The sequence below is a fragment of the Mugil cephalus genome, chromosome 8 (genome assembly GCF_022458985.1).
Source record: "Mugil cephalus isolate CIBA_MC_2020 chromosome 8, CIBA_Mcephalus_1.1, whole genome shotgun sequence".
NCBI classification, from domain to species: Eukaryota; Metazoa; Chordata; class Actinopteri; order Mugiliformes; family Mugilidae; genus Mugil; species Mugil cephalus.
Window position 1 is genome coordinate 20,962,953 of NC_061777.1, and position 144,179 is coordinate 21,107,131.

The following is a 144,179-nucleotide window of genomic DNA, read 5'->3' on the forward strand; positions in this document are numbered from 1 at the left end:
AATCAATACAATAAAAGATGACTGCATTCTAATTAGGTGAGCCCATTCCAAGGTCCTTGTAGTGTGCATGCTGACTCACTGTCATGGTTTACTGGACACTTGATGGAACCGAGCCATCGCTAATGGAATTAGTTTCACCTGTGCCTCTCTTGTTCTGACAAGCCCAAATATTTCCTGTGTTCGGAAGAGACCTACCCACCTTCGTCACTCTTGCAACACTTGCGATTATATGGAGTTTATTATGACGTTTAACACTTGACATTCCAGATAATTAAAAAAAAAAGATTAAATTAGAAATGTTTCTCGTGTCTCAAGCTGACTCAGCAACTGTCTGAGTTATACTGTATATGTTTGACAGCATTATACGTGATTTGCAGTGAGACTGAGCCTAAGGCTGCACATCCTAGACATCCTGCTACAACTGCTAGTGCTGGTGTAGTTGTTACTCAACGGGGTTGTGTTTACTGCATCCACAACAAAAGTCTATAATAACAGCACCAGATCGATTGTGGTATTATTTTTGTATGTGTCAGGAAAATTACAACGGCACCATTGTTCCCTTGTGCTTGTGCATTACCTGGTTGCTTAAGTGCTTCTAGGCTTTTTATTTGTTTTTGGATCATGTTTCCACAATGATACGGTCCCTCTTCCACATTTGTCACCTTTTTAGGCTGCACATGAGGAAATCTGAGCGAGCAAAGAAGATTCTTTCTGAGAGCAATGATTGGAAAGCTTTCTGCTTTCTGAAGACCCACTACCCAGTGGGTGGGTTGGAACAATTACAGTGCGCACGGCGAGAAACCTGATGGACGCTTGAGGTGGTTGTAAGAGCCGGCACAACAAAAGAGAGGCAATGGTGCTGCCGTGTTTAGCAACTGGCCTTACAATAATACAGAGGAGAATGTGTGTTTTGACGCAACACACAAGCCAAGTACCAGAGAGGATCAAACGTTGGCGTGAAACTGGCCTAACGGGCTGGTGAAGACAGAGAGGCAGCTCATCATAAAAATGATTTTATTATCCTAATCGTTATCAGAGGACAGATATCAATTTTTCACTTTTTACAATATATTACTATCATTAGACTGTTTTATACATTGTTTTATATATTAATAACTTTCAAATATTTTTTTACATGCTTTTGGGAGAGACATTCCCTGGTCAGATGAAGCAGAAAAAATGAGGAAAAAGGCACATGATTGCTCCTGTCCGCAGTGAGCAATGCAGTCGAAAACAAACAAAGACTTGTAGTGGTTTGTGTGAGTGCAGGTGAAACGCCTCCCGTTCTGATGATAGGCATCTCCTTTGAAGCCTATTCCATATCTTGCCAGGGCAGCACATTATGTCCAAAGCAATTTTCCAAATCACAGCCCAAAATAATCACTTTTATGTGGCAACTGACGGCAATTATATCTTTTGATTTGCTCAGATGCACTCAGAAATGAAAGACACACACTCACTTTCTTTTTCATCTCTAAAGCTTTTACAGTAGAAATAAAATAATTACTAGAATGTTGATCCACCTGCAGGGACTGCACTCCAGTGACTTGTTCTATACATGTTGCCGAATGTCAAAAATGTGGGTCATTTCAAATTGTGCTGCTTGCTGTAAGGTCTGGTGTGAGCACGCAGCTCAGTGGAACACATGAATTGATCATATTCTTCTTTAAGACTCAGTGCTGGAAAGCTCTGTGGCCTGAGGGAAGCTCAGCGTGCTGTGGAGTCTGTGGTGTGAAATACCACACACTAGCGACACCAGCCCCTGCTCCTCTCTGATTTGTCCACAGTGTGTGATCCAAGTGTCACTTGAAACACTGGCCAAACTCTCCCAGAGGTCATTCTCTGGCTTCAGTGCCTGGGATGCTTTATCCAGTTTCGAATCATCCACTTCTGACCGGAGCATCTCTGGACCACCAGACGAAGGCCAAAGTTGGCGTCTTTGGACATTTCTACCTCCAAACATCGGCCAGTGTCCCTGCTGATGATTGGACCATTCTGTACCAAATACACAAAGAAATACGGGTTAACTGGCACAGTAGCCTTGAGAAACAAACGACGGTTGTCACAGTCAGAGCAGTATGATTGTTATGGTCACTCTCTTATTTTAGATTTTGTGTCAAAGTGGAAAAAGGTCTTTTTACCTGTGTGAAGTCCCAAAGTCTCTGGGAAATCCTTGAGACAGCGTCACATTTCTTTAGACTGGGTGTTCGTCCCCTGCCATCATCAATGAGGCATTTTGTGTCAGGCAAGAAGGTGGTTGACCCCAGGGGTCCAAGCTGGAGAAGCCCCTCCGTAGAGTAGCGGGCAAGCTGAAACACAGAGTTAACCAGCGTATTAGACTGCTGGACTGAAGTACTGTAGTGGCAAGTGCAGCCTCAAAAAACAAACACTCAACATTTTAAAGGGCACCCGGGGAAATCTCAAACACAAACCCCGAATTGTGCTTTGGTGAGGAAATATGATTGAATGTGGTTTGAAGTGATGCTGTTTGGCTGTTCAGCTCTATAAAGACAGGCTGCAGAATCTACAAAAAGCAGGGAAGTTGAGAAAAAGGGTTTTCAGGCTGATTGACAGACTAGGGCTCAGGCAATCAGAAAAGTTGTTCGTTATTATTTTATGTGCCTGATTTTTACCCCTGACAAATAACTGACCAAGTGGTTAGGACATGCTAAAATGTCAGTCTCCAGTTCAACTGGCCAGCTGGATCTCTGGTGCATATCATTTATCTGCTCTCTTTGCCACGTTGCTGTCTGTATCTAAAATATCTGTCTTAAATGGCATAAAATGGAACCTAAAACAACAAAAAAAAGGTAGATTAGGTAATTTACATGATGATGTTTGAAATTAATCATATACTGAACTTTACCTTGACCATTTATTTGACTGTGTGTCCTTGTTTCATGTTGTTCTGTGGTTTGGTGCATAGCGCTGCATGAGGGCCACAGTGTACAGCTCATTAATGCTACAACATTTCCCCAAACTAAAACTTGATCCTGTCCTGCTTAATCCCGCACATGAAAGGCTCTGTGGCGATACGTATCTATTACGTAAGGATACAGTAGAGATAGCATTTATTATTTATAGAAGTGATCCTCTCCGGAAAATGAGATGCCAAAGATAGGGGACGTCTTTGGTGTGACAGCAGCCCTGCTTTGACTGTCCTCAATCACACACACACGCATGTGCGGCCTCCTATTTTCTGTTTTCTCTGAAGTGCTGAGGCACAAATTCTTATTCTCTGAACATAAAGTTCAGTGGTCTGAACACATTTAGTGAATTGACTATTCATTTGGCAAAACCTTGAACAGTTTCCACCCAGTTAAACACAGTTTTCAGATCACATTTGCTCTTTTTGTAAAACACATTTTCACTCTCTAAAACACATTTTGTGCCCTGATGCTTAATGGTGACCACAGGTGTTACAACGCTGAAGTCATTGCTTACACACAATGCAAATTTGTTCACACTTGTTGCTAATGATGTGAATGATGTGACGAAACCATTTTGCAGTCTCCAGGAAGTTGGAGTAAGAAGACGTCTATTACTGGATAGAAACCATGTGGAAGAGAGCACATTAAGACCTAAAACAGTATTTTCAGATAAATTCCGAGCAACTGTGGCCACGTTCAGGGAATGGCAATGAGGGAAGAAGGACAAAGAGTACACTGAGCAGATACAAAGAGGACAGGTAACTTATGTTTTCCAACTGGAAGTTGGCTAGAAAAACAACTCTGAGTTCCCGAAGACATTATCAGTTTTCAAGGAATCAATAGAGTCTCTGCTACTGACTCATTGTAGTCTAGAGAGAATTCCATCAGGAATAAGAGGTTAAAACTTGTCGTTTAGCATGACCCTGTACAAAGAAATAATGCCAATGACAAATGAATCATTAGTTGACTAATAATCTACTGACATTAATCCAACTTTTGTCTTTTAGCTGCCATGCTGTAATTACTAGTAATTAGTATGCAAAGTATCTAAAGTGTGTGACCGAGCAATCCTTTCTTTAACGGTTTTCCATTTTTAACGTAGTGTTTTCTCTGTGTATGATCAGAAAACACTGTGTGATTCTGAGCACAGATAAAACTGTTCTGAGGAGATTGGTGGACTTTGACAGAGAAGTCGGAGGTCTGTTGAATGTCGTTTGAAAATTGGATTTTGTGGTCACAGTTTTGAGAAAAGGGTGAGAGGTGACAAAAAATGTGTTTTAGCAACTGTGGAAAAAAGGGAATAGTGCAGAGTCGGCAGCTCCAGTATGTTATTCACAGTCCTAGAAGAATCGGTGGAACAATGTGAATCCAGGCTCTTGAAAAGCTGACTTCTGAAAGACGTGTATGCCAGTCCTCTGTTCCTGTGTGAGTTAACTTTTCAGTAAATCTATAGGAATGTTCACTGTTTTATTATGAAAAACATTCTGAAAACCTTAGACCCCCAAAATGGACCATAATGACTTCCCATCTCTACAAACGTAATTGTATTTGAATTCTGAGAAAATTCAAATTTAATAGCAAGCAAGCCTATTACTGTGGTTATGAACTGACTTCTGTGTTCAAGTACTTTCCTCAATCTTTCAACTTGAATACGTTTTTCAGAGAGGCAGACTGTTCGTAGTGTGGTTGGAGAAAGTAGAGCTGAAAAAGGTGGCCCGCGTGGGTGTGTCTCCTTCTGAGAAGAGACGATGCAGGTGGTTTAATTCAATGTTCTCCCCAAAAGAGCCACTCAGAACAAACAGGAAAACAACAAAGCACCACTTTGTGTGTCAGTCAAGGTTCACTGGAGTAGCTTTGAAATCTCACAAGGATGCTGATGAATAGAATTCTTTGGACTCAGGAAAGGGAGGCATTTTAAATAAACACATAATACTGCTGCCTTTCACAAGATGCCAAAGGTTATTATTACAACAAGCTTCATGAAGAATTGTTCATGGAATTACAGTTAGGTCCTTAAATATTGGGGCACAACAATCGACACTCATCGTGTTGGCTCTATACTCCACCACGATGGATTTGAAATGAAACAAACAACACTCAGCTTCTTATTTGATTCTGTTCACCTTCCGTTCACCTGATTCAGATCAGGTGAACGGTGTAGGAATTACAACAGTTTGTATATGTGCCTCTCACTTTTTAAGGGACAAAAAGTAATGGGACAAATTAACAATCATAACTTTTCAATGCTTGGTTGCAATTCTTTTGCAGTTCCTGCTTGTTCTTGTGGCATTTTACCTTGACTTTTGTCTTCAGCAAGTGAAATACAGGCTCAGTCAGATTCAGGTCAGGTGATTGACTTGGCCACTGCATGACATTCCACTTCTGTACTTTAAAAAACTCTTTGGCTTTTGTAGTATGCTTCGGGTCATATCCATCTGCACTGTGAAGCATTTGGCTGAATATGAGCAGATAATTTTGCCCGAAACGCTTCACAATTCATTCTGCTGCTTTTGTCAGCAGTCACATCATTAATAAATACAAGGGAATCAGTTCCATTGGCAGCCATACATGTCCACCCACCACCATGCTTCACTGATGAGGTGGTAGGTTTTGGATCATGAGCAGTTCCTTTCCTTCTCCACAATCTTCTCTTCCCATCACTTTGGTACATGTTAAGCTTTGTCCTATCTGTCCATAGGATGTTCTTCCAGAACTGTGAAGACTTTTTGAGATGTTGTTTGACAAACTCTATTCTGGCCTTCCTGTTTTTGAGGCTCACCAATGGTTTACATCTTGTGATGAACCCTCTGTATTCACTCTGTGTCAAGTCTTCTCTTGACTTGACACACATCTACCTTTTTCCTGGAGAGTGTTTCTGATCTGGCCAACTGTGAAGGGGTTTTTCTTCACCGGGGAATGAATTCTTCAGTCATCCACCACAGTTGTTTTCCATGGTCCTCCAGGTCTTTTGGTGTTTGCTGTTGCTGAGCAACACCAATAGGAGGTGCGTCCTTTCTTATTAAGAATGTTCCAAAGAGCTGAGATGGCCACACCTAACGGTTTCGCTATCTCTCTGATGGGTTTGTTTTGATTTTAAAGCCTATTGATGGCTTAATTGCTACACTAATAGTGACAGCTCTTTGGATTTCATATTGAGAGTTGAAAGCAACAGATTCCAAAGAAATGGGCAGCCCAAGAGCAGTGTGGGAGGTTGGGTGCCTTGCTCAAAGGCATTTCAGCGGTCTACGTTGAGGGGAAAGTAAGGATAATCCCTACACCCTCAAACATTTTCTTCCTGTTAGTCGAATGATTTGAAAAAGTAACCCCGCAATCTTGAACATGCTTGTCCAATGCATTGGCTTTAATTGTTACAAGGTACAGGTACTGATCATTTGGTAAAACTGAACAAAACAGGGTCTTGGTTGTGCTTGGGCTGGATTAGACAAACAACACTTAACTAAACAAATGAGTATAAGACATAATCCATAAAGGGATGTTGCTATTTAAATGAACTTTTTTTTTTAATTTTTTTTTATCAAAGATTCTTTTGTTGTGGTTCAGCCACACCAATCAATGAATCAATTTGGGTCATTCTTTCAAAATCTGTTGTGCACAGCTGCTTTATGCCGTATGAAAAGCTTCTCTTTCACTTCATTAACTCCCTGCAGCCATCTGAATGCAGAATGATAGACATGTTGATAAATCCGTAGCTTCAAAGTGTGTCACTATTACACACGGTCACTTCCACTTTGTTTAATTCGATCACATCACGGCCAAATGACATCAGGCTGCTACAAAATAACACAGTCACCTCAACACACTTCAGACTACAGCTCGATATTGGCTTGTTATTGTGGGAGATGTCAGGATTACTGGGGCTCATTAATTCTTCCTCCTTTGAAAATTGCACCATATTTTGGTGCCGTGTATACACATGATCCAGGCAAATGTCTCCCTGTAGAGGCACCTTATTATTTCTTCACATGTTCTTGTCATGTATGCATTAGTATTATGCATATAATTTTCTTTAACAGACTAGGTGTGTATGCGTATACTCTAAGTCCACAGTGATTTCACTGCATTATAAGGTTGGACAATAGTGAAACATTATACATATTTCACATTCCCACAAAATGAGCTGGCACAGAAAGACTGATTGTTCAGATGCACATTAAAGCTTCATTCTGGCCAATTATAGTTTTTCATAAGAGGAGTAAAAAGGAATACAAAATCAGTGTCCCACAAAATTTAATTTGGTCTACCCACTGTAATGTCAGTCATCACTGTAACTTAATGATACAACAACACACAATTCATCTCCATTTGTTTATTCCTCCCGGGGATCAGAATCAGTGGACATTTACATTACTGGAGCCCACAGAGCTCTTAGAAGAGGGGCTCCTTAAATTGCACATAAGGAGTACGTCACTCACAGGGAAGAACAGCAGTGAGACTGGGTTTGAAATGTAATGATTGTTTTCATGATTTGGCTTCAGCCTTGCTTCTAGTTTCAAGCAAAGAAAACAGAACAAAAGAAAAAAGTATAATAAGGACGCCTCCCACTGTCACATTTTGCTTCGGTGTCTGTTCAAGTGAAGGTTGTGCTCAACACACATCCTTGTTTTCAGTAGCATCCCAATGTATATTTATGTGATTACATGGCCTCTCACTGTAGAATCCACCATTTCCTTCACATCCTCAAAACAAGGATAAGAATCCCATTATTTTTTAATGCCAAACTCCCAGTAGAGCCATATATTCTTTATATAAAATATATATAAATATATATAAAATATAAAATAGTGTCAATACGATCTCTGTGTCCATGTTGTTTCTGGAAGCGACTATGAAATGCTGAATCCAACTCTCTTTTCAGATTCAAATAAATTGAGTTTTAAGCTTGAGATTTTTTATTATTAATTATTTTAGCCTATTTTATTTACTATGGCTAAAATCAAACTAATTACATTATAATGAAAATGAAACACATTTCTCTTTTATTAATGCTTTATAAAACATATGCCTTATAAAGCATAAACAGCACACAATAAGTAGTTAGAACCCTAATTATTTAAGACAAACGGAATAGAGATATATCACAACATCAGCACTTTACATCACTAACTAACAATTAACTAACTAACTACTTAAATGTTTTCTGTGTGTGTTTCCATTTCATTTCATAAAGTCCAACAGATTCAAGCTATTACACCCTGAATCTGTTGAAATATTCATCAACTCAGCAGGAGGTTGACAGGAAGCAAGAGGCAGCCTTGTCACGCTGCTTTTCCTTTAAATGTGACCACAGTACATGGATTACCAAACATATCATACATATAAAATACGTGCAACCATGTTCTGCACTTTAGATATATAAGTTCTTTCTCATCATGCGGTGCAATGAACGAGGTGTCTTTATGGTCCCAACTTCATTCTGTAATATGGCAATGAAACCAAATTTACTGCAGAGACATAAAGAGCTTTGTTCAGCGAAAATTATACGGGGAGCTGGGAGCCCTGCAACAGCTTGTATGGCTCCCACATGGAGTCGGTCTGGGACGAAGAGACTGAAGCAACTGAGACAGTCTCAACCCACAAATGTAATGTGATAAGTCCTCCAAGATGTTTGGAAACGCGTGGCAAGTACTATGTGTACCTGTGAGAATTATCGCTCGTATAAAAGGGTGGTCACATTAAACACTGATTCAATTTAGGATACACGTATTTATGGTAGAAAGGAAAATACTTGTCCCCAAAGCCACCAATTACCTCATGTTCAACACAACTCTATGTTTCACTTCTCTCATATCAATTCAGCTGAGATTTGCAACTATTGCATATGCAGAGCAGATTTTATTTCAGGATGTTACATTGCGTACACTCTGTGTCCTTAGTATAGATGTCTTACTTGTCTGCATTTCATTTTCAATACATCACAGGTCCTTCACAAGGTTTAGAGGATGCGTGCTGTGTGGAGACGCAGTAAAACCATGGGTGGATCTTTTGATGATCCTCTCATGATAGTTTGTTAATTGGCTGAGTGTGGTAGATTTTCAGGGTGTGGTTTGAATAGAGAACATTTGCCTTACATGACCACAATATGAAGTCTGGTTTAATTTCTACAGGACTTGAATATAATGTTGTAGACTTTTCTCAAGAATAATACAACAGGGTATGCTGATTTGTAATTCTAAGAGTGGAAATTTTCTGAGCAAGGAATACAAGGATGTAGAATATAAAATATAACACTTGTTATTCTTTTGCAAGAATCGGTAGAAAACCCCGACTGACCGATAGCTGAAATAATTAAATTATTGACTGATAAACATGACTGCTTAGTTCATGACTGCAGTCAACGTGGACACATAAATAGCCAATATGCCTGGTCTCACCTGGGAGGACATGCCATGGCAGGGGTACAGGATGGCTTTGTCATCATCCTCAGATCCCTGGTCCAAGCAGTAGCCACTAGCCTTGCTGTTTCTCACCTGAAGGAAAAAACACATGAGATGGTTACTTTAACGTTGGTATTATTCATATTTTTTATGACTTGTGTATGTGAATAGCTCACAGTGAAAACCCCACATAGAATTATCACGTAGCTTTGCAAGAAGCTCTGCTGCAGCAGAATCCTTTAGTTCACTGTTTGGCTCAGCTGAATTTATCCAGTGTTTTGGTTCACATCGGCTTTATTTACTATTTTTCTGCTTAAAAGCTCTGATAAAGTCATTATGTGCTATCTGCAGCAGTAGACAAAGTAAGACATGAATCAACAGAACACTCAATATGTTATGTTAAAAGATATTTCCATTAGTTAATTGCAACCAACCCAATGAAAAGCTAAAGAAATAGTTTAGATGCAGGTAAACATGACCACATAGAAATGTCTTTCGGTGTCAATCTGCTGCATAACAAGTGGGAAAAATATAGCTCACTAGATTAATAGAGATTTCTTAAAGAGAAGATATGTGAGGAAAGTGAGGAAAACAAGACGACAGAACAGTATACAGCAGAGTGTAGTTGCACGGCTTATTTTCCTCGGCGTATTCACCTGTGACTGAAAAGACAGTCGCTAACCCAGGAAACAATGCTGATTAGCATTGTTGAGAAAATCACCAGTGAGATCAATGATCATCAATGACACAATAATAGAAAAATAAGTGTAAAACTGATTTTTTTATACAATTAAATATTTTTTTCTAAGGAGTGATTAGCTGAGTGGTTAGTGTGCACATATGATATAGGCTTGTCCATTTCCCGAGCAGTGCATCTTTGATTTGATGCCCAGACAACAAAACAATTTGTTAAGTGGTATGTCAATCCAGCAAAAAATACATAAATTAATAAATAGAAACATGGTATCCATGTCTCGGTATATCTAAAATACAAGGTGAAAAAAGGGCAACTGGACTTGTTTGGGTTTCTTGAAGACTTATCTAAGTAATAGTCAATCCCTTGTACATATTCACATGTTGTTTGTAGAGGTTTCTGAAATGATATGTTTATTAAGGATTCCTCTAGTTCCTTGAATCTGAGCCATTACCTAAATCCTCTGTCCTTCCTCTGTTAACGCCAACCCCCTGCCTCTCACATCCATTGTGTCTTGTTCACACTGCAGTGTTTATATCATCTCAACGTGATGGGTGGATCAGGATCAGGATATCTCTCTCCCTCTCCTCTAGGCCACCAGATGATGGTGTGCACTGAGCATGAGCTTCCTTCCGTTCTGTGTGATTTGAATGCGTATGGCTTCATTTCCAGGTTGTGACATATCTATCATGTGCTGTTGTCAGGGAAGGTTCCACTCGGCCGGTCTGGTCAGCATGGCCAAGCGTGGCGCTGATGCTCTCTGACAGATGAGACTCACTTCTGCTGTGGCAGCTGTGTGGCAACACAAGGTAACTGCTTCCCAGCTTGTGGACAGATCTGAAATAGTGCCACTTAAGTGGAATGCCGCTCTGAGGAATCCATTAACTGGGTGCCAGAGCCAAAACAAGCGGCGGAGGAATCAAAGGGGAGGGAGCAAATTCACACAGCTTTGATGAATCCAGAAGTTAATTGTGACGCATTCTGACATGCAGAGCATTTTGCTTTTCCTCCGTTTTCTATTGTTGATATTGATATGAGGAAAAATGGGGCGTTTCAACAAACCTCCAAATAGTCTCTGACTCAGGAGTGTGTTCAATTCTTCAACCTGTCATAATCCTGTTTTCTTCTCCCACTGTGCTGAGTGTGCAAGCCAAGCCCAAAACAATCAAGTGTGAATGGAAAACTAATAAGTGTTTAAATAAAAATCATTATGAGGAAATTAAAACTAATCCTGTGCGGCGATGCTGCATTGCCATAGCAACAAGATGCACTTACTTCAGATGGGATGCTGTGAAATCATATTTGTTTTCCGTAAAGTGTAATGGTTTTTAATGCAGAGTGATGATTCCTCAGCCACTACTGGATCACTGCTTATGTGGAAAGGGTTTCAAATAAAGTGAAGCAGATATCAATTAGCCGCTGACATGTATTTTTCAGGGGGAAAAAGATGGTTACAAAAAAAGATCTGGGTAATGCCCAGCTTACAAATTAATTAACTTTCGCCAACTAATTTTCTGTATTTATCATTTGTGGAATCAAATTAGCTGCTTTTACATCGCTGCACAGTTCTAGTGGATAATAGAATTGCAGACCATAATATGGCTAAAATTAACATGCAATTATCCTTTCAGCAAGAATCTTCTCACCTCGCCGTATGTGATTGTGTTGTTGTAGATCCGCATCTCTGGGTAGACATGTTCAAGGTACCAGCGGAAACTCCGACACTGCAGCCTTTTCCTCAAGGCCAAGCGCTCAGAGACATCGCCGAAATCAACCCCAGGGTTCTGTCAACAAATGGGACAAAACAAAGACAAAAAACGAAATGAAAAAACGAAGAAAAAAAATAATAGCTGGCGGGCACTTTACTTATTGAAGTTGCAGCTGCTGGAGAAATGGAGAATGCGAGAGTGGTGCTGAGAGAACAAGCATTTAGCTAAGAGATGGATAGATACACCTGTCATGTGGGACCTTCATTGTTCTTTCATTAGACATGATCTGTACTGAGCAAATTCTAATACGCAGCTTAATTATGAGCCCTCACGTCCATGCCTGCATTATGGAGGTGGCTTCCCAGATTGACTGGGGGAATGCTTAATGCCTGGCACAGATCACTTCATTCTAATGTAAGCAAGCACGTGCACACACACACACACACACACACACACACACACACACACACACACACACACACACACACATCAGTATTTACATATACAGTGCACTGCTTAAAGGTGCATGCATATGGAAATAAACACATTTTTTACAGTCACAGCAAATAGACACTGCATGCATATGAAAGCACACACACACATATGCACAGAGACGCACTCATAGCTGCCTCATTACCAAACGATGTTTCCAGGAAAATACTTTTCATCAGTCCCCGCTCTCTGCTGGAGTCCAAACTCAGCTGCTGTACTTGCCTACAACATCTCTTAATATTGAATTCTACATGGAAACATCCACTAATTTTTTGGCTACTATAAAGCAGCCCGAACAAATGCTTTCGATTTCGGTGAGATGTTGTTTCCTATTTGGGCTTGGGGCTGGCCACTGTGGTGGATCATAAAGCCCTCCCCCACCACAGTAATTGTGCTCTCAGCAGGCACCTTAGACAATAACAAGAATGGGTGGGTTGGGAGGGGAGAGAGGCGAGGGAGGGGGTAGATGGAATAATCGTAGTGTTAGGTCTTTGTACTGTACACAAAATAACTCTGCGCCACAGGACAGCCGGGGTAATAACATGCCATGCCACTGTGTTTGTAATTACACTCAAGAAGGGATGTGCCCTGATTGGCTACTTTGTCAAAGTTGCCCCCACCTCAGTGGCGCTGCACCTCCATGCTGCACGTACACAACAGTTACCTCCTTTCCCCAGTTGGCGCTTCCCACTTGCACCGAGGGACTTCTCTCGTAATGGTTTTTGGCCCACATTTCTCTAGATATCAGCAGCAAATCAGACCTGTATGTAACCACCACGCAGCCTGTTACTTTGTTGTGAACATCAGAGTGTGGTTTAGGGTTGCTTTTCGAGGTCTTCTCTGATGTCCTTCACTGACAATCATCTCATTCTGCATGGCTGAAGAGGCAATTAGGATTCAATATTAAACTCTTTATTAATGAAAGAAGCTGTTTATTATTTTGCAGTCCATCTCAAAAGACCCTGGAAAGCAATTAAGCTAAAGTGATGTGTATTAAAATAGACTTATTAGACACGAGGCTAATCTCCTTTACTTCGTGCACTTCTCTCATTTGTTTGGAGTGAGACAGCTGCTTTCTCTCTCTGTCTTTGCTCTGCTGACAGTGTGAAGGTCAAGTGGGATGAAATCTGAATTTTGAATTTGTATTGACTCATGTCTCCGGAGTCCTGGGCTGCATGTCTGAATGAACAAGTGAGATGGGAGGAGAGGGCACACAAGGAGCTGAGGGAGGGAAGACGGAGCGTAACGTACGTTCATGGGAATGTTCCAGGCCATGTAGACATGAGACTTGTATTCATCCATCCATACTTCGGCGGCCCGCAGGGCATTGCGCTTAGCGTAGTAATCTATGTCGTTGTTGTAGGGCTTCTTGGTGCGCTCGATGTGGGCCACCCTGGCACATGGCAGGACTTCCATGCTTCCTCCACACTGCCACACCTGGACAGCAGAAAGAGAATGAGTTTGTCGTTCAGTCGAGTATTCCTATGCAAAAAAAATGTCCGTTCTGAACGTTTTAAATACAGATTAAGGTAATGAGAATTTAGGAAGAAGCTCACGGTCTGAGGGGAAATTAAACTCCCAGCTATTGCTAAGCAGAAGTGCAGACTTAAATCAGACTGAGACAGTGGGATTAAACGATGATTCCAGTTTATTACAATTCAGTTCTTCATTTAGCGCTTTTTTTCCTTTCATTCTTGCTCGTTATTGCTCATGACAGTGTTGTACACAAAAGTAATTTCTTTCGAGTTATTAGAAGTATCTCAAATAAGGCACACAACGAAGGTCATTGTACTGTGATGGCTATTTCCAGTGGTTACTGTTTGGTTTATTATTTCACACCTCATCTTCTTTTGCTGTTCCTTGCCATTTTTATTCAATCGTCTTTTATTTTAAACCTGCGTTTCATCTGATTTGTATTTTAGCGCAGTCATTGCATTTCAGCACCGTAGCAATTTACTCAGTAAGTGCTGTCTAATTACAGGCAGTGGGAAGGATGTCCAAATGCGCGATGGCGATAATTTACTGCTCCTTGTGAAGAGTAGTATTCTCCTATGTTTCTTTGCATAGTCATAATTTGACAAACATTTCTAAATGCACTGTTGCTTTAGTTATTTTCCACTGATGTTAATGAAAACCACAGTGGAATCCAGAATCTAGAAATCCCAGTCCATATACTGTATGTTAGAATATTTTAACTGTGTACCAAAACACGTTTAAGCTACTGTTATACATCCTTATGAATGTGGGCTTAAAGTGCAGACACTTGATTTAATTTGAGGGTATTCACTTGCAAATTAGATGAAAAGCTTGAATATGTTTTGTTAGCAACCCAAGTACAAGTGCAATCCATTAAAAATTTTCTGCATAATGAAATTTTTTTTTTCAAAATAGTAGTCAGCTGAATAAATTTGACAATAAAGTGACTTCTCATTGTTGTTGCGATGCCAAGGCTGAAAGGAAAACAACAACTGATACACATATTCATATCATGCTACCAGTGAGAACACATTTAAATGCTGCCAGTGAAAAAGGTCAAACAGGCATCTTCATTAATGTCAATAGCAACAATAGTTGGACTAACAGCCAATCTGCCTCTGGATCATATACACATTCAAGGACGTACTGGCAATCTGCTGCTACATATTCCAGCTCACGTAAGAGCACAAAAACACTGCTGAAGCAACTAATAGAAAAATAGAAGCCGTTTACAGCATTCACATTAGTTATTGAACAGGATGGAATAATTAAAATCCTTCCTTTTTTCGCTATGTTAATACTTCTACTTGTTTGGGAGCTTTAAGAATTAGTGTCCATTGACTTTGTCCATATAAATAGATTAGAAAGACTATGGATCGTAAATACAGTCTTCAGAGGGTTACCTATGGCAACCAGAAAACACTGACACGTGCTGTGTGAACGGCATAGAGATATATCATCATATATCAAAATGTCATCTTTAAAAGCATCAATCACAGCAGAAAATATTGATAAATTGTAGGCTCAGGGATGTCATGACCCCTGAATGACACGCCCAAGGTAAGGAAATAGTGGCAGGCAGACACATGGCAGGAAAACAGCCATTTCTCATAGTGCAGCAAAAAAAGATTGGAATTTTAAACTTATTGATACACAGCCGGCATTGCTGCAAATCTACGCCATGCTGTGGGAGAGTGGCCCAGCAGTTACATCCTCGCACAATGCCGTCAGAATGCCACAGCATATGGTAATGTCCTTGCAGCCGTGCAAACTGCCACCGTCTCCGCCACCCACAGGCTCTTAATGACGATCGCCACAATGCACGACAGATGTACTCATCCATTAACTTCTCTGTGACTCCAAAACAATGCCCCCTGCATGGCGTTTATGGAGGATACCGCTGCAAAACCACTTTTTGCAATTAAGTGGAGACCTGGGCGAGGCTGTGTTGAGCTGACCATGTTTTTTTAATGGAATGGAAATAAATACAGCGTATGGTTTAAGGCATTTTTGTAATAATCACGTTTGAATTCCAGCTCTGTAGCTCTCCTTCCACCTGTGGTAATACTCAAAAAGTTCTCCTCAGTTTTAAAAAAACTGCTATTTTATGTAGTTAATCTGCAGGAAGCAGGTATGTTAGGCCTGCTGTTATGAGCCCTGCGCTGTTTGGTTTGCCACTTAATCATAATGAGATCAAAACCCAGTAAATCTTTACATTATTTGGAAAGGAATGAGCTCGTCAGTGCTGTGCCAGATTTAAGGCTAGATCATCAAAGAATAAGACTGCCTATAAAGTGTAATCTATGTCTGATTTGGTTATATTATCAAACACATTTGGCCAAAAATAAAACTAAATTTCTAAAAACAACGCAGCGCTGAACCAGGAGTAAATAGTCATTCAGGGACTACTTTAAACTGTGGAAAAACACACTTGGCGCTGTAGAATACACACTTCTGGAAGCAAGGCGACGTACAAGGGACTGACTCAAATTAAACTACTGTACAGTGCCTGTGGTCATTGTAATAAAAGAACGTGTCACCCTGGGAAACAGTGTGACTCACACTTTAATAGCTCTCAGTAACAGAGCATCATGACACAAAGGATCAAGACACCTCAGGGTTTGAATACAATGTACTTGTGCAAGGTTGATACACAATACAATAAACATAATAATCTTGTTTTAAATGGATTGATGACAATAGGAAATATATTTAAAGTCACATCTTTTTAATCTATCTGAGAGCAGTTTGAAACTAATCTCCCACAATCCTGTCCCAAACATGATTTCATAATGTTTAATGTCACATGAAAACTCTGCCATTTTAAATGGAAATGCTTTATTTTGAAGTCTACCACTTTATTTTGAAAGACTGAAAATGAATAACTGTCCCCCCCAAAAAAAGATTAACCGCTGATATAAAATTATTTTATAGAGCGTACAGTATGTGTCCTTTCCAAATTTAGCATTGAAATAGGGACGGCTGGGGATCAAAGAAGGGGAGGGATCAGGGGAGGCATTATTCATATTCCTTCCTTTTTTTTCTGCCCAAAATTATTTTGTGTACCTTGCCTTGTTATCTAACAACTAGGCCATGATTATGACACAACACATGATTTGCCTTCATTCATTTTTGTTACCCGTAGTGTTGTGATAAGGCCTGCACTTGCAGGGAGGACAAAAAATCAAAAATAAAATAAATAAATAAATAAAAATCAAGTCACCAAAATTGTATCATCTTGTGAGTCAGTAAGCAGTGGGCCATTTGAGGAGTGGTAATGGAAATGAGACACTTTCAAACATTTACCAAGTCCCAGTTAATTTCCATGTTTCTGCAATGCATGAGGATTGTGTTTAACTGTATGCCATTGAAGGCATTTGAAGCATCCGTCCTCTGCTGCTCTCGCCCTAAAACCTTTTGTTGCTTCGTCTGTATCAGTGGTGAAGTAGTTCGCTGGGGCAGATTGAGCTTAAACACCTCCATTGACTGGCTGACCCCTCATCTTCACTGCTCATGATCCACAATGACCCTGGCCCAAAAAATCCATTAGTACTTTGGAATAGGTTTTACCTGCTTTGCTGCTGCCCATGACAAGTGCTGTTTTTTGCGCAACAGCCTTCACGGTTGGTGCCTTTGCGTGGATGTAAGTGCAATACTAATTTAACAGCACATCTTTAGTCCCTGCAGATCCCACCCATCACCTCTGGAAACATAGAAGGCTCTGTGTAATGCTGCCTTTGCTTGGTTTCTTTATCCCGGTTTCCTGTTCAAAATCAATCGTGTGTGTGGAAAACTATATATTAAGTGTGTTAACAGCTTATGGATAGGTGCATGGAGCCTTCATGGATAATTGAAAACGTGTATAAGTGTAATTGCAGATAGCAGTTTGCCTGGCACTAAAAGCAAATTGCAGATCAATATTTCCCCAGCCATTTGCAGAAGGTCAGAACCCTATTAGCTAACCAGGCTTGTGAAACACACTATAGTTTCTTTGCATCACATTAAGCTCCACGTAGTGTCATTGAATAGAGTTTTTTTTGTCAGTGAGGATGGGAGAGACTAATTATCCTTTTATTTACATTCACATGTTGTTAAAATACATAAGAAGACCATAAAGGGTACCAAAGGTTTTTTCTTCAGCATTGCAGCTGTAATAGTTCCCATTGTATATCATTGCCCCTGCCCAATATCTCAACTCAATAATTAGAACTGAATTTTAATTGTATATCACAACATGGTGTGGTGTAAATCATATGCTGCTTTATCACTCACAATTGTAGGTTGATTTTAGGTACTTCTGATTTTACGACAGAGAAAGAAGAATTAAGAATTGAAGAGTTTACCAGCCATTAAAGAAAGATGGCAAGGCTGAATAAACTGTCTTAGCAAGACACAAACTGACTTTTTTGTATTTTATCCAGTTGTTTCATCCTCTCAGTAAATAATGGGGCTGATTACGGATGTTAGTGCATTATGTGTGTAACATTTTAAATACTAAAATCATATGACGTTAGTCTATGCCATCCTTGTTGAGATGAAGCTCAACATATGTTTCTTTCTAAAACGCTGAAATTTGTTTCATCCAAGATGGTGACTTCTCGCAAAACTGTCTCAAAGAAAGTGTTAAGGAGGAGTCTATGCAATAGACAAACTCACAAAACTTCAAACAAGAACTGATGCCAGATGGTTGAAAGAGAGAAACACAGTGTATATCCTGGCTTCTGGCAGCTAGCTTTAGTAGCTTTTTTTTTTTTTCCCTAAATGACATTTTGAAAGATTCTCAATCAACACACTCCAGGTCCTTTCTACTCTACAATTTTTTTAAACACACAACTAATCATAAGCAGGTTGTTATTATGACCTCCACCCACCACATAGTTTGGGAAATCAGAAGGTAATCACGCTGTGGAAAGCAAGGAGAACGTGAAGTGTGATCGTAGTAAGTAGTTTTAATCTGTGGAAGTAATACACTCTGTAGTGAACATTTTGCACCTCCGAAAAGAGGCAGAAGAAAGCAAGCAAATGACAAATAGATAAAGTCATGGGTCTTTTGGACTATTTACTATGTACGTGAACTGATTTATGAACTGGGCAGAGAGCTTTCTGAGCAGCTGATATATTGATAACTTTATACAAGCTTGAAAAATATCTCTAGGTTGAAAAAATAAAAATATTGATATTTGTACATATTTAGTTATTTTGTACACTGTACCATTTTCCACAATGGCTTTTACAATTACCCTCAGCCTGAAAGAGATTTTCAGTGCATTAGAAGATATCTGGTTGCAATTTAAGCGTTATTCTCTAAGTCTAAGAGACTGTATGGTGATGTAAAAAGCTAATAACAAATCATTAACTATTGAACCAGAGGGAGAGGAGGAAAGTGGCTAGGGTTGATTTCTCCCTTGATTAAACAAACAACCTGATACAACAAACCAGCCGGGAGTCAACTCTGAGGACCATCAATGCTGATCTGACCTTTTCAACACATGAGATAATCACAGATCATAAGATTGGGTGGAAAACAGGTGGCGCTCGGCAGATTGTTGGCTAAAACAGAGTGTGTTGCATTCCAGGACTGCTCATGACTCTATCCTGCTGCCTGCATATTCATCAACAGGGCTTTAAAAAGCATTAGTAAAACAAATCCGACCAAATGGCAGGTATCTGACCTCCTACATTAACGACATAATAAAGGATGACTGCTCTCTTCGAAAAACCTATTAACACCACACTGAGAGCACCTCTGCTAATGACAAAGTCTCTCTTTATGTTAGGATAACTAATGAGTTATTCTATATACCCACTGGTAATCTGCTGCTGTACATAAGAAATGAATCCCTCAAAAATATTAAAGTAGATTTTTGGCTTCATGGACGAACAATTCATCTTTAATCTTGAAACTTTACACGTTACTTCTGCACAGAGGAAACAGAGCTTCAATATTTAGTTACAGTTCTACCTTTAAATATTTCTAAAAATATGAAAATAAAAAAAAAAAACTAATCTAAATGGCAAATAAGACCCATGTAATCTATTGCCTCTTATGACATCCCACGCGCACACACAAATGCACACCCTCAGGACACATTTGTGTAAAGTCCATTTAGAGGTGACCATTCATTAGAATTGCAGCCTGCATCATTAAGTGGAAGCACTTAACACAGAAGACTTTGATGTAGTGGTAATGTAATTGCTAATTTAATTTAATTGTCTCTGTACATGTGGTTAGTTAATTGCAGATGGACCATTTGCGTGATAAGCTCCAAAACATGAGCCATAAAAACCATAAAAACTATTAACAACAGTAAACAGGCTTCATCAGCGCCATTACACAATGTAGTCGATGCACCTGTAAAATGCTGAACGCAGAATCTCCTGACTGGCACATAGCGAGGTTTTCTTTATATTACTATATTTATGTATGGGAAAACAGTCTTATTAGGTGAAAAAGCAACTGAACTAAAACAATGAGAGGGGGAGTGTGGATTGGAATTAATCAAACTAGTCAGAAGTGCAAACTAAACATTTCTGCCTACTTAAATCCAACATCCGCTGCTGCACGCTGACAACCGCCTAAACCGCTTTCTGACAAAGTGATCTGACTTCAAAATGATTCGCAGCAGGTGTTCTGCAGACAAACACATACCACACATGCAATATTCTGCAAGGCATCGCGACATCCGAAGGAAACAGACGTGTGACTGAACACATCAGAACCTCCACTCAAAACACAACCAGTGCTGCCCTTTGAAAATATGGATGCTGTGATGAATACTGGCCCTTTGACAGGATACATCAGCTGCTGACTAGTTCCAAGAACTTAATTTTCCCTTAATGGCCATATGAGGCTGGGCCTGAATGGGAATCACTCCTAATAACCCAAGGCCCAACTTTACACCCTTTTGGCCTCCATAGCTAATTTTCCAATGCACAAGTTTTTATTAACTGACTTGTTTAACTTGTAGCTTCAGGTGGATGCAGTCATAGGTTTCTAGCCGTCTACCTAGGTGCCAACACTGAGCCTCCAAACTACTCCTCAGGAAGCCTATGAGTGACGTCCGTGTCACAAAAGGCTTCCTGAGGAGCCGTCTTTATCTGCCGTCAATGACTGTGGCTCAAAGAGAGGGACCAGATGCTTGCGTTCACAGTTGTTTAAACATGGACATAACTGTCCACACAGTCTCCTTTGAAGGTGTCCATGGTCATTTTAAAAAGAAATATGCCGCTGCGCAAAGAATGAATAAAGAGCGGTAAAAGGAGAAGTTTAAATGTGCTCACAGACTTTTTCTCATCCAGTGGTCAAAATGGGAAGTAAAGCAAAGGAGGAGGCAGTGAGCAGCTATAAGAGCCCGGACTGAGATGATGAAAGTGTGTACTGAAGTCAGGCAGACTTCATATTACGTCTTTTCTAGCAAGACCGCTGACACATTTAACAGTCCGATGGTAACATATCCTGCGGTAGCAAACAAAAGTATCAGATTTGCAATAAATGAATGTAGATATAGCCCGCGGTCAACAAGAGTCCATCACTTTCCAGCTATTCTCTTGGCATGACTAAAACAGCTCAGCCACAAACAGACTCTGGTATGAGCGCTGGTATGTGAGAAGAATTGTGGAAATGTGATGTGATTTTTTAACATAACTAAGGGAAAGATTACCTGGAGCTACTCACTGATCCCTCGGGTTTATTGAGGCAGCACAGCACTATGTCACTTTCAGTAACGCAAATACACAAGTCTGCATCCTGAGTTTGTTTTTTCCATCGGCTCTGATAGATTTAATTAATTTCTCCTTTATGTGAACAGGGGCAGTTCAAAAAGATGTCATATTTCAGAACTGGAAGAGGCTGTAGCATTCATTAAATCTATTTACTTCAAAAACAATTGAGAGCCTGGTTTCTGACTGACTCCTTCACCCCACAGTCACCAGATTAAACACAGATTTTCACAAGCCACATGTGTTCTGAACATGAAATGGCATATATAATTATGCAGACAGGCTAGCTGGTGTCTTATTTGTAATTTCTAGCTACTTACGCCAATCAGGCACAACATTATGACCAATGACAGTAGAAATAAATACCATCTTGTATCAATAAAATGTTCTGGTGGGAATCTTTAGATCTGGCATTCATACTGATGCTACTGAGACGATGTGCCACCCACCTAGACCAGACTAGACACCCCCGCCCCATAGCAATGACACTCCTTGATGGCAGCAGACATCCCCAGCAGGATCCAGCCTGACACAGGCACACACACGTTCACCTACACAATATTATGAAGGTGGACATAATGCTATGCATCTGTGGTGTTTATGATACTGTGTTATTGTATCTTTGATCATACAACTGTTCTGACAGCGTACACGTAGTGGAAAGGAGTTGTAAATCATTTACAGCAGAGCGGTTTGATGTCACATAGATCATATTTAGATCCCATGCATGTGCTGTACGTATTTCAAACAGACAGCAAGTTTAAAGCCATAGATATGAACAGATTTTAATGTAATCACAGCAGGTATGTCTTTATCAGTTTCTTGTCTTGGGTGACATTAACTCTTTGGATAAACCAGCAATGTTGTTTGACAGTGCTGAATGTAGCAGCAAACAAAAGCTACGACTGTGACTTTAGTTGCATCAATTAACTGTCTGTAATAGTCTCTTCGGTGATCAAGAAAAATACAATAGACAAAATGTCTAAAAAAACATTTTTGGAAGATTGAGAAAAAAGAAACTTCACGTTCGCAAGAGTGATTACAGTTTAAAGAAAAAGTCGACAGAAATGACAAACATGGATTTCCACAGATGAGGTTTATCCTTATTGGAGAGTGCAGATTTAATTTAAATGATTTATTGGAAAGGGACTGTAGACTGTAGATATACTTCATATGCATGTCATGGGTAGTTTCTATCACTGTGGACTTTTCATTGTGTCAATGTGCAGCTCTTTTGCATCACTTTTATCAGGATACCGCCATGTCTTGTACACTTTAATTATGCTGACGTACATCAGTGTACATGGCATCTGTCATTTTGCTCTGAAAATCCATATCAAGCTGACGGTTTCTTCCCATGGAGATTCAAATATTGGATTGCTGACATTTTGGAGTCCTATTGCTGGAGGCAATGCAAAACTGAACTGAAAGCTAGTCACGTGTTAGATAAAGAAAGAGGCTCTAACTTTATTGCAGTTATTATATTGCACATTGAAATATTGTATGTAAACTTTAGGCAGCTCTTAGGTTCCTCTGCTTTTGTCTATTAAAAAAATAGAATGATAATGGAAATAATTGCGCTATAAGCTAAAACACATTACAATCTACTGATTTTCACTGCGTGGATATTCAGTAATAGTTTCAGTTCAGTTTGCAGACAGGAGACATTTTGAGATCTCAACAGATTGTCATACTGCAGTGTGACTGCTGCGTCCAGAATGGATTGTGCACACGTATTAATCCAGCAGCTCTACTTGAGTACACATCCAAGCTGAGTCTGCTGTCCTCTCCAGCCGCTAAAAGCCATTCATCTAAAATCCCAGCTGTTCTGCAATAAACAGGGAAAAAAATAACTGGTGTTGATATGAGAGCAAAAAAATAAATAAATAAAAATAAATGCTTTGAGATGAACAAGTGTATATGCTGTTTTGTTGACCGACAGTTGCAGCTGTATGGTGTTTATTTTCTATGTTTCACTCAAGTAAACTCATACAGAGAAAATTGATGAACCATCACCACATGCTGAATGTGTAGCTGCACCCTGCAGTCGGTCATGTTCATCAACAAAAAATACAAACCACATATTACTATGTATCTCACCAAATATTATTCCATTCCATTTCTGCCAATTATATATAATTGGCAGAAATGTATATATATTTATATATATGCTTTTAGTCTACCTTGGTATAAGACTGACACATTACCAGAGTAATATGGGGAACATTTGCCTATTTACCAAGGCAGTAAATACTGAAGCAATATTAACATTTGAAGCTCTGTTTCCATCAATTAACCCATTATTCCCTCTGCTTCCAAGTCTGTTTTTTTATTCACTCACTTCTGAAGTAAGAATTGTATATTATCTTTAGCTGCCATCCTGTATAAGAACTATTTGTTAACCTTGTCTTTCAGCTGTTTGTTTCTCAGCAGATAATTTAAAGTGACAGTTTTAGCTGTTATTCACAACTGAAGAATGTCCTCGGCTTGTTGGGTTCTTAAGAAACCCAACAAGCCCCTTCTTTCAGCTTTGTTTTTCAGATATGCCATGACCTTAATAACTGAGAACCCTCACAGATAAATTGGTGATGGATGTGTAATTGGTTGCCTCCTACTATTATCCCTATCCCTACACCAAGTGTACAAAATAAGCAGGTATATCTAATGGTTTGATAAATACCATCAGTAGGCTACAAATGAAACAGAAACACATTTTTGCATTCTTGTGTCACGACATTTCTTTCAAGAAATGTTCACAATTAACTTGGAACAAAGCCATCCACAGACTTGCAGTGGCCACTTGAGATAATAAGTTGTGTGCGCTCAGTTGCATCTAGGGAATTTTGCACGTCCCTGTTTTTAATTGAAATGCTCTCCACTTTGCAGTCTCTGTACCCAAGGGACATCTTTTCTTCAGGGTAATATCATAGAAAAGTCTCACACATTTCATAGAAATGCCAAGAAATGCTGATTGAGAGTGCACATAACCAGACGATGCAATTGCGTCTCCGTTCATCACGGTTACGGGGGGAAAGATATTAAGGCATTACAGCAAATATCAAGGGACTTTCTGGGATATGTGGTCACTGTCTGTGATATGCTGAGCCACGCTATGCTGTTACAGAGGCAACTGTGCTGCTGCTAGACACAGAGAAGGCAGCATATATTAATGCAAACATGGAGCAAATCTTTCCCTTATTTAGAATTTGCTCTGGTGTCACTATCTACGCAATATTTATTCACACCAGTACTCATTTCCAGATCTGAAAGCTGTGAATATCACATGGTAGCAAGGCCCTTTTCAAAGCTGTTATGTGTGTGAGAAGAATGTCAACAGGGAAAGTCATTGCGACCATGTAGACCCTGTATTTATTTAATAACTGAAATCTGTCAGCCAGCGTAGACACTGGACACATTCATTCTGTGCTGATACCACTTGGAACACACACGATAAACTGACTTCACTCGTGCAGCTTTGCCGGCAAGGTAAGAATTGCGTTAAATTTTGCTTGTGTAAGAGTGCACCCTGAGAGAAAATACTCATCTGATCTACTACCACTGCTTATCCTAACTAGGGTCGCAGGGGGTGTTGGATCCCTATCCCAGCTGTCAGGCGGGGTACACCCCGGACAGTCGCCTATCACAGAGCTGACACAGAGACAAACTCTGCTGTACTCTGCTACAACACCTCTCAAAATGTAGATCAACACAATAAATTACGCATTCATTTCAAGGTGCTGGTAGGAACTTCCACTTTATCACTCACTACTAGTTCCTCCTGCTATAGCAAGATAACCGACTGCTGGGTTTAGCTCCATATTTACGTAAGAGTGATATCAATCATCTCGTTTAACTCACAGCAAGAAAGTAAATAAGCACACACCCCCATATTTAAACCACTGCTCATAAAATGGTTCTCGAAGTTCGGCTGTCCAAGCCAAACCACGCTGAGCTGTCTGGCTTTCCGTGCTCTTTTGCCTGCAAATGATAACATGAGATATGTGGTCGCTGCCTCACACTGAACAGAATTATGCTCATCTCCTTCACTACCTTCCACTAAAGATGAGTGAGGCTTCAAAGCAGTGAGAAGTGAAGGCTCCCTTCTCCATCGAGAGGCTGGATAAGAGCCACTCCCCACGGGCCCCCACTTCATCTCATACCTTCTTTTCCTGCCGCCCCTGCTCATACATCCATAAAATGGGGGATGTTGATGGAGAGACGGACTGATGCAGAGGCAGTTTTAACTGCGCCTGTCAAAATCTACTGTAATTCCACACAGTTGGCACCCTCCGTCTTTGATGTGCTTGCCGATTTGATAGTGCGGCCAATTCAGTGCGTGCTAGTACTCTTCAAATACTTTGGCCTTGTCAGGTCATTTCAAGTTTCCAGGCAGTCTTAGACATCCAACGCAGGTAATTACGTGAACAGATTAGCTAATGCTCATGTAATGAATGAGTGTTGCCAGCCTGCGTAGTGAGTGTTTTTCTGTAGTCCTTGGTGATGATACGGTCCATGGAAAATGCATGATGCCACTACATATGATAGTTAATAGTTTGGAACAGTAGAAGAATGTGAAATGCACGATTCATCTGAAATAATTTTAATTGTCTTGTCAAAATGTGTGCAATTAAGACGGAGGTACCTTCAGTCACTCCTCAACGAGGTTTTTAATGAAGATTATGATTCACACAGATAATAAGTATGCTGACAGGGCCTGTCTAATTACATATCCCTTTGGCCCCAAACACCAAAGTGGCAACTCTCTGCGGTAAGCTTGCGCTCAGGAAGTCATGTCATATCTCCAAAGCCATTTACAGGCAGTGCACTATGCTATATGCTGTATGTTAAACAGTAAACATAAAGGATGCTCCCCAAACACACAGTCTGTTGTGGTTTAAATTATGGAAATTGCCTGAATCAGCAAGGCAACAAGACAATATAATCCTTGAATTATCTATGCATGGAGCAAGTTGATGCATAAATGCAAATCATGAATATGTTTAAAAACGCTAGCTGATTCAAAGCAAAACCTAAGATAAATTCTCCGACGACACAAAACATATGCAGAGCCACATGTTGGCAGTATGTCCTTCAATGGCTGTAGTAATCCTTCTGTAACAAAACGGATCTTGGTCTTGCAACTACAGCTGCATTCCGTCTTGTCTTTTCTCCAGAAGACAGATTCATGCTGGAACATACGATAATGACTCATGGAGTAAGTAAACCTGAGTCCATTAAGCACTGACTGATTGATTTACCACCTGAATAATTCAGGCATTGAAAAAGACAAATGCTTGATCAATATACCATGCTATTGTTACCTTTGCATGGGCTTTATTGATGGAGTGCAGATTGTTCCTTGCATGTTTAGGGGCTCCAGTGTGGTGAGATAATGACTACGTGTTGTGCAACACATGGGATGAGCAAACACAGCATGGTTGTAGTTAAGGCTACCCAAAGAGAAACCAAACTTAGATGAGACAAATAAGATTTGAAACAGGCGACATGCTCCGAACCAAGACCAAGACCCTGAAAACAGTTTTGCAGTCCTATTATTGCATTACTTTATTTGGAGATTACATAAGCGGCACCGCATGGAACCACCAGATCAGTTGTTATTAAGGTTTCTTGTACAATATAGAAATCAATGTGATCACAGTCTCCACATTCATCTACTTGATTTGTTCTCATCTCTGGAATGACTCATTTCGTCGGAATGGGCGCACATATGGTGAGCGCCCACTGTCATGTGCCTTTTGATGGACACGCACGCTGTTGATTTATGAAGCTGAATGGCTGGTGTCCACAGATGGCTGCAGCTATGACGGCATTTCTGTCCTTTACAAGGTCACTGCTTTCGCCGTGGACGGCTAGAGCCAGGAGGAGGAATCTACATCGAGCTCTGCTGTGATTTAATTCACTGTTGTATGCTAGAAATGTTTCAGGTATCATTTTTGTGATCTGAATGGCGCTACGAACACAAACTTTCTTAATAACAGAATTCTTTGTTTGATATGTTATAAATGGCCAGAGAGTTTTGCTGTTCTAGCACCAGAAGCGTATCCAAGCTGCCCATGACGTGAACATTTGACTCTGTTCAGGTGAGGCGTGTTACTATAGCATTCTTTCATAAATTTGACCACAAACAACACAAACGTGTGGAAACAAGCAAAATATAGAAGGATTATAAATGTTAATTCACAGATGTGTGTGGCTTTGCATTCCAATATCATCTATCATCAACCTGTGACAGTCAACATCCTAATCCACGGATTGGCCCAAAACGCAAAACATGACATTGATTGATGAAAGTTACTATTTCCCAAGACACACACAGTACACACAGTGTATTTTTATAGACTGCACTTCCATAAAACTTTCATCAAAACTGAGACCACATCATATTTTTGGCACAGTAGCCCTGTTTACAAAATGTGATGTTCAAATCTATCATTCCAGTATCACAAGTGCAAACCCAAACATTTATTCATCCATCCATCATATATAACTGCTTATTGTAGACGGTAGCAGGGAGCAGGAGAGACGGGGAACAGGTTCCAAGGCCACATAAAGGCGAACAATCAACCATTCATACTCACGCTGACACCTATTGCCAATGTAGAACCTCCAATAAACCTGACTTGGGAGAAAACTCCCACGGAGACTCACACAGAAAATGTGCAAACTGTTTGTTACAGTGTGTTTGCATATCCATATTGTGAACAGTTAGAGGACGTAGGAGTTGGTATGACGATAATACTTGTGTACAGTCACCTTTAACAAATTAACACATCTGGAGTGTTTCAGCTCCCTTTGAATCCATTTGTATCTACAATTCCAGATGGCCTGTGAGGTTAATCAACTGTGTTAAAGTGTCCAGATTTTTATATTTGTATCACCGAGGCAGATGTTCTCAGAATAAACTGAAAGCAACATCTGACTGCATCTACCAACTGCTATGAAGCAGCACCTGTTATTGTAGCAGCTGAAATAAAGCTCACTGGCTCATCTGGAGTTTACTTTCTTTTAATAATTTCATTAAGCACAGTTGCCATCTGGAGAAATATATCGACTGTGATATTAGAGTAGTGGGTGGCATAAAATCCCCACTGCTCAATGAGCTACTGGGTTTATTAGCTGGTAATTGATGCATCCTAGACAGGATCATTTTTTAGGTTAGACCATACTCAAATATATGTTCCTTGCTACGAAAGTAGATGTTGCGCCTCAATACTGATTTGGAGACTTATTTCATTTACAGTTTATTTTCCACAAACAGAAACAACATGCACAGACCGCATGAAAAGTAATGCTCACAATGGGAGAATAGAAGAGAGCCAGAAAATCCGACATCCTAATTAAATTTCAGCAACAGATGAGGCTACACCACCAGGCACTATGGGTCACCAGCAGCAGCGAAGTAGCACAAAAAACCTGCAATTTCAGGTGATCTGCATGCTCGTTTAATACATACTCATTCATACAGCTGTTCAGCCTGAATTACTAAATCAGCAAGAAGAAATCTATAATGATTATCAATGTTGTAAGCAATGAAGTCTGCTCAGTCTCAGCATATTTCAGCAAAGAGTTTTCCATTATTTCAGTTTTAGTCCTTTCCTTTCCTTTCTCCTTTATAGCACAAGACAGAAGAAGAAAACCATCTCACTGTGGGCTCTGCACTAAGAAAAGATGACTGTATTACAGTATAAAAGAATACAACCCCACTTGCTTTTCATTTAAAGAATGAATGTAAATTATTGAAAGATGTACAAAGCATTCATAATATTAAAACCTGATGATTTTTAAAGAGACTGATCTGTCAGGGTTTACAGATGCAATTCAGGGAGATATTTTAAATGAGAATCTATTCAGTCTATTCATTAAACAAGTTGTTGAATGTTTCTGATGCTGCTGAAAGTGTGTTTTCATGTGTAGTAAGTCATTATGCTGTGGCTGGAGGCATTAGGTTTCCAGGTTGTCAGTCCTTCTGTTTCTGTGAATGAGATCAAGTTAAGGGAATTTCTTTTAATTTATCATGGATCAAACATGCGATCAAAGGCCAGAGGTCACGGTCACCTCAAAAACGATGTCTTTGATTAAAACTTTAATACTTAATTCATTCTTGATGACAATGTCTCACATACATGTGAAACAGGAAAAATGTTGACGTGACAGTATTCTCAAAGCTCAAATATCACTTTCCTGTTCTGCAAAAACTGTTTTTGTGTTTGACTGTCTTATGATATGTTTTTTGTTATTTATAATACTGATCTCTATATTGATATTCATATATTTATTGCTTATAATTTTGTCCTTTAAATGTTTTATGAGCCTATTAAAGATGAATTCCTGCCTCTTGTGACAGACCAAGTTTATCTAATGCTTAATACATTCTTCTCAAGTCTTTACTATATACATGTACACTGCTCAAAAACAAATCAGGCTGGATTGTACTAGATAATGTGTCAACTTACAGAGGGCTGATTTCAAAGGCACCCCAAAAATCTGAGTGAAAAAATGATGTGTCAGGCTCAAAATGGTACTCAGTAGTTTGCATGGATTTGAATCAGGCAAGTGTGGAGGCCAGTCAGTGGTTTCAATTCCTTCGTCCCCCAGTAACAGCCTGCATACTCTCCAAGCATTTCATCCTGATACCTAATGAGAATGTGTCGTCATCTAGTCTGATAATGCTACAGACAACATAACGTTCTCCACGGTTTCTCCGGACCCTTTCACACCTGTCACATGTGAACCTGCTCTCAAAGCACAGGACACCAGTGGCAGACCTTCATTTTTGGTGTCCTATACTAAATGCCAGTTGAGCACGGGTCATACAAGAGCATGTTGGGCCCTCAGGCCACCTTCATGGAGTGTCACCTCATCTTCTGCTACCGCTTAGTCCTCACTAGGGTCGTGGAGGTTGCTGGAGCCTATCCCAGCTGTTATTGGGCGAGAGGTGGGGTACCAGGTCTCCTAGAGTAACTACCAGTCTCCTGGAATCTCCTCCATACTCTTGAGACTGTGCTGGGAGACACGCAGCAAACCTCCTGGTAATGCCTGATACTGATGTGCCATCCTGGAGGACCCTCTGTAGGGTCGAGGAATCGCCTCGCACTACAAGTAGTGATCCACCGACCATGCCAGACGCGTCCACCTGTAAAACTATTCCTGTTTTTTGGGGGTCATCTCATTGATGCCCCTCTAATCCACCAAAGCAGCTGAAACTGATTAACAACCTCCTCTGCTACTTCACTGGCCAGATCAATATCCCAGATATTTAACTGAATTGATGCTTTACTCTGATTAAAAAGTGTTTAATTTTTTTAAGTCTGGACAAACATGGACTTAACTTGACTGGAAGGAGGAGGCACACAGGCACGAGGCGATCTTGTGTCTTGAGAAATAATGTGTATTCAAGCAATTTAATTTGTTAATCATTTAATTAACATTGTAAAAAGCTTATACAATAATGTGCAGGTGTAATACTGCAGGTCACTGCTTGAAATTACTTTCAGTAACACCTTTCTGAGCTGAGCTTGTAATACGAACAGATGGTGATGTTTTTTGTTTTGTTTTTTCTCTGAAAGCTGAATTGTCAGCCTAATTAATTTGCTTGGTTTTAGTGTCTTGTGTTTTCCTCTTTAGTTCGATCTTGTTCCTTTGTGTCTCTGTACCTAACCAATGTTAAGCAGAAGGGAGGACTGTGTTCTGCTCCGGTTAAAAAGGAGTTTTTTCTTGTCTCCATAACCTTGGTGCTCACTCAGGGTCTTTGTTTATATTGTAGATGACACTATATAAATACATTTGATTTGATTTAGTGGATCTGCAGCTCATTCACTTTCCATATTTCTGTGAATGTTTCTCAAACTACAGCCACTGTTCCTGTATTTGTGAACAAGCCAATTACTATAAGTGGCCATGTTTCATATCAGTATTAGACCATTCTGAAACAATGCATTACTAAAGTCTTCATCAGCAGCGTTTGCACAATGACATATTATCCGCTCCTCAGCAGGAGTGGAATAAACCATCCGTCATTTTTCTATAGCTCAGTTTTTCTAACACTGTGGCCCCCCCTCGGCTAAAATCCAAAACACTGGGGGGTTAGGAGGAAATGTGAACAGGAAGTTAGTCACTTTCAACAAGAGCCTGTTTTTTTCATTTATTCTTGAAAGACAAACTGAATTCATAAAGAAGAGTATTTCATGTGTGTCATGACAGAATTATTGATACAGTATTTTGAGAACTGATCTTGGGATTTACTCACTAAAATATTATTTGTGAATCATGTATGCATTTTTTTTTCTGGTAATGTTTCCTATTTAAAAACTAACGAGAAATCAAACTTAAAACCTAAAATTATTTAGGGTAATTGTCATCACATCGTAGAAACTATGATCGGGATTCAGAGGGGACAAACTCCAGTATAATTATGTTCCACTCCTGTCTAGCTGCTGGTTCTGCTAGACTTTAATTAGCTCCATTCTCCTAGCTACAGAGAGATTATGACCAGATGCCTCGAGGCCCAGCCCAGGTGGTTATGGAGACAGGGCTTCAAAGGCACAAAAAAAAAAAAAAAAAACACGTTATTTTTTGGTTCATTACTTCTGAAAGGAGTTCCTGGTGAGTTTAATAAATGTCATCAAGACAAGCAGGCCACCCCACGAGATCACACTTCAGTTTCTTGGACTGATTGATTGGGCTGTTATGAAAATGAGGCAGTTTTCATAAAGTAGCTTGGAAAGCTTCCTGATGGCAAAGTGAGCTCATGGGCATATTGTGTGGTTAAACTCATCTAAACTCAGATTAGCCTTTTTTGGAAAGAGAAGTGGTTACCATCACATTTTGGCTGGCAGAAATGTTTATGCATTAAATTTGTGGAAGTCATAGTAAGTTGTACCAGACTGAATTAAATTAATTAAAAGCGGCAGACTGAATGTTTTCCGACTGTGATTTACTTTATATCAGTTGGCTTTGTGCCTTTTTGTAGCTGCATTTAGCACTGACTCATGCAGCAGACATGCAGTCAATATATACTTTTTCAGTAATAGAAATGAAATCCCCGTCTTTTAGATGAAATACAGCATTTCTATTCGTGGGTCATACGTTTTGGTATGGTCTGTCTTATCATAGATGTGACCTATGTTTTTGAAAGGTGTTGGCCACTTTGATTCCAGCTTCGTTCCTCATTTTGAACATCTACACAAGCTTGTTTTGTAACAGCTATGTTTTTCTTTTTAGAAAGATAGATACTATACTGTGCTTCAGGTTTCAGTAGATCTTGTAGGAACACCAGCTGCAGGACTTGATGTAGTATCACCACAGTGTCACACCCATGCCAACAGGAACTTGGAAGGAAATGAAAGGCAATTGTCCAGCTCTCCTGAGATGCTATATCAGCAAAGTCTCAGCAAAGAAGGGGGGGTGGGAGACACATTACAAGATAAACTCATATTGACACTTCTGGCAGAATTCATCATTTCTGTCCCAAACGATTTTTCTCTGTTTGCAAACGGAGCCTTGTGGTGAGCGGGACGTTCAGACGTGCCATTTACAATCATTTGCAAAGGTTAAAATATCAAATCCCTTCTTGCTTGTAGATGCAGCAAAGCGCCATTCTTTAAGATGTTGAGCATCTGCTCATTCAAAAGGAACAAATCCACTGACTTCCTTTTATTTTTACTGTGATTATAAAGCTCGCAATCCAGATCCAGAACATATTTTATCCATTTTCCTATCCATGTCTCTGCTGTTTTGTTACAATTTATTGTCATTTACAGGTCATATCCTATAAATTTTTGCACACCTGAACAAACAGGAATCTTCCTTGAGATCTTTGACTCATATTACCTTCGACTGGTTTTATTCTGTCCTCTTCTTCTTCTCAGAAACACCGCCACATGCAGTTCCATGTGCAGCACAATCATGCCCTGCTTTTTCTAGCTTCCTCTCCGCTTTCAAAAGAGAACAGTTCTTTGCATCCACCAGGAACTGCAACTCACGGTAAATGATAAATACACCGTAACCTTTCAGTGTGAACCCTGCCTTTCATCAGCTCCCTGCAGTCAGATGATACCGGACGGACTCGGCTATTGTGAGCTGCCCTGGCTAATTGCTAAACATGTTCTTGTCAATCAAACCTATCCCAAATGGCAACTCCTCAGCTGGCTCGACAATGAGCTGTCCGAGCCGCAGTAGCCTTAGAGGAGTAATTGCGGTTCATTCACCAGAAGCCCAGCTCCATTCCATTAGTAGTTGTACATTATGAATGGTTGAAGGTGGTTGTTGACTGTGGACCTATTCAAGCTTGCGCATGTGCTGAATGGCCCCTTTTTTTTTCCGTGGCACGTGTTTCATTTCCTCACAGACAGGCCAAACAGCAGGACAGGTAATTGCATTTGTGATGGCATTGTGTTTGCAGACAGAGAGAGATATTCTCTTCACATCATGAATCAAAAAGCTACACTAAATATTTATAGCGAGTCAATGAGTAGCGTGTGTGTATGTAAGAGCCAAAAGGAGTTCACTGTTATACTATATCACGGAGTTCAATAGAGTTGTTCTAACTTTATTTAGCTGCTGTAGCTGAATTGATCTCCCCCACGAACCTCGTCTAACACAGTTGCATGGTTTGTTAGGTACATATAAGCAGCTCTACTGAATGAGAAAGCACAGAGTAACCTTGGGGGATGCCTTTGGTGGCTGGCACATAATTGAAAATGCTGAGTTACCACTCTATAATAATGACAGAACATCAGCTAAAGACACAAAAAGGCCAGAAGATTGTAATACCATTGAACAAAAACATGCCATTTATATGGGGGGTGCCACTCTGAGTGGAATAATGCAGGGCTCTGAAATGGTCATCAACAACTATACGCGTCTCTGGCTTCAATAAAGCACTGCCGCAATCTGTAAACCAAGATCCATTCTTTGCCCTCCGCTCAAGTGCTTTTTCAAAGGAAGCCGACACTTCAGGGGTGTCGTTGAAGCCATCTCGAGATTTGAAATGGATGTGGGGACGGCATTAAATGAAGAGTGGGATCTTTCAAGCATTTCTCATTCCAATAAGCCCAAGGAGTGCGTCTAGACTCAGAAAGGTTCCACTCGGCTGGAGAGAAACATTTTCTGAATTTAAACGCTAACCAATTCTTCAGCAAGCCCTTCGCTCACATGAAGCGTTAAATTCAACTCAAAGCAGCAGCAAAAGAGATTTACATTTTCCGTATACAGGCTTTAGAGCCTTTGGGTTGTCTGAAGATTTGCATTAGGGGTTTTTTTTTTTTTCTCCTCCACTCCCATCTTAAGAAACTTTGCAAAGTTTAATCACGGCTTCTGTTGACGCCCCTGGGTGTTGTATCTTAAGCTGTATCCCTCTGGCTGGGAAACATAAGAAAACCTCATCATAAGCTTTTCCAAAGTCTGAATATAGATTTCAAAAATCATTCCCACCAAGACAGTTTATCTGAGTATTAACTCCTCATAAACTAGATTTGTAATTATGTCTTTTTGTGTGGCCTTTCTGGTGTACAACCACACACACACACACACACACACACACACACACACACACACACACACACACACACACACACGCACACACACACACAAAAAAGCCTAGCTTTGAAGGAATGCTTCATTAAAAAAAATAAATAAAAAAAATCAATTCTCAAAGTCATTTCATCTTTCCCTTAAGTCAGTGAGGTCCATTTATAAAAAGAAATAAAGTCTACATTTCCCTTTTTTTAAAATCAGAATATCCTAATTTGAATATATTTTAGCAGAAGCTTATGTCCTTACCCGCATGCCCAGCTCAATGTTCTCGCCTCCGTAGACCTCCATGCCGGGATCCAGCAGGCCAATCTCACCAAAGTATTCTCGATCTACCACGAAGGAGCAGCCAATCATAGCAGGAGTTCTGGAGAGAAACACATTTATTTAATATTAACGAGCCACTAAAAAATTTATACACACACACAAAAGCTCTTTTTTTCCGAATCAGTTTGAAAAGAACATAAACTGAATAACAGTCACAGAGATATATGGGGTTTTAATATGAGTGAATTTAACCATTTATCAACACTGAACAGCTGACTGTATTCACTGGGCTTCTATACTTGTGCTAAATAGACTGTTTTGTTGGTTCCTTTGTACTTACGCTGGACTCTACAGTCCTATACTGGACACACATAGCTGGCAGGTGATTAGGAAACAGTGTCCTGCAGCAGTGACTGAGGTGATCAATGTTTCAGTATTCTGCTGTGCTTTCTTTTAAGTATAGAGAACAGACAGGCTTGAGGGACTGAGGCATAATGGGCCAAAGGAAAGATGGATGAATCAATAAAACATTTCATCAGCCCAGTTTAGTAAGGTGTAATAAAGTGTAAAGAAGAAAACCTTGATGGTCTATGATTGTAAGGTCTTTGTTTTCTGTAAGTTACTGTCCAGGAAGAATTTATGCTTCATTGTTCACAGATTTATTTTGTTAAAAACAACTGCTGGCTACTACACAAAACAAGGCTTATTCATAGTCTGTAAGTCTGTAAATAAAAGATGGATAACTGGAAGCAGAAGTGACCACCTTTGAATGCTGGGGGAACACACTGGAACGAGCCTGATCCACAGAGGCCCCTCCCCTCAACCCATAGCACCCACTCCCCCCACTAACAACATCCTGTTTCCAGACACCACAGGACACCCTCAGAAGGCCCATGTCCACTCTCTGATGAGTCACAACTGTTTTGGAGGCTACACAATATTAGTTGCATCTCTGTCTGGTCAGGGGCCCTACAGAGGGTGGTGAGGACAGCAGAGAAAATCATCGGGACTACACTTCCTCCCATTCAGGACATTGCAAAGACATGCTGTCTGATCACTACAGACACGGACCCCTCCCTCCCCCACTGCGGACTGCTCTCGCTGTTGGCCTCTGGAAGGCCGTTCTGCAGCCTACGGAGCAAAACGGCCATAAGACACCTCAACTCTCAGCTCATTTAAATATTTCCATCCATACATCTTATCCACATACTTCCACACAGGACTGCTCACTTCCATCTCTGTGCTGTTGCCGTGCAATATATATATATACATGTTTTCCCTGTAAATAGTACTGTGCAATATATTTATCCTTTATCCTCCATTTATCTATTTTATACCACATAGATGCATTGAAATATAATTTTGATGGAAATCTAAATGACAAATGTCTAATGTCTAAAAAATCAGGAAGGTGGTCATAATCATATGCCTGACTGGTGCATCTATTGTTGCTGCTGATGATCCCCTGCTGGTTAATCATTATGTGCTACACTTTTAATATTACACATACTAATTTGTTCCATTTGTATTGAAACTGCTGATTGGTTGATTGGAAAGCAAATGTACACAACACAAAGCAGAATAAAAAATAATAAAATATTGCAAGGTCTTAATATGCATAGCATTTAAACAGTTTAAGAGCCTAAACATACCTGTATTTTAAAAGCTACAGGCATTTCAGTGGCAGAACAAGAGTATTTTCTTTTTTTTTCGACTTTGCACCCTTACGAAAAGACATGGCACCACTTCAACTCCCCTCCTCGACCCTGGCCACCCCCAGCCCTAAGCTCCACTCAAACCCCTCGGCTACTTTTCAGTGCTATTATCTCTCAGGTCTTAAGTGCTCAGGACAAAGGACAAAAAAAAAAAAAAAAATGCATTACATTCATACAGAGTCATGAGCTGCATCATCCTTTCTCTAAAGTGACCAATGAGCCGCTTGATTCTTCTTTTAGGAATGATGCCTGGGGTGAGCTCTCTTTATAATTTTACAAACACGCACACTGGAGGCAGATGTGTGTCTGTTCCTTCAGTCTGACAGACGTAGCTGCAGGACGTGTTGCAAAGTGCACCAGGACCTGCATTGTGATTCACTGAATCTGTAATAAAAGAATGCCCTGAAAGGTACAGCGTGTGAGCCCAAAAGAAAAAAAACTGACGCAGACCTGCAACCAGCTCTCGATTCCAAGGAAAGCTCTTCTTCCATTTTGCCAATATAAATGTTATTGAGCTGTGTTATGAGCTGTGTCAGGCTGATTTATTCTGCTAACGTTTCCATCAATTTGACACATTTTAAAGAACATTTGAAAGACACAACATGCGCTTCATGATGATTACTGATTGACAGTAGTTGTTAAACTCTCCTTATGATAACAATTTAACAGGGCTCTCCATTATTATTCATGCTTGCTGACTTTTATTTCCTGATGTAGCTTTGTGCAGCCGTGTTTAAATTATAAGGGGGTGACAGGGAGGCTTTCAAGTGCCATTATTTGCACAGGCTGTGTAGATAAAAAAGACAGACACAGCACACACACAGCCCCGTTCACCTCATCCTTTCTCTTCTCTTGACAAGTGACCTACCTTGCCTGTCTGTACTGCACAAACTTTGTGCAGATCTTTTCTGAGTGTTTACAATAAGCTTCCTGGCAATGTCAACACTGTTTCTGTGTTTAAAGACTCAGCAGCTTAAGTTAAGATGCCTGTGACAATGAAAGGAAAACTTCAGCCTGCACAGAAGAAAAAGAAAAGAGTGAACTGAAGTGCCGCGCCTCTGGTGTGATAATACAAGCAATGTTAAGGCATGAAAACATAATCCCCCTACTAGAGAAAATTAACTAAAGCCAATTAAATGAACAATTAGAGCCAGCTGTTCATCCACATATGCAGAAGAAATCCAGACCCAATATTACATAACTGTCTGTGGCAATTAGAGAAGAAAAATGGGGAAAAAAAGTATAAAAAACAGTCATGAAAACAAAGAAAAGATTGTGCATCTGTAGCTTTGGACGCAATACAGCTGCAGTTTCTACCCAGCGAGGCCTCACCATCCACAGTCTACAGTAGGTTTTTAATAAAATATTTCAGGAATGACACATAGAGCCACTGTTCTCTCTTAGTCACCACTGTTGTGGATTGAGCTCTTTGTACCCACAGACACACGACACAAAGACCTCTTTCTTCTCCGAGGTTTGTCAAACAGTCGACTGAGTGAAAGCCTGCCTTAAAAAACAAGTGGAAACCATAAGTCACTAGATACTTTCCGGACTCCATCGGACATGACAGATTGATGACAGAAACTTCCGCTGGATTTTTCTCTTTAATGTCATGAGGGTTGGTTATATTTAGTGTGCAGATGGTCAGCCTGCAGGGCTCATCCACCCATTGCGCTCCTTATCATTGGCCACTGCTTGTAGTCTGAACATTTGATATAAGTATGCAAGATATTGCAAGATCCATTTGTTCCAGACTGCCTATTTCTCTCCTACGTCTTCAAGCCAGACACTTTTTGACTCTTGTTTTGGAAGTCCTTCCCTTCGTTCATTACTATTTATCTGTCCATGCATTTTACAAAAGTATCGCATTATCGTCATGCTTGATGTTCATTTTTTCTTTGCCTAAAATGAATAAAACTGTGTTGGTTAGGCCACAGTAAATGATGACAAATGACAAATATAAATTTGGATGTAAAGCAAGGTCTCACTCTTATCCAGCCGTCCACATAGAAGACAACATTCTCAATGTGATTATGACTTTTTGTCAAAAACCACAGGGTGGCCATTTCTACCCCCATCTTGATTTTATACTGTCAGTAACGGGGGAAGAAAACGAAGAAAAGACTATTTTTCTGAAGGGGTAGCGTTATTCTGCAGGCTCAGAACGTGTCAGTTTTGTGCATTCTTGTACCTCGTTTACTCTCTGTGGCCGAATGTATCCAAACAACCAGAAAAAAGCTTTGAGCCTGAGTTCTGAGGGGTCGCGGGGCTTCTGTTGTTGATGGGCAGAAACCTTGAGGAAACAAGCGGGAGAATGATTTCCAATAGTAATCCACATAGCTGACACACTTCAGCTGGCCCTTGAGGCGATCCGTCCATTTGCAGCACAGCGTCAATAGGGAAAATAAACTAGCTCTGCGATGTCTGAAACCCTTCTCTTATCTCGCTCCTATCTCAAGTCTAGCAGCTGATACTCAGTAATGCGTGGTTTTCGTGAGGACATGCAGTATTAAAGACCATTGTATAAACTGTCATCACAATGTCTGTAAGAGACACTCCATATCAAATGAAAGGATTTTGCTTTGCGTGTGAGGTAATGAAACTCGCCCATGGTCAAAGTACAAGAGCATGTGTGAATGTCTAGAGGACATCCTGACAGGAAGCATCAGTATGTTTTCGTGCTTGTAGCTCGGTTAAAATGCAGCAGCCGGGACCTTAAGTGACACAAAAAAATAACTCCATATTTGGATTCCAGAAACAGTTCAAATTACCCATGGGTTTAGAATCAACTGACAAGAGTCACTGATCAATTTTAATGCACGGCGAGGTCGACTGTGAAATACTGCAGGTCTTTGAACTCCAACACGCAGCCTCATATCCTCAGGCAGCCTCCATCCGTGCTGATCAGTCTTTAGTATTTAACAAAAATAGCAACTTCAGTTCATGTAGGGATCTGCTTCCTTTTGATGACTGTTTATGTTTCTATGCCTTTATCTTGTAATATTGATTTACAGTATGCACATTTCTAGTGTGTTGAGAAGGTTAGGTTGGTATCGAGATGTTGTCTGTACTCATTAAAACACAATGCCCCATTCTTTCTTGACTTAACTACTTCTCTTTGTTAACAATGTTTCTCTGTGACTCGTACAGATACAGTAGAGTAGCTTGTGTTCAGAACACATCTCCTGTCTTCCTGTTCTTGAATAGACCCATTAGAATAGACAGAGAAGACAGACAAAAGACTCATTGACTCATTAATGTTTTCTTCCTAAAATGCTGAATGGCTTCACATTGTCGTCACATCAAGCTAAAGTTGTTATTTTGTTTTCTAGCAGAGCATGCTAGCCACATCCTTCATGCACCACGTCTTGTCTTCACTCCTGCATTCAGTATTTGATGCAGTAGCCGTTGAGTGCAATGCTCCAAGCACACAGCCACGTTGCCAATCCAGCAACCCCATGAATATGGAAAGCTGTCGTGAAAGCTAAGCTGCCTCATGCTGGCACTGGCTCTACTTCATATGTTCAGCTCCTCCAGTGCCTTTAGCTTTACTGCGTAGAAACACATACATAGTTACTGTTTCAGCATGTAAAATCTTCAAAGTGTTCTTTGAGAGTCATCAGATGTCCATACCACAAGACTATTAACAGGTTCATTGATGAAGTAAAGGCATTTGAGAGACTAAGAACTACTTTTCAGTCATCACAAATTCATTTTTCTTTTCTAGAAAAGCTTACTCTGAAACACTCTCCGCCCACAATAAAACACTTTCTATAGACAGTCCAATAAAAATAATTACCAGTGAGGTTTTAGCACATATTCAGTTTTAGTCCTTGGGATTGAAGTTAGTGATACTGTAGCCTGCTATGTCCCTTATCACCCAGTTCCATTCAAGGAGACGCATAACCAGTTCTAAGATTATATGTAAATATGGTACATGTGCTTTCCTCCAACCAGAGGTGGAATAGAAACCCCTGCTCATATTCAACACACAATTAAACTAATGACAGCGCATCACCAGGGCCTCATGATCCTGCATCAAAATGAAGATATTCATCATGGTAATTAGACAGCTTTCTACAGGCTGTGTGTGTGTTTGGGCAGCACACTGGACGATGGAACACCTTAGTTTGATGGTTCCACACATGAATAAGTCATATCCCGGGGCTATCCATATTTCATCAAACATCCTCATCTATAATGGACGCAGTTCACCAGCTGAGGCTCTCACCTGATAGGGGCTGTCTCATCGCCCCTATCCAGCCACTCCTGCGGAGGGATGATGTACATACACCACAGACCCCAGTTGTAGCCATGGGCGGCGTTAGCATACTGCTGCACCTCAAACGTGTTGTACTTGATGTTGTCTATGGCAGGCAGGATAATGCGGGTGTGATCCTCCTTCATCCGGGTCAGGATAGGTTCAGCCCTTTGGACGAGAATAGAGACAGGAGTTAAGAGCTGACTTTCCGGCTTAAGTATGCAGAAGGCTCAATGCACAGTTGTGGAAGGTGAAGAAAGACAATGAGAAGATAACAGTCTGCTACAGGTCAAACAAAGAGGTTGTTCTTACTTTCATTTTGTTCTGAGGAGGTTTGAATTATTAATAAGACGGTCCGATGGTAAATGTAAGGCAAAACTGAAAAGTCTGTGAAGGTGAAAACACACTGAACTCAAAGGTATTTAGTCAAGATCCATATAAAAATGTCAGAATGAGCATCTATGGATGGCTGGAGACAGCTTCACTCGTATCACTACATGTACTGGGGGTTTCAGCAGCAGCGCAGCCTCTCAAATCAGCATTTTTTCAGCAACAATTTCCAAGAGCCGCTCCCTTCCGCTGTTCATAATGTGAGAGTCTTGCAAAAGAAATTGTCCAAGGGACAACAAATAATATCATATTTTCTCTTGCCTGCTCTTGAAAACGAGATGTCAAAATGTTACTCTCATCCCGGTGAAAGGGTTGGATAAGAGGTAGAACCTGATAAAGCAAAACACACAAGGTGAAGAGGAAGACTTAGTCTGCTCCTGAGAAAAACATCCACTCTTTCCTTTGTCACTATGTGCAGACAAAAGTTGTTTCAAAAACTACCATATAGCTCTTTGCACACTTTGCACACTTTTCATCTCGTGGATTTTAGTCCAAGGCTGCTTGCCGGCAACAATAAATGGAGAACACATATTCAGAAAACGTTTCGAAGGCTAGGCCTCACACTACAGAGTAGAGTTTTTGTACAATCTACCCCGACAACACAGACTCATTACCAAGGGTTCGGGCCAGGATATCTGGTAATGTGTATGGTTCACAGTCGCCCTCTTAACCACCGCTACCACCCACATCGGTTATTCATCAGGGCTTCCTGTTGTATCAAACGTATTCAATGTTTAGGATCTGAACTTTGAATGATTAGATAAGTACTTTGACATCAACAAATGAGAGGAATTGACTCTATAAGGAAAAAGTGCAGCCGAAGGTGCTGTCAAGCAACGTTAAACCTTCTCGCCCTCTCAACTCACAGCAAACATACCACTGTAGACAGATATTAAAACTGACATTTAAAATCTCAGCTCCAAGAATAGACACAGAGTGCTGTGTGCCTCACCTACCACTACCTCAACCACACGCTCAACCACTACAGCGATTCATATTTCTTCTTCTGCATATCCTTCTTCTCGATTTGGTTTGATTGTGCAGTTAGCAGTTAGTTGTTGTGTCACAGCCTTGTTTTTGTTTTTCAATTTTTTTTTATTTTTTTTTATGCACCAGCAAACCTTTGTGCAGGTTCATTAGAGTCCCCTACTAGACTGGAGAGTTGTTACACCACAGCCTTCATTTTGTACTATTTTAATACTCTTGCAGTCAGTCACTGTGATGTCACAACTTGCTGTACATTTTCTGATCCACGCTCCAGTCTGGCAGATGGAGCAGATGCATCGACAGGCTGGTTTACCAACTGTTTATATAACCATCAGAAGACATTATAATTTTATCAATGAATAGAAGCATTAGTGATAAATTAACCTACAAAAACCAAACCTACAAACCTATAAAACTACAATAAAAGCAGTATTATTAATGGGCCTTGAGCAGCAACAGTTAACCCACTGAAGTGCTGTTCAGGATGATTGCTGATCTCTGAAGCCTGTGTTTTCGCATTAGTGCATTACTACAATGATTTTTCAGCCATGTCACATATAGTATAATAACCTCAGTTATTTAAAACCTTGGCCCAAGGCAATGTGGTCTCGAGATCCATACAGGATGACTGAAATGCTGCCGGCACTGGCTACATTTCTATAATCTTCTCATGCTAAGTAATGATCTCCATCATAACTTCAAAGGAGGTCTTCATATGCTCAGTTCCTCACATCATATACTTCTATTTTTTTTTTTTTTTAAAAAAGGGGGCTGCAATTATAACATGATAGACGTGTCTCTTAAGAATACTCCCACACTCCAACTTCTTCTGTATCTTCCCACCCACTGACTTTCCCCCACTGTCCTGATTCCCACCCTATAATCACTCTCTCCCCATCTTATTGTTCTCATCAAAAGGGGAAATACGTTTATCTTTTAAAAGCAAAATTACTTCTTATCACATGAAGGTAAGGGACAGAAAGTAAAAAGGATCCAAGCTGAACAGTTTGGGGTGACGTCAGTAAAATATGAGGTGATACTTATAAAAAGCCATCATTTAATAACTTAAGTGAGGTTAGTAAAAGTAGTGCAGCTGTCACTTTGAGAGTTGGACAGATGGCTGTTTCCCTAAAGTTATATTAACAGTTGAAGAAACCTGGATTCTCTCCAGAAATGTGTGGCTTTGGTAACGCCTGTGAACAAGAAATGTGGATAACTATAACTTCCAGTCAGTAGTGATGATGGTGCAACCAACAGAAATTAGATGAGATGTTCAAAAAAAAAAAAAAAGTTACACGTCTTGGGGATGTGCATAAATTAAACAAAGAACATACAAAATTATTTAGCAAGCTTCATCAGTAATGTTGTACTGTATGACAGACCATTAATTTTAACAATGTTCTGTTATCAGCCGCTCCAGAAATAAACTTCAATGACATTTCAGCTTCAAAACATTAATTTATAAAATATGCATGTGTCTAGGACTTACACTCTTTGTGGCAGCGGAGAACCAAAAACATTTCCCGAGCTGTGTATCTGATCTCCTGCTAGCATGAATAGGTATCTTTGGAAAAGGTAAATCCTTCCACCAGGAACAACCCTCATTTTCAACTTTCAAGTAATTCCTCATCCAGCTTGATTTTGGCGTATTGTAACGTTATTATTAGATGAATAATTAGTTTTACTCATATACATGCGGGCCTCACACAACCTAGTCACACAGTCAGACAGATTGTCTGATGAACGAATGATGATGATGTTTTGGCTGCATTTCTCTGAGCACCTGTGACCCTTGTCGGTTCTGGGACTCATGAGTAATGTGGCAAAAGCAAATGTATGAATACATAAATGAACCAATATGAAATGTTATTTCAACAAAATGGTGCACATTCCCTAGAGTTTACATCGTTTTCCAAGTTCTACATTTTTGTGTGCTATGCAAAATGCTCAGCCTTTGAACTGTCAACACTGCCTATGTGAAATGGTAATGCAAAAAGTAATAATTGAGTTTGTTTGCCGCATGATTTGTCTCAGTTTTGCACACGTGTTGGTGGTTTTGGGGACAACCTGCCCTTTTTGAGCTTCAGGGTGTGGACAGCTAGACCGTGTGGCATCATTTACTCGTGCTCTATTTTGAGACTGAACAGCTTCCACACTAACACAGACTACCTTAATCTGGTAAAAGAATGAGTCATACAGTTGTGATTAACACAGGCATCGGACCGTCAATGAAAATACACACAATTCACAAGAGCACAACACACAAATCAGTGCGCAATTAGTCTATTTATACAAATAAAACACACCAAAAACTTAACAATGCATGTAAAAACAGAGACTGAATCAAATGCTCATATTGATATGAATGATATAAATATGTTATTAGTCATGTTATGTTAATTATGCACCCTAGATAATAGATTGAATGGTTAACTACAAAAAAAAACTACATGTGAAGATAAATTGCTTGGATTATTTTTCAGTTTTCATGAAAGACGAATTACTAAAGTACAGTAGCAGCATTCCTGATGGGGTTTGTTGACAGCACGGTTAGCTAGGTGATTCAATATCTCCCTTTACACTGCCTAACCTTTCTCTAAAACTGCAGCCCGTGACCGTGATCTCCTTGCACCATAGCGTGCACCATAACCCAGCTGTTAGCGTCTACACATCCAGGATCCATGAAACTGAAAAGATACAGTAAGATAAGAAACGCACAAGTTTTGACAGAGATGCATGTGTCATCGCTGTTCCTCTATCTGCCATTTCATTTCAGTGAGAATGAACATGGTATTCGTCCACATCGGACCAAGCTAACAATAGGATTTCCCCTCATTCCAATGGTGACTAATCCCATATTCTGAACACATGCTCACACCACCATCTGCGCTCACTCCACCGTGCCATCTCTAGCATTCATACTAGAGGAGAAGCCCTTTTGTTTTATTAACTCTACGGTACGTGGCAGAATGTTTGTCTTTCATAACAGCAGACACCTTTGTAGAGTTTCACATCAGGCTGCACACACATTTCGGAGAATTAAACAAACAGAATGGCGTGTCACACGCGCCAAGATAAATATCACGGTACAGTCTTTATATCTGCTTGATTCAACAAACCAACCTCACGGGATATCACACGGTCTGTCCTACCTTTGTCCGGCGCTGATGTAAAAAGCCTGCAGCTCTCCTCTTTGAAATTGCATTTTTTATTTAAATTTTCCAGATTAATGGATCTCTGACTGGGAAGGATTCTCAACCTCAGAATTATCAGATAATGGGATCTAACTGTGCTTGGAATTATGCCCCAAGAGTAGCAGGGCCCTCGCGGGAAAAATAAGATGTTCTTTAAGTCTGCATTGGACCTAAAGCAACAGATCACGCAGGGAAATTTTACACTTTGGTGCACTGTAGCTTTTAATGAACGTCCCAAACTACTTGCGTGAGAGGGAGCACAAGAAGAGCACAGTAAATTAAGATTCTTGGTATTAAGGAGAACGTTCATAAATAACTTTACTGAAAGTTAATTTAACTGTCACGAGTTGTTTTTTCTATATGAAATGCGACGCTGTTTTATAAACATGCACTTATAATTATCTGAAATCTAACTACAGCATTAGCTCCGAACCTCGCTGTGATAGTATTATGAGAAGTAATTGGAATATTATGCTGATCTGCCGAAGAACCCCTGCACAGCTAAAAACATCGGAATCAAAGTCAATATAGTAGAACCATGTGCATTGCCGCTTTTACTCAATGACAATTTATTTTAATTTAATGCATAGATTCATGCTTGGTGTGATTCACAGTCAATGCCCGTAGCTTACTTCTTAGATCTCTAGTTATTCATAACGATCTACCTGCATGCAGTCCTTAACAGAACGTTAAGACATTTAAAGATTTGAGTCAGTCAGGGCGAGAGACCAAGTCTTTGTTCTGTAGGTAAAAAGTTTATCGTTAGAAACATAACATCATCCGATATCATACTCGATCATGTTGCAATTTTTGCTTGATCTTTCCTGCTCTCACAATGCTAACAACTATTTCTATTTAAAAACATACGTACAGTGTGAATAAAATACAAATGTATGTTCAAGTATGCATGCAACAGTTCTCCCCAAAGCTCTTAAATCTATTTTAACAAAACTGTATTTAATTAATATCGCAGCAGGTAGTAGCTGACGAGAGACACGTTTTGACCAAACAGCGTCTCAATAATCACCCTAAAAAGTGTCCATTATTAGCAACTCTTTAAGAAGAGTAAGCAGACACTGTGTTATGAATCACAAGTCAGTTTTAATTGTTAATTCATGTTTGGTATATATGTATAATGCAGAATCCCAGTCTGCAGTGCCTAAAGCAATGTTTGAGCATATTAAAGTTTAAAATGTATTAAATGCCGCAAGTGTCCTGCCTCCCATTAAAGAGGTAAAATTGAAAGGTGAAAAGTATCTCAATTGATTAATCGCTGTTTGTTTGTTTGTTGTTGTTGTTGTTGGCAGTACAAACTTAAAGGCAGCAGAAATCCCTGTCTTTTCTGTGGTTTTTGGAGGTCTGCCTGCTCTGTGAACCACTCAGTAACCACTCAGCCTCCCTCCTAATATCCACACAGATATAAACACGGAGCCACCCCTAGGCTGACCCATAGTTTGGGAAGTGATGCAGAAGAAGCACCGTGGATGGCAAGCAGATACAAACTTCCCCAAGCAGAGATGAATAAACGAAATGGCTGGACGAATGACAAGCTCAGCACCGAATCCCAGGTCTGCCGGATGGCTCTGCTGACAAGAGCAAGTCCACCAACGTTCCCCTGCATAGATGTGAAGCCGCTACCAAAGTCCGCTGCGCTACTGATAGCACCCCTCATCAAAGGCAGACCAGTGAACAGCATATCAGCACGCAGCCTATCTCCTACGTGTGCAGCACCTTTGAGGCTATTCGGGAGAATATTCTGGATGAGATTTGCCATTGTGTTGCTACATATATCGAGTGTTGTGGAAATCACGACGCTATTAACTATTTTAATTGATTCACAGGCTCAATACACCTCCTTAGCCTTCATGGATTTATTTACATCTTAATACCTCTGCAGCTGCATGGCATAAGTAACAGACAGAGGTCAAAGATATTAAGAATATGAATGTGTAAACATTACATATTTCATAATTGCAGGAGGAAGAGGGTTATTTTATCCCTTTCTTACAAATTCCATCAGTTTATCTTGTGGTTACATACATTCACCAGGTCACACAGCAGAGGAGCATTCAACATTCATCAGAGTGTTGCTTTGTGAAGCATGTAATTCATTACAACCACCCTGCAATGAGGATCTTATCCTCAGCAAATACTCATGGAGCAGCTGTTACAGTGCTAATCATTAATCATTGATAAGCTGAGGTTGCAACTGTGCAGGGGCTTCAAAACCCAAGTAAATATCAATCTCCGCGTGCCTCCCCTCCGCAGCCGCGTGGTTGAAGTGTGGCATAGCGTTGGATCTAATTACAACATGCTCTCACTTCCTGCTATCAATCCTGTTTATTTACATAGCGCGCAGAGGGAAATGGGTCCTGTTTGGAGCATAATGGACAACCACCGTCTCCACGATGAATGGTTATAAAGAGTCGGAGGATACGGGCTGGTGAACATTTAGCTGATGCAATACCACATTAACAACAGGCAACGATTTCATATTCTCATATTAAAGCTGAGAAAAGCTGTGGAAACCAGGCTCCATCACTCCTCTTGTGGAAACCGCTCACTCCACATAAACCAACACGGTGTAAGGGAATGGGAAGCGCCTATCAAATGCACTGTACAGTATGATACAATTATGTTTGCTTTAACAGTAATGTGATCTAGCAATGTATTTGAGCTGCAAATGTACAGGACCCCGGGGGATACGCCATGCCAATGAATCATAGTGCGGCAGCTGAGAGTTGGCAGCATTGTCTCTGGCTCAGTATGCACAGGCAGTGTGTGCACAAGGTCATTGAGAGAGACTCACCACAACATCTAGAGGAACCATCCATCTCACTTATCACTGCATGCGTCACGGTGAATAATTATATTATGATAAATAGGTTTCCCATTCTAACAAACAGAAAGTGTAGATACCACGAGTGAATCTGTCTGAATATAGGAATGGAGAACGTCTGCGGGCATACAGTATATAATAAATGAAGGCACACTCACACGCAAAACGAACACGCTTCTTGAAGTTGCCTGTCAGCCATATCCCTTTATCCAGAAACAACTTGTAAAAAATCACAGGGATCATTCTTCTCTGCTTTTCATCGACTCCTGTAAATAAAATCCCACACAATCTGAAGCATCGAAACAAAACAATAACAAAAACCTCCAGGGCTGCAGGTTGTCAAAGGAAGGGGGAGGTAATATGTGGGTGAGCATGTGTGTGGGGGGGTGGAACAGAAGAGAGAGGTAGGTTAAATCACCCAATGGTAGCAGGTGAACTAATTGAAAGGAAATGTGCAGGCACAGAGCTGGCATGTGGAAGAGGGAGGCTGGTGACAAGGAGGAACACTATACGGTCATGAGTGGGTTATGTGGGGGCATGAAAGGCACTTCTATTTCTGAGCAAGAGCAGATGGGGGAAACAGATGAGGGAACCACGACGGTATCAGTTATCATCCCTAATGCACCTAGGTAATGATGCAACTTTCTCCCTGAGTGCTGCTCGTTGGCTGTGTGACCAGCCTGGCGTCTGGGCCTCTGGTTCCCATTCATGCTATGAACAGCCTGCCAAGAGGATTTAATAAAGTTTCATCAAGTCATTGCTTTGTGAGTATCACAAGGTCACTACTTGGATGCTGACTAATCCCTGTTTGTATGATTTATGTTTTTTGTTTTGTTTTATTTTCATGCCAAGGTCACACTCAGCGCGACTGCTTTCATTTTGTTTGGGAGGCCTGATAGGTTCTTTTTCTTTTCTGATTTCAGCCAATCAATTTTTTTGACTCTACATGTATCTGTATAATTTAATAATACATGATTGAGTGTAAAGAAAGAAGAGTTTAAAGAAAAACTCTTTAAGTGTCGAGTACTGCACTGGGATATACTGAAGCGGCAGCAGGGCACCTACCAGATGAATACATGTACAGTAGGTTACATGCACAGGACATGAATGTAAGGTTCCAGTGTCAATGAAAAAATAATGAGGCTAATTATATGGATATACAGTACATGTAAATAGCTCCCTTGCTCAATATGCATGCCCATTTGAAACACCTCCTGTCTACTGTCAAATCAAGTTTTTTAGCATCAGACCAGGAAGTAAAAATCTAAACCTGTGAGACATGCATGCATCAAAATGCATCAATACTCAAGGTATGGATATTCAGTCTTCAATCTTTCAAACTGCACCCAGACTCACCTGGGCTATCCAGATTAATATCAAACACATTTCTGATGAGCATTATGATCTAAAGGGTTTGAAATCTGGATGATTACATGTACTTTCACAATAACCAACTAGAGAAACACACAGAGCAATGGTAAATAATCTCACCCACCAGGCCAATGTTAGCTAACATACTACTGTAGACAGATATTAAAGCTGACAGTTAAAATGTCACCTTCAGCTCTCTCTAGAGAGTTTCTAGAGAGTGTCTTGCCACACGTCTCCTCATTGACACACTATGTTTTAACAACAGCCAGTGAGAAACAAGCCTTTTAGGCTAATGTTAACTTGCACAATCTATAGCATAGCATTGACATTAACCCTTAAGCCCGCCGATTTGAATTACCTTAACTCACAATGGTTTGCGCTACTGTCAATATTCAAAGCGTGGCTGAACACTGGGAAGTTTTGCTTTTACCCGGAAGAACTTCGGGACATCTCAAGGGTATAACCAACTTCGTTTTTACCAACAAATTCCTCCAAAAAACTCTCTCCAGCTGTGGATCCGCGCTCGTTGCTCAGCGACCTCCAGGCGACAGCAGCGGTGCGTCATCATTACCGTAATGCCAGCTTGTTTCCAGAAATCGCAACTTGAATTTTTTTCATCGTCGAAATACGGTAATTCAAATACCGGACGGATATTCAGATCATAAAGGTTACAAGTCTCACCTCTACTTCTCACTCACATTTGATCATCTGAGTATTACAAACGGTGGCTGGTGACCTAGCATCACCTACCTGAGTGGACTCTGTTTAGTTTACATCCGCATTTTCTGTGAACTCACACAAGGTTTAGCACTACAATACAACTACTAGCACACAAGTTGTGGCGAGCTATTATTTTCAAATGTTGTAATGTGTGCAAGTTTGAGAAGAAAAAAAATCATATATATATATATATATATATAGTGTGTGTGTGTGTGTAAGTGTATAAGTATATAAGTGTTTCTTCTGCAACATAATTTACAAATTACGTATGATTGTCAAACCCCTGTTGTCTGAGAGCAGACAAAATTATTAAGAAGCAGCGTAACATTCGTGGCAAATTGTGTCCATCCAATTATCCGAATAATGCATTCATATTTTGTTTGTATTCTTCGACTCTATTTAGACAGCAACAAGGTACTGTGTTCAAACAATATAGAACCCAACTGCAAATGATAGCTTCCCTCCTCGTCTTCCTTCATCCCCGCTTGCTCGTTTCCATCCCCCCATCCAGGCAGCTTCCCAGGGAATAAAAGCTACACTTCATCTTCAAACACTGACAGCACGACAGGCTCAAATTAGGTGCCAATTACATCTATTTGAGTGACTTGTTTGCTGGTAAACCTAAGCAGCAGGCAGACATTGGACTGAGACCCCCAGAAGTAATTTCATATCACAAAATGAGCCCAGCGCCCGCTAGTAAAATAATGTTGAAATGCTCAGCATTTGAGTTCCCTCTTTAATTACACTCACTCTCTTTCACAGAGTTTGGCTGTCTCTCTCGTCATAAGTGTGTGCTTGCCGGGCAGGTAGTGTTATTTTAATTGGGATGTCTTTTTACCCAGCTGTAACCAAAGGCCATAACTCATAACTTAAAAGGAAACGCAGGAGAGAAGAGCTTACTAGCAAGAAAATCTTGCTAATAATAAGAGTCGTTCTGCTGAAAGAATACTGTCTCAGCGAGAACTTGGCCTGGCACAGTGTCAAAATGCTTAGATCAGACCAAATTGCACATTTCAGAGCTAATAATCTTACACGACATCACTCTGTAGTAAAAACATTTAAAGTTAAGCACACAGGCAAAGGTGAGAAGGGACAGAGACGCGGCTCAGACCTTCTCGTGTTAAACATGGCCTTTACTTACCAGCCAGTGTTGAACTCGACATGAGCATCAAAGAAGCCAACGACAGGAGCTGTGGCAGCATTCCAGCCGTGTATTCTGGCACGGATCAGGCCCTCCCGCTTGCTGTTCCTCACAATCTTTACCAGGCCGGGGTAGCGTTTGTTCACATACTGGTCCAAGTTGAATTTCAGCTCGACTGGAAGAGAGCAGATAGGACAGTGTCCTCATTTACACGACAGTGTCAGCCCATTAATCACACAACTGTAGGAAATGACAACGTGTTTCCGTGATAACACACCACAGAGCTAAATGATGCCGGTCCTACTTCCCATTAAAATATCAAGGTGATAGAAAGAAAACAAAATAAATTGTTTTTACACTTTTGGCATACAAAGTGCACACATGAGCAGAGGTGGGCAAATTACTTGAATTGATTGATTGTATCAGCTACCTGTGGGCTGAAAAATGAAGCCAATGTGGAAGTGCCAAAAACTGTAGTTCCTCAAATGACTCAAAAACAAGTAAATCCTCATAGGACATCATAGAATAATAAGTATTGAACTGCAAAAGTAATTGTCAGAGGTGCAGCTTACATCCATGTTAGATTAGCAGCAGCTAAAGTTAACAAGCTGCTGAATCAACTTAAAATTAAAACAATTTTAGAATTAACAGGAATTGCAGTTTGGTTATATCTAATTGCTCTATATTTTAAAATATATTTCAAGAATAAAGTTAGATTTATATGGTATTTCAGCACATTTAATTTTACCAAAACAAATCTATACTTGCAAATAAACAGAAAACTGCACGAGGAAAGATATTATGACGGGAGCTTCGTTCATTAGTAATCCACTTACTGTAGAAAAAGGGCCTCAAATTTAGGATTAAATCAAAGAAAAAACTCCAGAAAGTCAGTGTTTGTTTGATTGGTTTAAATGAGACAATGTTAAATGTTATTTCACAGCTCAAAAATCATCTCATAACCTAATGCAACCCTCTGTTGATGTCTTTACTCCCTCTGGATTAAAACCTTCCCTCTCCTCTGCTCTCACAGATGAGGCTGGCTGTCATCACGAGAAACAAAGTTTGCCGGGTAAACAGCCCGATGCGCAAATTGCTGTCTGTATTTCGTTGGAGGATAGATGGCTGTTTGAGCATCTCCTCTGAGTTACTGCTGAGTGCTCCACTTTTCTGAGGGCGAGATTAATAAGGAAGCTTGTGGCACACCGGCTCAGAACAGCATCCATACCTAGACTCTAACTGTGGCTCGCAACATAAATCAGTCAGCGAAAGTACAAAAAAAAAAAAAAGGCGACCTAATCCCCTGTCTGTGTGATTGAGGAGACGCGGTGAGTGGAAGGATTGTCGGGAGTCTCTTTCTAGGTGAAGGTCTTAAAATACAGTAGTGACTACAGCTGGGAGAGGGGGAATTTAGAAGCACTGACCCTTGAAGCAAACAGGCGTTAGGATTTGACATTAAATTAAAGCAACCACTGACTCATGGGGACTTGTTCCTGCCTTTTGATGTCTGTGGGTATGGTATTTTCTATTTCAGTGGTCTGCTGGTGTTTGACGTGAGATTGCGTAAATTTGCAGATAATTTGAATTTACAGGCATGCGACCTTTCTGTGTGGTATGTTTTCCAAGTTTGTGCGTTGTTCTTCTCAGTGGTGCCAGACGGGCTGGTCTGTGTATTTCAGAAACTGTTGATCCACTGGGATTTTCACACACAACCATCTGTCATGAACATGACAATGAGTTCACTGTGCTCCAATGGCCTCCACAGTCACCAGATCTCAATCCAATAGAGCACCTCTGGGACGTGGTGGAACAGGAGATACACATCGTAGATGTGCAGCCGACAAATCTGCAGCAAACTGCTTGATGCTATCATGTCAATATGGACCAAGATCTCTGAGCTCTATGTGTCCAACACGTTGTTGAAAGTACGCCACGAAGCATTAAGGCAGTTCTGAGGGCAAAAGGGGTCCAACCTTTTACTAGCAAGGTGTACCTAATAAAGCGGCCAGGGAATGTATATCACTGATTATTCACTTTGAATTCCACTGGATGGATTCGACGTGAGCTCAGAAGCTTACAAAATACAATTCATTGTGGAAGATTAGTTCCTAATCTTTTAGCTTGTGACTCATTTCTCTCTCGCTGTCGATCACTAGCTCCACTGAAAAAGAAAAATATGTGCCTAGTCACACGTCTGGCAGTTGTTGGCTGATAGGTCAAAGAGTGTCTTTCCCTGCTTTTCACATGGTTTCAATTAATTAAATATCTGTTTGTGTTTATTTTTTATTTTAAAATTTCGCTTCTTTTATTTACTGTTACTTTTAAGCCTTTGCATATTAGCTAATGCATCTTAGAAAACAATGTTTGACATATACATAGCATTACTTTCACTGTTTTAGTATTTTGCGATGGCATCGGCAACTCTTTTGTAGTTCTCTATTTTTGTTTACGATAAGTATTTCATGGGATCAACAGCAAAGCAACAATCGAGCAAAACGCTCGTTTAAAATACCATCTCTCCCGACTTGTGGCCATCCATTAAAGTTAGACCTGTGTGTATTTAATACTAACGCTACATAAAATGATTTATGAATAATAATAATCTGTACTGTTCTTTATAGGAAACAAGCTAAATTGTAGCTTAGCTCTGTTTTCTCTCCTTGCAGCTCTCGGACCAGCGTAGGGAGGCTCCTTCATCATCAGCTTGCCCTACAGTAAAAACTATTAGAGTGTAATAATTATTGGGCTTTGCCGGGAAGAGGAAAAGTTATGGGGCTCCCTATGATCCTAGCAAATAAAACGCTGGACTGTATCCACCGGAGAAGAGTTATGGAGCAGGGAATACGTTTTAAAGCACTGGCAACATAGCACAAGAGCAGTGACTATGTTTCATTCTGTGGATTTAAAAAAACAGATGCAAGACTGGCAACATGGAAGATTATCTGTTCTCAGGTTGAGTCTCTGGCATTCAGTTACAAAGACTCTCACATATTCTGAACCCTCTGAGTGGTCATTCACGGGCAGTGTCACTTTTCACATATACTGTACGATGTACGATATACACGATGTACGATATACACATATATATATTCAAAAAATGTTCCAAAAATTATCATGCAGGATTTTTTTTGTTTGTTTCTGATCCAATGAGCTCAGCCTCAGAACTCTTTCTTGTGTTATCATCGGCTGCATTAAAAGAACCACATTCAAGAGTGAAGATGTTTACTGTTGCCTCACAAACCACAGGCCACATTCGTCTAACTGTGGATTTATGGACTTGTCTCAGACACTGATCCTGAAACCAGTCAGAAATCGATCGCTTGCATTGATCGGGAGCAGACTACTGAAGTTACCAAACGGCTAAGCGGGCTCACCACAAGTAATGTGATGAAATATATATTTATCTTCTCCTCAACCTGACATAACGGGAAGATCACTGAAATTGTACTATTAGGATTTTCACCGAATAACTGACTGAGATAAATTGTAAAAACAAGCATCAGGGATACACTCTAACCTGAGTTTTATCATTTTTCATGGCCTCTCTGTTGCTTTTAATACATTCGGCAGACTGTCAGGTGTTGCTGGCTCTAGCGATACAAACATACTGTACTCACTGGTTCTTAATTGTAAGCGGTGGATTAATGCTCAATGCAAAATTTAACTGCTCAGCGTTGAATTTCTCATGTAATTAAAAGACTCTTGTTCATTCATTTTTAAATGCAAGCGAGGAGTACGTCCCACTACAGCAAAAGTAAACTCAAAGAATGAAAGAAGCCCACTGAACAGAAAATACAAAGTGTATTTTGTGTATCTTGTGTCACCGCACAACACTTGCTCTTTGTTGGTGAACAACATCCAGTCCTGAAGCTTTAAACGGATTTAATGTATGCAATGTTTAAAGTAATTCATCTTTACTTGAGATTAATTTTACAAGCTGTACTCAACTGGTCCTCAGTTTATATCCTGTTTTCATTATATGAATCATTAAGTTATCAATTTGGTGGTGATATTTGCTGGAATTGAATCCTGTCAGCCTCATTAAGATTTTCCTTGCCGCTAACATTACGAACACCAATGAACTGGAGTGTCCTGGCTGATGCATGCAGCCCCAGCTCATCAGCGGGGATGTGAAATTCAGTTCATCTGTGAATAAACCCCCTCGGCCACCAATAAATGTCACAGGCTGTACCAGCAAAGGAATTGTGCGGCGGCGACAAGGCAAACATGCTTCGTGCGTGTGATTCATTACGCCAGCGAGAGAGAGTGTGGCTGCACCTCCGCTCCTCTCACCGAGAGGTGTCTAAATGAGGGGGGACAGACAGAGCCGTCGAGAAAAAGGTCAAGCAGTCCAGCCTGCATGTTAATTGTCTAATGTCACATCAGGGAAGCTGCCGAGAAGCCACTTACACATCTGCACAAATTATCATCAGTGTTGGTAAACACGCTTTAAGAGGAGCTGACGGATCCTGCGGTGACCTGAACGCGACCTTGCATTAAAGATGCACGAGACAAACGGACAGCGCAAACGCCTCGCAGCCATGTACAGTGATGTCAGCTAACTGCGCGCTGATGTTGACTGCTTGTACGTCCATTTTCATTTGTCACTTTTTGTGACTGGAGACAACTTTAATCTGACAGTTCTAATGAGTTCCCATGCCTTGAGTGTTATTGTGACAATGTGGATGAATCTCAAGGGTTTAATTACCAGGACTTTAGGATACAATTTAAGTATTAAGACAGTCATTTGTTGATGAAAAACAACATAATATACAAGATAATATAACACACAACTAATATAATAGCTCAGTTTATTCATTCATTGTCCAAGTGTAGGTTTCTCTTTTTGTAAATGCTTAAAGTTGCATATTAAAGAGTAAACCAAGGCAGTAGGGTGAGGGCAGAAAACAAAACGCTTAGGGTAAAAACACTATATGGCTGAGGAATTAAGCATTGGCTGTGACGATACTAACCACACCTTTCACATTACACACAGGGTCATTTAATCCTGTAACATTAAAGTGTGAATTATAGCTGCTTCAAAGTGTCCCTTAGCTTTCTTCCTAATAAAAACACCACACACTCCTAGTTCATAAATTATTTGGGGATTTTACTTTAAACCTTTTGGTTTCCTTGAAAGTCCAGATAGTGTTTCAGATTTTACGGGACGAGGAGAGGTGAAATATAATAAAACAGAACATTGAACATTTACAGCCTTTACAGTGAAAATAGGATTGCTCTTCAAAGTTCTATTTCAGGAAAACCTCGGTTAGAGTCAAAATGTGCAGGGCAGACTGTAATAAGAGGAGGGCTGGCTTTCATTTCTGTCAGTTCACTGCCTTTTAACGGCTCCCTTCTTAATGGTAGGCAGTTAGAGCCCCAGTGGGGAGCGGAGACGTGCCAGTGGTGACTCCCGCTTTGCCGTCTTTCAGTATGTTATTTATGCGCCCTTTTCTTCTGCCAGCCTGAGGGAGGCAGGCTTGTTACTCTGTGCCAAGTGAAGGAGGGCCAAGTGTGGTCTGGAATCTAGTTCATTGTCCCTCCCTCTCCAAACAGGAAAGCTTTTGGGATGTGGAGCCGAGCATCGTCAGCTGCTGTGGGCGTCGCGCCTTGGAGGCAACTGAAGGATTTGCCCACATCGCCATGGAGACAGTCATGAGCAGCAGTTTAGAAAAGGATGAGACAAATCCCATCCCTTTTTAAAAAAAAAAAAAAAAAAAAAAATCTATTTTAAAACATGCTGCTCAAGTGCCCACCCTCAGGGATCCTCCATCCCTTCAACTGTTACTCACAAAAACAAACACACACAGAAAACTCTGAGAACTGTGGCGCATTCACGCAAACACACACACACTAAAATATGCACAGAAAGTGTAGCATAAAAAGATTTACTCTGACAGACCAAAACTTCAAACTAACCCATTTAAATAAATCCCTTAATTCGCATTTCAAGATCAGCTGAATAGATCTGTAATATGCAATTATGTTGCACTAAGGAAATGGCTGGACTATTATGGAATATGATATGAAATCTGGCACAGCAGAGTTGTTGGTCCACCACAGGATGGATTTATTTCCTTAAGGTGGTCCTTGTTTGGCGTGGATTAAAAAAAAAAATGTTATGCTGCTAACACAATCTATAGTAGTTCCCTAAACTGTCTGTGTCTACTGTATACACTAATTATGTGTCACATAGAGCCACACTTTAAAAATACTTAAAAGACCAGAAGTTAAAAGCGGGTGGTAGTAGATGTATGACAGTCTCACCGCTGTCACTGTTGTCGTCCACCAGGATGATCTCCTTGAGCAGGTGAGCTGGCGTGTGGTTGACCACGCTGTGGACAGAGCGCAGGATCACTGACAGCGCCTCATTCACGAAGATGAAGACCACAGAGATCTGAGGGAGGTCCTCTGAGTACGTCAGCTGCTTGCACCTGACGAGACAAATTCAAGGTCACGAGACAGTTAGCTTAGCTTGGCGCAAACTCCGAAAATCCAATTCTTTTCATACTTCCTCAAGGACGTTTAAGTGAAGCTCTAGACAGCCTGACGCCGACATTATACCTTTCTCCTGCAGAGAAATCACAGGGGTAACTAATGATATTAACGACGGCTCTGTTCCATTTAGCTGTGTCAGTGAGCATGTGCGAAACCGAGGCCTTGGAACTGGCACACCTGCAGTAAATAGGACGCGGACATAGTTTATGTGATTAGTTGCACCTGTTGAAGATGTGCACATAAAACGGTTTATGAGATGGACGTGCAGTGAATTCACCCACATTGTCCCCTTCCGCTGGCTGGAGCTCAAAACACATCATACTGTCTGAGTAACATGTTCCCAATGTATTCCCATGGTACAAACTGCCTTATATGTCTCTCCAGATACAAAGGGATATACCATGAATCACCTTTTCCTCAATGCGCTACACCAGCAAGGCAAAAATAGCTCTCTTCTAAGATTTCATTTGAAGACCCAGTTCTATTTGATGGTGATGCTGCAGCTTCCAGTTTTGGTTGTTTTGTGCTATACTGTGACTACTGTTGCAGTATAGCAACCATGATAAAATGTGCTGGGTGAAAAAAATACAAGATACAAGATTAATGGCTAGCGGAATGCTAGCGTGACTTTGAAATAACGTGCAGGACTTGTTATAAAGAAGGTGAAAATACTAATAGTTTTGCTTCTAGTCTCTCATTTAGTTAGTTTTGCAATTACCAGTACAGGCTAGCTTAATGTGTTACATGAATGTTTACCATCGCCTTTCAGTGTATGTACTGATGGGTGTATTTCAATTATCGCCGGATCTTTAGAGCACTAAGATCTGTTTGGATAGGTATAAATTCTCATCCTGGCAGTCTCCTGGTACTCTGATGGAATCGTATCCCATCGTCAAGGTCTCTGGTGGGCTTCTGCTTTGTTCTGTCAATAGCTATGCAATTACAAACACTAACTGAATAACATCGGCATAACAATGTTAGCAGGTATAATGTGTTAAAGTGAATATCAACTTAAATGAGGACTAATGCCAACATAAAAATACTCCTGCCATCGCATTCCATTTCTGTGGTATAAATTGTAAAGTGATTAAATAACAAGTATTCATTTACTTTAACCTATAACTGAGCCAAGGGTAGATCTAGTGGTGAAAATGCTATGTATCGCCTGAGCAGCATGGAAAAAATTGCATTTGCTGCTGCTTTCGAATACTAGTAGTATTAAAACACATTATTACAGACAAAAGTAGAGAATTATTTAAACACATTATCTAATATGTTAGCACACTTACTAAAAGAAGCCGAGAGCAAATCTTCATAAAACGTACTGTAACAAAATCCCACATGCTATTATTACTATTCCAGCTAAATCACATTCTTTGCATGGTCTTCTCTGCAGCAATGTGATGATACAGTCTTGCAGAACAGTTTTTATCTTATATTTATTCTGATCAGGCACAACATTAAAACCACTGACAGGAGAACATTGACCATCTTGTGTTTCTTCAATGCTCTCTGGGAAACCCACCTAGACCAGACACCAAACAATTCAAAAAACACGAAGAACAGGACAAGATCCTGACCTCGCCTCCAAATTCACTAGGTTCCAAATTGGTCAAGTACTGTAACCCCTTAACCCACAGGACCCCAATAACAACATTTTCTTGCCAGACACCACAAGACACACTCAGAAGGCCAGAATGTCCATTCTCTGATGTCCCATGTCCATTTGGAGGGACAAAGGAGACCTACACAATATTAGGAAGGTGGTCATAATGTTATGCCTGATCAGTGTATGCCATTTCAGTTTAATGAGTTACTATCATGCTAACATTAACCGTATTAGCGGCGTTAGCAGAAAACATAACTGGAGTGGAAGAGGACATCACTGATTTTGCAGGTATTTGGTTAAAAAGCAAAAGTATCACATATTCAACTTTTAGTCTGATGATGTTGCAGCCTGGAAATTACAGTACATGCCCAATTGTCTCAATTGTCTGAGCCATAATGATATTGTGGTTGAAGCCAAGAAAGGTTGATGTAATGCTGATCTACAGGCTGAATTAAAGTCTGACTCCTTTAATGTAGAGGATATATCTCATTGCCTCATTTGTCTTCCTCGCTAATGGTCAGACGGATAAGCCACGGCCTATTAGAACGGTAAATGCGGCCAACTCCATGCAGCCAAAATCCAAACTGACTTCACGTCCAACTGCTCAGACTACTCATTCAGTAAATGGCAGAGTGTGGCTAGATACAGAGAAGACACATGGCTCTGCAAACAGTTCAGATCACCAGAATCAGACATACATGGATCCTAATAACCAGGTTTCTCTATGTTGTGTCCTCCTCCACCTCCTTTTCCTCTAACGTCCTTCTTTATCAAACTTGGTTTAACTGCCTCCTCTTTCTTCACTCATACTATATGTGGACGCCATGGTAACCCCTTTAGTACATCTGTGATTGCAGTCCTACTTCTTGTTGCCACTTACACTGACCCAATTAATAAAATGAAGTGTATACAGTGCTACTCCACGCAAATGAAAATGGTGCTTTCACTCGAGGCCCGAGCTCACACATTCTGTCACAACGTGGCCGCTTTTTCTCGGCTGATGATCGCCGTTTACAGGTCTGTCAGAAAATTCCCTGACATTTACAGGATTTTCAGGAACACAGCATTTTGTCATGGACATACTGTGACTTTGAAGTTAAAAATAATAACAGCTTCGACCAGTGTCAGGTCCTATGGCAAACATACACGGTTTCTTGCTCTAAATGCCTTTTGCTCAAATCTGCTTTTGTTTGCCCAAATTTTCACATATCTTATTCATCAGGAATACTGAGGTGTCTGACATACTTACAAGAGAATGAAACACACACTTTATCTGAATATTACATTAATATTATATTAATGTAAATGAACTATAGTGTAAACAAATATGTGAATTCATTTAACTTCAGTAAAGTCAATTGTTAGACACGAAGACAGAGAGGTGGTAAAGACATTCACATCATCTCAGCAGGAACATGTAACTAGTCATGATGCTGATGACATTTTCAGTGATCACCGTACGGTCGTATTATCCGGTACAACATTTGTTTTTGTGTGACAACACAACCTTGTACGCGGAAGGAAGAAAAGGAAAAAAGGAAGCACGTTAGCTGCTCCTCCACTCCGCTGTGAGCCATCTGAACCCTACCGGTGCTTGCTGCCCTGATACCTCTGTGAACTGGGATTTCAGCTTGAGTCAGCAGCATCCGTGGGGTCGAGCCACAGGGGGACGGCCACACAGCAGATGGATCCCAGCATGGTGCTAAAGTTACATCCTCCTCTCTTTACCTGCTGGACTGGTGTACATGTGTATATGTGTGTGTGTGTGTGTGCGTGTGTGTTCTTCGGGAAAGTGTAAGGATTTTCGCAAACCTTCAACAATGAGGACTGGCACGGGAATAAGTAGCAATTATGTAGGATGACACAACAGATGGTATCTTATTTATGCGAAATTATATAGTAAATGTTTTTGCAAAATTGGAGCAAAGGGGATTTTTGAAAGACCTAATTTACTGTTGGGCTTCACTTTCCTTTTTTTGTGTGTGTGTGTATCTGTCAGAGCCACAATAGGTAAGTGAAGCAAATAATGTGTACTTATACTTTGACCCATTTCTAGGGATGATTTATGGTTATTCATCTTTTTTGCTGATAATTTGAAATTGTATTCGTGGATATTAGATGCTGAAATGAAATTGAAGTTAATATAGTAATTGTCAAACTCATCAACACTGGACGGCTCGTCTCTGTACTCTTTGCCATGATAATCAGGTGAGATACAACCAAGTGTGTGGATACAGTTGTAGAGAAATAATACAGAACATTAAGTACAGAGTGTCAATACAGAGTGTCAATTTACTGTTCTATTATACTACACTTTAGTATTCAATATCAGCATTTATATGGGATGGAGCTTTTACATATCGCCTTTCTATGGATAACGAAGGATTTTGCATTTCTTTAAAATATGACTAAAACAATTAATTAAACAATTTGTTGTTTTTAGTTTTTGTAAAGTATTTACAATATTATTTAAGTATTTAGCCGAATTTCATATTTACCCTCTGCGCAGGGTTCAAATTTGCAGCACAGTCTCAAGGCAGTTTGAGAAATCACTACAAAATTTTAGAAATTGATTTGTGTGTAGGTGGACACAGCTTTCTGCAGTATGACTTGTATGAAGGTGCAGTGCCAGCACGTACAAACACCAACAAAAGAAACTAGATTGAAGGGAGGGACTTTTGTACCAGGAACTGAAGTTCAGTTCCTTTGTGAGAAGAACGTAACTTTGCCTTGCTGATCTTTCGATTTGTTTCTCTTTCAGTTGCTCCTTTGTTAGCGTCAACAAAACATGAATAGGTTTAAGAGAAGATGATGATGATTTGAGCTGAAGTCTGCCTTTTCAAATCCGTGGCGAGGACGCCAAAGGTACTGCCAGATTAAATTAATATTTACAAGTCATGCTCTAAATTTGTGAAATCGGCACTTTAGACTACTTCACAAACTCTAATGAGACTGAGCTGTCTTATAATATACAAACTATGTATGGTGTATAATTCAGGTATAATTCAGGTGACTTATTGGGACACAACCAACTTAATTTATTCCATTTCTTAAAAGGTACATTAGCTAAATATTGACGCATCTATTCACACACAGAATGACAATCTGTTGTGGGCTGGTAAAGCTTAATTTTATGCGCTGCTATCAATCACTTCCATTAGCTCAGCCCACATGCATTTGACAGCGGAGCTCATAAAAGGGAAACTGCGAGTGTTTATGATGAAGCACAGTGAGTACGTCTATCTATACTTTAAGCCCTGCTCTCCTGCTCCGTTTGTAAGAGTAAAGGCAAGAGTGGTATGATTGATAACCCCTTCACTGTATAATTTGAGTCCTTCCCCGTGCATTTATGCTCTCCCCCAGCAACTCCTTTGTTCCTTCTCACAGCTTTCTCTATTGCCGCTCTCAATCAGCCTTGCCAGGTCTATAAATACAATGACAAATCTGGCAGTGAGTTTGAGGAGGGATTTTTTGCACCGCAGCTCTCCTTCGCAGAGACACTGCCACAACATGGCAACTGTGCAAAAACAAAGTAATGTACATTTCACTCCCGTTCAGCTGAATGGCCAGTGGAGAGTGTTTAATGAATGTTACCAGAGTAATATCTTGAAAATGCCACCGGGAGCAAGGCAGGCTCATTGCATCTAGTTGAGATGTGGTGTGAGGGTGGATTTCAGTGTCGAGATCGTAAAGTGATATTGTAGTTCCATTGCCCTAGTTACTGGATCCAATTTAGGGCATCGCTCAACCTTAAATTTGTACCTGTCTACAGTAGCGGGGAAGCCTTGTAAAGCCGTAACAGGATGAGCGATCGACTCATCTGTTAGTAATGGGACTGAGCTCACTGGCCAGCTCTCATAATTTGACCCGGAACAAGCTTTGACAGAAACAGAGCGCCAGATTAAGATGTATTCCTATCACACCTCCCCTTTTCTCCTCCTCCGGCAGCCTGCAACCCCTTTTCCCCATTGGCCACTCTTATTCGCTGTGAAATTTCACATTAACCTCCAATAACCCGCGCAATGCCGGCAACACCAAAGCAACTTTCCAATCCGAGCACTCCTCCCTGAAAGATAATCGTTTGCCTTGTCATTTCTTCCCCCCACCCCCACACCCTTCATCCAGGAGATAAACTCTAACACTGGAAAGAGCAACAATTTGCAGCAGGAGCTCCTGCACCACGGAGACCTTATGATCCCATTCTGCAGTATCAGACGCTCAGGAGATGAGGTAAGCCTGTTTCTTCAGCCTCCCTTTCTGGTTATCACCCTTCCACAGGCAGACTCACACAAGGCGAGGGGTCCTTGGGGAAGCAGGGCTTGTGTTATGCTTCGATGTAGTTTTGGGTTTAACAGCTATTTTGACAAAACAGAAAACAAATCTTTGGAAAAGTGACAATAGAGATAGAGGTGAGATTGAGAGTAATTGAATAAGAATCCTTTGGGAGGAGGAGAACTTTGACTTTGAATTGTATTTTTCTATTTATGCGTGACATGAGTTACATGTAAAACCTTTTTGTTTGTTTTGTGGGGAATCAGTAATCTCATCAGCTTGTCTGCCTTTATTGTTTTTCTCTCCACAACCCAATCAGCTGTCATTGTAGCTAAGGCTCACAAGGACAGCGAATGGCAGGCTTAGAGTCACCATAATATGGAGCCTACTTAAGTCCCCTGGTGACTCAGTTACGAATGTCACCAGCAGAAGTGAAGGGCAGAGGAGAGAAATAGTGGCTAGCAGGCAGTGAATGGGGATTACAGGTTTTTGTATAAGGCATAATTGTGGCTGTAATTATTATGAATTAGTTTTGCTGCAGACAGGCGGGTTTAAAGGGGAGTCAGTGGATTTTTTGGTCATGGCGGTGGACTTTGCTTCCCTGTAGTCATCATAGTCCTCTCTGCTCAATGACTCATGTTCAATTAAAACCCCATTAGACAGGAGGTGCCTGATTCCCACATTTAACTTATGCAGTGCTGCAGTCACCTTTTGCCCGTAGGACATGGGCCTAATTACAGAATCAGAGTAAGAAATCAGGAATAGGTCTACGAAACCATCGTTCATACTCTATGAGCCTGGGCTTAGCAACATTGGGTCAACACTGGGCCTCAAGCAAGGACATTTCGGTATTTTTATCCCAAACCTTACGTTTTTCTTTTTTTGTTTATTGTTTTTTTTTTTTTTCTGTGAGCTTTCCTGACACCCTGTCATAATCAGACTCACCTAACTCCGGACAAAATTGAAATTGATTCATGACAGGAGCTGTGTGCGTATAACATTTAAAGCTATATTAGTGGCATTATGTCAAACACTTCTTTGTATTGTGTTGTGACTGAAGTTAGCATGCTAACAAAGTACCCTTGATCATTCACATCTTGTAAATCCACAATGTACCTCAAGAGGTGATATAGAGTCACATATATAGAGAGCCCTAAGTCCTTCCTGACGGATCGGAGTTGTGCTAGCAAGAGGACATGTTCTAAACCGTTGTCAATCATGTTGAAGGACAAGCAGTCAATCAAAGGAACAAGAAACATCGTGTTCCTTTACATTCGATGGTTGCAGCACCATGATGGCGAAGGTCCTTTACTTTATTCCATCTCTGGTTTTGTGCCCAAACAACCAAACGTAAGTGAGAAAATATGCATGTGCCACATCCATAGTATCTGTGCAACTGCCACAGTTTGGGTCTGTAATTCAGGAGACATTCCTGTGAGTGGTGTTAGGTCAGGCTGTATGATTTGTTTGTGTCACACATAATGTTGTTTGAACAGTTTCATATTGAGTTGTTCAGGGAAATCATATCCTGGTTGCTGAGCCTAAGAGCTCAAAAAATAAATGATGACGAATGATGATTATTGGAGTGTATTCAGTCATTCGTTTATGAATAACATTATAATAAGACGGGGTAGTTGCTGTGCAGTCATGCTCTGCGTGTTGAGATCCTGCTAAGACACAATAGGACACAAGCGCAACACACCTCTGTTATCACACTTTTTCATTTTCTCATTGATTCTGCATCAAACCTGATTTCTGATGTGTTCCCGTGGTTACCAAGTGATTTTTCTTTTCACACTGTATATCATGTAGGTTGCTACATATTTTCAGAGCTCACGACCAGCAGAGATATTTAATAAATGATTAGCTTCTTTTCTGAAGGCAACATGAATGCACCCCTCCGTTGCAGTGCTATAGCAATGCCGGTAGTTACAGAATGGTGTTGGTTATAAAAACAGTACAGCTCTTTCACTTTTCTTTGCTTGTATGCTTTGATGTTTTTTTTTCCTCTTTTTTTCAAATTGCTGCATCAGTGGTATGAATAGAAAAAAGCCACCGTAGTGATTTGAGCTTCACAAGAAACACGCTACGCCTTTATCATATAGCACCTAATATGTTTTGTTTGAAAATGATGGATTGACGCCCAAGAACAGAGACAGAACAAGAAAGAGACAGTTTTCTGAGGTGAAACAGTACGTGAAGACAAGCCTACAACATCTAGCCTGAAACCGCAAAAACAGCACAAAATCCCTTCACAGACATTAATAACGTCAGCAGCATTTGAAACAGAAAAAGAGGCCTTCTCCGCTGACTTTATTAATTAGTAAGCATACTGTCCTCCTCCCTATTCCGCTCTGGTATAATTTTTGGGGGCCTGAAGAAGTGCTTGGAACAAAGCAGAATGAATAAAATGAATTGTCATCCTCACTAAAGCCCTGGGAAACCTCTCTTGGCCGTCAGATTTCCTCTCCGAGTCTCTGCCTGTCGCCATTGTTCTTTGACACTGTGTGATATAAGCACCACTGGCAGCCCTGATTATCCCCCACCACCCGACCCGTCTCTCGTTGCTCCTGATGCATCACAGCTGTAGTTCTAAATATAAAATTTATTTAAAAAAAAAAAGGGCCATTAAGGCACCATGCCAGGGGTCTTTTGGCTCTTTTATATATATAAAGAGGAGAAATTCCACATTCTCTCTGCTGCAACACAGAACCAGCTCAGTTATCCCAATCATCTTGTCCACATCCTTTCATGTTGGGATTAGGCATGTCAGAAGTAATTTGCTTTTGTGTGACTCCCCATGGCCAAGGCCCCAAGATGCCCTGTGGCCGAACTGCTTGATTTGAATTGGCAGAAGAGGGGAGGAAGGATTAAGTGGAGTTTAACCATAAGACAGATGATGAAAATGGAGACTATTGAAAAGAGAGGGAGGATGGAGATCGTTAAGGGGTCTTATGACAATATGCAATGCAGCCCGTCTTGTAACAGGTGGAGACGGGTGTTTGCTTCGTCAAGAAGGTTGTCAGTAAAGAATGACATAACTTTTCTTACGACAAAGCATGACCTCTTTGTAAATTAAATGATTGATCGTGAGAGATGCGAAAACCACATTTAACTAAAAAACAAATCACTTTTCAGTTACAGCGATATAGTTTTTATTGTTATTTCCCCATAAAGTCTTTTACGTGAATACTTGAGCTCTGTTCTGAGTGTCTGACTGGAGAAATATCCAACACTGAGGAGGACACATTTAAGAAAATCTATTCCATTGTATAGTTCATCTCATCTTCTACTAACGCTTATCCTTACAAGGGTCCTTGTGGTCGCCGCAGCCTATCCCAGCTCTCATCGGGCAAGAGGTGGGGTCCATCGCAGGGCCAGCATTGTGCAGTTATTTGATATATTAATCTGTAAACCCACGTAGTCAAAGCAATAACTGCTGTGGCCTATAAAGCTACATTATAAATTTGCTTATCCACTCATTGGCGGCCGGCAAGCAATACATTGGGTAACAGATGAGCTCGCTAGCTTCAGTGCTAACTCACTGTCCTCATCGATCACACGACCCACTATCTGCAGGTTGATCCCTCGAGAGTCCTCCTAATGAGGAGGCAGCAGCAGGAGGAGCAGCGGTGTCTGAGAAGTGGAAGGAAACTTGCCAGTTTTGCATATTTCACAGAGATGCACATTTTGTGTTGAGCGCTGGGTACGTCTCAGACAGTTTCTCCACAGCCGTCAGACAGGGAAACCGCAGAGGCTACCTGCCAGTATGACGAGCAATGTCAAATGAGTGCTGAACATCAGAGACCTTTACTTGTTTTACAGTGTGTTTTGTTGCAAGCCAAATGAAGCCACCCTGCTCGTATGCTCTGCTGTCTGACTCAAGCCATTTGAACTGGAAGCAAGTTTACAGCATGTCATGTGCAATGGGACACCAAGGGTAGCTTGTGCAAAATGAATGTCATAAAGCACCAGGTGTACAGGAATTTCTGCCGCTGGCGGCCATTAAATTTACAAGGGTGACATTTGCATTTTCCTCTTTAACATGGAAACCGGCATGAGGCAGTTTCTGAACCATGTGACATTCTGTACGTCTCATCAGTTACGTTACAGACGGTACTAGGTCCAACATTTTGTGGAACAACTCCAGAAAATACACTACAGCCGATTTAGATGCTACGTTGCATCAACACCATGTTGTATTGATCTCCACCTCTGATCTCCACCAGTAACCAGTGTAGAGGACGCAGCATATGCTCAATGGGCATCTTAACTAACTTACACTAACCACACAAGCCAAGGACTCTGACCACCCTCCCCCAACTCTCTGGACATTACATGCTTTACATTTCATCATCAATATTTATACTGTTATATTGATTATACTGCTGCTGTTTTACAGTATTTACATCCCATCTCTTTTTGCACTATTCATTTCAGGGGTTGCACGTGCCACTTTGTACAGACATGCTATATTTTATGTATGTTTTTTTATCCTGCTTTTCAAATCTCAATGATTGCGCATATTATGTTTCCATTGTTTTGGATAGTTGCTGCACCATAGACCTTTGAGGAAGTTAATTTCAATCCTGTATATGTGCTGCACATGTCAGAATTGACAATAGAGTTGACTTTGACTTGACTTCGCTGAGAATACTGATAATTCCGTGTTGGATCACGATCATCCGAAGCACAAATGCTTGCGTTTAGAGATCAATATTTGCTCATCGTCTCATAAGGCAATAACACTCACGCTGACTTGAACACTTTGCAAAAGCTTAAAAAAAAAAGAGTGTCCTGTGAACTTTTGACCTGATCTGAGCTTGAAGGATGTTTCTGTAAAAAAACTCACGCATCACAATTTATCTTCGCAGCCTCTCAATTCTGACAGTCCTTCAGCTGCACCGTGCTTCTGTTTTGGCACGGTAAATGTCCTGGAGATTAACCAAAACACCAACAGAAAACTAACACATTAGAAAGAGAAAAGAAACAGTAGGAGTGATGAAAATGCCAATTTCCTGGCAAAAAGTCCCGCTGTACATTGTGTGCCTTCACAAAAATAGAACCTATCAACTGCAGCAGGGATTAAATTGCCAACAATTCCAGTTATAAATCTTTCAAACATTACACAACGCTGCCAAGAGGGAAAAACAGGTGTAGAGTTGTAGTTGGAAGAGGAATGTACATGACAGAAAATCAGAAGAAACAGGAGAACATACTTTTTAGGCCTGTAGTCAGGGATGCTCCTGTCCAAAGAGATGCGGTCACTGAGCTGAGCGTTGTAACCGTACTCCTCATACTTCCCCTCGGCATCTCGACTATCCTCTCCCAGAGTGGCTGCGGCTCCTCCCTGGCCAAGGCCTCCGGGTCCCTCCACCAGCCCCATGGGCTTCGCTAAACCTGCCAAAAAAATGACACACCAAAAAGACAATCACACAGATGTACACAGCCACGGGCTGAAGCAGATCCGCACACTAACAGAGAACAGGGAGAGACAGGTGAGAAAAGAGGCCAAGCACGGGGACAGCTGATTGACATTCTCTAGCAGTGTGAGGAGACCGTGTATGGCAGCTCTGAGACCCAGCGGGGCTCATCCATGGGGCATCATTACACTGTCTGTCAATGGAAAAGCTGCAAAACACCCACACGGACACAGACGTCACAGAGACGAGCAGAGGAGAGCAGAAGCTGAGAGACACAGTGGTAGTAAGGCCAACTCTACAATAGAGACTAGAGAGAATTTATAGTGCACAGCTGTAAGTCACATACTGAATGGCTGGCCACAGAGTGCCTTTGGGTAATCGGGTATGAAAGAGAAACTAAAAATTCTCACAGAAGAGGGATTGTGGTGAGGATGGTTCCAGGCTCATGTATTCATTTACTTGAATGTTTGTGTCATTAATGCGTCATATCAAACATACGATGTTAAGCAATGAGAGTAAAACGATGATGGACATTTCATAGTAAAAAAAAAGAAAATAAATCATTTGATTCATTGTGGAATGAAGAGACATGATTATTATGATATGTATTACTGTCTCTTGGATCTTTTTAGGATGCTGCATGGGTTCTAGCAGCTGAGGTGAAGGGATGACGACCAACGCTTTTTCTTTTATTCCTACCGCCACCAAGGGGTCAGTGGTGTTCGATTCAAGTTTTTACACTACGGCATTTGAAGGCGGTCATTAAGACACCATCAGTGACTCTTTCTGAATCTGAATCTGAATCTTAACGACCCTGAGGTCCCATCTCACTTCCCGATATCCCAGTCTTGCCAGCACCCCGGCCCTTCAGCAATGCCCCAGAAGCTCATCTGATCTGCTCAGCCTTCATCTGAGAATAAACCAGTTTGATAATGACTTTTCAGATATTTCTGAACTCAAAGCAAGTACTGATCTTTGGATCTTTTAGCTTAAAATGCAGCTTCGTACACAGCTAGAAGGCTTCGGAGGAGCCCGCATCAAGTGGTTCTCGTGACTCGAGAGACAACAGTTTGCCGCTCAGCAGGTCTTCTGATTTTATAGCTGCTCTTTTAATAGAATTAAACTGACCAGACTGCCTGTGTTCTCAATCAGACAGGGTACTTCTCTAGTGTGTTTTATGTATCTTGTAGCGTTTTGTCTTTGCTTTTTAATCTTCAGAAGAATGTTTTGTTTGAGAACGCCGGCTTGCTTAATATGAAAGAACCTCTTCAAGTAAATTTTCCTTTAATTAAGACCACAATGATGGCAAAGGATTTAACAATTCTGTCCAAGACTGATGCCAGTTTGTATGAGAGATCCAACAAGCAGAAACCTTTACAGAACAAGTTTGGTTTACTAAAATATCAAATGAAATATTCAGGACAAAAAACATCCATACTAATCTGAAAGGTTCTCTGTGCAGTTTTTGGCACCACACTTGTATAGGTGTGCACAAAAGGTGTGGCCAGAGAGGCTTGAAGAAGTCTCCACTCGTTTGCTGCTGATGTGCACTAGTTGTCAATGTACTGACAGTTGCAATTTAAATAAAAGTTTAATATTTATTCAGAAAACTGTGATCTAACCAAAGTTGAGACTTACCAAACATCTGTCATGCACTTAAAATCTGTCTGATCTTGTTGATTTAGGACTAAATTTAAAAGGCACAGATTTTTACAAAGACCTTTCCTCTAACAAGGAGCCACCAGATGTTGCACTGACCCCCTAATGGCCCTATATGGCTAATTATAGACTCATTATAGAAGCAGCATGCAGTGCAACCATGACCGTAGAGTGGTTATTCAAACAGTGCTTGTTCCATGCTGGTCTTTTTATCTCACAAAGATGGCCTCGAGAGTAGCCAGATTGCCTCTGAATACTTAGCGGTGAATAAGAGCCGAATCGTGGTCAGCGGAACCATGTCATGCTCCTTTGGCCAAACACCCTGGATTTAATGTGTCAAACTTAAAAATATCCATGTGCTCTCATTAAAATGACTCATGGCTCTGACTTAATAAAGCCGTCACTTTGATGCAGCGACAGTTTCAGTAGGAGTAAAATGGGCTGCGGTGTCAAAAATCAAAAATTAAAACCTACAGACCTTTTTTTAAAAATCTTTTTAGTGGTTTAATTTTTTACCTTCATGTGCAGCAGTTCTGTGCCAAATATGTTCCAATCATTAACTGTGTATACTATGGACAAACCCATTGTGACTTCACCCATTGGATTCTGAACCTCAAAAATGAAGCCCAAAGTGGGCGGAGCCCACAGTCGCCATGTTGGATGAGCTTTACTCTGGCGACACTTGCTGCCACAAGCTGGTAAGAGTTAGACGGAGACAGCGACCAGTCTCCAGGAAACCTACAGGTGGCTTCATGTGCCCATTACTAGAACAGGTTGTGCTGAAATGCCCTGCATTTATGCATTATGTCCTGGGTGAACTTTTTACTGTATATTTTGCTGCTGTATTGTGGTAAGACAGCAACGGTATGGAGTAAAGGAAAGGTGAATTTTAGCTTCTGAAAAAAAAAACACACATAAACTCATGAGAGAAACCTTCAGTCAGCACAAACCAAGATCCACACATGTTTCTCTACACTGCTGTATTTTTCCCACTCACCAGAAAACAAAAGGGTATTTTGTTTTTTGTCCTCTTCTTATGTTCTACCATAGATGTAAAGCATATTAAATACTGGACAGCCGGACTACACGATGCACCGATTTTCTTACTGGTGCAGAAAAATAATACAAAAAAATGCCAAAGGAGATGAGGTTGTTTTGATACTTTAGCAATTTATGGCTGATAGAGCATGTAGATTTTCAGCAGAGCGTATATGTAACAGTTTTTCCAGTGATTGCTTCCAGTGATTTTTGGACCATTGTGCATGACCTGACCATTGTGCATGACCTGCTGAATATGGAAGATGTTGTAACAAGGTTTGGCTCCCATGCCAAAATCGCTGCACAGCCCACCACACCACACCACTCCTGGAGGCTGGCGAGTTTTAAAGAGCACACAAAACAAGTAACTTTACTTGTCTTGCAGTAACAAAAAAAATGAAGCGATCAATTTCAAATATACAACGCCAGCTGCCACCATCCACTACTTTTCAAACAGTGAACTTTAAAGAGTTTGTTACAGCACAGGGGTGATGTCATGTGACTCTGCCAGCCTTCACTATTGTTTGACTGTTTAAACTCCCTTGAAACTGTGGGATAATGTCAGATAATTGTTATGCGAGCCAGCTTCCAGTGTGGCCTCCACAGAATAATCGAGCTGCGTCTGTTCTCCATATCAACAGATGGACACACAGACAGTAAGTAAACAGCGCATACCAATGAAGAGCTCAGCTCTCAGCTTCACCCCTCCAGGAACTGCAGGGTAATCACCATATTTGGATGGCCTCAAATTCTCGGGTGCTTCTGAAGATTTGTAATTGCAGCTGAATGGTTGCAAACTGGATTCTCCCGCAAGAGGGATTTAGGTCGCCCTACACCAGTCAGTGTGGTGGCATTTTGACAAGTATGGGTGGGGTTCACGTCATGGACTCGCCATCTGGCAAAGCTGCCCATGTCGCACAATAACATAGATACCCTCCGGAGCCAGAGACTAGAGTCTGGAGGGCCTCTCTGTCTCTGTGTGAGTCTTGGAAGCATGACAATGTCTTTCAGCTTTTGTTTTCTGCTCTCAGCATTATTTTGTTTCTCTGTACATGAGAAGCCTCTGTCTGACTGGAGGAAATTCTTCAATGTGATGAGACCTAAAGGTCTTTTCTCCGAAGTTCTGAAACACAGATTTGTTAACCAAAATCTTTACAGAATCAATTTAAGATATAGAGTTTATTTAACACGTAACATGCACTGTAGTCTTGATCTGATCTTTTAAGTGATCTGTGTGTGATCTGATATGATTGATGATGGCTGTTGGGTCAGGTAGCTGAATCTCCCAATACTCTCATACCATACCTGAAAACGTATTTGGCACAGCAAAAATGGATTTCTTACAAACAAAAATAGAAGCTTTTAATAAAAATCTTTAAGAAAAAAAAAAAAGAAGAAGAAGGAAGAACTACACTGTGTTCGTCTGTGGGCAGAACATCACACTCACAACACTCAGGACTAAGAGCTCTATTCCCACAGTGACTACACAAGTTAAAAATGTATGTTCGCATGAACCTTTGAGGCACTTTGTATAAAAGCTCCCAGCAAGTTGGCTGTTATGTTCAGGTCAAAGACAGATGACAATGACTAAAGGCCCGTGCTGCTTTCTGTAAAAGATATAAATGAAAATTCAAGGACATGACCAAAACAATCCAACTTGCAGCATTCGACTATGCAACTTTAACATCTTCAGTTAAATCCTATATATAAAACTTATATATTCCCATGTATTTCCTCTGAAGTATTTGTCCATTCACTGTTTCCAAAGTAACATCCCCAAGTGTCCCCTCATCTGACTACGAGGCAATTACAGCCCAACATTTGCTTTTTCCGCTCAGGCTTCACTCCAGTCCCAAGAATCGGCTGGCTGTGGATCCTCTGCAACATCAGCAGCCAATATGAATCGTATTGCATCCCAGTGTGCATCCATCTCTGTGCTCGTTCCTCACCATCCATTTGTCCAAATCCCTCTGACATGATACAGTAAACCCATAACACCAATAAATTATGCAGCAGCCTTCTGAATGTGTCTGATTTGGCCTTTATAAGACAGAGTCTCAAATTCAAAGATGACCCCATTTTTAATGAATGATTTAAGAGCAAGAGTGGATTTATGAGCGTCCAAAGTGATGCAGCGGAGCTCTAAATATTGATGCTGAGGGGAAGTGGGGGATTCAGTGATCTCTTGAAGAGGAAAATTACTTGTTCTAGAGAGGTTTAAAGCCTTCGAAGGCCAAAACAAACCCATGAAATATTGAGAGCTTGGAGAAGAGCTGCAGTTTTGTCAAAGGTATGACAACTCTGATTTAAAAATTGCTAACACCACACCTCAGAATTATCTCTCAACAGCGTGATGCATGATGTACTCTAGATATAGAGCACAAAACTGCAGAGTGCAGGACATTAATATGTTGCCCTTTTTGCTCATTTCTAATCTGTGTTCTTTTGTTTTTCATATAAAAAACATATTGCACACAAGGTTCAGAACTGCAATCAAGGAGCTATGTTCCATCCATTTATAGTATCAGTGCCACTTGTATTGGAAATGCATTTTTCGGTTTCTCTGTGTGAAGCAAACAGGCACACCAGTAGGCCTATGTGTTTTTTGCATATTGTTAACACTAAATAAAAGTCTCCTTCACTGAAGTTAACAAGTTAACATATGGATCTTTTAATTTCACAAGTTGGCAGATTTTTTTACCGTCTGCTTTATCTGTTGTTTTCTTGTCCCATTCAAATATTACATATGCATATTGCTCAGTTAAAGAAAAAAGACATATGGGGTGGTATCTGTCATCCTGCAGCTTGGGTCCTCTACCAGAGGTCAGGGAGTTTGAGGATTCTGCACAGTATCTCAGGTGTTCCTATGACTGCACTTTTCTGGACTGAGGCTTCAGGCGTTGTTCCTGAGATCTGTTGGAGTCACTCTCCCTGTTTGTGGGTCACTACTGCCCAGTGTGCTACTACCACCACGGGCTCACCTTAATACTTTCACATCCCTTCCAGTTCCTCTTTCAACCCTTGGTACTTCTCAACCTTTTTCGTGTTCCTTCTTTCTGATGTTGCCGCCACCCTCTTCTGCGCTCTGTCCACCACCACCACTACTACGTCTGGTCTGTCAGAACCTGTTTGTCGATATGGAAGCTGAAGTCCCACAGACCCTTGGCCCTGTTGTTCTCAACCACCTTCTGTGGTGTGGTCCATTGGGACTTGGGTACTTCTATTCCATAGTGGGTACATATGTTCTTGTACACTATCCCAGCCACTTGGTTGTGGCTGGACTGTCTCAGGGGCATCTTTGCACAGCCTGAACCTTGGGTCTGATCTACTGTGGTAGATCTTGGCCTCTATGGCTCTTGTACTTGGGGCCTGTTCTTGTGCTACCATGATTAGTGCCTCTCAGCGTTTCACAGACATTAGTAGGTTTTCTCAATATCAGCCACTTCTTTAATTTGGTGGTGATACATGCCATGTAGGGGCTTGTCCCTCCAAGTTGTCTGCATCTCTTCCTCTGGAATTTCATCGTGTGTCTGTTGCAGTACATCAGTACATCCTGCAGCACTTATCAGTTTATCATTTGGGTCCATTTTCTTGATGTACTCTTGGATTTTCGATGTTTCATCCTGGACTGTTGACTTGATGCTCACTAGTCCTTGGCCTCTTTTCTGCTTAGCGTACAGTCTCAGGGTGTTGGACTTGGGGTAGAACCTTCCGTGCATGGTGAAGAGCTTTCTTGTCTTAATATTGTGGCCTCTATCTGCTCCTTTGGCCAGCTTATGATCCCAGCTGGGTATCTGATGACTGGTAGTGCGTACATGTTGATGACTTTGATGTTCTTCTTACCATACTCTCTGGAGGCATTTGGGTTTAGTTGACTTCCTGGCGACTTCCTCATGGTTTCCATTAGCCCGTGGGATACCAAGGTACTTGTAGCTGTCTTGAATATCACCAATGTTGCCCTCTGGTACGGCCCCTTCAGTGCTGATCATCTTGCCTCTCCTTGAGATCATGCGGCAGCACTTCCAATCCGAATGACATCCCTGTGTTGTTGTTGCAGATCCTAGTGGTGTGGATCAATGAGTCAATTTCTCGCTCATTCTCGGCGTACAGCTTGATGTCATCCATGTAGAGCAGGTGGCTGATTATTTCTTCACTTCAGAATTGGTATAAATAATAATAATAACAATAATAATTAGTAGGATTAGTAGGAAAAAAGATAAGTAAATCCAACTGTGTGAATCTGGTATCAGAAAAAATATCCAACAGTATATAAAACTCCCATGAGGTCAGAGTGCATTTTCTACTATCCTTTAAATAGTTTTGTTTTGCTTCCATCCTCGGTACTGGCCTCATACCACGTCTGAAACACTTTCATAGAACAATCAACGTGCAGCATATGAATGAAAATCTATTTCTACTACTCTGTCACCATTAAATGTTGGTAATGTAATCACTGCATGACTCCGAGCCAGCACTATAAATAAGAGGAACGCTTGCTCCATTTGAAATTGACATTATTGTGTGCGGCTGCCTGGCTCATTGTCAGGTGAGCCGCCGAATTCATTATCATGATTCCTCAAGGCTGAGCAGAATTGATTCTTATCTGTTTCTGAGACTGTGTTGTCAAGCGGCGTCTCATCTACATATCATTATTGGAATATATTTCATTCCATCAGGTTTCACCACGCTGAGACGCCGTGTTCCTGCAGCCGCCGCCATTACACACTCCACAACAACATACACTGTACATACGCACACAAAGATATGGATCAATGAGAAGCAGTCCGAGCATCAAGCGCGTGTCACTGTGGAAGCGAGTTAAGTGTGACATTTCTTCTTTCTCATCAAGTCTTTGTCCCAGCAGGCTTAACATGTAAACAGGGCTACTTCCTTTGCTATAATTGGGCATAACCGATAAGAAGCATATCTGGTGCTGCAGCTGGGCCTGCGAGGCTGCCATCCCATCAGCACCTACGCACTGGGGGAAGGCCGGGAGTGACATGCATGGCTGATGACAAGAGTCTCGATGTGACCGTGAGCTGTGGGACGACAGCCAAGCTTAAACAATGATGCAACCAGCGCTGGTCAGAGAACTAAACGGAAGAGTAACACATTCACTTGCTAACAGCAGTATTTTTTTAAGAAGCTTATTTTTGGAGCAATTCTGCTTGGAGTGACAGAGTAGCAGAAGAAACGTAGCCAATGAAATGAAAGTCAGGCAGTCTCTGAGTCTAATCCAATTAAAGATAAACCGTTAGACTGTCAGAGTGAAAATGATCAAACTGATGTTTTTTTTTTATTTATTTGAATTTTTTCCATGTGTACTGGCCTATTTTTACATACCTTAGTTTTGCAACTGACGGTTTGCTATAGCCCTCCCACCGAGAAGTGGTTTACTGGACCTGATCGTCAGGATTTGCCTATTTCTAAGCATTACATATTGTGTGTATGGGGTTGTAGTAAATGTAGCAGTGTTCTCCTTTTTTACCAAATAAAAAAAAGAAAAAAAGAAAATCACTACTTAAATGAATTGCACTCAAGAGCTAACTGAGCATTCTCATTACTCAATACCTGAACAAGGTCAAGGACCAACCTGATGTTGTTAGAGTATAAGATTTTCTTTACTACATACTCATTACTACGATGTCAGGAAATATCAACATGTCAAATTCATTCTGAAATAACTGAGCCAGAACGCTTTTGAACAATTTCAATTAGACAGACTGGTGAGTAAACAGAAATTTAAAAGTCATGAGCTGTGTCCAGTGAGTGCCCTGTTGACTATACACCAAACAGGCATATAACATCATGTCTTCCATCCAAATATTGACTCATCAGAGAGTGGACATGGGCCTTCAGAGGGTATCCTGTGGTGTCTAGCAACAGGATGTTGTTAGTGGGGGTCTTTGGGTCCTATGGGTTTATGTGTCTGTGTCAGGGTGCATCCTGCTGGGGATGACTGCTGCCATCAAGCAGTGTCATTGCTATGGGATGGGGGTGCCTGGTCTGGTCTAGGTGGCTGATACGTGTCTAAGTAACATCCACACAAATGCTTGGTCCGTAAGTTTCCCAGCAGAACAATGAATTGTCACAAGGTGGTCAATGTTATTTACTTCTACTGCCACTGGTCATAATGTTATGCCTGATCGACGTATAGTGCATAACATGTGCTGTTCATCTTTTTAGTGTCTACATTTGGGTGTAGATGTATTCAGTTTGTATCCATGAATGTAAAATTTCTCCTCAGAAATTCCACAGTGGTACAGAAAAGTAGTACCCCCAGAATGCAATACACAACATTTTGCCTTCAGCTGCATTTAAACACCTTGTTGCTGCAGTTGCTAACAAAGCATACTTATGACCAACTGTGTCAAGACTAACACAGAATTTTAAAACTTATTTCATTCTTTGTGAAATACACCCTGAGAGTTATAGCCAACCCTTCCCCTGAAACTTTTACAAGCAAAGTCTAAAATAATTCTTCAATCATGTTTTCACTGTGCTAATAAAAATACACGCATTGTGTTGGATGTCTATAGCTCTAAAATTCAAACTTTCAACTTGAATAGTGACAAACGAAATCATTATCAGCCTTTCTCTTTTCAGATAATGGCAGCTAGTCTTTTAGGCCAGAGAGGCTCACAGGGCTTCAGTAGGTAAGTACCAAAGTGGAGGTATTTACCGGTTCTAATGCAGTACTTAAGGTCAAAACGCTGCTTCATGAGCTTGTTAACAAGCTTAAAACCCCCTCATCTGATTACCCAAAGCTGGTGGCATCCAGAGCAGAGCGCCGCTGCTGATAACCCTCACGTTGCTCATTTCTGCGCAGAATGGGACGCTGCATTTCTTGCTGGAAGTCTGCTGACCGTCAATCAGACAACCATAAAAGAGGAATTTTCTGACTTGTTTATGTGCTTTAAATCTAATTGCACCCTGCTGCAGCTCCCAGGGCATGCCATTGGTAGACAATAAACAACAAAGGGAATGGGCAATTACTTCATATCACCGCTGGACATGGTAATAGTTATTGGCGCACTGAGTCTTTCTCTCACCATAGTTATTCCCAGTGGCCATAGAACACAATTTGTGGTCTGTGCACGGTGTCGAAAAGAGGCCACTGACCTGGGATGTGAGGATATGATTAAGTATGCCATTAAAGAGCTCAATACAAATCATGCAGGGATTGTGACAACCAGCACGTTTCCGGCCTACGTGCGCTCCGGCCCCTGTTGTGGAAAAATTATGCAATTGATTACTGTTTGTGTTTCTGACCTGGACTGTGATTGGTGCTTGAGAACATGAGTCGTAAACTGTAAATTTGTTTTCATTTTTTCAGACTCAGATCGTACGCCTGGATTTGTTTCATGTGGAGCGACATTTGAAATGCAGATGTAATGTCATTTCTGATTAGGGTTTCTTCAATGTATTCTACACCTTTCTAAGAAGCTTCTGAAAAGAGACTCACACTTAGGTCTATAATGCCTTAAATCGTGCGCGTATTCCTGCAGAAGGTGAAAGCTCACGTCTGTGCCAGCTTTGCACTTAGTCCGTGGCTTGTTCAGTGCTACTCTCTCCACTTGGGAACTTGTGTCTCAGCTACTTGGGTTCAACTCTGCTGCACAGGGGAGTCAGTTCTAAGAATAATTTATGAGTTGATATAACTCTTTGGACTGTGCATATTTATTTTTTTTTGAAGAAGTGCATGAAGCCAAAACTCAAGGGAAATAGTCAAAGGGTATTACACATATGGAATGAGAAAATGCACTTTTTATTTCATTTACATTTTCAGCTTCCATAACCACACTGTTTAATCTCACAAATAAGATTAAGTAAGCGGGTTAATATATGTTTTTAGTTCAGTCCTTTATCATTTTTTCCAAACTTTTTTCAGTGCTTTTCCCTCTATGTGGTTGTCTGGCTTCCCTGCTTTGTCTCTATATGAAGCTAAGTGATTGAGTGGATGCATTGTACCTTTTGAGAGGCAGTGCCTGCTGGCTGGATGCCAGATGCCAAGCATAACTCAAAGTGACAGAGTGACCCTCAAATAGCCGGTGAAGCTCCAGCAGAATAACAAGATCATGCAGACGCAGTCTGCAGCTGCACTGTTTCGGAGCCATAAAGCTGTGAAAAGTCTTTAACTACTCACGGAGAAAACAGTCGGACTGACACTCAACCTTTTTCTTGTGGATCTCTCAACATCAAGGTAGAGCGGTATATCTCCAGCACTAAAAGACGCACGCTCACCGCTTCTGTAGAGTCCTTGAATTGAGGGTTTTGACAGCTTTCATGGACGGGAATTTTTAGAAAGACGGTACAAAATTTCCAGCCTCTAACGGTGATTTCCAGCCTCCAGTGAAATACGGCAGAAGTTGTCTTCTTCTGTGCAGACCCTCCATTGGCTCTATGTACACAGTTAATAAACCTGCAGTTTCCCAGATAAACTAACCTTTATCCAGTCAGTCATTCAGTATTTATTAAGCTAAATAAAACATTTATTGTATCTTTTGCAAACGATGCTGATGTTTCTAACACACCGCTCCCCACAGTCGGGTGAAAACTGAGTTTGAGTGGAATATACCAGAAATAGTGTAGCAAGTGTTACTGGTCAATCAACACAATCATCAATCAAGCCCAAGTGGAGTGAGCAATACTCAGATACGGAGAGAACAAGTTGTGAACTAAGGGCAAGGTGCCACAGTCATCTAATTTAAGCTTCCATAAGAATATGGATGATTGTTGATTGACTGGTTGTACTGATTTCAGCCTTCACATAATGTGTATTCTATTTAAACTGGAAAAGCTGGAAAGCTGAGGAGGGGATGAACCTGTTATTTTGTCATCCATGCATTACAGGCTGCCATAGCTCCAGCTACAGTGCTAACGTTCCCCTGCTCCCAGTTTCCACAGGAATACGGATGATCCATTAGGATGTGTCCGTGATGTACGGTATAAGCACTTTTGTGGCAGTCCCAATAGTGTGACAGCATTTTAGCTATGATCCCGCTTAGCCTCAATATTCTGCAAGCGAGTGCATAGCAGTGGGGGAAAAAAAGTACTCTCTTTAATTCATGAAATGTGTTTCTTTCATTGCAACAATGGCCTTCTGTCAGCAAGAACCAGGAAATATCATTATATATATTTATCTTTCTATCATTATATAACTTTTTTTCCCGTTGCATAAATTGTTTATCACTCATATATATTTTTGGCTCCGAGTCACTTACTAGAAAGAGAATGCTATCAGAACGTTCACCTGCACTAGGTAAAAAAGAAAAAGAGGCAGAAAATACACTACCTGGCCAAAAAATAAAATTTAAAAAAATCACCACTAAAAAGAAAAAAAAGTTCACAAATTCTAATATTTTGTTGGACTGACTTTAGCTTTGATTACAGCACACTTTTACTGTGGCATTGCTTCAACAAGCTTCTGCAGTGTCACAAGATTTATTTCTATCCGGTGTTGCATTCATTTCCCATCAAGATCTTGTATTGATGGTGGGGGAGACTGACAGCTGCATAAAGCCTTCTTCAGCTCATCCCAAAAATTCTCAATGTGGTTAAGGTCTGGTCTATCCATGTGTGAAAATGATGTCTCATCCACCCTGAACCACTCTTTCACTATTTGAGCCCCATGAATCCTGACATTGTCATCTTGGAATATGTCTGTACCATCAGGGAAGAAAAATACTCCATTAATGGAATAAAACTGGTCATTCAGGTGGTCAGCTGACCTCTTTCTTTGGGCATAATGTTGCTGAACCTAGACTGTAGTAGCCCCAGATCATCACACTGCCCCCACAGGCTGGTGCAGTAGACACTAGATGGGTACACACACTTCATCTGCCTCTCTTCTTACCCTGATGCCCCACCACTCTGGAACAGGGTAAATCTGGACTCATCAGATCTCATGACCTTTCTTCCATTGCTCCAGAGTCTAATCTTTATGCTCCCTAGCAAATTGAAGCCTTTTTTTCTTTTCTTTTCTATCCCGGTTAGCCTCACTGATTAGTGTTTTTCTTTAGACTACACAGCTGTTCAGTCCCAGTCACTACTAAACATAGCCCTGAGTTCTACTGTTGTTTTTCTTCAATTTGATTTCACCAAACGCTTACGTGGTCACTGATTATGATCAATCAGGATTTTTTTCTGTCCACATTTTTTTCCTCAAAGACAATGGTTCCCCACTATCCTTCCAGCTTTTTAATCTGTTGGACAGTTCTTAACCCAGTTTTAGTAGTTTCTGCTTCAATCTCCTTAACACTTGATGCATCTTAGTGATTTGTTCCTTCTCAAACAGACCAATATTATCCATAATTAAAAATAGAAAATAGGAGGCTCGTACCTATTTGCTTAGTCGCTTGTTTTTTGTTTGTTTGTTTGTTTGTTTGTTTGTTTGTTTATGTAGGCAGGCAAAGTAGTATTAAAAAACGGCTGTAAAATGACTTACATGCAGTAAAAATGAATCAATGTGTACATTAAAAAGTAAATAATCTAAAACAAATGCTGTTCTCTGTTGATAAATGTGAAGAGTGTTTGATTTTCCTTCTCATACAGATTGTAATAATGAAATATTACTTTCATATTGGAAGAGATTGTGTGTGTCTCTGGTAAATTCACTGAGAAACTATTTGACAGACTAATCAATAATTAAAATGAATGGTCCTAGGTGTCATTTATTTGTTCGATGTATTAAAGTCTACTCACTCACCACTAAGGTTTCCTAATGTGATAAAAAAAATATATACGTATACAATCACTTGTTTTTATTTTGTTTGCTTGTTTTTGTTGTTTTTTCTTTACACATGATTAAAAACTAATCTGAGTTGTCTGACTGCGTGTCAATTATGAAGAATTACAAACTTTCAGTATCTAATTGGATCTATCCAAGTCTGTGTTTTATCGTCAGTTCACTGTGAGAATTTACCACAAAAGAAGAAGAGCCAGATGTAACCTGATTTTAAAGATTGCTGCTGTGATGGGGAGTTCTGCCCTCACAGACTAATGACCATGAAATGAAATACAAGGCAGTCATTCCGCTATAGGGCGATTACATTAGACTCTCCTTCAAAAGTCACACTGCTTATCAAATCTAATCTGTGTCTGACAGGAGCTGCTGCTGCAGACACACGGGCTTCCAGTGACTGAGATACATACAAAAAGAGTGGACATTCAATATTTGAACCGTAAGTTTATGGGAAGTTTACAACAAGTCAATTATATGATGGGGATGTCCAAGTCTGATAGGCTGTTAAAGAATACAACCCTGTAAAGTCTATCAGCACAGACGGTGCAAGCACACACAGAAAGTATTGCACTATAATGCATCACCCTGCTTCATTAACCTCTTAACAGGCGATGCTGGAGCTTCAGCAGCACATCTTTACTCTCCAGCACGTTTGACATTGTTTCATGCATGAAATTAGGTGGATTTTTTCTTATTGATTTCCTAAAGACATTAGGCTGCACACTGGAAAATACACTCGAGTCTCGTGGTAAGTGCTTCTTATACACAAGGGCTGTTTATATCATAAAATGTGTTTTAAGTTTTTGTGCTAATGTTCATACACGGAATAGATCTTTCCCTTTATAGTGTGAAGAGCTTCAGTCTCCTACCGTTTAACTGATTGTAAACCACATCCTCCAGCCTCTCCAGCCTCTGGAGAATAGATTGCCTGTCCACCAAGTTGGAAACTTTGCCATTCCTGGCTCGCAGCCTCTGGTCAGAAATACGCCCTATCTGGATGAGCTCCTCGGATCGGTCCTGGATCCTGCAGTACACTGAGAACAGGATAATCCCCACGAACACCAAGATGTTGACGGTCAGCAAAGTTTTGATCTTGCGTGCCACAGCCATGAAAGGGAATCTTGTCTGGCTGACTCAGGTCAAGCCCAGCAGCCAGTTCGTGTGCGGTGGCCTGCTTTGTCGCCTCGCTGTGTGTTGTAGGATTTCGTGGCGAGAACTCGTGGGGACCCCGAGGAGCACGAAACGGTGCCTTCAGCACCACGGACAGCTCAGGGAGCCGCGCTCACTTCGTAGCGGGACACAGCATTCGCCACATGGAAGTTCAAGGTGGGAAAGGCTGCTGCTCGTGTCCACGGTGCCCAGCTCCAGCGTGCGAGATTTTCTTTTTAAGGGCTTCACTAGGCGAGAAACAGCTGCACACGCTCCCCTCGTCGCTTGAGCTACATATTACGAGCGAGAAATGACGCCAGAGAAGGCATTCATCCTCCAGAACAGCCTAGGGCAGTTGCAAAACATATCTTCCCCGCAACGTGCTAAGTCGCCAGTTCCTTACTCCCAATACGTCTCGTCCATCTTACAGGAGATGCGCTGCAATAACCGCTCGTATCCAAGCATCTTCCAGCTATCCCAGCTTTTCTGTGGCATCTCTCTCTCTCTTTTTTTTTTCAAAGGCGTTGTGGTCACTCGATCTGCGCCGAGCAGCTTATGTCCAGAAAATATGCACCCGCTTCAAAAACAAGGCGGCATTTATCTCTGTGTTGCATTCTTTACGTCCTTCTTTCTTTTTTCTTTCTTTCTTTCTCTCTCCCTCCGTCTCTCCAGCTCCGCGTTTGCGTCCCGTCAGTCCATCCCCGCTTCCCCTAGTCGGCGGCGCAGTGTCGGGCGAGTTGAGCAGATTTGCCCTCAAATGCAGTGAAACGATGCCGTTGCTCGGTGTCGCCGGGAGAAACGCAGCCGGGCTCTGGCATGCCGTCCCTCCTCCCTGCCTCTCCGCGCTCTGTCAGGGAGGAAGAGCCGCCGCTGCGTCCTGACGTTTAGAGGCACAATCATGAATATTCAGGAGCCGTGTTGTGCGGGATAAAATAAACAGCACGCCTATGAAAGCAGCAAATAGCCTACTTCCACTCGGCATGGCAGCCCTCTTTCCCATATCGCTTAGTGAACCGTGGCAAAATGCGTGCAGAGATGTGTAAACGGATTTCGCTATTTGATCCGTGATGAGCACAGGTTAACAGTTTCCATCTCACCTCTGATGCCGCTGCCCGGGGCGACTTGAAGTTTCACATCCATTTTGCACATACGTTTTGATTTGCATGTTACGCAACTGCCCTTCGACTTCACAAGTGTAACGACCCTTGCAGGAACCACATGCTTCATTAGAGTTGAAAGTCTAAACAAACTGTGGGAAGTAAAATGGCCTATTTTTAATCAAACCCTTTGGGAAGACAGGTTGCTTTCATTTATTATTCTGTTTACCTCACACTGTAGGCTACGCTTCTGAGAGATCTCTGTAAAGAGCACAGCAGAAACCTCGTAAAGACACAGATGTTTATGGACGTCTGTTTTATAGAGCAATGCTGATTCTAAGCACCAACCAGTTCAATTCACTTCCTCCTCCATTCTCTAACCGGCTCACCGCCTTTGGATTTCTGCTCCTCGTCTCCAATACCAAACGTTGCAAGTAAATCAAAGCGACTCACTGTGTACTTTTACTTGATTAGGCAAACTCAGAAATGGCACTGGCCGCCCAAAGCTCTTTGATCCCACTTCACACTCACCAGAGGATCTCAGTTTTATGCTCTCCATTTTTTTTTTTTTTTTTTTTGCTGCTTCACCATAATCAGTGTGTGTGTGTGTGTGTGTGTGTGTGTGTGTGTGTGTGTGTGTGTGTGTGCAAAAGCATCATAGTGTGTGCAGTTCTTTGTCAGAGGACATCTGGTACAAATGTGATCTCGTAAGTACTCTCATAAATCTCTAAATGCCTCAATGGTATACATCCTCAAGATCAAATCAGTTTGAGTTTTCTCAGAGCAGATTCGGGAGCTTTTATTTTTAATCTTCTCAGAGATCAGTTTCAGAGAGTGTGACCTCATTTTCGTCAGGACACAAACTTCCTCGAGAACTATTAAGCCGCTTCCTGTGTTTATATTCCACCAAGTCCGTACAAACCGAAATGTGCTTTTAAGCGTGTAAAACAACAAAGGTTGTACGAGGATCGCGCTGCCGTGCGTTTTCTGTTGTCACCCCTTTTTGGTTTCAATGATTGCAACCATATACTTCCCCTCCAGCCTCGAAGCATTCACTTTCCCCGACTCTGAAAGAAAACCAAATTTAAAATAATTTACTTTGCATGGAGTCTTTAATTAGAATTCCTGCTGCACATGAGTCCCATTACAAAAGGTGCTGATTTGATTCGTGGTCTGCAGAAACTGACTGTGGGGAAATCACCGTTACAGCCGCCTCAGCCACCGTGCAGGCCTCGGCACAGCTGCTTATACAGCAGCTCCGGTATCACTGCCCCCTGCGCTATCACGCACCCCCCCTATGAGACTCTGAAGACTTCTGTTCTGTTTTCTGCATTCAGCACCCTGCATGCCTCTGTGACTGCAGACACTGGCACTCAAGTGTTTTAACCATATTAACCTGGGTCACTGCCAGCTGCACCTTTAGTCATCCCAGCAGTGTTTCTACATAAGCCACTTGAGCATATTCTGTGGGAGGACACAGACCAGACAGAAACGTGTGGATCTGCTGCTGCTGCTGCTGCTGCTGCTGCTGCTGCTGCTGCAAGACATCCAGAAATATCTACAGCTATGCATTCATCTGATCTCTGTGTGTATGAAACATAAAGAAACAGCTTTCATGGTCACGACTCTGGGAAGAGAAACCCGTTAAAATCTGCTCATCCATTAATCCAGTGGGTAGAAACATACAATACATTATACAAGTAGCCAGGTTTGTCTTCATAATAACATAAAATACCCTGCACTTAAAAACCTCTCCAAGCATTTTTTTTTTTAATTCATACATTTTTAGTATTGAAATGAAACATAGACCTCCAAGGTCTGAGATCCATCATACACTAGCTTTCAGTGAACACTCCACTGTATTATTATTTGCTGTTTTGCTATTTTTCCATAGTTGTTATTGCTACAATAAGCAGGGTTTGAGATATAAGGCTGGTCTGGTCAAGCAGCCAGGAAAGAGAATAGAAACTGCGTCAAGTTTGTTGTAGTCTGTGGCTTTTTTTTTTCAAGAAATTGTGTACCTTAAGAAACTCTGCAAGACCATTGCTGTTCTTTAACATCCATCAAAATAGAATTCATTTATTTCCACGCATTAAAGGGTTTTGGTGAACTAACACACGTCTTCTCCTCCTCTTCTCTAGCAGCTAAATTATCCACCGTGCTCTGGTCAGCTAACCAACATATTTTCAGTTTATTTGGGCTTCCTCACTAAAAAACATTTCTCATAAGAAACGAGAAAGGAGTTAACAAGACGTGTGCACTTCAACAAACCTAGCACGAGCTGTGATTAAGACAGTGAATGGAAATAGATCAGCTGATATCATGGCAAGCAAAGGTATAAGGTATAGCAAGACACCGGTTTATGCTAGCAACTGGTTCAATTGTTCAAGCAATTATCACAACACGACAGCCACAACATTAAAACCACTGACAGGGTTAAGTACATAACATTGACCGTCTTGTGACAATCAAGTGTTTTGATGGAAAACTTTAGGACATGGCATTCGTGAGGCTGTTACTTAGACATGTAGCACCCACCTAGACCAGACCAGACACCCCCACCCCATAGCAGTGACACAGGATGGAGCCTCACACAGGACACACAACAGGACACCCTCAGAAGGCCTGTGTCCAACCAGACCTGCATGATAATAGGTGATAATGATATGTGATCAGTGTATTTACAGATAAAGCAGACTTGTGTCAATATAAGTGTTTAGTGACAGTCACCGTGTTGGTGACCAGACACAAAAAAATATCTGGCTCTGTAGCAGCTCTATCCCATCCTTATTTGCAGCACAAACTCTGCCATGCTAAACATTTTTTGCCTGCTGCTTGGACAGTTAACTTAGGTTCAGTTGGTGAGATTTTTTTTTTTTTTTATCTCATACATCAGGAAAAGTGGAAGGAGTGAAATAGAAGAGAGCTGACAAAGCGCACAGTCAGGTGAACTTCTCTGTGGGTTCATCGCTACAAGTGACACCTTTCACTTCACACAATTGTACTGTAAAAAAAACAAAAAAAACCCCGGACAATGCAGTAACTGCAGGTAAGTGGAAGCCTAGAAATCTTGGAGGGTAGTAACTACTGTAAAACACAAGGTTGTAATTTCTTTGTTGGGGACCATTTAGTTTTCTACGCTCCAGTGATTTTAGTGCACTTGGCGGTTGCGGCCGCTCCTCACTGTTTGGTTCACAAGAAGGCGACAAGGCCTGGCAGAGTGAACGTGTTCAGGCAAGGACAGCCAGAAGGTACATCCACAGCACTGCAAGTCTAAATTTTAACAGCAGGCCAAAACATCGTATTGTGTGATTAAACATTTCAGCTAGTTTCAGCTAATTAGCTTGCAATTCAGTGTCACTGCCATTCCAAGAGAATGTGTTCCTTTGAGTGTTTTGCAAGAATATGAAGAAAGAAAAAACTTCAGCACAAAAGAAAATACGCAATATTTTAACAAGGACATTATCAAAGTATTTAAATTAAAACTTGTTTGAAAAATGTTTTCCCCCAGGAGAAAAGGCCGTGTCCTCTATTTGTTTTCACAGTTCTTAATAAGCATCATGTTTTGGCATGGACATCGAATTCACCGCGAGCTCCATCAAGGTCATAGTGACCACTGTGAAAATGGGGGAGGACAAAGCAACCAACAAAAGTGATGCGGCAGGAACGGGTCCACCGATGTAGCAGAGCAAATCATCCATGTTTGTCCCTGATCAGCTGACGTGCAGACTGGCTGTGTCGCCTTCAGAATAAAGGACCCACTCTAAGATACTCGGTCACTAATGTAGTGCTGTCTGCTCGCCTGCCTGAGCTAAGTTCATACATTATCACTATGACCCTGAGGCTAACAACTAAGCCCCAGTTCTGTCTGCCTTAACTTAGCTCATTCACATTCTACCTCCAGCCACAGCTCCCCACTGCGATGCTGCAGGAGCTGTTGATTTGTCTAATGCCTTAACTAAATTAGAATGATAACCCTGCGGACTGTAATACGTGGTATTCGGCTGCGGGCAAGTTTTTACGTGTTTTTGGTTTTCGTGCCACTGAGATGAGGAAACACTAGGGGCCTGCAGCCGAGTGTTTATCAGGGCCGGGGCCTCATTAAGAGTCAATGCGCTCCCTGACCTTGGCAGACAACTGTGGCTCCACCAATGATGTGTCAACACTCAAGAGAAATGAAATCACAAATGCAAAGTTGTTTTTTTCCCCCCTCAAATGCAGAATTGAAAAATATCTGACTCCATTATGTTCAGCAGATGCTTATAAGACATCCCTTACTGAAAAACACACAACACACCAAGAGACGGACTCTGAAGGCTGAAAGACACATGAATGCATCACCTCTGTAGGCAATTTGTCAAAGCAACAGGAACTGTCGGGATAAGAGCTACCAACACATCCAGCTGCAGACTGAGCGCATCACATATCAAAACGTCAAAATGAATGATTGGATTTATCAATACCACCATAAGCCCGGTTTCTCAGTGTGTTTGTATTAATGGAGCAGGAGCTCTCGAGACGCCCCCAAATGTTTCTTGATTTATGGCAGAAGCAATTACATCTCGCCAGTGTACCGATGCTTGATGGGCGAATCGGTGCAGGTAATTAGAAAGAATAATGAAACAGGGAGTCAAGGGAATGAATCCTCGCATCAAAAAAAGTAATCAAAGATAAATGGACTATCCATATTACCCAGTCATTATACCGGAAAGATTATTGTTTCAAATCCCTGTGTGCGGCAGCTATGGACTCTTTCTCAAACAAAATCCATTACTCTGCTGACACCTCCGACTTGTTTGCAGACTGATTGATATTCCATGGCTTGTGAGCATTCCTCCAGTTTACGTTTTCAGTTTCTGGATGAGAGCGGGGATCTCATACGGAGAAAAACAGCTATTGATGCGTTTACAAAGGAATGCTGAACGATTATTAAAATTCACCACAAAGCATACATTTGAGCGCAGACACATGTGGCTCCGCTTGTTCGTTAATTCAAACACTGGATTAGAGTCCACATATGGAACTGTGAGGAATCCTGTGCTGTCAAACGGTGAAATCTTCCAAGCAGACGCAGCTGTAATTATAAACAAAGCGTAGTCTCAACTTTACTGCCACAGTTAGATTCCATCCCAATGTATTTTCATTCCACACGGAGGCTAAATTTCTCTGAAATCTTTTGAATTGGTAATAAGTACAAAATGTTTTTATTTATTTTGTAGAATTTTAGTATCTAGCTAGTGTTTAGGAGTGTGCGAAAGCAGGAACACCTTTAATATAGCAAAGTCTGAGTTCATTTCCCTGCTTAAGTGAGATGATTGCTATCACTCTCACTCATCATCTATGGAAACTGATCGGACAGACCATCTGTATGTCACCGTCCATGTCTGGTTAAACACAGCAATCAGCAATAACTCACTGAAGTATTGCAAGTACTTGCAACATAGGTTGACTGTGGCATCACCTCACATCGCCCATGCTTGGGCCGGTCATATGCTCGTGAACACGCCACAGAGATTGCAGCTAACAGCAGTGTGCACAAAGCTGGACCCCATTTGGACTACAATTTATTCATTCTAGATGATTTAAAATGTATGAATAAAATGTATTTAAATGTTCAGATTAGATAAAGATGACACAAGTGTCATTTAAACTTTGCCTCTCTGTTAACTTTTCTCAATTCTGTTTCTCTTCTCGTGCACTGGTTCTCAAAGCTCAACAGTCAATCAAAGTGATCTGACTGGAAATCCGGCAAAAATAGTCCCACTAGTGCAAAATGTGCACATGCACTCCAGCGGCCCGACAACGGAGAAGAGCCGACCCGTGACTTGCCGTGTCACGGCACAGCAAAAGCAGCAAAAGGCACTAATGTGACTCCTTAAACAAAGTCATAGCTGCCAGTAGTTCCTCACAGGATTGCTGATTGGTCCACATCGCTGTGGATCAGCCATAAGCAAACAACCTGAGGCAAAGAAAGCAAAAAAAGAAAAAAAAGAAATGCCAGGCAAAAAATAAATCATTCATACCACCATTGAAGTACACTAAGTAACATGGCAGAATTCAAACCTTAATGTAATAAATAGTCTGTGATTGTAAGTTTCTGTCCAGGAGCAGTGGCTTTCTGGTGTCTCCACTGTTTTTGCCTCATTCCTTCACGGTGACGAGACGAAATGTCATGTGTTCATTAGTAAAGTTTAGAGGAGCAGAAAGATAAATGTTTTGTTTTTACCTAGAACAGATCCAGACTAGCACATTCCTGATATCCAGCCTCTCTGTGACACTTGGTGCAAAATGCTGCAGCTTGTCTTTTAACAAGAATGCACAAACAAGAGAGCATCTCCCCCGCCCTGGCCTCCCTTCACTGGCTCCCGGGACATTTTAGGATTGACCTTAAAGTTTTAGTGTTTGCTTACAAATCCGTGAAGAGTCCGGCTCCTACATATCTCTGTGATCTCCGACAACCACACATTCCATTAAGGTCACTCAGGTCTGCTGACCACTGTCTTCTGCTTGTCCCAAGAACAAGGTTGAAGCGCAGGAGAGATCATGTTTTCTCAGCTGGAGCGGAGCCTCCAAACTCGAGGACATTTGGCCTCTGTATATAAGGCAGGTTGAGACACTGCCTGTGTTTGCACCAATCAGGCATATCATTATGACCACCTTCTTAATATTGTGTAGCTTTTTCTTGTGTCTCCAGTTTCAGCTGTGACTTGTCAGAGAATGGACATGAGCCTTCTTAGGGTGTCCTTTGGTGTCTGGAAACACGATGTTGTTAGTGGAGGGTTGAGAGGAGGGGTCATACTTGATCTTGAAATTGGAGGTCAGGTCAACACCTTGTGCTGTTTTTCATGTTTTTTTGAGTTGTTCCTCTGTGTCAGGATGGCTGCTGCCATCAAGGAGTGTCATTGCTATGGGGTGGGGGTGTCTGGTCTGGTCCAGGAAGGTACTATTTGTCTAAGTAACATTCACATAAATGCTAGGTCCAAAAGTTTCCCAGCAAACTTTTACCTGTTTGTCTTCATTGTCTTCGTTTTATTCATTTATTTAAATACATTATTTTATTGTTACATACCTAGACTACTCTCACATCGCTTTGGTTAACATTGATGTGCTTTATAAATGAACTGACATTGACACTGATATTCTACTCTTCTACTTTAGTGAATACTAGTTTCAGCAAATATGCAAGTGGTGGCTGTCTTTTCTCCATGCCTTTTGAGGTACATTTATTTTTATCTGAACGAGAGTCTTATTTCCAGCCGTTGTCTTCAACATTTCATTTGTCCTGTTATTCAGTCCAGTAATAAAAAAATCAGTGACGAATAATAAGCTTCAAAGTTTTGAATTGGCACCTGCACCCATGTTGTGTTCCAGTTTTCCCGAAGAGAATCGCACGATAGCTGTGGATGAGAAAAGGCGGTAACACTTTCTATGAAGGTTGTATTTATAATGCCCTATGAATGCACTCATAATGTTTTATAAGGTGTCTATAAAGCATTATAATGGTCATTATTACCATCTATACATATTCACAAGTTGTCATAACCAACTTCATGATGCATTATGACAACTGGTTATGAATGATTATAATTTTAATCTGAATAGTGCATTATAAATATGTCAATATCTGCCTAGTCACTTGTTCATTTTATGATGCATCATAACTACTTTGCTTTGCTAAATGTGCATAGTGATGCATAATGAGTTTTGACTTCACCTAAAGTGCTTTATATCTGTAGTTATAAGTATATGTAATAAAGTTATAATAATGTATACATCTCCCTACAGAACACACTTATAAACATCTATGCAATATCATAAGTGCTATTTGTCAGCGCTAAGTAAAGTGACAAGAATATGACACTATTATTAACAGATATAAGTTACTATGAGTAATTAAAAGGTGCAATGAACTAAGTCCTGAGTCTGGCATCTTTACCCCATATGCACAATGTTAATATCATAGGTGTTATTTGTCAGCTTTAGGTAAATTAGTGCAAATGAGGTGTTGTGGATATAAGACTATTATAAACAAATATGAGGCACAATGAAATGAGAGCCTGGACAGTAAAGACAAAAGGAATGCATTTAGTTCACTTTATTTTCATTTAAACCAACACACATAATCAGAATGATTATCAATGCTCTGAGCACATTACACAAACACATGAAACACATGAAACAGGCCACAAAAGTGGCACGGCGTGGTCCTAGAGATGTGGCTCTTAAAAGTGCCTTTGGGTTGGTGAGGTGATTCAGGGTCAGAGGTCAGGAGATGGTTTGACAGCAACTACAAGAAGAACAGAGGCAAATCTTTAGTGCTCTAGCTGGGTTTGTTTTTATGCAGAAAGGTTTGATTGAAAACACATAAGTAGATCACGTTTTTTTGTTTAAAGCAGCCTAATGAGACATTGTGTTACCGCATATCGTGCAGGCAGCGCATATTACCCGTAGGTGGCTTAAGCTAGCTACACGAAAGTTACCAGACACGGCTAGTTTTAACTCACAAATTAGATCGTTTTCATATTCTTGCGTTTAATGATTGAAACCATTCGAAATCATTGCTTTAATATGTAAACGATGTGCTTCATGTAAGCAAAGTAAGGCATTAGCTGACAAAACACTAGCAGGACAGAGAGACAGCCTACCTGTCCTGGAGAAAGGAAAGAAAAGCCGCTTTACGACTAGTACATACAGTCAATGCTTTACGACAGTGGGTGGAACTGTGGACGGAGGTGGGTGGGGTCAGAGGTCAGGGGTCATGGACTAAGGAATGACATTTCTACAATAATAATAATATAAATAAAAACGATATTAAAATAATATCTGACGGCATTCAATAAAGGCGGACATTTCTAGCGATCCTGTATAAGCGACCGATACAACAAATAACCATTAATTTTTTTTTCGAATCTCAAAGTGCCGAATCCTGCAGCAAAATTGACGTTACATTAAAAACCGAAATAAGACCATTACAAATCTAGTCTAAATGAAATAAAATCAAACCTCTTCATTGCGCAGTGTCACATTGACAGTCGTCCTCATAGCACGAAATAACTTCCAACTGAAATACATCAGTTTGAAATTCGTTTCGAGCGGCATGAAAATTTGAGAAAAATCGGCGGGCACCAAACAATAGATTAATTTTCGTGACAGTTTCACATCCACTGTTAGACCGGGTTGGCATTTAACCGCTTCTTTATACAGGATCGCTAGAAATGTCCGCATTTATTGAATGCCGTCAGATGTTATTTTAATATCGTTTTTATTTATATTATTATTATTGTAGAAATGTCATTCCTTAGTCCATGACCCCTGACCTCTGACCCCACCCACCCGCCTCCGTCCCCAGCTCCTCCCACTGTCGTAAAGCATTGACTGTATGTACTAGTCGTAAAGCGGCTTTTCTTTCCTTTCTCCTCTGAGTCCTCTCCAGGACAGGTATGTTGTCTCTCTGTCCTGCTAATGTTTTGTGAGCTAATGCCTTACTTAGTTTACATGAAGCACATCGTTTACATATTAAAGCAATGATTTCGAATGGTTTCAATCATTAAACGCAAGAATATGAAAACGATCTAATTTGTGAGTTAAAACTAGCCGTGTCTGGTAACTTTCGTGTAGCTAGCTTAAGCCATCTACGGGTAATATGCGGTGCCTGCACGATATGCGGTAACACAATGTCTCATTAGGCTGCTTTAAACAAAAAAACGTGATCTACTTATGTGTTTTCAATCAAACCTTTCTGCATAAAAACAAACCCAGCTAGAGCACTAAAGATTTGCCTCTGTTCTTCTTGTAGTTGCTGTCAAACCATCTCCTGACCTCTGACCCTGAATCACCTCACCAACCCAAAGGCACTTTTAAGAGCCACATCTCTAGGACCACGCCGTGCCACCTTTGTGGCCTGTTTCATGTGTTTGTGTAATGTGCTCAGAGCGTTGATAATCATTCTGATTATGTGTGTTGGTTTAAATGAAAATAAAGTGAACTAAATGCATTCCTTTTGTCTTTACTGTCCAGACTCTCATTTCATTGTGCCTCATATTTGTTTATAATAGTCTTATATCCACAACACCTCATTTGCACTAATTTATCTAAAGCTGACAAATAACACCTATGATATTAACACTGTGCATATGGGGTAAAGATGCCAGACTCAGGACTTAGTTCATTGCACCTTTTGATTACTCATAGTAACTTATATCTGTTAATAATAGTGTCATATTCTTGTCACTTTACTTAGCGCTGACAAATAACACTTATGATATTGCATAGCTGTTTATAACAGTGTGCTGTAGGGAGATATATACATTATTATAACTTTATTACATATACTTATAACTACAGATATAAAGCACTTTAGGTGAAGTCAAAAGTCATTATGCATCACTATGCACATTTAGCAAAGCAAAGTAGTTATGATGCATTATAAAACTAACAAGTGACTAGGCAGATATTGATATATTTATAATGCACTATTCAGATTAAAATTATAATCATTCATAACCAGTTGTCATAATGCATCATGAAGTTGGTTATGACGACTTGTGAATATGTATAGATGGTAATAATGACCATTATAATGCTTTATAGACACCTTATAAAATATTATGAGTGCATTCATAGGGCATTATAAGTACAACCTTCATAGAAAGTGTCACCGAAAAGGCATTGTTCCGGTGTTCTTTTTAGCTGGTTTATTCACACAACAAAAGAAGGCCGTACGCTCAGATGAGTTCAGGGTATCATGGACAAACAGCAGTGATTCCCTGGGAGGTGGCAGACTCACTGATTCACTTCCAGTTTCTTGTCCGTTTGTGGCCAGAAAGGAGCGGCAGCCAGAATCCCAGCCAACGCTCTAATCACAGGCTCACAGCAGCAATCACAGATCTAGTCGCTAATCAGTCGGCACAAACACATGCATGGGGGCCTGAATGCACGCTCACGCAAAGCTGAAATACTCTCGCGCAGAGTGGAACAAATGTGCGTGGAGGCCGATGTCTTTCTTTACATTTTAATCGTCCTATATTTGCTGCTGCGTGTGAAGTAGAACACATTCTCATTCTCAACAGGCCTGAATGTGAGCATTTTGTGTAATGTGCTCAAATTTAAAGATGATGAATACAGTTTTATCTCTGATCTGAAATATTTTTTCACCCACCATCGCGATCTTATACCTTTCTATACAGCACATATGCCGATGATACACACGTATACGAACATACATACATACAAATCTCTGCTGCCTGCGTTTCCTCCAAAAGAACAAAGTCGTCTTTGGCAGGAGGGATCAAAACGTGCAGATGGCCAGACTGAAATTTATTTTCAGAGCAAAACAACACGCTGGCCTTTGTTACGCCACCGTCGGCGCATGAAAACCAGCCCCGGGTCCAAGCTCGCGCAATCTGCTTTGGATATCATGCATCACATCCCATCACGGCCAGAGCATATGAAGCTGTGTGGCCAGAATGGAGTCGACGCGGAAGCATCCTGCCAGTTTCTAGGGAGGAAAAAAAAGGGGGGGAGAAAAAAAAGAAGCAGAGGGCCAGGAGCAGACCACATCAAAGCAGCACGTCGTGTCCCTCCTGTTAAAGCCCCCCACCCCCATTTGCTTGATTGTAATTAAAGATAGAGGCGCACACAAGCAGAGTGTCTCCCAGAGAAAATAATTATGTGTCTCTGCCAGTGAAGAGGGCATGTGGGTGGTGTAGAGAGGAGTGGAGGGAGGCGGGGAGGCGGAGGTGAACGAATGTTAGGCCGCGCAGTGGCTGAGGTGTGTGTGTGCGGAGGGAGGGGAAAGCCACGGGGGACTGCGGTGGTTGAGGTCGAAGAGGGTGCAGAGGACTGCAGGTCATCGCTGCTCTTCACACTGCTCTCCATTCAAAACCCACACACACTCGCACATACTCCCTGATGGCTGATTAGAGGGCAGAACGAGAGAAAGAGATAGAGAAAGAGAGGTTGGGGGTTGGAGCGTCTCTTAAACAGCTCTCCCACAAGAGCCCAGAGAGAGAGACGAGTATTTCATAGGGTGAAATTATTGTCCACCAGCTTAAGACGTATGAGAAACACTCATACTCTTTAAAGATTCCCTTCGCACATGAATTAAAAAGGATTAACACGTTCAAGTACAAGAATACTGAAATTTAAAGGTCAGATTGTAAAATAAAGGAAACAAACAAAGCCATTTCTCTAGTCCCGTCCACGTGTAAAGTGGTTTGCCTGTAACTCTCGCAGCCTCTGGTTGCCTAGGTAACCCTCTTGTATATTTATCACGAATGTTTCTGAGCGAAACAGTCAGAATATAAAAGTATGGCTAATGTACAGACACAGCTAGCTCGTCTTGCTGTCACTGCTGTATAGTTGAAAAGAAAGAAATTCAACGACGTTTCCGCTCCAGCTGGGTTCAATCTGACTCTGACTACTAAACTATTTGTACGGTCAGAAACTGTGCATAGGCCCATCTCTTAAAATCAGATTTTCAGTGAGCACAGAGGAAATTATAATCTTCAACTATGACGGGGAAAACTGTCTTTTAGTGTCAAACTCCACACACGCACAATTAAACACAAAACTTAACACTCGAACTTTCGACGGTAGTTACAAAAAGAGAGGGAACACATTTGTGACTGGAGTGAGACGTTCAATTTCTAAGACCCATAAGTGAGGGGGATTTCTTCTTGGCACTCTCTTGGCACTGCAACAGATTAATATCGTGCAAAGTGTAAAATCACAGCACACGCTCAAGCTAATTTCATGTGCTTGTGGCTTTGATTTGTCACCGATGTTCTTGCAGCATAACGAGATAGTGGTCCATGACAGTAGCCATAATGAAAGTGCAGCCAGATAGTGATCCATGGTGGTAAACAGTGAGCTAGTGGAGCAGGATGGTGATCCATCAAGTAGGCGTCCTCTTGCCAGGATCATTAGAGATTACAGCTATTCACGGCGCATACTGGAGGCAAAAATAAGGCCTTTTAAAAACACTGGGAAAATGTAGCCCCTTTATTCTACTACTAATTTGTTATGATTTGCAGATAGGAGTTGAGCTGCTCCGTTGTTTACATTGTTACAGGATTTAAACTGACTCATGGGAGCCTTTCAAACAGGTTTGCATGTACGGTGATTATTTTGCATCGTTGTCAAGCACTTGTTCTTACCCCAGCTACGGAGGATTGTTACGTTTACTAAGCAATTCAATCAGAAAACAAAAAGACACTCCATACAGCTCAGCTTATCTAGTTAGGCTGTGTTTTTTTTTTACAAGCGTAATAAAATATTGTCCTGGCTTACTATATTATTCTGCTTTAGTCTTTAATATTTAAAGGCCTACTGCTTCTGTAACCAGCAAGAATGCCATCTGATGATATGGACCACAAATAACTATTGTGGTAATGGATAAGTATGTTGTAAAGCTACCTTGCTATATGCATATATCAGCCACAACATTATGACCACTGACCGGAGAAGTAAATAACATTGACCATCTGGTGATTCAGTGGTCTGCTGGGAAACCGTTGGAGCTGGCATTCATGTGGATGTTACTCAGACATGTACCACCCACCTAGATCAGACCAGGCACCCTCCACCCCATAGCAATGACACTTCTTGATGACAGCAGCCATCCCCAGCAGGATGCAGCCTGACACAGACACACACACAGAAATTCACTTGATCCCAAACTGATCAAGTATCCGTGGGATGATCCACAGAGGCCCCTCCCCTCAACCCACAGGATCCAAAAGCCCCCCACCAATAACATTGTGTTGCACAGGACACCCTCAGAAGGCCCATGTCCATTCTCTGATGACTGTTTTGGAGGCACAATGGAGACCTACACAATATTAGGACGGTGGTCATAATGATCCCTCTATATGTTGAATAATTATAACAAATTAAAATACATTTAAGCAAGATTTTTGGATAGATCACGTGGCCAAAAACCCATTCATCACTATATTATACCTCATATAACACCTACTTTTTATGAAAGATTGCTCTAGAGGGCTAAATGTTTCTTTGTCCTAGTGTTATGGTGCAGTTATTGATATTGCAGGGAATATAAACAGAGGCGGTTTCCCATGTGAGAGGTCTTGATTGACTAGCCAGCCAATTACTCTTGAATCCCATTGTGTTATTGTTTTATGGAGGCTGTCTTCTGTGCCCTTTTTGGCCCATATATTGAGGTGGGATCAAAAGGAGACAGTGTTAAATTAGTGTGCATTACATGGCGTCACCGCTGGGACTGCAAAATAGACTCCCCTTTGGTAATTATATAGGTCTGATTAAAATGCAGAAATCAATGCATATAATCCATTCAAATATTCAATAATAATAACTAATTGTCTTGTTCTGGAGTTCTGAAAGATATGTCACACATGAGGTAGTCGTGGGAACAATGCAGTAAGAAGTGTTACATACCGTAATTATAAAATGATCAATTAACCCTTGGTTAAAGTTCACATGATAAATTAGATGTTTGATGATTTTACATTTTACTGATCATTCTGATTACATGGAATTATAATTTAGTTCGATGGCTTCCCCAGGGTTCGCCCTCCAGTTAATGCCCCTGTATATTGTAACATGTACAGTATGTCACTACTCTAGGTGGTCTGGCACGTCCAAAAATACTTTTTCCACCATCTTGTCAGCTCATGGTCTGTTTGGGTAAATAAGATGTCATATAATGACTGGTAAATCTCACAAAACAAAATCATACGAACCTGCTTCCTCCAGTGTTGAATATTGTCTGTCTTGGCACATTTCACAGGACTGAACCAGTCTCGATTCCCAATCCTATTTAACTGGCTGCAAGAAAACAAAAATAAGAGATTTCCCCAAATGTTGAACTCTTGTTTTAAATGCCTCGTTGGGCATTCAGCATTAACAGTGAAGTTGTCAAATCAAACTATATATATAAAAAAAGGACGTAAGTGTGGAACATGTGCAGGCGTGGTAACAATTTCTCAGAATCAATAATAGAATGATCACATCAACAACTTGCTTTTGTCTGCGAAAACCTAAAAGGACGACACACAAGGCAAGACAGTGAAGAGCTTCACTGACAAGAATGTAAGTACAAGGCTGTACAAAACCCAGTGGACAAATAAACCCAAGGGAGCAGGCAGAGACAGAATCCAGAATAATAGTGAAAGTCCAAAAAAAATAAAATAAAAAAACGAGCAGGGTACAAGCAGAGAAACAGGACGGCATGAATCTCACAGAGAGCTGGAACTGAATGTAGGACATACACCAATCTGGCATAACATTATGACTGCTGGCAGCAGGAGTAAAATAGACCATGTTGTGACAATTCAGTGTTCTGCTGGGAAACTTTGTTGTTGTTACTTAGACATGTACCACTCACCTAGACCAGACCAGCCCCCCTGAGGAAAGTCAGCCGTTTGCTGTGCCCCAAGTTTTATATATTGTGGCCCTGCTTATACGTAGTAGGTGCTAGTTTTATAGAAGTAATTGTTCCTTGTTACTTTGATTCAGAGCCTTTTAAAGTTGCCACATTTCCGTCAGTCTGCCTCAGGGCAGCTGTGACTACTGAGGTAGTTTACCACCACCAGGGAGGCACTGTGAGAGTGGATGAATAATGTATCCAACGTAAAGCGAACATGAGCGTCTATGATAAAGCGCTCTATTAAACTGACGAATTATCATTATTATTAGTGCTATTATTACCTTTAATTAAGTATTCAAACACAAATAATGTCAGTGCACATCATGATCAAAGTGGCTTCAGTGCATGAACTGCCCCACCCCTCAGTTACCTCAGTTGTCGTTGTTGTTTTTGAATATGTAAAAATTCTTTAATATGTAGAATTTCATGTACAGTAGACTATAAAATAGACACATATGTCGATCCTAAATAATAACCATCACCACCAGCAAGATTTATTCTTATACCAAAAAAACTTGAAAAATCAATCCAATTCAACAAAACAGAAAGATTTAAAACCAACATCTGAACCAATCAGCTGTTAGATCAGAAGAGAGCTGGACGTTTCCCATGATGCCCTGAGGCCGTGCAAAATGAATACCAATGTCCATTAAAGCGTTTAGTGAAAATTCTTCTGCCATGAAAATATAATAAGTAGAGATTTTTTATCCTCTGACTCACACAGCACAATCAAAGGGTTATTAAAGGAGAGTTTAAATAAAGGGAAGAAAAATCAAAGGAGCATAATAGATCTTCAGAATGTACAAAAATCGCAAGTCATCTTCTGTGCCATTGAATTTGCTGTCTGTTGTTGTGGAGAATCCTCATGAAATGAAAGCACTACTGGTGCTTCAAAGTGTCTTTTATATCCCCAAAACACAAATGAAAATTGAAGTTCTTCTGTTTCTTTTTTCTTCTTCTTTTTTTTTTTTTTTTTTCCCAGACTGATGTGACAAACAGTGTTCGAACTAGTGATTGCTTTTGCTTGCTCCATTTTTCAGCCACGGCATCTGTTTAATGTGGAAGGGTAAGAAAGTCAATTGAAAGTTAATTCCAATGTGTTTGATTAATGGGCACTGGAGGATGCACTCTAATCTTTGCAGTGTTGAACTGTTCCATTCCAAGCCACACTCAGGTAATTATTCCCTGCCTTCTCCTGGCGTAAATGTTTTTATTGCACATTCCGCTCCTCTGACAACAGTTGTCTTGTTTTCAGACATCCTCCACAGGAAGTTGGGTAAGAAATATGTCAGTGCTCTCGGGTGTTTTTATTCCATCGTGATTATAAAATGGGAGCAAACTTAAGCAGTTAATTAATAGCGGTAGCCAGTGTGCTGGAGTCTATAATAACATTTAACGTAAATTAAAAATAACATAAAGTCACGATACTCTACCGAATGCATTTGTTAGAATCACTGAAGCTATATGGGATGAAACTAATCCACATCTGCTGTCCCTTTTCTTTGGTAAAATTCAATGTATGATTACTTGTATTTACTAACAATTCGTACATAAATCAAACTGATGATGTCGTGTCATGATTTTTCGTGAAGAAGAAATGAGTTTAGCTTGAATACTGACAATTTAAGCTCACTGAAAACACTACTGCAATGATGTCACACTGACAAATTGAGTTACTGGAGTCACATGGTTATGGTAGGATCCTCCCAAAGCCAGCTGGGGTAGATAGAACCAGTGAAGGTGAAAACAGAACCAATAATCTAACGATCAACTTGCGACTGATCTGCGCGTTAGTCTCATTTATTTTTTATTTTTTACTAGGTTACAGATTTTCTAAGATGAGCCAACTTACAAAAGGTCTTCATTGAGGTTACTGTCACAAAGCCTTCTGTTCACATGTTTATTACCTTTCTTATTCATTTATTTAGTAGTGTTTTAATTGGCAAACGTGATTCATGACAGCGGAATAGCAATGACGCTGCCTCTCGGGGAGATATCATCATACAGTAGAATCAATAAAGAGGCTGGTGGGCTGCTGGGATGAGGTATATGACAGTGGAACACGTGTGACATATGTTAAAGGGTCATATGGCAGCGTGACGCACAAGGTGACAAAAAAAAGAGGTCATTATTTATACATTTTGTATCCCCAGTGGCCTTGGCCCCACCAGCTTGTTATTCATGGCTTCACAACTGTTCACTGTTATATAATATTTCCATCTGCTTATAGCTCATACATCCATGCATAATGCCAGCCTGTTCGCATATAGCGACTATCATCATTTACAATGTTTTCTGCTTTTCCTTTTTTCTGCTTTAGTTTTTTTATATGTCAGTAGCAGACCTTTAAGATAAATAGTTAACCCTAACCCCAACCCTATAAGTGTCCTTTACTCTTGTTTACATCATGCTTCATTTATGCATTAGCAAGACCATTTATGAATGTATCTGCTTTTGATTCTCTCTTTGCGTCTCTTCTTCTGTCACCTCCTTCTTTTTCTGTCTCTCTATTTTATATATATATATATATGTAAAAACAGCAACTGTTTGTTGCAAATACCTTTGGTGGTTTTATGGAAAATGGAAGGAGCTTGAGATTAAAAAAAAAAAGGAAAACAAAAAATACTGTATACGGTAAATGTGACAAATGTAGGAGCAGGAGCAAATCTGTGGTGCAAATGTGCATCGTCTGTTGTCTGTTGGGGGAGTTCTGCTCAGTTCACACGCTCCAGGGCGTCTCTACTCAGCTCGCCAACCGAGCCTTGTCTTTGTCACCAGTTTTCTAATCCGGTCTGCATCCTTACCCTTGACGTTTCCACCCCAGCACGCTTCTGCGAAGAACGTGGAGCTGGCCAGCGCTGATTGGTAGGGCGTGCTGAGGTGTGTGTTGGAAGGCAGCCATTGGTCGGCCATAAGATTGAGTGATTGACCTGAATTCTATTCAACCTAATCCATAATTTGCCTAAATTTGGTTTGCAAATCTGCTTTAAAATGATAATAAAACACATTGGAGTATCTTTTAATGCATAATAATTCATCTACTTGAAGTGGAGATAAATGAGTTTAGCTCAAACTGCCCTCTGGGGGAAGATGAGGTCAGTTTGGCTTTGAATTTCCACACTCATCATCTCTCTAAAAACTGTCCGTTACACCGCCTGCGCCTGGTGCTAAACTTACTGCCTCTTTCTGTCAAACCCCCTGTCGGCTGTTGTTGCACAAAGCTTGAGTGGGCAAAGCAGCCTTTAATAGAGAGTGTGAGCATCAATTATTTAACAACCCTGATTAAAGAAAGTTTTCATTTTGTCACGCACGTATGGGAGTCCATTCACCATTTGACTAAATATAGTGCTATCAACAATGTTACACGGTATTTACAGCTTTCCTCTAAATGCTGCCGTGCTGTGTGAAATAGGACTTAATACTGGAGTTTATCATAGCAGCACAGAAAATACTGAGCAAAATGAACCTCTGTGATGTATCGCAAAAAAACCTATTCAGTGGCAATGTGCGCGATATTTAATGCGCATACTGCCGCCCTGTAGTTTGAATTACACTGTGCACAAAAACCTCAAATGACCCAGTGGCATGAAAGATAGAGGAGTGCTAAGGCGCCGCTACCTCTGTGCTGGAGTACAGGATGTTTAGAGGGTAATTGTTTGCTGCAAGCGCTGTGAGTAAACAGAATACTTTGAAAGCAGCGATGGTAAATAATGTAGGTTTTCAAAGCAATAGGAAATGCCTGCTAATCTGTGATATTTTTCCCTTCAGCAAATGTACCATTTATCTCAGCATGAATAGCTTAGCTACAATTAGATTACCTTAAAACGTTTCTCTAGAATTAAAGCTTGATTAATTTTGATGTGTAGCACTCCGAGTAAGAGATTCATGCGTCACAGGGAGATAACCACTATTTGGAAATAATTAGATCTTCTCTTGGAATGATTGCTCCCAAGGAAAGAAAAAAAAGAGAGCCCATGAGGAAACAGAGGTGAGGTAAGAGAGGTGTCCAGCTGAGGGCTGAATGGCCTCCACTGGTGTCCCAATCCATCACAAATACAAGAGGAGAATAGCTGGTCGATTATTAGAAGCAGAACCCCTGAAAAATCTGATAACCTTTCAGTCAGATGTTGGATGCCAAGCAATGCAAAAAACACATGATGTGACTCAAAAGAGAACAGCAACAGCAAAACAGCAACAAACTAAGGCAAAATAACTACAGTATAATACTACAGTTGCTGGTCTATGCCCATGTCAATGCTTGTAGTTTTATGATCTGTCCACAGCTGTAAGCTTTTTGCAGTTACAAGTACATTAAAATGATTTAACACGTTTACTGCTACCATTAATAATGTAGTGTTTATTCTTGCAAAGAACCAGGCTTTAAATTTGAATACATGATTACTCATTAATTCAATTTACCCCCTTGTTAGTCTGACAACAACAGTAGTTAAAAAAAATGGTGCAATTACAGAAGTGTCAGAAACAATGAAGTGTTATACTTTAGTGCAAATTAAAGGAATTATTCATTTTATTTGAAGGCGGATTGTATTAGCCACAGATGCATCAGTGTGCATTGCTTACAGTATATGGTGATCGGCTTGCCCCCATGGAGATGCTGAGAGGAGGCCAAGCAATAAACTACTGTGGATGGTGTCAGCAACTAAACATTTGTCACTTAATTCAAGGCCAACCTAGGAAAAAAAATCAATATCAGTTTATGTATAAAGTATATTTAGAAGAGTATCACCAGTATACCTTGCAGTATCTGATGGGGAACTGAAGCTGTTAAACCAGAGTGAATTGAAAAAAATTAATTTCAGGAGTTGCTAGTCTACGGCTGTGTGGTTTTGATGTAACACGTTCATTTTCGGTCAGAATTGAAAAGTTAACATACCGACTTGACACAATCACACAGAGGCAGATGTAGACCAGCAACCCCCAATGGGACGTGCACCGGGTTTTACTGCTTTTGCCACTTCCTGCTCAGACCAGGTCAGACATGCAAGGTGCGGTTGTGTTCTGTGCTATTTTTGTAGTCCTGCCAAGTGAGGCAGTATGAACATCAAATGACTTTGATGTAAGCCCCTGAAGCAGAAAATATATGAAGCCAGCTACAGTTTTCATGCTAAGTAGGATATAGATGAATGTGAGTATGTGCTTCAGAGGGGATTGTAAGCAGGCAACAGGCTCATCAGCTCATATCTTTCTTTCTTTGGACAATGTTCAATATGTGTAACCTCCTACTGAGCTCTTTTTAGCTGCTGTTTACAGTTGTTGCTTGGGGTAATGCTGCACCCCACGCACACAGACATCAATCTCTACTTTATGGAGAAGCTTTTTTGACAGTCTTCCCCGGAAGGGTTTAGTCAGAACATTGTGGTGCAGGGACGATTTGATACGTATTGTATTTGCTGCTAGTCTTGTGAATCCCTCACAAACTGACTGCTGGGTGAGTTTTCACCATGTACTGAAATGTAATGTTGGTATTCTTTAAATAGAAGGACTTTATAAAATATGACCGGAAGTGATGGAGAAGTCAAGTCTCTGACCGGAGAGAAATGCACAATGACACACGTCAACAGCGCACACATATTTTATTAGTGCTTTACTTACCTGTTCTGAGGTTTTAGTTAAAGATGAGCTGTAGGCAGACGCATTTGGATGATGTAACAGTCACGTGACCATGTAGATTTGAGGGGTGGCTGTGTCAAAACGAGTAATGTTGAAAATATGTTGTATTTTGTGCTGTTATCATTGAACTGAGTAACTGCATTAAGGACGTAAGTGCAGTCAGACGTGGTGATGGTGGCTGTAGAGAAGTTTTGTAATTTTGCATTTTCTCTTTTTCAAATCTCTTTTTTTGGTTTTGGTTTTGTGTCTTTGCATTGGTTTTGGCTGTCTTGCTCTTCGGGGAGGTGAACACAATCAACCACCACTCTGCCGGCAATTATACCTATGCTTGGTTTTAATTCAGATAAAAAAAAAAAAAAAAAAAAACGTCACACGAGACCAAAACTTTATTATTGCCCTTAATAATTTATCAATTTTTGTAACTAAACATGGTGAACTGTAAAAATAACGTTTCTTTAATGTCATTTTGGACTAAAACCAAAAAATAAGACTCTGGGATAAGAATATGCTGTGTAAGGCAATTAAGGATTAAGCATCGCTGAGCAGACTGAATTCATTGAATTAAAATAGTATATATCATTTGTAAATGAAAACAAAAAAAAAGTCATATTTCAAGATGATGCTTTTATTGTGTTTGACAGTGCCAAAGCAAATGACTTTGGTGCTAGTGTAAGTGTAGCTAGCAGTAAGCAGCAGCTAACAGCTAGCAGTAGCTACAATAACTAATCCCATGACCTGAGAATGAGTTGTCAAACATGTGAAAAAGCTAAATGTCATTTAAAACCACTAGGAGGGCCATTTCATTAAAAGATATTCAGCACAATAAAAATTACATGACTTTTTTTTCTTCCTAATAATATACAGTAAAATGAGATATTACACTGTTGCTAACCCTGGCAAGGAAAGGAATTAACATAAGCCATCAATATAAAAGCTGGGTGGTATTTTGGCAGTTGTTGTAAGGTAGTAATGTAGCTCAGTGGGGCACATACTGTAGCAGGAGGGCCTGGACTCTAAAAGTGTAAAATGCATTATCACCAGGATGTTCTGCATTTCTTTTGTTCATTTAAAAGTTATAATTGTGTTGATGTTATGTCACTTATTCATCGTTGTTTATTTAAACATAAATGCAAAGTAAGTCACATCAATATTTGGTGTTACTGCCCCTTGCCTTCAAACCAGCATCAGCCCTTATAGGTACACACAAAGTCAGGGGTTTTGTAGGATCGTAGACGCAGTGGTCGGCTAAGGAAATTTAGTGCAGCAGATGAAAAACACATCAAGCTTATTTCCCTTCGATATCTGAAGATGTCCAGCTGTGCCATCACCTCAGAACTGGTAGAAAACAGTGGGACCCTGGTACACCCATCTACTGTCTGGAGAAGTCTGGACTTCATGGAAGAGTTGCAGCCAAATATCCAAACATGAAAACAATGCCAAGAGAGTCAACTATGCACGAAACATAGGAACTGGAGTGCAGAAATATGGCAGCAGGTACTCTGGACTGATGAGTCAAATTTTGAAATAGCTGTCTGTCTGTAGCAGAAGGCAGTTTGTTTACCGAAGCGCTGGAGAATAGTAAACAGTTGAGGTTCCTTGTAAGTTTGGGACTGCATTTTTGCAAATGGAGTTGGGCATTTGGTCAGGCATAATTGTGTCCTCAGTGCTGAGAAATACAGGCAGACACTTATCCATCATGCAGAACCATCAGAGAGGTGTATGACTGGCACCAAATTTATTCTGCAGCAGGACAGAGACCCCAAACATACAGCCAAGGTCATTAAAACCTGTCTTCAGTGTAAAGAACAACAAGAAGTCCTGGAAGTGATGGCATGGCCATCATAGAGCCCTGATCTCAACATCATGGAGTGTGTCTGAGATTACATGAAGAGGCAGAAGGATTTGAGGAAGCCTACATCCACAGAACATCTGTGGTTTGATGTTTGGAACAACCTACCGTCCGACTTCCTTCAAAAACTGTGCAAGAGGACCTAGAAAAACTTGATGCTGTCTTGAAGGCCTACCAGTGGTAGTGGTCACACCAAATATTGGTGCGATTCAGATTTCTCTTCTGTTCATTCACTGCATTTTGTTAATTGGTGAAAAATAAACTATTACCATTTCCATTTTTGAAAACATTCTTAGTTTACAGCACCTTTTTCACACTTTTGCCTAAAACCTTTGCACAGTACTGTATCTACCAGGTTTATTCTAATCCTTGTCAGTTTTGTTAACTGAGACTGCATGTATAATCCACTATTAGCTTCCACCAAAGTAACAAGCTAGTCTTTCTAGTCTTTCCACACAATGAGACAACACGAAACACAAAACAACAATGCATGACATACATACGACAATCTCAATTCACTCAATGATAATCTAAAAGCAGCAAAACATTGTAGACATCATTGTAAACATCAAAACATTTTCTGAAAGTTATAACATTTATGGGTAAGTACTGCATTGTAGTAGTATTTCATTGAACAGTATTTGCTCACGTATAACAGTAGTGCATTCTAAGGTGGTACTTGAGAGACATTTTGCTTATCAATTTACATATGTTCAGAGAGCAGTTCCAGTGGTCCAGTGACTGATGGCATGATAAACAACTAGCCTCTTTAAAGCTTTTTATTTTGTACTGGACGTGGTAACATGATCTGGCCATCATCATAGAATTAGAATGAACCTGACTGCATCTGGCAATTTGTTTGTTTAAGAAAAGAGGTTGAGAAGAAAATACAGTGCTCCTGAAAAATTAACGATGTTGAAAATCAGTCTATTCTCCACCGTTGACCATGAGAGTTGATGGTGTATACTGATAGTGTTCGTTCTTATGGAACAATGCAGGACTGATAGGCTGATGAGCAGCTCTGTTCTGGGCTGCTTGCGACACTGGTGCATCTCAGTCAGATATTGCTGATGCTGGTTTGCACAAAAGGTGTCAGTTTAAGTCTCTACCAACCACGGCTGGACAGCTCTCTGCCTGTGTGTACTGTCTGTCCCCAATGGACCCCCGACAGTCAACAAGAAAGCAATTGAAACGGCGGCTGGATGCCCTCTCAAACTGATTGAGTAAAGCTCATTATCTTCAGCCGTCACAATGAATCCATTTCATCAGCGCAACAGCTCTCTATATCAACTGTCGCAGCTCATCTCATCCAATTGAATATCACACAGGCCCCTTTTAACACTGACAACCTTGATGGTGCCGCAGTCTCTTTTAAGCAGATTAACTTAACATTTTCATGAAACCTCTTATACTGTGGCCACTGTTCGCCTGACATCGTCTGCATTAATCAAGTAAATAACACCTAAATATGCCTTACAGTTGTGAAGGCCTGAATAAAACTGGAATCATACTAGTCAGCTGTTATAAGAGCTAAATTCAAAGTTGCACTCCTGCCATGAAGCCATACGTATATACAGCACACAGAGCTATTTTTATATGAGCTTCGACATATTGCACAGACACTGCATTGTTGTTTTCTACTGACAGGTGACATCCATCCATCCATCCATCCATCCATGGCAGCTAACCAAGAAAAAACAGTGCTGACACTTTTCTCCATCTCTTCGCACATCACTTGACATTAATGCATCACTCCTAAGCTGAACAGATGCTTTTCTATACAATGCATGTGCCGAAGCTCATCAGATAACCCGCAGATGTTGTTCTTCACATGTGCAGAATCATTAGATTATGAAAACTGCAGGACCTTATGGTTTGAAAGCTGGCTTACATGTACCGGTTTACATGTACCACCAAGCGTCATCCACTAAACAGAACGTTTGTAGTCCTGAGGCCAGACCTGATGCTCAACATTTGTTTGACAATGAGAAAGTGCAGACACAGCTCCTGGTCTGGTTAGAGACTTCATTCATTAATCAATATCACATTTCATATACTATACTGAACTACAGTGGCTAATGAGCTGTTGCCTCGCCAGCTGGGAGCATGCTAGTGCTAGTCAATCCTGACAAATCTGTGAAATCTACAGTATGTATTTTCACTGGTCTGTGTCTCCCATTTTCCCACATTGCCCATATGTTCTCAGTGCTGCGCATCAGTTCAAAGAGTAAGAGCTATAATAAAGTGGTTGGAACTACACTGCAAGAAAGTTCTAGTGAAACAAAAGCAGAATTTCATGTCAAAATTCAACTCAGCTCAACAGTGAACTGATGAACTGAGCTGAATGAACTGATGAAGACCAGGTTTTGGTGCCCTCTGGGTCTGTGTGAACACATGCAGTAGCCTAATGCTTATGATAGACTGTTGCTATCACAAAGACTTTCTATGAATAAAGAAATGTTGCAAATTGATCAGAGCTTGCATTTACAGTTAGGCCCAAAACATGTTCAAGATACAGTTAAACACCCAATGTAAGCTTATTTCGAAGATTCTCAGCTGTAATCAGCACACAATAAATACAATTCAATACAATAAATTGTATTTACATACAAATTAGAGGAAGGGTTTAGGAATTACAGTTCTTAAATATGTAGCCACCTCTTATGCAAGGGACCAAAGGTAATTGGACAGTTGACTCAAAGGCTATTTCATGGGCTGCATGGGCTGTTCCCTCATAGGTCCTTCATCATTTAACCGATTACAGTTACTTTTTAACCTGTATCCTGATTACGTAACGACATTATATGTAATCTGTTCCCAAGCCTGTGCGTGACTGCTTTGATGTACAATACAAAAATTATGAGCTTCAACTTTGAAAGGTTTTGCGTTCAGTGCGGCAAGGAACACTTAAAGGAGGTCTATATCGGTATTTAGTTTTTGATCAGATTCACCAAATGCAGCAAAATGCGGACAGTGGACAAATGAATCACCAGATGTCAACCCAATCGAGCATGCATTTCACTTGCTTAAGACAAAACTTCGGGGAGAAAGACCAACAAATAAGGAACAAGTATTCCAAGTATTGAGCATTACCATGAATAAAATGTTCAATTTTAATACATCTTATTTATGGTAATGTCCATTTGTCTAAGTACTTTTGGGCTCCTGAAATGAGGAGAAATTGTTGTAATTCCTGAATGTTTCATAAGATATTTCTTTTTAACCCTTTAAAACAAACCTGAACTTGTTTTATTTGATATCCAATATGGTGGCATTGAGAGTCCAAATCGTGACACATCTCTGACATCATTTCTGAGCTGAACTGTATACAGTGTATACTTTTCTATCTGATGGTACTCCGCTTTGCGGTCACAATGACACATCTATCTATTGGTTCATACAAAAGCATCTATAGATAGATAGATAGATAGATAGATAGATAGATAGATAGATAGATAGATAGATAGATAGATAGATAGATAGATAGATAGATAGATAGATAGATAGATAGATAGATAGATAGATAGATAGCACTTTTCATTCAATTATTCATTCAAGGAATGTTCTGTGTGGAGACAATTTACAATACAATTTGATTTGTATAAGTGAATATAACAGCTAAAACGGATGAACAGTGTCCTTGGCTGCAGAAATCACTAAGTGGAAATGCGTATTTCAAAGCATCATAAACAGATAAACATTGATCTGTGGGTTTGCAAAACTAATGCAGGCAGTATTGCCCTTGATCGATCCCCTGTGCGTCACAGCCTGCAAAGAAGCGGTTGTCTCTGCGTATCACGTTGCCTTTTCTCACCCCGACATTGTCCTTGCAGGAATGTCTTTGGAATGTGTGGGTGCTGGCTGCCAAGACTTTTGTCAGGCTGAATCCAATATCTATTTGCACTGTGATGTAGACATACAGTACCCATACAGCCCTCAAGAAGATGCAGAGAGGCAGCTCAGGTTTCCATAAAACTCACGTGTCATCATTATCAGAAAGAACAGCTTTCAAACTTGACGTGCTTGAAAATGAAAAGAAAGAAGAGTGATGGGTGTCCTTGAATCTGTAATTAAGTCTAAAGTTATTTATCAGTTATTAACACATCCATTCTTATTGTCTTGTGATTAAGAAAGGAAGCACAATAAATAAAAAGGATGATAAAAATATCTAACGTAGTTTACACTGGCAGAAAAAGAGCGTATGTTTGGCAACAATAAAGACCTAATCACAGATCTTAAAATTATCATGCAAACATCAAACAATACCAATTTTCTCACTATTGTCAGCACAGAGGTCCAAATCCTTTTCTCTTGTCCAGAAAACAAAGCACTGCCGTTATTTAAAAATGTACCACCGTAACATTTAAAGCATGTTGCTTTGAGGCAGCGTGATTTCTTTCTATGTTCTCCCCATCTGTGGTAGTTAAATGCTCTTTATCCCACCAAATAGAGACTAGGAGCATTAGGAGAGAATGCATAATGAAAAGCAGCCTAGGATTCCTTGATAGCTGGGGAACGAATGCCCCTGCTGGGCTTGCTAATGAGTTTAACTTGAGTGCTCAGCCATTTTCTTCTACCGTCCACATATTAATTTCATGCAAATGAGTTTACCACAGAGGCCCCTGTGAATAAGAACACAACATGTTTCCCACAACTCCGGTTCATTGTCATCACATGGGAACACTAACATCCGTATGTCACTTGGCATGCAGCACACTAAACTGATTTTCTGCCAAGGATTCTGTCTCTTTTCTGACCTGTGTCAACGACATGATATGAATCCACCAGCTGGAGTTTATTTCCATTTGACATTATAGGGTTCAGATAGCTCCAGGCCCTTACAGAGATTCGTGACCCTTCATAGGAATATAATCACCACGTAATTTATGCTTTCTAAAGAGGTAAGCAGACCTATTCCAATCAATATCATTTTTTACCAGTATAGACGTGTCTCTGTCTCGCTTGTAAAGCCTCTGAGCTATAGAAAGGCCTCAGCTCTGGAGGGCAAGATCAATATCCCAGGAAAACCGATGGATTTCTCTAAGCCTTCGCGTTGTGAGCGCTTTTGATTGGTTTGTTTTATGGGTTTAGCTGGATGAGGGGTTGTAAACTAATAGCTCCAAGCTGCTAAATATTACAGGCAAAGGCGGCGATAAAGACTTTAAGCTCCAGAGTGCAGATTCAGCTGTGGATGGCAGGTGTCCACTCAGCACGGTGATGCGTTAACAACACCAATTATGGGAGGTGAAACGGACACCATCAGCAACAATATGCAGGACATTATGTCCACTGAAACGTGTGCTGTAATTGATTGACCAATGCACCACTAACACACACAAGTGACATATATAAATAGTGACACCTTAGGAGTAAAATCACCACTACCCTCAAAGCAGCTGTTTTCTTCAGATGATATACAGGACCAGTTCTTAAAATGAATCCACTAGCTGTGGAGTTGTAAAGAGAATCACTAAAGAGAACGAGTGTGTTCATGGGTTTGAAGTTCACCACTGTCTCTTTTTGGAGCTATATACTGTACACTACCAGTCAAAAGTTTGGAAACACCTTCTTATTGAACTGAATGAGAAGGTGTGTCCAAACTTTTGACTGGTAGTGTATATACTGTAAATGTACACAATAGGCAGCAACGTGAAGTACCGCAAATTTGTAGAATCGGAGCAACTGGCAACAATTTTAACCTTTAAATTTGCATTTACATGTAACAGACATTTAGGACTTTGAGTCCTCGAGCAAATATTAAAATAACCACATTTACATTTAAATGCCTGATATCATTATGTCTCTTTAACAGAGTCTTGACATGTCCTCACAGGCTGGATTTTTAAGATATTTTATCTTCACCAAGTGAAACTGGAGCTGCGGAGAGAAATGTCTGACTCCCGCTACAAGACGAAGGCCGTCATCGTTTGTTCAGCTTTTCATGAGCTGCTTTCACAGTCAGTTCACCACAGGTAGCAGCTGAATGCAAACTCCTTCCTTTCAAAGACATGTCAAAGTCATGTTTTTGCTCCCAGGGTTAAAGATAAAGAAATTAAATTATGACTTCGACTTTTACAGATACAATAACAAGCAAATGATTTAAGTTGCAACCTGAAACAATTACACACACTTTTCCACTTGAACAGAAGAAGTGGACTTCTCCTGCATTGACATTGAACTTCACAGTTGAAGTTCTACGCTGTGAAGTAGGATATGCGTGTAATTTATGAGGTAATAGGCTTATTATTTAGTTGTTTTCTTCGTGCATTTAGTCCATCAGTGTTACCGTTTGGCCTTTCAAAAGCCATTACTGGTCTCATATATCTCAAAAATGATACTCCTATTATGACAAATTAGAACAATTGAGATAAAGACACTGAACTCATAGACCTCAGTTTGAGATTGATTGATTCCAGGAAGTGAGTAAGACGTACCGGTACCCAACATTCACTGTTTTTGTGTTTCAAGGTTTTTGTGACTGTTGGGTCTAAAATCTTGGTAACACTTTCTATGAAGGTTGTATTTATAATGCCCTATGAATGCACTCATAACATTTTATAAGGTGTCTATAAAGCATCATAATGGTCATTATTACCATCTATACATATTCACAAGTCGCTATAACCAACTTCATGATGCATTATGACAACTGGTTATGAATGATTATAATTTTAATCTGAATAGTGCATTATAAATATGTCAATATCTGCCTAGTCACTTGTTCATTTTATGATGCATCATAACTACTTTGCTTTGCTAAATGTGCATAGTGATGCATAATGAGTTTTGACTTCACCTAAAGTGCTTTATATCTGTAGTTATAAGTATATGTAATAAAGTTATAATAATGTATACATCTCCCTACAGAACACACTTATAAACATCTATGCAATATCATAAGTGCTATTTGTCAGCGCTAAGTAAAGTGACAAGAATATGACACTATTATTAACAGATATAAGTTACTATGAGTAATTAAAAGGTGCAATGAACTAAGCCCGAGTCTGGCATCTTTACCCCATATGCACAATGTTAATATCATAGGTGTTATTTGTCAGCTTAAGGTAAATTAGTGCAAATGAGGTGTTGTGGATATAAGACTATTATAAACAAATATGAGGCACAATGAAATGAGAGCCTGGACAATAAAGACAAAAGGAATGCATTTAGTTCACTTTATTTTCATTTAAACCAACACACATAATCAGAATGATTATCAACGCTCTGAGCACATTACACAAACACATGAAACACATGAAATAGGCCACACATAGATGGATTAAAGAATGACATTTCTACAATAATAATAATATAAATAAAAACGATATTAAAATAATATCTGACGGCATTCAATAAATGCGGACATTTCTAGCGATCCTGTATAAAGAAGCGGTTAAATGCCAACTCGGTCTCACATTGGATGTGAAACTGTCACGAAAATTAATCTATTGTTTGGTGCCTGCCGATTTTTCTCAAATTTTCATGCCGCTCGAAACGAATTTCAAACTGATGTATTTCAATTGGAAGTTATTTCTTGCTATGAGGACGACTGTCAATGTGACACTGCGCAATGAAGAGGTTTGATTTTATTTCATTTAGACTAGATTTGTAATGGTCTTATTTCGGTTTTCAATGTAACGTCAATTTTGCTGCAGGATTCGGCACTTTGAGATTCGAAAAAAAATTAATGGTTATTTGTTGTATCGGTCGCTTATACAGGATCGCTAGAAATGTCCGCCTTTATTGAATGCCGTCAGATATTATTTTAATATCGTTTTTATTTAAATTATTATTATTGTAGAAATGTCATTCCTTAGTCCATGACCCCTGACCTCTGACCCCACCCACCTCCGTCCACAGCTCCACCCACTGTCGTAAAGCATTGACTGTATCAGAAAACGGTTTTTCTTTCCTTTCTCCGCTGAGTCCTCTCCAGGATAGGTGGGTTGTTTCTCTGTCCTGCTAGTGTTTTGTCAGCTAATGCCTTACTTTGCTTACATGAAGCACATCGTTTACATATTGAAGCAATGATTTCGAATGGTTTCAATCATTAAACGCAAGAATATGAAAACGATCTAATTTGTGAGTTAAAACTAGCCGTGTCTGGTAACTTTCGTGTAGCTAGCTTAAGCCACCTACGGGTAATCTGCGGTGCCTGCACGATATGCGGTAACACAATGTCTCATTAGGCTGCTTTAAACAAAAAAACGTGATCTACTTATGTGTTTTCAATCAAACCTTTCTGCATAAAAACAAACCCAGCTAGAGCACTAAAGATTTGCCTCTGTTCTTCTTGTAGTTGCTGTCAAACCATCTCCTGACCTCTGACCCTGAATCACCTCACCAACCCAAAGGCACTTTTAAGAGCCACATCTCTAGGATTGTTTCTAGGACATTTCTTTGTGGCCTGTTTCATGTGTTTGTGTAATGTGCTCAGAACATTGATAATAATTATGATTATGTGTGTTGGTTTAAATGAAAATAAAGTGAACTAAATGCATTCCTTTTGTCTTTACTGTCCAGGCTCTCATTTCATTGTGCCTCATATTTGTTTATAATAGTCTTATATCCACAACACCTCATTTGCACTAATTTATCTAAAGCTGACAAATAACACCTATGATATTAACATTGTGCATATGGGGTAAAGATGCCAGACTCAGGACTTAGTTCATTGCACCTTTTAATTACTCATAGTAACTTATATCTGTTAATAATAGTGTCATATTCTTGTCACTTTACTTAGCGCTGACAAATAGCACTTATGATATTGCATAGATGTTTATAAGTGTGTTCTGTAGGGAGATGTATACATTATTATAACTTTATTACATATACTTATAACTACAGATATAAAGCACTTTAGGTGAAGTCAAAACTCATTATGCATCACTATGCACATTTAGCAAAGCAAAGTAGTTATGATGCATCATAAAATGAACAAGTGACTAGGCAGATATTGACATATTTATAATGCACTATTCAGATTAAAATTATAATCATTCATAACCAGTTGTCATAATGCATCATGAAGTTGGTTATGACGACTTGTGAATATGTATAGATGGTAATAATGACCATTATAATGGTTTTAATATATCTTTATAGACACCTTATAAACATTATGAGTGCATTCATAGGGCATTATAAGTACAACCTTCATAGAAAGTGTTACCAAAATCTTCCTTAAGTTCTTCTCTTCACTCAGCGTTGCCACTCTTATGCACACACAGCTCTACGTCGAATACTGTGCACTCACTGAGACACACCGATACGCAACAAATAAAGCACTGTCTCACAAACAAATGGACAAATAAAGGAACAAAACGGATAAACCAAAACGCTGTCAGACCTAAATGAATAGGTCACAAGAAATTTGTTTCCATCACTGTTTTGTTATTTATCCAGAAATATTTGATTCCTATCTAAAGTTGTCACTTTTATTTCTACTGTAAAATATAATACATAAACTGTGGACCGGTAAACAGGTGACTATCCTTCTAAAAATATACTCCCACAGGACAAATGGCCAGTCTGAGACCTGCAGCAGGAAGACTTCAGTGGTGCGAGAATTCATTTTTGCAGGTTAGTATCAAGATGTGACGATCGATTTCAGATGCCGATGTCGTCAAGGCCCAAGCTGGGGAGAGGCGTGACGGATACGGACACCTGGGCATGTTTATTGATGACAAATTGACTTTGACCGCAAGGCAGAGGATTTGCAGGAAGGGACATCACGCGTTGTTTGTATTACATGAGCTCAGTCCATAACAGCCTTATGAGTGATGTTATGCATAACTTCAAATTCAGTTCTCTTCACCTATTATTTTATTATTATTATTATCACCTATTATTTTTATAATCAACCACTAATTCTTTCAGTCACAAAGCTAAATGTTGTTTTGGGAAGACGTCCGCTCTGACAGGATTGTACTGTTAGTTTCTAAGATGCTGAATAATATCACTTCCTGTGGGCTTTATCAGAAATGAGCTGCCAGCAAGTATGTAAAAACATGTCAACCATTGTTCTGCATTTCACCAAAGAGTTGTATTTTATATAAGGATGATAAAAAATATTAGATATGATAGATATGACTTACACAGGACACACACAGGATAAGATTTGCTTCTGTTTACATTACATTCTTCCAATCTTACACCTTGAAGGTCATTATTATTTATTTATATTTTGCACATAACAGTATGACAGATGGAGATCATCAGAATGGTACGTAGTAGCACCATAGTAGTGGGGGTCTTTGGCTCCTGTGAGTTCAGGGGAGGGATGTCTGTAGATCATCCCACAGATACTTTACATGTACAGTTTGACATCTAGTGAATTTGGAGGCCAGATGGACCTTCTGAGGGCGTCCTGTCATGTCTGGCAATAGAATGTTATTAGTGGGGGGTTGAGGGGACAAGTCTCTTTAGATCGTCCCACAGATGCTTGATCGGTTTGGGATCTAGTGAATCTAGTGAAGGCCAGGCCAACGCCTTGTTGTTCTACACGTTTTTTTTTTGTTTTTTATTTGAGTTTTTCCTAAACCATTTTTGTGTGTGTGCCTGTGTCAGGCTGCATCCTGCTGGGGATGTTATTTACTTTACTATTTACTTCTTTACTTCTGCTGTCAGTAGTCATAATGTTGTGGCTGATTGGTGTAGGTAAAGAAAACTAAAGGTTACGTGACTAAACTACTTGTAGAGGTTTGAAGAAAGAATTTAAAAAGAATTTGGTATTATTGGTTCACATATCACTTTAACGTATCACATTTCCTGCCTCGGAAAACAGTACTTTTTCACTTTAACCAGATTTATTTTTTATTTTTTTTGCGCAGGGGACAAGTTCCAGTTTCTCATTCTCCTGATATTCCCCTCACTCCAGTAAGAATATACTGACATGGCATGACACTATAAATCACCTGGGTAATCATAGAAAGCGGCGAAATGGGAAATCCAGGAACATCTAATCGATACCAACTCCAAAACATGATATTCTTGCTTTTGCTTTTGGGGGGAAACATATCATTCTGGTTCATTGGATCTATTCTGTGCGTGACATGAAAAATAGAAACGATTTACCCCCTGTGGCCTCTGTGGGCGTGTTATTAATGACGCTGCACAATTCGGTGTGTGCATGAATGGGAATGTACAGTGTGCACGAAGGCATGCAAGGACAAATACTAGGAAGGTGGCTGTCAGTTTGGTCCTTTCCTCGAATACAGGCAGAGCTCTGTATTTGTGCAGCGCAATACGGGCTGCGCTCAATGTGATTCTTAGAGGGGCTGTGACAGTGTGTGCTAGTTTTTCATCCGCGTTACGTTGCTGCAGCCTCCTCTCCACCAAATCGTACAAAGCAACTGAAGAGGATTATTGAAAAACAACAAAACTCGTGTTTTTCAATCGGCTGCCTGCCAGATCTCACCGTGTACCATCTGACAATTTAAATGAAAACAATGATGCGTTTTTTTCCCCAAACCATTCCTCTTGGGTGGGGAGAGAAAATTGCAGCTTTCAGCCCGCTCAAATTGCAGTACAAATACAATTTCTAAAATAACAGCTTTTTAATTCAATTAAAACATCAATATTCCTCTATTTTTCATGCTATAGCAGCGACTTCTTTTCATTGAAATTGTCATCACAGAAAATGACATGTATTTCGCACATTATTCACCGGGGACAATAACAGTTAAGGAATGCTATCAGCAGCTGTTGTTGCGAGCGTGGGGGTGCGTATGGCTCTCTCACAAGCTGCTGCATCACACAGATGGAGGAGTCTTAAACCAGGGCGCAATTCTTTCAGACAGCATCTCAGATTGATGGGTCGCTCCTCCGAGGAAAAAAAAAACATGCGTTTGCAAGCTTATATATAGAAAATCAATAGCTTACAGGCCTGTGCACAGACACAAGCACGCACACAAACACACACATGCACTGTCTCGTATCGACACGCATAAGTACACGTGTGCACACAGACCTGACGCTGGGACCTCAGAATGAAGGGCAACATTCTTGACAGGTGTAGACACATGGTGACAAACACAATGGACTCTTCACGGTAGCCTGGTAGTGTAAGACAGGATGTCTGGCCACTGGGCCACTACTTCGCAAAGAAATGGGAAATGGGGATGACATTTCAGCCAGCGTGACTTTCGCTGACTCCCTAATTCACATATTGTCCTAACATTTTCAAAATCCGATATTATGAAGCAATGTAGCCCTGATATCATATAAATGTGTCTAATCATTGTTTGTGTTGCACCATTTTTATAAATATCAAAAAAGAACAAGATAAAAGCTTTGTGTATACAGTGTGTATGAAATGTATAGATGTATCTTTCCCAGCATACAGTAAGACAGACTGGTTCATGTACTTTAACTTACAGCCCTCTGAAGCAACTTGAGGTGCTCTACTTAATTAAAATGCTAAAGTAACCCCATGCAGGACATTTACAGTACATGTGGTCATTAAGAAGGTCATATACATTATAATGTGGCTGTAGATGAATATGAAAGAAGTATAATTAAATCACTACTAGCCTTTGAATAAGGCAGTGGAGATAGAGGTGCTTTTAACCCCAGAGGTAAAGACCCCTGACACCCACAATCCAACTCCTCACCTGTCTGTTTTTACACCTAAGGTACACCTCTGATCCAAGCTCTTCTCAGACCTTATTGGACATATAGTCTGGACCTGAGCGACCTCTTTGCTCCTCACTCTTTTCTCAGTTTTGTGGGACTTCAATGACCTTGGGTAAATTGCGGCACAGGCCATCGTGTTATTCTCTCACTTGCCAGTTTATTAGGTGCATGAATGAAATTCGAGTATAGAATTGTATTATAATACAATAATCCAGCTCTAAATCGCCCTTTGTGACTGTTAGAATAAAAGTTTATATTGAAACAGTTTCAGAAAGGTAGTGATTCAATTGTAAGGTCATTTTAAAGGATATACTGTAGTTTGTGGTGCTGTTAACACAGTTTTTAAGTTTTAGTCAGTCTAAAATGGGGTTTTCAAAATGTTACAAACACAATCCAATCCAATTGAATAGCACTACAGCTTTCTTTTAAACAAATGCTTAATGCAGAATATCATAACCTTCATGGAGGAACACAGGACTGTTTAAGAATACATTCGTTTTCACTAATGTTGAACTGGCTGAACTGAGTGTTGTATTTTGACATTATGGTTTGTATGTAAACTCTAATGAATCTTGTACTGTAATGAAATACATACAGTCAATAATTATATCAACACACACACACACAAGCAGGCTATAAAGAAGCATAAGAAAAAATATTAAAAAGTATACGATATATACACTGATCAGGCGTAAGATTAAGACCACTGAGAGAAGAAGTAAATAACACTGACAATTTACAAATGTCACACCTCAGGTGGGATGCATCAGTCAAGCTGGAAGATGCATCAGTTTTTGAATGCAATGGGAGCTGATTGCAACATACACTGATCTGGCACAACATTATGACCTCTCACAAGGTAAGTAAATAACATTGTCTTGAGAGAAAACAATGTTCTGATGGGAAACGTTTTGACCTGGCATTCATTCCTGTGGATGTGGTTACTTTCACATAGCGACCCCTACATACACCAAACCACACATAGCAATGACAGTCCTTGACGGCAACAGCCATCCGCAGCGGGATGCACCCTGACACAGACAAACTTAAAAATGGCCTGGCCTGGCCTCCAAATTCACTAGACCCCAATCTGATCACAGAGGCCCCTCTCTTCAACTCATAGGACCCAAAGACCTCCACTAACAACATTTTGTTACCAGATACCACAGGACACCCTCAGAAGGCCCATGTCCATTCTCTGATGAGTCACAGCTGTTTTGGAGGCACAAGGAGACCTACACAATATTATGAAGGTGGTCATAATGTCATGCCTGACACCGTGCTTAAAGCTACTTTGTTGTTCTGAAAGTATTTTTTTTTTATTTTATTTTTTTTGTATCTAAAACCTCCTGCAATTTGACTATATTTGTTCAAACAAATTGGTATACTAAATTAAATAACTTTTAAGAAGCATAACGAACCAGGAAGTGTGTTTTTCCGTTTTTCCATGTGCCGTGGACTCTGTTGGTGCTTCACTGCTGTGTCTGAAGTGCGCACCTGTTCCAGTTTTCCGTCCCGCTGTGGCTGCTTTGGACTGCATGCTGTCTTTCTTCCCCCGAGGGGTTACCCACACAACACTACCGAGACTCACTACTTCATCTAATAAGGTGAGTTTTTATGGGTTTTTTACTACTAATGCTAACATGCTAGGCGAGTGCAGGTCTTGCTAACCGCAATACCAGAAAGCCACGCTAGCATGTTGACTTTGCTGTTTAAATAACGACGTACCTACACTGGCGTCAATTAACAATTAATTTCTTTATTTGGTTTAGATTGTTAGTGTGTGTAGGAATTAACATTTGAACAATTTTAGCTAACTCCGGTGTGTTTTCTTGGAAATTTCAAATTTCGCCTTTCTTCTGAGGCGTCTCTTCATAACTGTGGCTCACGGCTAATTATCTGTAGTCCTAAAGACCTAACTTATCTTCAAGGTTCTCCTCCCTGCTCATTGCATACGAATGCAAAATGTTGGGAATTAGTTTTCTTTGTTATGCACTGTATAGATATTTCTTACTATGAGCAGGTGTAACCAGTAATGCTTGATTGGGTCCAGTGCATGTATAGCAACTGTTGGTAGGCTACAATCCACATATTGTGTCCTTAATACACAGTCAGCCCCAAAAATATTTGGACACTGACATAATCTTCACGATTTGTGCTCTGAATGCCTTTTTTGATTTGTGTCATTTCATGGAAAATTAAGGTGGTGTCACATAAATTACCAGTTGCAGATAATCCTTCATTGATGTTGCACTGGGGAAATTGTTGCAGCATCAGAGAGGATTGAAGTATAGCACACAGAATCAGTACTATAAATTAAGTATGTATAGGACAAAAGCATAAAAGTTACAATTAAGAACCTGTGTGAAATAAGTGCTAGAAAATATTAAGTGGGACAAATATTCAATTCAATTCACATTATTGTAGCTTTACATTGATTCCATCTTTTATTTTGATATGAATTTGTCCATCTGTTATTTTAAATGTGATTTGTCTGGAAGTGAATATGTGAAGTGAATATGAACATGGTAAATGGTCTTGTTTTCATATAGCGTCTTTCTGCCTATTGTTACTCAAAGTGCTTTTTAGTCACAGACATATTTACCCATTTGCTCACTCAAGCAAACTCAGATTCAGCGTGTGGCGTGTTCTGTGGATTGAACCGCTAACCCTCTGGTTCGTGGACAACCATCTCTACCTACTGAGCCGCAGTCGCCACTATGAGAACTTTCATTTGGGGAAGAAAATAAAAAATACTTGCATGTCAGCAATTTCCCCGATCATTGTGGCTCTAAGCTATTGGTTTTCTATTCTAGAATAATTACATTCATTGTGCTGCTTTATGAGTGACTCTGGCTTTCATTACAGCCAGTGCCGCCACAGCTGTATGCATCTGCTAACCGCACATTCGCAGCATCCATGTCATAATAGTATTTTCAGTCTGTATCAACAGACTGTAACATAAGAAAAAATCATATAAATGGGTAAAAAGGAAGCAAATAACTAGTTATCATACTATAAATAGTTGCCTGTGTGAGCAGACGGTGCGCAGCCTATCTCACATTAATAAATGCTTTTCATTCAGTTTGTTTTTTTTTTCAGTTGGAAATGACACTAATTGCTTAATTTGGAAGCGAAATGAATCAGCCATCAGTTTCAGTTCAACAGAAGAGTTTTTGTTTCTCCCCTGAGTGCGCTTTGGTTGCTGCTTTCCTCACTGGGAATAGTTCATACATTTTAAATAAAATATAGCACAGCTGGTAGGAAACGCCTGGAGAGAAATATTCCTAATGATGATATTACCACAACAAATGAGCTCTTTTGTTGAGTAAGAAAGCTCTCCACTGTGAGGTTTTGCACATCAATGTTTAACTATAGCTTGCTTGATCTTCTCTATAAATTAGTAAGTCTTCTCAACATACACATTCTCAACTTCAGGCATTGTTTTAGAACAAAGTTGTGTATCACAGTCTTAAAGTCTGAGTGTGTTGAACTATGGTTTGATTTGTTGCCTTTATGTGCGAAGGCTAGTAAGCGTTCTCGGTATATTCATAGTGAATATCTCATAGTCAGTCATTCCTTAAGGGTTTGGCTAACCCATTGTAACCTGCAGGTATTTTTGAAGGCTCATATAATGTGTTTTGGTCCTGCAGAGAAAATACATTTGAAACTCTGAAAACACAATAAAGAGAGTTGAAAGGATGTTCACTCAGAAGCAGTTGACACTAGCGGCAAGGTTTCACTTATTAATATAGAAATATGTAGTTGTCCAGTGTTGGACTTTTTTTTTTAAAACTCATCTTTTTAATTAGTGGATATTTTTTCTGAAGGTGGTGAATAATTTGACACCACTGGAAAGGATGCCCTGAAGTTTTTTCTGTCCAGTAGTAGTCCAGACATTTTATTGTTTATTTTATTTTAGGTTTATTGTAGCTGGGTTTACATGGACTCATATATTCTGGTTATGATCGGTTTAGAGGAACCGAATGAAAATGCTCCATATCAACACCTCAATCAGAATACACAGGCTCATACCTATTGAAATTTCATTCGGTTTCACAGGAGTAGAATATACCTTTTCCCAAAAATGATCGAAAGTCATGTAAGTGGTGAATCACAATGAAATCAGGCTCAGTTCTGTCTGCCCATGCTCTGTCTTGACGTAAATACGCAGTGACGTTCAAGTGACGTTTCCTCAACTGTGTGTGGCACCGTGGAGAGCTTATTTTTTAAAGACCTAGACATTATCGTATGCTCAGACCACAGAAAAAAATGGAAATATTGAAATATTTAAAAAGGTCCATCAATAATTAACTTAAGCCAGGATAGACTGGAGAGTGTAACAAATTCAGAACTTAAGGGAAAACCTTGAAGACTGGTCTCCATAGGGCTAGCACAATAGCCAAAGTGGATATGACCCCTACTATGCTGATTAGACGAGAGATCAGTCACGCGATGTTTTCATCGATCTGTGCATGTCACGCGTCTGTAAAATGGCTGCTAGTGGCACATGTAAACATCAGACTGGAATAGATCACCTCACATGTAAACAGCAGACCTGAAACATGAAATCGGAAGGATTTCAGCTGGAATAAGAAAAAAATCTCCATGTAAACCCAGCTAATGACCTACAAATCAGACATGAGAGTTTTTGCCTGGGAAAAAGGAGTAATCAAGTTACAACTGATAATTGCGTAGTTGTTTTAGCTCAAAAATAAAATTCCTAAAATTTGTAGTTAATGGACAAAAAGACTAAACAAAAATGAAATAACTGTAGTTTTTCCCGTAGCAGCAGTGATAATCTGCAGCTGCTCTTCGTGCTCGTGGCAGCATCTCTTTGTCTCAGCTCGCCTCACTCTCCCTCCCCACTAATAAAACTCTGTCAGCGGCAGGGCAGTCAGCCAGTCCACATGGACCACCATGCTGCTGAATAAAGCTCCGCTTATTGATGTGATGCGGAAATTGTGTTTTTCTAGGCCTATTGCAGGGGGTGACTGTGGAAGCCTCCTCTGAATTAGGTGGCAGAGGCTTCTGTGAGTAAGAAATGAAATCCGATTTCCTGCACTCTTCAGGGGCTGACTATCAGGAATATTTCAAACTAAGAGAAACAATCTATCTATTTGCCGTGTCAGAAAGGAGACGAATCACATCACATTCTTTTTCAAAACGCAGTTTCCTGCCTTTCAGTGGAATAATTTCAGGTTCAATCCGCGCTGACTGAGGGGTTAAGAAATCAATTTGTGTTAGGGTTAAGATGCTGTTTGATTTAAAATCTCAAGGGCACGCAACAGGGCTTGTTCCATCTTCTCTGCACATTACCCAGAGTGCATCAGTGTGTCATTATACCTCACCAGGATAGGGAAAGGGGGGGAAAAATGAAAGAGAGATCTACAATAGGTCTCTGTAATGGTGCCAGGCTTGCAATTGTAAACCCATTCGCCTTGGAATTCAATCACTAGAAAACTCTGAGCTCATAGTGGTGGATAGAAAGGAGGAAGAATAGTTTTCTACCTCTATTTCACTATCACTGGACTATTAAGGTACAGCGGCCGTTTTTCCACTGCCTCCTGCCACCTCAGCCGCCGGTGTCCAGAAAATGAGGGACTGAGAGAGAGGTGGGTGGGAGGTACATTAATGGTAGGTTGGGTTGACCCAGGGCAGGTGTGAAGGTGCAGGTTGAGGGGAGGTCTGTTGTGTTGCGGTTACTCTTGACTGATTCGCCCTCCATCACCTCGACCCTGCCCAGCTCACACATGACTGAGCAGTGCACCGTGGGAGGCTAGTATTGTGGCAGGTGGTGAGCTCTGGCATCCTTGGTTTTCAAGGACACGTATGACCTCTGTTTCCTTGTGTCAGCAAAAGGGGTGGTCCTTTGTGTACAGCTGACACACGCACATATATTGTTATACAGTACGCATATAGACAATCGCCATTCAACCAGGATAGTTTTGTAGTTGTGTAGTTTATTTATCCTGGTTTGAAATCTTTTAATGGCAGCAGCAGTCTATGAAGACAACTAAGTCTGCAAGTAATTATTTCAATGCTGATTAACCTTTATTTTTTTTAACTAATCAGTAATTTTCTGAAAAGTCAATTAATGTTTCTCTGTAAGTTAATTAAGTTAATTAGTTAACAAAAGAAGAAAAAAAATATTCATGATGTAACTTTAACAAACTATATATGAATAGACAAACCATCTCAAACTTTACATTTACATGATGATACTATTCATCACAAAATTTGTTAGCATGGTTTGTTTGCTTCTATAGCTGTATACACTGATCAGACCTAACAAGGTCCTTGTGTGTCCAAAAGAGCTCTGACTCATCAGGACTTTTAGCACTACTCTAGAACGCTATAAGTATTAGTATCTGCTCTAGGGAGTCTTCTCATGAGTTATTCTTCGAAACGCAACAGATTCTCATACAACAGCAACTCCCAGACACAAAGCTCACTTTCTAAACACTGCCGTCTTGTCGTTTTGAGGTTGCAAAGCTGACATGGCATTCTTTTGAGATGGTTGTGCAGAGCGGCTGTGTAGTTGCGGTAGGTCATTTGTACAATATATCTGTCTTTTTAGGTCTCTTAGAATGCCTGTACTTTGGTGTGGACTCTTTTTTTTTGATAATGTCTGATTTCATCATGTTGCATCAGATTCTGCACTTTAGTGCGATATGTGTCTATGACAGATGTATGTTTATCTTGTTCTTCCTGTGGTTCTCTTTTTCTGTCTCTACTGAGCCTGCTTTAGGCAGATGGGTCCCTCCGTATGAGCTCTGCTCAAGGTTTCTTCCTGGTAAAAGGGAGTTTTTCCTTGCCACCTTCAGGCTGAGTTTCAGACTGGAATTTGTTTTGGGACAGTTTGCATTGTTATAGATACTATAAATTGCATTGAAAATTGAATGTTTGATAGCAGTAATTGGGATAATTGGGGATTGTTTAAGAATTGAGAAGCTACTCATTGCATCAGTTGGGGTTGAATAACTTGTTGCCAGCTGAAAGATAATCACCAATAAAGTAATTATCCAATAGGAGGCTCGTACATTTTTCATAGTTAAATCCAGGTGGCAATTAACTAGGCACTGCAGTACTGCCTCGTTTAAGTTGTGGATTGGATGATTTGTGTCCAATCCTCAAAGTCCATTTCCTTTTGTCTGTTTTATTTTCCTTTGTAGATCCTAGTTTGATAGGTGAAAAGTAAGATGACTTTGATTCTACCACTAGCATCCAGCCTTCAGTAAAAACCCAAACAAAGGTTTTCAAGATGATCAACACGAAACACTACCTTGCATTCAGGTGTATGAAAGGAGATCAGTTTTCAGTCAGAGGGTCTGCACATCGTATCATCTCAGGCTGTGTGTGCAGTTGGGAGAATGTCTCTCAGTTGCATCAGTACTCTTTGTAGTGGTAGTGTGGCTCCCAAGGCCTGTGGAGAAGATGAAGAATTTCTCAGATGGGCTAAGGATTCAGCACAGCCAAATGATAATACAATAAATGCAGTAGTTTCCTCCAAATACAGTGACTATAAGTGCTTTGCAACAGATTAAAAAAACAGAGACAGAGAGAAATCTACAGAGAAAGCCTAACAATCAAAAGAAAATATATAATGATGCCATGAGCATAAAAGCAAACAATCAAAGCAAGGTTAGAAAAGATTGGTACATGAAAGGAAGTCCGCTTAAGGACTTATAAAGGAGGATGATGTAGAAAATGCATCTGCGAAACCAAACCCAAGTTTACTTACTTCATTTCATTAAAATATTTTCCACCTTTACTGTAGGCTGTCATAAAACTCAAGTGCATGAGTCCATAGTTGGAAAATGGTTTGACTTTATATATTAATTTATTTAAATAGATGTCACAGAACATCAGAAGCTGGTGTTATATCCCAAATAGTTTAACAATATTGTTTGAAATATATAAAATTATGCAGCTACTGACTTTCAACAAGGTTAATATTGTCAGACATTCATATTGTGTTGTGTTGGAAGTTATGTGTTATTTATGAATACCTTTCCCTTGAACCTTTGTGATTTGAAGCGTGAGTGAGAGGTTTTTAGTATGCAGAACTGATAGAACTTAACACGAAAAGCTATTCTGTTTTATTCCAAAAAATGGGATGGAACTCTTTCTTTTTGGCAGCTGCTTAGCATTGTGTTCTCATCTAGCGAGCAAATAACAGCAGTGTTTTTCAATTTGCTGATGCCATTCTACTTGTATTGCTCTCCTGTGCTGTCAAAATTGTGTATTGATGAGTTTTCATGGTGGAATATTAGCTGGAGTGTGCTCAAACTTTAAATCATTTCCTGTTTTGAAAAACTTTTGACAGTGTTATTACCCGAGTTGTCCATCACTGTGTTGTGAAGTGGCAGCAAGGACTGAAGTCTTGTTTTAATTAATACAAAGCGTGGCACTTGAGATAATATTATGCTTCCTAATGTCCCCACAGATCAATAATAAGAAAGGCCGGCATTTACTATAGCATTAAGTCTCTCCAGAGATTAACAGAATCGTTCTGTCCTCTTGTTCTTGGGCACTCATGTTCATTCTAGGCAGTTATTATCCTGTCACTGCTTAACTGCACTATGTGTCCCTTCACTTCCTCATGAGCTCTCCTTTTAGCAATGGAAAATTAAATAAAGTGCCTCAGACCCTTCATTAGTCAAGTTAAAATTGAAAAACATCTATGTTTTTGCTTTGGCAATTTCACCATTTGTTGTTTTTGCATCGTTTTTCGCTGCAGGCGGCTGACACATCGGGAGAAAAATTCAACGTACAATGTACTGTTATCAGTAGCCAGCGTGTTTGGAAGATGGAGCAATGTTATTAACTCATTGCACCTAAACCATAAAATCATCAGTTCAGGGAAATATGAGCCAATTCGAATATATGAAAATGATCTATGTTGATAAATTTGTTAATTAGCACAGAGGTCAGAGATACTGTGTAGACAAAGGACCAAAAGCTCTCCGTGTTCTTTATGCTTCACACTCTGGACCTGGTAATGCAGGTGAAAGATAAAAGAATATTCTGTAAACACAATGACAGGCTTTGAAGTTACATTTCATCATTTTTACCAACAGCCCAACATTGAAACAGTTAAGTTTGCCCAGATCTGACGTAAGTGTTGTCTTCTGTTTTCCAGACATGTGAAAGCATAGAGAACATGCTTAGTATTAAACAAACAACATATACACAATGAGACTTCAAAACTATTTTTGTTAGAATTCTGGAACATTTTTTTTAGACTTTCCAAAAACATTCATTACACATTGCAGATGATACAGCCATTTTTCCTGGGCAATGCTTTATACAGTCACTTGCAAGGAACAATGACTGTATAATAAAAGTCCAAGGACCACCTCATCTCCAGTTGTGTCCTCTCTTGTGTAAAGGAAAAGGTACAGAATTTGCATGATGAATTAACTTAAAGGAGAGCAGAAGAACTACAAGCGACTGAGCTTCTAAGCTGTTATTTAATACTAGGGTCTAACAAGACAAAAGTGAGTCTTTGGTGATTAGACCTTATTGTGACTTATTGAGGAGATGTTTAGGCCATGCTTAGTAGGAAACTCCTGGGTCTAGGCACTGGACTGGTGATGAGAAGAGTAGAATGAATGAGGAGTGGACTCTGATGAGATTGACCCCGCCCGTGGATGTAAAACTAGATGCGAGCTGGGGTGGAGTGGGGTCAAAGCAATTTCCAGCCAAAATGACAGCTGACAACAGCAGAGTCAAGCATGCAGTGGTGTGAAAGATTGTTTGACCCCTTCCTGATTTCTTATTTTTTTGCATGTTTGTCACACCTAAATGTTTCAGATCATCAAACTAATTTAAATACAAGACAAAAATAAAAAGTAAACACAAAATACAGTTTTTAAATGAAGATTTATATTATTAAGGGGAAAAAATCCAAACCTACATGAAGGATGTGCTATAATTCAAAGTTTGGACAGATGTTAGACAGATGAAATCATTAAATCATTAATGTGTTGCTCTACATAAGGATGACCTAGGCTGTAACAAGACCATACAACAACAGGACAGGTTCCACTCAGAACGGGCCTCGCCATGGGTAACCAAAGAAGTTGAGTGCACGTGCTGAGGGTCACATCCAGAGGATGTCTTTTGAACGTAGACGTATGGGTGCTACCAGCATTGCTGCAGAGGTTGAAGGGGTGAGGGGTCAGCCTGTTAGCATGGCTGTCATCCCAGAAGGAAACCTGTTCTAAAGACAATGCACAAGAAAGCCTGCAAACCGTTTGCTGAAGACAAGCAGACTAAGGACATGGATTACTGTAACCATGTCCTGTGGTCTGATGGGGCCAAGATGAACTTATTTGGTTCAGATGGTGTCAGCCAGGTGAGGGGTACAGAGACAAGTGTGTTTTTGCAGTCAAGCATGACGGTGGGAGTGTCTTGGTTTGCATGAGTGCTGCTGGCACTGGGGAGCTACAGTTCATTGAGGGAACCATGAATGTCAGCACGTACTGTGACGTACTGAAGGGCTCTATTCCAACATAATAACGACCCAAACGCACCCCCAGGACGACCACTGCCGTGCTGAAGAAACGGAGGCTAAAGGTGATGGACTGACCAAGCATGTCTCCAGACCTAAAACCTATTGAGCACCTGTGGTGCATCCTCAAACGGAAGGTGGAGGAGTGCAAGGTCTCCAACATGCACCAGCTCCATGATGTCATCATAGAGGAGTGGAAGAGGATTCCAGTGGCAACTTGTGAAGCTGTAGTGAACTCCATGTCCAAGAGAGTTAAGGCAATACTGGAAAATAATGGTGGCCACACTTTTGTTGCTGGCAGTTTAGACATTAAGTCCGTGTGTTGAGTTATTTTGAGAGGACAACAAATTTACACTGTTCTATGAGCTGTACACTGACTACTTCACATTGTATATAAGGTCATATCTTCAGTGTTGTTCTATAAAAAGATCTATTAAAATATTTACAAAAATGTGAGGGGAGTACTCACTTTTGTGAGATATGGTATGTTTTTTATTTTAATTTTTTATCCATTATAATTTGCAAAGTAATTAAAACTCTTTGACATGCAGTAGAGTGAGGTGGAAAGTAGCAGAACCATAACAATAGAATGTAAATTAGACTAAAACACAGAGTTTGCTTATGGGATAATATCTGAATCACAGAATGTCCCCAGTCAAAACTTAATCCTGTGTGTATAGGGCTAAAGTGAAGTACGCCAAACGGTCCTCAAAAGCTAGACATCATGCCGAGATCCAAAGAAATTCAGGAGCAAATGAGAAAGGAAGTTGATTGAGATCTATCAGTCTGGAAAAGTTATAAAGCCATTTCTAAAGCATTTGGGACTCCAGCGAACCTCAGTGAGAGCCATTAAGTGATTTCTCCTTGGGATTAATATAGTAATTCTGATTATCCACAATTGGAAAAAAACATGGAACAGTGGTGGTCCTCTGCTGTAGTGGCCAGCCGACCAAAATAACCCCAAGTGCACAGTGACAACTCAAGAGGTCGCAAAGGACCCCACAACAACATCCAAAGGCCTCAGTTGTCTCAGTTAAGGTCAGTGTTCATGACTCCATCAGAAAGAGACGGGGCTGAAATGGCCTAAGTGGCAGAGTTCCAAGATGAAAACAAATACTGAGCAAAAATAACATAAAGGCTGGTCGCAATTTTGCCAGAAAACATCTTGATGATCCCCAAGACTTTTAGGGAAATACTCTGTGGACTTTTCGGAAGACGTGTATCCCATTACATGGCGTAAAATTAACACAGCATTTCAGAAAAAGAGCCTCATACGAACAGTAAAATCTGGTGGTGGTAGTGTGATGGTCTGGGGCTGCTTTGCTGCTTCAGGACCTGGAAGACTTGCTGTGATAAATGGAACCATGAATTCTGCTGTCTACCAAACAATCATGAAGGAGAAAGTCCGGCCATCTGTTTGTGACCTCAAGGTGATGAGATCTTGGGTTGTGCAACAGGAAAATGATCTAAAACCCACCAGTAAGTCCACCTGAATGGCTGAAGAAAAACTAAATGAAGACCATGGAGTGGTTTATTCAAAGTCCTGACCTGAATCCTACTGAGATGCTGTGTCATGACCTTTAAAAAGTGGAAACCCCCCCCAGTTTGGCTAAATGACAACAATTCTGCAAAGATAAATGGGCCAAAATTCCTCCACATCGCTGGAAAAGACTCATGGCAAGTGCAAGTTAGCGCGAACACATGATTGCAGGGTGGCCCAACAGGTTATTAGGTTTAGGGGGCAATCACTTTTTCACACAGGGCCATGTAGGTTTAGATTATGTTTCCCCTTCATTTAAAAACTGTATTTTGTGTTTACTTGTGTTACCTTTGACTAATATTTAAATTAGTTTGATGATCTGAAACAGTTAAGTGTGACAACATGCAAAAAAATAAGAAATCAGGAACGGAGCCAACACTTTTTCACACTACTATGTAAAGTTTGAGAGCAATGACATGATTGGCTGAATGAGAATTTGTCAAAATCTGAAGTGTGTAGCTGGAGCTTTTCCTCCTGAACTTAAGCTGAGAATCACATGAAATAATGAGTGAAATAACGTGCCTGCAATAATTCATTTTGTAATATTTGTTCGTCTTCAGCAATTGCCAGTACTGAAGCTTGTTGTTGACTGGGGAAACGGAAAGGAAATTGCAACAGCCTGCATCACTGAGAACTGGCTGGCATTTGGGTGACAACGGAAAGAGTACTAATCCCAGTTTTGTGATTTAGGCAATTAATTCGATATTTCTCCCAGGCTAGGAGGTAGTAAAGAGTATAGCAGAGGGAACTGTTCATGATCACCTAGGTCTAGAGACAGGAGATGAAGGAAATCTTTATTTAACTGATGCATATTTTCACTGCAGCACTATTTGACTCTGGAAAGTATTCTAAGCATCCTATAATTCACAGAGAAAGCATTAAGGATTGCCAGTAACCTATTCAGCTGAGCAAAACCTTTTTTTTCCTTCTCACTAGAGCTGTCACCTTAACACTCCTGTCACCCAAGCAACTCACCTCTGTTATATCACACACCCTATCCGCACCCACACTCATCATATCACATCACATGCATCATCATAGATTACCATGTTCCCAACGACACTGCTAAATTGCTGTTAGTCTCATACTGGTTATTATTGACGCTTGGGGGTTTCTCTGCACACTGAGGCTTTTATTTTTATAGCACTGGTACAGGCTCTTGTAGTGCAGTCCTGAGCACAGCGCAGTTGTGATATCATTGTAGCACAATTTTCATCTATACTGTGTCCTTTGTATGTAACTGTGGATTTCCATGACTGTTTAGTGCAGTGCTGTTGAACGTGTTATTTGACTTTGGCCTGTGTTCGATTAGACTCAATTGTGTGACGATTTAATAGTAGTAATATGTTTCTTTTTATGTTTTCTATACTCGGCCTGAGAAAGATTGCTCCAAACTTGACCTTGCCACGACAACAGGATTCTTGAGTGTTCCCTCACATCCTCCTCCCAGTCCTGCATCTCACATCAGTGGCAAGACCTTGACAGCCACTTCTCTCCCTTTCTGTTTTTGTCTGCTGAAAATATGCCAACAGTGCAGCCTGTGGGGTTGAGACAAGGGGGTGTACTGCAGCACCTCACCTGGGAAGGCTGTGTGTGTGTGTCACATTGGGAGCGGCAGTGGGAGTCTGGTCACATGTCACCATAGTCAACGTACATCTTCTCTCTGGAGGCAGCATTATAAGAAGAGACAGGCAGAGAATGCGAGAGACTGCGATGGGAAAGTGTGATCTGGCATTTGCCTCCCTCAGATCAAAAAGTCTGTGATCATCCTCCCACGCACGCACAAATGCAAACAACAAATAAACACAGCTCCATACCCAAACACATAGTCGCTCAGACATACAAATAGTTATTGGAATGCGCAAACACAGAATGGAAAAAATGAAGGAAAAAAATGCATAAACCTTAATCTGGAGATGTATACAACTGTATGTTGAAACAAACATGCTCTAGTAACCGTGTGACAGTATCACCTTATTTAGAGTGGTCTCTCTACCTCTTCCTGGTGCCTTTGATTCTTGTAATACTTTTGCAATTTTAATGACCACATACAACGTATTAATGTGACTGAGCAGTTAGAAACAATTCATTACTCTTCTGGCAAGAGTTGGGTCAATCCATTTTTCCTCCCCGGGATCTGATTTATTGAATCTAACTTATTTAATTTTAACTTCTCCACTTCAGACATTAGCTAAACATAAAATCCTGCATGATTAAAAGGCCAACTGGAACTGGATTTATCCCCCGTGCGTATACATCTGTCAACATGTTTGCAGTGCAAGGCAGAGAATGATGAAATCTAAACTTTGTTGTGACCAACCTAAAAGGATTTAGTACATACATTTGAAGGGAATTCACAGATGCCCATTCTGACAGTTTCATACTAACGATAAACAATGCAGAGCTGATTGATTGTATTTCCACAATATGTTCAAGACAAACTTTGTTACCATGGTGATTCAGTCCTCACAGACATACCTAAAACAGACACCAAATACACATTCAATCTGTTTTTTCCCAGAGTCCCCCATTTGCCATCTCTTTCCCCCCTTCTCTTCGTTTCCCCCTCTCCAAACCCATCAGCTCAGTGTAAGCCCTTCTCCAGCATGGAGCCAAAGAGTTCAGTGATGCCAAGCTGAGTCCCTTAATAACCCTACAGCTCTCTGGCCTATTCCCAGTGCCAGCCCTGCTGCGAATGACAACTAATAAGATGGTGGACCCCACCAAGACATGTGGTCCACTTCCTGTATGACTGAAGGAGGTAGGACGGGTCTCATCTTGGCTCTCAGTCCTACCTGTGGTGAGGAGAGTCGCATGGAAATGACTGTTGAGTCCATTAGAGCCAGGCTGGTATAGCTCTGTAATAAATGCAGGGGAAATATGTATAATTTTTCTCACCCCATGGCACAAAATGACTGTAATATTCCTGTATATTTTAAACTTTTCAGGAATACAGAGGGCAGAGCTTTGAGACGTCAGGAAGCATAATAATATATTTTGTTCTGAAGCCAAAGAAGCCAAAGGCAGAGCTCCAAAATCTTTCATTTCTCTGCAGCGTGTTAAGTATTACCTCTGCACACATTGTTTTTGTCCCATTTATGCTATAATTATCTAGTTTTTTGAATCATTTTCAAAATGTAAGCTTTTACGCCGTTACTGTCAGCTTACCAGCACTCTTGTATTAATTGGAATTCACAGTGTCTGTGTTTGACAGCTGGATCATTCTGCTTTACCAGTACACCATTGCAGCTATCCTTTCAAATTCTAGAATAGCAAAATAAGCTAGCAGTTCTGATGAATATGCGCTGTACTTTTTTTTTGCACAGCCCTGCTGTTAAATTAAATTGAGACTGTATTTTTAGTTTGTTTAATTTAATTTAATATCCTTGTGGCCCAGTTATTTTAGGCAGTCAATACAGTCTGCTGTTTACTGTACATAGGTGACATGCCTCAGTCTCCACATCATCTACAAAACACCCTACCACATCCCCACAGTCTATTTGTGCTGCAAAAATAACTTCTCTCCTTTCTGACATGTCAGTACTGCTGCTGCCCTGCAATGCTGGCGGCTCTCTCACTCCCTCCATCACCCAGCTGCCACCTGGAAGCTCTGGGGGTAGCATCAGGCTTGTAAAGAGTCTGAAATAGAAAGGGGCTGTCTTCTTGGGAGCATGAATGTAGTCAACAAGTCTGCTCATCCCAGTGTTTTGACTTTCTTATGAAATTGTTGCCTGAAGTGACACCCACACTAGAGAAAATGTTATGAAGACATCAGGGTTCATCTTAGGTTCACCTCTATGACCAAGTTTGCTGTATTTGGGAGTGACATAAACGAGTGCTACCAATGGAAATTCAAACGTCATTGTCGTCAAAACGTCAAATCCAAGATAAAAAGCTGTTTGGCAAGAGGAATCGAAAGGAAGGCTGCACAGCATTGATCATAATCGACCTTGCATGAAGATCACATCGACCTGCCAGTGTTGTGCATCTGTTACGTGTAACAACCGGTAGGACTTTGGGTCCTATGAGTTGAGGTGGGGTTTCTTGTTCCAGTGCATCCCGCAGATACTTGATCAGTTTGGGATCTAGTGAATTTCTTGATGTTTTTTGAGTTGTTCCTAAAGCATGTTTATATGTGTGTCTGTGTCAGGCTGTATCCTGCTGGGGATGACTGCTGCCATCAACGAGTGTCATTGCTATAGGGTGGTACATGTCTAAATAACATCCACAGTTTCCCAGCACACCATTGACCACAAATGGTCAGTGTTATTTACTTCTCCTGTCAGTGTTCATATTGTTATGCCTGTTTGACGTATGGTCGCGTAAACGAAGAATTTGTTGGTGGTTGGTACATTAAGCAAAAACAGGAATTTTCAAAAATATACAAGGCGTGGATCAATAAAATGCATTTATGTAATGCATAAGACTTAAGATGGGAGTCTGAGTCCTCGTGTGTGTGATGAGGTTATTGTCAAGTCGAGTTGCAGATGGGAAGATACTATTCCTGTGGTGTGAGGTTTCGGTCCTGATGGACTGCAGCCTACTGCTAGAGGGGAGCGGCTTAAACAGCGTGAGTCCAGTGTGAGAGGAGTTGGCTGGAATCTTTCATGCCCACCTCAGTGTCCGGTAGGCCACGCGTCCGTCCATCTCCATCTCCTGCCCACTCTCCTGCTTGCCGCTTGTCTTCCTGTAAAGCGGAGATGCTGCATGGTGATGGATAAAGCTGGAGTGCCTTACAGGCTTTGCGGGGGCTGATGAATTCACCGCTTCTCCTCCTAGCGTGATCCGACCCCAGGCTCAGCATGAACTACTGGATATCCACAGCCCAGAGCACTGCAGCCGTCCACACAGGAACATGTGCCCTTTGGCCAGTACACATTCAGCCCCTGAAGCATGCGGACATGCAGTTGTTTGATTTGAGAAGTGTTTTAAACCCCTCACTTAACCTTCAGGCAACCTGAGATTAAAATTTTGTATTTCATGCCATGCAAAAAGTGAGAAAAATGCACTGTATTTTTCATCGTGCTAAGACTGTGGCAGATGATCAATGGCAGTTGTTTGTTACCATTCTCTTGCTTTGATTCCTATCAGTGAGATAAATGGCAGACTACTATGCTTCTGCCCCAGATAATATCAGACTGTGAGGTGTTTCAGAAAGCACAACTTCGATTACCTTGCAAGCTGCTGTGAGTTCAAAGTTTTCAAGGTTTAGTCTCAGTGTTGCCAGATCGATTGAATCTCAGTAGATAAGAAGTGACTTTGGTCAGCGTTTTGTTTCCTTATATTAACAAAGTGCTAAAAGAGACTTTTAAACATGGATGTTTAATTAACAGTGCTGACTGATTGTTTGACTGAGACATTTTCTCATGATCTGTTTTCACATACAGAACATACGGCGCTCTCTTCCCTTAGCCTCTCGGTAAACGGCTCCTTTCTTTAAAGGCTGCAGAGTAGTCTCATTGGTTTTATTGGTGTCTTTTAATTAGCCATTAATGAAGACAGAGCGGAAATAGTTGTGCTGATCAATTGTGAACATAATTAGATCAGGGATTTTACAGTGAGAGAAAAGGAGGTAGAGAGGATAGAAAGGACGACCACGCTAACACACTGGTGCTAGAAGCCCATTAGTTATGACATGCTGCATTCAAGTGCTTTTCTCCAGCCACAGCTGGCAGCCAGGCAATCAGAAATTTTTACGTATATTTTGATCTGTGTCCAGTTATTTTGTTCTCATTCTCTTTCTAGCCTTGCTTCAGTGCTCACTACCACATAGATATAACTTCTCAGAAAGTCAGCGATCGCAAAGAATCCAGACTTTCTCATTTATTCCCTGTGAGATCATTCATGCGGAGCCCGTGTTATAATGATATGTGTCACTACCTAGTGTTGCATGATGGTGGAAGAGCTTATACAGCAGCAAAGAACAGTGAAGTGGCTAATGTTGGGCGAAGTAATACGCAGGATGGATAGATGCTGCCCCCTGCTGACCTGGGATGATTGCACATTACTTGAGGCATAGATTAAACAATATACTCGACGTAACATATTGTTGTGTTTAATGAGTTGTGACACTGCTATCTAGTGCTAGTGCGTCTCCCAAGCATTACTTCTATTTGTGCGTACTGATGATATGTTTATGAACTGGTTCCATGTCTAGTAATGTAAGCCTTAAGACAATACATGGTACATTTTAATTACTGTTACTCCAGGATTTAAATGTAATATTGATAAATGATCATTTGCTGCCCCATCTACACTGACCAGGCATAACATTATGTCCACCTTCCTAATATTGTCTAGGTCTCCTTTGCGCCTCCAAAACAGTTGTGACTCATCAGAGAATGGACATGGACCTTCTGATGGTGTCCTGTGGAGTCAGGGAACAGAATGTTGTTAGTGGGGGGTTGAGGGGACGGGCCTCTGTGGATCATCCCACAGATACTTGATCGGTTTGGGATCTAGTGAATTTGGAGGCCAGGTCAACACCTATTTTGTTCATGTTTTTTGTGTGTGTGTGTATCTGTGTCAGGCTGCATCCATCCTTGAGGATGGATGGTCTGGTCTGGTCTGGTCTGGTCTAGTCTAGTCTAGGTGGATGTCTAAGTAACATCCACATGAATGCCAGGTCTAACTTTTTACCTAGTAGAACTTTGTATTATCACAACATGGTCAATGTTATTTACTTCTCCTGTCATTGGTCATAATGTTATGGTTGATCACGTGTATTGTTAAAGAGGCATAGCCATCTAAGAAATATTACTGTGCCATTACAAATACTACAAAAGTTGTCCATGTGTTTTCAGGCTGTACTTTATCAGCAATGAAATAATTTTGATCTTTAATGTGATATCTCATCATTTGCATCCTGGGTCTCATAATTGATAACACTGTTTACATAATAACATAATAACATTATTCTTTTCATTATTAATGATCTGTAATCCGTTCATTTGTTGTAACAAACCTGCCACCTTCGTTGTACAGTGAATATAGTAATATTATAGTGAATGCACAGTGTTGTGTAACCAAACTACCACTTGAGGTCAGTGTTTTCTCAAAAACCATTGGACTTACTGAGAGGTCAGATGCAAGTGCAATTTACTAGGTCAGATATATTAATTATTTAACTTATTATTATTTTTAAACATGGACTAAATTCATATCAAATTTAAGTGGCTATATTTTGACTGGATGTTGGATTGTGCCATTTGTGCATGTCACATTAGACTGTTTTCCTGTTGACAAACAGAGATACCACTTAGCTTCAACGGAATCAGTTGGAATCACTCTCTATTTGGAAAAAAATATATATATGTGTGTGTGTATATATATATATATATAATACAATACAGTATAATATGTACTAATATTTTGAGGTGAACCCAGATGTCAATTACATAAATGAAAATTCTGTTATACTGAATCACTCAATGACACGAGAACAAAGGAGACAAACAGGCGACAAGTAAGTGATCTGTCTTGTTCCGTATGTTTATCAACTCTGAGATGACAGACAGCAACATTGTGGATGAATCATTTTTATTCCCAGCCTTATTAAATTGCTCTGGAAGTATCTGCTGCTCCCCTACAATGCATCTCCACTGCTGAGTACTCTCAGCCCCCGTGTTCTTTCCACCCACAACCAAGTATGCTACTGCAGAAATGTTTTATTCAGTGTCATGTACTACAGTGGCAAGATTTGCCCGCACTTCTGATGTTGATTTTGAATACATTTGACACTGCAATCTGACTGATTTAGGTTTAAATGAGATTAGGTGTGTGAGGCGGTGCCTTCCTCTCGGTGTCGCGCTTAATAGCTGTTTGTTTAACTCACCGGAAAAAAGCCTTATTTCACAATTGATTTGCATGCCAACAAGGTGTGAGAATATTTTCATTTTACCTTCCGTGAGGGCTGGTTGTGGCTCGCACGCAATGCAAATATTACTTGGCCTTTTTTCTGGGCTGTGTTCTTGTGCTTTTGTCAAGCTTTAGCTTTGTTGTGCCAATACAGGCCGTGATTAACATTTTAGGATGGTGGAAACTCCCTTGTGTGCATTTTCTGCTGTACATGCATGGCTGCCAGAAAAACCCACTTGCACAGAATCACAACTCTCGGCAGCAATACAAAGCTGCAGAGGGACCATCTGGTGTTCCTAGGCTTCCCTTGGTATTTCAAATTAGAGGGTTTTTAGTTGCATTACCCCAACACCACAGTGTACACTTGTGGCCTGTGACAGTGGTGTGTCCTCACATCCACGCTTCATGTTTGGCTCATGTCAGCCCTTGCTAACAAACAGAGACACACACATGGCATTGGCAACTACACAAACACCAGAGGAGGCTCACCCAGGCCCACAGGATGTTGTCCATCCCAGCCATTGATGATTTCCTGGAAGCCGAAGTGCCTGCACAGCATCTGTGCAGTAGAACAGCGCTTTATCGGACGTTTGGGAGAGGGAGAGAGAAACACGCTCGGCTTGTTTTTCCTGATGCTGCGAAGAGATGGCATGGAAACACAAACAACTACTGTGATTGGCGGGTATGATGAGTTTGGCCACACAATGGAGTCAGCAGCTGCTGTCCTCCCTGTGTCATACAGTGTCCGGTTATGTTAGTGTTCAGCAGCGCGGGTCACAGTGGACGCAGCCAAATAAGCAAATAAACACTTGAAGCATAAAACCAATATTCTTTTTTTCCAGCAATCGTATTTTGCATTTACAGTGAAAGTGTTTGGATGCAGATTTTATTCAGACAAACTCACCCCGAAGCCCCATAAGTAACATAAATAGATAATAAACAGAATTAAGGAGAGGAGTCACAGTGCACAGTGTCAGCAGATGTCCCCAAATATTTCCATGCTCGTAAAACATCATGTATTTTTCATCCTTTTCTATATGATGTATCACTTATTGTTGTGCACCCCCTCACTTGTAAGCACAGACTGTTGTTCTTACCCTGAATTAACAAACGGCTGCATAGCCACAGTCTCAGTCTCACACAGGAAACCACATTCATCATATAATCAGGAAGTGGAAAGCAGCTCCTAGCATCCTTCTGTGTCAGAGAGGAAGTGGTTCAGACATATAGTACAATATGACCAGAGACAGTTTGTGGCTGCGCTATACACTGTGAAAACTCAAACTAAATCAGAAGAACAATACTGATTAATCATTTAACGGTTCGTGGGAGTGATTCTAAGTATGTATCATTGACAAAGGCGAGGCTGTCTAACATCTGGTGACTGTCAGTGCAATGTCATGAATAGAAACTGTATTTTTGCTTTTGTCACTTTGACTTGTGTATCAGTTTAAAGCTTTTGAAACAAGTTATTGTGTTGTCTAAGAGCCTCTAATAGAGAGGGCTCTTGGAAGAGAATATTTTAGTTTTTAAATGACTTACTTATTTTTAGAATGAATCCCGCAAAGAGCTGCACAACAAGAAAGATGAATATGTAATACTTGTAATTCTCTCCTGAAACAAACTGGGTTGTGCCTTTAGGAAATGTGCCTGAGTAAAACCTTCAGGACTTGTACGTACTGTAAATCCTTTGTACTCTATTGCATTCTGCTCTATTTTGCTTTTTTAAGCCAGCACATGTATTCTCATGTTTTACATTCATTCAACTCTTAGTTCTCTCAAAGTGAACATTTTCCATTCGCCCTTATTCTCACCTCCTCATCTCTGTCGTGGCACAAAGAGAAGTGAACAGAAGCAATTTGAGTTTAAAGGGGCTACGGCGAAGCCGAGCATATAGAGTCATCTCTGTACCAATGAATCTCTGCGCTCTGCTCGTCCTCCCAGACAGAGAGCAGCAGAGTGGAAAGGACGACTCTTTTCTCAGCAACTGGAACACACCACTGTGTAGCGAGACGCATGGCCTCGCACAATCTGCTACACCTCCATTACTTAGCCCAGAGTTTGCTGGGACACGACGTCTCCACACAGCATGTAGACACACTCATTCCAACCCTATAAACCTGCAGAGAGGAGTCATCAGCACACGGAGAGATTTACAGTGCCCGAGTCCAGGACCCCAGACAGTTATAGATCCCTTTACCTTTCAAGAGCAATTTCACCGCAAATAGGATTAAAACTAATGGTGTTTGACACCGCCAGGTCCAGCACATTGAATCCATCGGCTTTTATCGCGCTGACATTTCAAAAGGTTGGCCTGTGTGTGTGTGGCAGCCTGCTCTGAGATACAGAACTGGGTGACATATAGAGGACCCTGGGGACCCAGGCTTTTACAGTCAGCTCTGGAGAAGCTGACCCCCCCCCCCGCCCTCTCTCTCTCTCTCTACCATGCCTGCCACCCAACCAGTTCCATTACAGCAAGCTTTATGGACACTAAAACCCAAAGACTACAAATAATAAGACTCCCATGCACGTTTTCCTCTCGTTTGCAGATGGGAGATGTTGTTTTTCTTCTTTGTTTCACAGGTCAGGGCTCTTTGGTGTGACCATGCAGTGAATATGTAAGCAGTCCTGTCAGTGGAATAATGCTCATTATTTCAGGTGTGGGCAAAGTCATATTCTCCCCGTGTGATCTGTTTACGTCATGGAGGCACATTAAACCAGGGAATGATTTTCTTCCTCTTTGGTGTTTAATTTCAATTTGTACAAACAAGACTCTTCAAGGTCAGTAAATGAAAGTGCCGTGTTTGGAATTTTGAATGGAGCGTGTTGCCTCAGGGATCCAGTGCTATTAAAATGTGCTCATTCAGTAGCATAGCACAATACTTGACCTGAATAATAATTTTAGCATCGCCTCCCTACATTCGTTGACGGAGTGTAATTTTGTGAACTCTTTGTACAATCTAGTTTGTTTGCTTTTTAACCACAGTGTTACAAGGAAAGAAAAACCATCTCATACATTTAAAGATGCAACAGCCATTTAAATGCAGTTATGTCTGGAATGTAGCTTTACATTTACACTCTGTTTGTTGACACTGGGTTCCTTTTCATTCGTGAGCAAACTATGTATTCTGTGACTTTTACACACCCTATAGTATCATAAGTAGTAGATATTGATTTTGTACTTCAGGGTATAAAGGAATGAACAGCGCAAGCGACACTCAGTAGCAGGTTTCACATCCTTAATTTGTGGCCTTTTCTGCCGTAAAACATAAATTGCGTGGCAGTCATCTTTATTAGGATGTCCAGACTGAAAAAGGGCCAGCAATCACCATCTGAGATTGAAAATCTAATTAAATTTACATCTAGCTTCAAGGCCTCGCTCACTCTGATTGTGG

At 40.5% G+C, this 144,179-nt stretch overlaps 1 protein-coding gene across 1 annotated transcript; it reads right to left on the bottom strand.

Moving 5' to 3' along the window:
- Positions 1–997: 997 nt before the first annotated feature.
- galnt9 (polypeptide N-acetylgalactosaminyltransferase 9) lies at positions 998–85,266 on the bottom strand. Its single transcript, XM_047592683.1, has 11 exons — positions 83,964–85,266; positions 69,450–69,630; positions 58,119–58,285; positions 51,852–52,026; positions 41,180–41,377; positions 35,216–35,333; positions 13,472–13,657; positions 11,666–11,803; positions 9,323–9,418; positions 2,142–2,309; positions 998–1,995 (listed from the first exon to the last, which is right to left on the bottom strand). Exons 1-11 carry the CDS (start codon positions 84,202–84,204, stop codon positions 1,849–1,851), a joined length of 1,815 nt encoding a protein of 604 aa, XP_047448639.1. The 5' UTR covers positions 84,205–85,266; the 3' UTR covers positions 998–1,848.
- Positions 85,267–144,179: the final 58,913 nt, after the last annotated feature.

Bases quoted from the DNA above. Each gene is read 5' to 3' on its own strand.
- galnt9 (XM_047592683.1), bottom strand. From the start codon at position 84,204: ATGGCTGTGGCACGCAAGATCAAAACTTTGCTGACCGTCAACATCTTG. The intron at 11,804-13,471 runs GTACGTTACGCT...ATTTGTTGACAG, and splicing joins CCTGGAACATTCCCATGAAC to AACCCTGGGGTTGATTTCGG. The intron at 1,996-2,141 runs GTAAAAAGACCT...TATTTGGTACAG, and splicing joins GACTTTGGGACTTCACACAG to AATGGTCCAATCATCAGCAG.